Consider the following 144,179-nt stretch of genomic DNA (forward strand, 5'->3'; position numbering starts at 1 on the left):
ATTTGATTTCCATGATTAGGGAGCCACTGACTGGTGCAGCCATTCTGCACAGGGTGGGGAAACACATCCTGTGCCCCATTATCCAGCCCTCAAAAAAAAAAAAAAAAAAAAAAAAAAAAAAAAAAAAAAAAGGCTGAGGCTGCCTCAGGTGATGGTGGAAATCCATGTGAAGGGCATTTGGAGTGATTTGAATTTGGAGTGATTTTTTCATAGAAAAAATGAAAATATCATCTCTGTCTCTCCCAATTCCCCATGTGCCCATGGCTCCCTTTGCTCCCAGGTCCTCAGTCATGGTAGGATGGTGATCTCCAGCCCTGCTGCTCCCTGACACATCTCTGGCCTCATTTCCCTAAATGTGTGTCCATTTTTTCATCAAAGCACAGTGCACTTTTTGTTTTACCAAATTGACTTTATATTTTACCAAATTCTCTTTGTATTTTACCAAATACCTGTACTCTGGCTGAAGACTGAGTTACAGGATGCAGCCTGTGTGGGGGATTCATGGGGGACAGGAAAAGGTTTCTGGTAACTGAAACAAAGGATGAAGGTGGGGAAAATACCAGAAATAGCTCTTCTTCTGTGGAATCCTCTGTTTCAGGAGTCTGAATGCACTTGATGCTTTAAAAATTATCCTCATCATAAAACTCTTCAGGTTTGTTTTGACTGTAAAAGAAAGGAAGCCTTGAAGCACATCAGGTGTTACAGAGACCAATCTCCTTCCACTTTTTCCAACTGGAAAACATCTTTGAGGACAAGAGAATTTCTTCTGTAGGAATAATATTTAGTCCCCAGAGGACCTGTGGTGTGAGAGATGGATTTGTGGAGGATTCTCAAAGCCTGACTGAAAGCTCACAGAGTCTTGTACATCTGTGTCCAAACTCTGGGATAAGGTGTGCTGACTTAGAAGAGCCATGGAATAGAGAAGATGTTGTTGAGAGAGAAACTGAACTGGAAACAAGTTTCAAACGATGATGGCCTTGCAAACAAACCAGATATTTGGGAGAATTAGAACTGTGAAAGATGCATTGTAGCAAGGCCACGTGGGATAAAATAATCAGTGATTTGTGTTAATAGAAATATTAGCAGCATTGTCTGGCTGAAAAACATTTATAAGGTGTTGTAACAAAGAAATAGCTTGTTTCTGATAGAATGGCATCGAGTTTTACATCTCTTGTGTCTCACCCTTCTACAAGATTGATAATGGAAAAAAATCTTTAGAAACCTCTCAGTTGCCCTGTCTCTGTAGAGTTGGGTTTTCCCAGCAAATGGTGCCCCACAGGGGCTTTTAGAGAGTGTGTTGTACTTGATTTGGTGACATTAATCCACATTCCTGTGTGATACTGATGCAGGGAGATAAACTCCAGTGGTTTATGGAGAAGGAACACTGTGCATGGCAAAGATCTCACCCCTGGTTGGTCCAGGACTGACCTTGCCCAGCAGATTTCAGGGTCTCCTTCCCATGAAAAAGCCAGAGAACCCTTTTATCTCAAAGAGCTTCTGCCTCAGGAAAAGAATACACTACCCTGTAAGTTCACAGACAAAAAGTTCTCTTTGGTGCAATTTTATATCAGAACAGACTTTTACAAAATGATAATACATTTATTGTGTCATCTACAGCAGTATACATGTTAAAAACAATTTCTCAAAACACAAAAAAGGTTAGAAAGCAGCAGTTTGATATCTGTGTTTCCACCTCATAACAAAGCTGAATAACCCCAGATCCTGTGACCAATTAAACCAGTTTTGACCAAAAAAGGTCAGTATTAGACCCAACAGGCCAGTAACTTTGTACCTTGACACAGTCAAAAGCCAAAATACAGTTTTCCATCCGATAACTTGGTTCTTCTCAGAGCTATAGCAGGTTGCATTGCCACTAAATTGACAAGTAGAAGGGAAAGAGAATGAACACACCAAATAATTGTTTTTTTACAGATTATACTGATACACAAAGGCCTCTTGAGACTTCTCTGCAAGCACAAAGTCCATTGAGAAAGGCATATGCAGAAGCCTAAGTAATTTCAGACACTGAAGAGTGTCATATCACACAGTGTCATATCACACAGTAATTCTTCACATGGATGAATTCCCCAAAAGAAAGCCAATGGGAAATTGCAACTTGAATCATAAGAAGGTGAAAGACCATGAGGTTCAAAACATTGTTGAAGCTCTGCTGGTGTGTTTTCGTACACAAAGTACAATGTGTATTTAGCTGAACTTAGCTCTTTAGTACAGATATACACGGAGCATCATTAACATCAGAGCATCCTCAGCTGCTACTGCATCCTCCAAATCTTCCTAACTTGCTCTTAAATGCAATTCTGAACTGGTTGCATGTGCCTGACTGCTGAAATCAGAAGGTAAAATCCCTTTTTTTAATTTTTTTTTTCACAGCATGTGCACTATGTACTGTGGTTTGCTCCCGGAGACAAAAGTGCTGGTTGTGTGGACACATTCTGACAGGGAGTACAAAATGTCCTGAAAACTCTCCATGAGAGCTCCTAACTCTTTACCAGCCATCCACCTCCCCCAAATCTGATTGGTAATACCCAACAGGAGCCAGCCCAAAGCTTTTAGAGGCCATCATTGCTCAGCATGCATGAGACAGAACAAGAGTGACTGGGCAAAGCTGCCAGGGAAAATTCATTTCCATCTCGGCCTCCCCAGGGTCAGCATCTGTCTCCAGTCTGGTCAGGGATGTGTCCTGGTGGGCATAAACAGCCACTTGCAAAGTGTGAATCATCTCACCCTGGAGCAGACATCAGAAATATGTTTGATGCTTGTCCTCTGAAATTGCTCACTTCTCTCTTGTGACCAAAAAGGCAAAGTGGAGAAACCAGATTAAAGGAAGAAATCTTCACTTTTGGTGTCTAAGTGACATGGGTGTGTCCTCAGCCTCCTGCTCAGGGACACAAGATATTTTCCAGAGGTTTGACTCTGAGCCAGAACACCAGATACCAGCAGTGCCAGATGTTGAAAGGGACACATCTCTAATACAGCCCTTAATATTGAACTCCTAAGTAAGGAAACGACTTAAGAACAGATATTTGGTTGTGGTTTTGCATTATGTATATTTCTGCAGCTGCAGAAAATGGGAGCCAGTGAGGAATGGATTTATGGAGAATTCTCACAGCCTGACAGAAGGCTCATATAGTGTGCACCTGTGTGCAAACCTTGAGATAAGAAATACTGACTTAGAAATGCCATGAGATAGGACAGATATTGCTGAGAGAGAAATGGAACTAGACACAAGTTTCAAGGGATGGCCTTGCAAATAAGACTGGATACTTTGGAGAAATAGAACTGTGAAAGATGCATTGCAGTAGGACCCACAAAGGGTAATTTTAGATGATTGGCTTTAAGGCATTTATAGCATTGTGTGGCAAAACCTGATGGGCCAAGAAACGCTTATAATGGATTGTAATTAGGAAATAGTTTGGCTTCTGATTGTGATGTATTGTCTCACCCTTCACATGAGACTGAAAATGGAATAAAAGTTTTTAAAACACCTCTCAGTTGCCCCATCTCTGGGTCAGAAAAGGGATAATCCAACAGGAGCCCAAGGAACACTGTCTCCACTGAGATGATAAAGCCTGAGTTTGCACTGAATCTCACCCTGTGAGTTTATCTGTTTCCTAGATATCCACAGACATGACTTAGGGACTAGAGCAGACACTAATCCTGTCTGGATAACAAGCAGGATCCCATGGGGTGTCCACATTTCCTGTTCTGCCCAACCCTTCAGCCCTCCCATGCTGTGACAGCTCTGCTGAGGTCACAGTCCCTGCCCTGCAGGGTCATAGAGCAGAGCAGGAGAAGCAGAGTGTTAATAATATAAATACACCTTGCTCTGGAAGGTTTGCCCACATGAGAAAGGTCTCAGAACAAAAGAGAGAGTCTGGTATCACATAATCTTATGGGGAAAACCTTAATTTATGGAATTTTCTTGGTTTTTGATCTGTGGGAGCCTTTGCATAAATACAGAAAGGACTAAAGCTCTTCAGTAGCCTTAAATAATCTATTGTTATTCAAAGAATGAATTTATTTTCCTTAATAATCACCCATGGACATTTCAGAAATCATCTCTGGGCTCTGAAGCCTCCACAGGCCACAGACTGACAACTTCTGACATGGGCAATTGTCTCTGAAACTCTACTGAAAGCCAAGTTCAAATATTGGCTAATTAGACCAATTAAATTAACGAGGTTTGCATTTCTTTTTGTAGCTACTGTTTGCTAAAGTCACTGTGAACAATTTAATTTTTTTTTTCCTTTACCCTGGAATTTTGATATCCAATTTCTGTCAAGACTGGGCTGGGAAAATAGTGTAAAGTTGGACATTTGTGTGGTTCACAGGTCAGATTTAGTAAAGATTTAGTAGTAGTGTCAGGCAAAAGCACTGAAACTCCTAAATTGACACTATCAGTGTATTTCAATCTATTTTAATGATGATTTCCTGCATTATTTTGACTGAATGTGTGTCCCATCCATTTGACTGGAAAAGCTTCCCTTGAAAGATTATAACTGAAAACGGAAAAGCAAAATATTGGAGTTATTTTCCTTTTAGGTTTGGCTGAACAAAAATTGCTCAACCCCCAAATCTCATTTATACACTTTCAAAAACTGGAAACCTTTCTCTCAATTTTATTGTCCCTTTTTTTTATTTCCTATTTCCCCCAAGATGCTTGGCCTGCTGTTTCCAGGTAATTTTCCTGCTGTTCTTAATGGATCCAAGTCTGTCTGTATTTGATTCTTTGCATTGGTTTTACTGCCCAAATTTGGGTTAGAGCTGAGAGAAATGCACCTCAATAGCATGATTATTTTTAGTCTTATCTTGCAGCTGTATGATCAAAGACAAACTGTAGACTCCATGTGAAATAAAACTGATTATAGCTCAGGAAAAGAGAAGGAAACTGGAGGCAAGATCAGTATGACAAGGAATCCAAGTGAGCCAGGAGTTATTACAGCTCCAGGTTCAGCTAAAGGTTTTTAACTGCCAAAAATGTTTTACAGTAAATTTCCAGTGGGAAGAGAAGGTGCTGAATTTTAAAAGAAGAGGTGATCAGCTTAGGAATGGGAGTAAAATAATATTAAAATAATGGCAATTAAAGAGCTCCCTTCATATTGAGTGAATATATTTTGTTCTCGATCATTTTGGCTTTGCCTATTTTTAGTTACTGGTTTCTTTTGGCCACAGGACTTTTGAAAAAAAACTGAATTTTTGAGCTGGCCAGAGATCCCTTCATATGCAAGCACTGGCTCTATCCTGTTATTCAGAAGTGAAATTTCATCCACCATTGATATGAAAATATTATGAAAAGCCACAATTTTATAATACATGGGCAAGGCAAATTATGGCAACTGATCTTCTGTCACTGCTGAGGAGGATCAGAGTCTCGTGGGCAGGTTTTTAGCATGAGCCCAAGAAACTCTACCTTGTGTCTCATCCTGGTGCTCAAAATTCAGGGAAGAAGAGGCCAGACTGACGAAGATCAAAAGGAGGACCATGAAAATCATCAAAGGGATGGACAATGGGGGCAGTGAAGAAAAACTGAAGGGAGAAGGGATTTTTCCCTGGAGAAAAGAAGCCTCAGTGACGACCTCACCAAACTATTCCAGTACTAAAGGAGTGGTCAGAAAGAGGATGAAGGTTCTCCTTTTCACAAGGATCCACATGGAGAATGCAAGAGTGACAAGTTGCACCAGGAGAGGGATCAGCTTGATATAAGAGAGAAATTTTTTTAGAGTGAGAAGAGCCACTCATGGGAACAACCTCCCCAGAGGTGTGATGTGGTCCCTATCAGAGGAGGTGACTGGACAGGGTGTTGGATAAATTCATCTTGGCTCCCTTTCTCATGGAAAGTTGGACCAAATTTGTCATTCAGGGTCATCTCCAGCCTTGGTTGCTGATTCTGTGAACTTCATTCCTTTCTGGAAGGTATCTCACACTTGCCATTGGTGATGGAGAGAGTCCAGGGAGAGACTTCTTTGCAAAGGCAAACTCTATCAGCACAAAGGTAATCCTTTGCAAAGCCAAATTCAAATTATAAGTTGTTGCCCACTTTTGGTTGTTATTTTGCCTTGTCACTGCAGGGCACTGTCCTTAACGAGAGACAGGTGCTGAAAGGGAGGAGCCAAACACCCAATAAAGTGTTTGGATTTAACTTCCAATCTTTCTTTTCCTCTGGACTCCCCTATCTCCATCCCTTCTCCAGGCACTCCATTTTAACACCTGGTTTTCAAATGCAAATAATTTAATGACGCAGAGGAACTTGGGTGTTTTTCCTCTTTGATTCAAAACTTCCCAGAACTCAGCATTTAAGGTTCTTTCACTGGTCTCTGCGTTCCAGAAATGCTGGAAGTGAAAGGAAAAGGAGGTGACATGGCCATGCAGCAATGAAACAGCCTCGTCCTTTACAATCTGGGTTGTAGTTTTCATTTTTTTGGGATGTGAACTGTCCTGCAGTACCAGCACTCCACACTGACAAATCAATAATCAAAACAGTGGTTAGATACAGTAAATAGTCACAAAACCCGCAGCACAGAAAGTTTTTTTGTACATTTATAAAAGCAAAATAAGAAAATTAGACAGGAAATACATTATGGACATGGTAGAAAAAATGGCTCAAGGAGCACTGCACACTTTTTTTTTGTTGTTGTTGTTTGTTTGTTTTAATTGTGTACTGTTTTTAATAACACAGCCTTTCTAGCTCCAAAATATATTTCACAGTGAAAAAATCAAACAAAGCACTGTTACACTCGGTTGGTATTTACACACACACACAGAGAAGCAAACTGCCTGTTGGATTCTTCCCTCCTGGAACAAATGGAAAAAACAGCCACTGTGGGGTGGCCATGCCTGGCCAGCACCTGCAGCTTACATTCAACAGAGAGATTTGTGGAGAGCTCATTTGTGCCACGGCATCAGAGTCTGGATCCCAGAACTGTGTCCACCTCAAGTGTGACCTCTCCAGGGACACTGGGAAAGTCCCAGTGACTCAGGAAAAGCCAAATCTGCCAGCGCATCGATGCTTTTATTCAGAGAAATAAAATCATAATAGAAAGTTTTGGTTTTATTATTTTTTTAATAATATATTTTATATTTAATATATTGAAGATCCCATTTCTTCTGGTAAATTCAGTGCTGGTGGACAGATTCAATTTTTCTACTGGACAAAAAACCACAATGTCTGCAACATTAGAAATTTCCCCTTTACTGCTCTCCAAAATCCTGAGCATTGGCTCAAGGAATTAAGGAGCAAATCCAAATTTTCACAATTTTTCCATCCTTGGACTCTCTAGCTGGGACCACCAAAAATCAATGGTAATAAGAATGTGCTGAGGCCAATTCCAGGTGAAGTGGGTTTATTCTACCAATAACAGGATTTTCTGGACTGATTTTAGTTGAGCTGAGGACCTGGTCTCCAGTGTGCAGGGTCAGAGGGTGGTTCTGGTGATGTGAACATTTGTCCACAAGGCACTGGACTGAGATCCACCAACTCAAACTGCAGAGCACTGTAGGATGGCCAGGAAAACAACAAAATCCAGAAGTAAGATCAGAAAAATTTCAACAACAGAAAAAAAAATCCAAACACCTTCTTGCTCTGGACTGAAACAAGAAAAAGTCTCCAGCTAGAGGCAGTTATTTGACATCTTTCTCTCCATAATTCTAATTTATTAATGATTGAAAACTGGCTAATAGCCATTCATGCAAAAAAAATAGCTTTTGATTTTTTTAAAATAATACATTTACAGTGTTGGCAATATAATCCTTGTGAAAGCCCATCTGACAGAAAATTGGCCAAGTATGCGTTTACCTGATAAATCTGCCTTTCCCCAACTCTGTCTGGACAGCAAAGTACCTGGTTCTTGGGGAAAATTTCTAAAATAGCTTTAAGAAGCATCTGAAGAGAGACAAAAGGCCAATTAGTTAAAAACACTTTGACTTTTGCAGAGATATGGAAGAGGGAAACAAAATCTGCTCTCAGAGCAACAAATTAATGCTATAGACTTAGGGGAAAAAAAGGTGTTTGGATCATTTGGATCAAATAAATCCCATTTATGAATCTGGAGTAAAATGGAAGTGGTTTCAACTCTTTTGCTGGTCCTCTGTGCCACAGCAGATTTCACATGACAGGACTGTCCCCAACTCTTAAGAGCATGATCTTCTACCAATATGACCTCAAACATCATTTCTGTCTGTTTGGAATTAAATTTACATTCATTTAGATGGCTCCAGCCAAGAGCAGAATATTCCCATGAAGGATTATATAAGTGTTAAGTATTATTATAATTAAGATTTCTTTCAAAACTTTCTGAGATCCTTCTTTTTTTCTCCTTTTAAAAATAAGTAAACTAGGATTATCTTTAAAAATCTTTGCTTAAAATGACATCAAAACTCTTTTCCCTTTTTTTACTTAAACTAACAAAAACCAGTGAAATTAAAAGCTCACACTCAGCTGACACTAAAATTCCGAGTATTTCACTTTTTTTTTTCTGTTTTTAGTTTATGATCATGTCAACTAACACCGAAGAAGAAGCCTGAATTTTGAATTTCCTGGTTAACTATTAGTTTCAGTTCAAAACTTCACATTTAAAATGCCATTTTCGTCTTTGTTTGTAATATATGCATACACATACACGCACATATATATATATTTGATATATATATATATTTCTGAGTTCATAAATTCATAAATCCAAGGTGAAGGGAGCGCTAGGACGGCCCTCAAAGCCTTTTTTTTTTTTTTTTTTGCGCTGTATAAAGACTCTCAAGAATTGACATCATCGGGTTGAAGTAGATTTTGTAGCAGTCGTGGCTTTAACTACAAGGCAAAGGTCGAAAGAACATTCGAGTTCCTCTCCAAGAAAAGCAGTGTAAGACCATTGGTGGTGAAACAAACAGGATATTCCAAGAGAGAAGAGAGAGAACTGCCAGGTGTGAGAAGTCATCCAAAGTCTTTATCCTTTCTTTCTGTGCCATCTCAAGGTTCAGTTTAGTTGTTTTTTTTTTTCTCACCAAATGAGACTTTTGACCTTCCAGGGTGATCCTGCCAGGTCCTTCTCATGCCTCTTTGCTCTGGCAGGGAAGAGTCAGCACACAGAAGTCCAACCAGGTTGCAAAGGCACGGCACTCTGTGTGTCAGCACTGCCCCAAGCCACCAACACCACGTCTGGTCCCTGGAGCAGAGGGTTCAAGGTCATCCGGAAGGAAAGGCCACCCTGGAACTGACTCTGGCTCTCAAGGTGGGAGGGAAGGGACAGTTATTTGTGTTATTCAAAGAGTCCAAATGATCAATCTATCAATCGATGCCAAAAATAGAGCTATATCTCAACTGCACGGCCCTTTTAGAAAATTCACAGCTTAGCTAGAACAGAAAGCATTCCTGGGAGTGTCCCTGGGTAGGGAAAAGCACAGCAGATCCCCCTGCTCGAGCCTGAAGTTCCTGCACTGATGTGCAGTTCCGTGTTGGCACAGCTGTTCCTTTAAATCCATCGGGAACATCTGACTGAATCCAGCCACGGATTTAAATTTTCTGGAGATCCTCCTGAATCAGCTGGATTGATCAACACAAGCTCCATCCTAATACTCCAAAGAGAAACACTGCGGGAATTCACGTGCCAAAAGACGGGGACAGGCTAAGACATGTTGGACTAGGAAGAAAGAAAAAAAAAATAGGCAAATCCAACCCAAAATGGAAACCAAGTGGAAAAATGACAACGGTCATGTCCATTCACAGACTAGGATCAGTTTGGCAACCAAGGATCACAACTGCACAGCAATCACTTGTTACTTTGGACGGACACGGATCACTTGCAGATGCTCTGAAATGGGAATAGTTGAGTGGGGTGGGTTTGGCCTCTTGTTTGTCTTTTAAACATTCTCCATTGATGGGCTTGAGTACAGCTGGGTATTTACAGTGACTGTTAAAAACAGATATTTACACTTTTCCTTTGCTTTTTCAGCTCAGGGGAGAGGAGAGGAGAGGAGAGGAGAGGAGAGGAGAGGAGAGGAGAGGAGAGGAGAGGAGAGGAGAGGAGAGGAATATGGAAAGGGGAAAGGAAGGGGAAAGGAAAGGAAAGGAAAGGAAAGGAAAGGAAAGGAAAGGAAAGGAAAGGAAAGGAAAGGAAAGGAAAGGAAAGGAAAGGAAAGGAAAGGAAAGGAAAGGAAAGGAAAGGAAAGGAAAGGAAAGGAAAGGAAAGGAAAGGAAAGGAAAGGAAACAGAAGAGAGACCTGCACCACCACCAAAACTATTATTTCATTTTTTTTCTTTTCCAAGGGATGGTTTTTGGTTTGCTTGTTGGTTGCTTTGCTCTCCTCAGCTGCTCATGTCGCCAGGTTCTCCGCATTTATGCTGGACATCCGAATCTGAGAGCTGCTCTTGCTCAGAATGGAGAGTTGTGTCCCCCCGTTCACTCCGCTGCTCGCTAGAGAAGGATGGCGATGTTTGAAATCCACAGCAAAATACCGGTTGACTTTCCAGCTCCTCCATTTTCTCTTTATTTCTGATTGCACCTTTAGGGAGAAACTTCAAAAGGTCATTTTTTATGTACTTAGCCGCTCGAGGACATGCTGACAAATTATCAAGATTAGAAAAAACCCCACAATTCCACAGAACTGTTTTTTAAGGTTAATGTTAAACAACTCATTTCAGCAAAATCTGAAGTTACTTCTCCATGACTGGAAGAGGTCTGGGTGTGTAGTGGGGAACTACAGCCCAGCCCAGGCTCTGTGTCTGACTTCAGATAATTTAGGATCAGCCCAGAGGTGCATGGAAGACCTGATCAGCACCACCTGGAGGGAAAAAACAGCCTGTGTTCATCAATGGCCACTACCAAAGATACAATAAGGAGCCAAAGAAACCAGCAATCAAAATGTACTGGATAATATTGAAACACCCTGTCCACAGAGGCAGCTTCTCTCATCTGCCGTTAATGTTTACAGAAAACTTTGCCTCCTCCTTTCAGATCCTCTCCAGGCAGACCAGCTCTGGGATTAATTACATCTGTGCCACCTTCCTTTTCTTGAGAGTTTGGTGTGGTTTTTTTTTATTTTTTATTTTTTTTAGTTTGTTTGTTTGTTTGTTTGTTTGTTTGTTTTTTAATGGCTACACACAGGAAATCACCAAGAGTAAAACAATCCAGGGTCAGAAGTTCAATTAGGCAATAAGTAAATAATTCCACAGCTTTTCTACTTCTCACTCATTCCCAGTTTCCTGGCAACACTGCTGGGGTGTGCACAAGTGTATAATTATATAAAGTAGTATAGATTTAATATAAGAGAGATCGTAGTAGCTCAGACCAACATTTACTTGATTCCTCATTCCTGTTGTCATATTTCTGAATGAAAAGGGGTAAGAACAAGAAAATATGTAGAGATGTTTGACCAATATATTTTTCCAGTCTCCAGTGAGCTGCTCTGTCAAAGATGTTTGTCATGTCTGTAAGAGTCATTGCTAGATTTTCCTGGATTCATATTGTCAAAACGGATCAGCGTAAGTCAAAATGCTAAACAAGGGCTTCAACTGTATGGACAAAAACTGCAAGGAGGAAAAATCCAACTGGAAAACTTACATTATCCCTCTAGGACCTCTAAATTCTTGTTTTGGTTAAAGCATAGATTTTTACAGATTAGATAGAGGATGGAGTTATATTATCTATGTTAAAAGGAGTAGCATTTGCATCTGGAAGAGTGAGATATTCCAAACATTCTCTTGCTGTAGGAAACTTAGTAGAGGCACAAGACGTTCTCTAATTACCACTTTCTGATATCTTGAGAGGGAAAATGGCTTTAATTAACCTGGTTGTGTTGATTTGGCTAAGAACCACCCCTCAAACTCCTTTCAAGAGACTTCAGGAGATCTTGACTATGCCCATGACCAAAGATAACCTGTATGTTTGATGAGCTTGGAGATTGTTGTGTTTTATCTGAGAAGGAATCACTTGGATTAAGGAGTTTGGGACCTTTTTGTACCAGAGATCAGCAATGCCAGGCTATACCTGCACTCATCCCCCTTGAAAAGAAGAAAGGAAGGTGATTTTAAGAAAAGAATCCAACTGTTGGGCTGTACAAGAGATGTGTAGCAGTGGAGGAGAGAATGATGAACTCTAGATGGAACTCTAGATGGAACTCTAGATGTCCCATGTTTCTCTTAGGGCAACACTGAGCAGGGAACCCTTTTCCATCAATTCAGAAAACAGATACTCAAATATTAAGTCAGATAAAACAGCAGGGAAATGCAGATTGGAACAGGAGAACCAGAAAAAAACACAAATATGGCCAGCAGCAGGTGCCATGTGCTGAGAGGAGTGTGAGGCTTGCAAGGCACCCAGGTGGTGTCTGGGGGATGGTTCTGGGCAGGTGACACCCTTGGGCTCTGTGTGATGAAGGTGTCAGGGCTCAGGAGAGAAGCTGGCTCCAGTTGGGTGGTGCCAGTAAAAGAGGCCCAGGACCCACGAAAACTCAATCTCCAGTGAAGGGTTTTACAGTTTCCTTCAGCCTTTTCCTAGGAAAGCTGGCAAAGTTTAGAGTGGCAAGATTTAGAGTGGGTGGATTGTCTGCATAGCCCTGGTTTGTGTCTGAGATGTTTTGGTTTCTGAAACTCCTTTCCCAGGGAATTTTCTGTAAACAAGAGACATGTTTTAGTAACAGCAAGAATGTTTACATATTTCCCCTAGGAGGGGCTTCTTCTTGATGTCCCTCTAGTCTAACCAATGCAATTGAAAATGTTTATCTTCTTGTCACCAATCAAATTGGTCTGTGTAAAAAAAAAATTTTTAAAAAATTCCCCGAAAATAAAAAAATCACTTTTCAGCCTTCTGAAGTCAAAGTCCTCGTATCATTGTAATATACAATAGCAACATATCTGCAAGAGGGGAAGGAGACCACACTGAGAGGTCAACAATGGTTTTTTTTAAATCCTGGCACCTCATCACTAATGGTGTCCTCCAGGTATTGATATTGATATTGGAATAGTTTGGGTTGGAGGAGACCTTAAAGGTCATCTCCTTCCACCCCCTGCCATGTGCAGGGACACCTTCCACTGTCCCAGGCTGCTCCAAGCAGCCTGACCTTGGACTCTTCCAGGGATGGGTCAGTCACACCTTCTCTGGTTACCTGTGCCAGGGCCTCACCATCTTCATCACAATCCAGTGATGGGGCTGAAAGCACCATCACCAAACTAGGTGGTGACAGGGACATGTCAGACCTCTTGGAGTGAGCTGAACAGGCTGAGTTCAGGGAGAGTGGGCTGGCAAGAACAGGGCAAAGCTCAACAAAACCAGTGCAAAATTCTGCATCTGGGATGACATTTTAAAAGAGGCCTGTCCATGTCCTACCCCTGTCAGGAAGCTTTCATCTGTCCATCATCTCTGGTAAGGCCAATGTTTTGTTTTGACAAAGACATCACAAATACTTTTTTAGTGGTTTTTTTTTTTTTTTTTTTTTTTTTTTTTTTTTTTTTTTTTTCTGAGAATTGTGAGATTCAGACTAAAGTATCAGGGATTATGGTAGATGAGGAGTTAGAATGGACAGCTGGAACAGCAGTTACTCCCACAAGAAAATGGGATGTGGATGACAGGTGAGGGACATGAAATATTAAAAGTCTTACCTCCCCATTCAAGAAGCAGTAGAGAACAGCAACAACAAAACCCTAGAGAAATGGGAGAAAAAAAAAAAAAAAAAAAGTAATTCAAATCCTGAAGGAATGACAGAAAATAGCTCGAGTTAAAACAACAACAACAACAACAACAACAAGCAAACCAACAAACCCAAAATCCTGGTATACAAAACGTACACATAAATGAGCAGAGACACACTCTGAGAGCTGTGCATGCAAAGTAGCTACAAAGAACAGAGGTTTGGTTCTCAGGAAAGCTGAATTCAGTGTGTAATCACCTGGAAGGATCCCAGTCCCAATTCAAACACCAGCCTCTCCCGCTTACTGACATTCTCAGGAGAAAAGGCAAACACCGTGTAGTGAATTCCAAACAAAGGGATCAGCAGCAGGGTGGAACGAGCCAGTCTCCTGTCACAACAGAGGGAAAGAACTTTAATGCAGCCTTGCAATTAGCAACCTGCACTTTTAATTAAAAGAAGAAAGCACAGAGAATATTTTGCTGACGGACTTTTGGGGATACGTACAGGGCGTAATTATACAAACAAATACGCAACGTTCCTGTTTGTTCCCAGAGACTGTTTGCACACACACTGCGGTTTGCTCCCCCCTTCTTCACTCTGCTACAGTAATGGCACATTAATTATGCTTAATGCTCTCTGCTGCTATTTTAATTTGCATTATTATAAGCAGGAATTTTCTCCTACCAATGCCAAAAAAATGAGGGGAATCTTGCTAAAGGATTCAGACTGCTACCATGGTACAGTTATAAACCTCTCACCCAATTGCTTAATCCCAGTGGAATGTTTGAAATCACTTGTTTTTTTGTTGATTTGTGTGTGTGTGTGTGAATAAGTTTCTGCACAGCAAAATGAAATCCAAAACAACCACAGAAATAAAGCTAAAAAACCAACAGCCGTACAAACAAAAGTTAATCCCTTCTGCAAGTTCTTATACTCAAAATTATTCCTGAAGGCTTGATTTTGGTCTCAATTTATACTGTTGGAAATCTAAGTTCAATTGCACTGTTTAAGTACTTCACTGCTTCAGAATAAAGAGGTTTCAGAGGGAAATCAGACTCAGTAGATATAAACAAAAGGGCTGGAAATGAGTGTTTTACATGTGTACTTTTAACTGTGGAAATTCCCCCAAAGCCAAGACTTGTGCAGGTTTTGGTGAGTGTCATAGATAATTTTTGCTGATGGACCAGCAAAATAAAAGAGCAAAGAGAAAGCAAATGTGGATCTGAAAATAAGGCAAGTGCTTTATTAAAAAAAAAGTGGCCTAAACAACCTCCAGGACATTTTCAGAGGGGAAGAATATCATTGATTATGTTCAGGTAAATGAAGAAGGCAAATGGAGGACAAAGGAAGGTAAAAAGCCATAAAGATTTTTTTTAAAGAACTTCGCACTTGTTAAAACTCAAATGTCCTCTCTGCTTTTATCCATTTGGTACATTGCAGACAGATTTGAATTTGCTAATAGATGCTCAGTGATAACCCAAAATGATGTGTTTGTTTTAGCAGCACTGGAAATTTAATAAACACAATTTCAAGAATTTTGTGAGCAGAGTTATTTCCAGTAGTGGTCTTGGAATGGGACATGTGTACAGTGCTGGTGCCTCCCAGTCAGACTTTGGGCCTCAAAATGGGGATAAATTGGGGATAAATTTGGGATAAATTCATCCCAGCTCTTGCCTGAAGACTGCACTAAACACACCAGGGCCATAAATCTGATGGACTCCAAACCTCAGGTATTGGTGGGAGACCCCACAAAACAGAGAACAATGTTCTTGGAGGTTATAAAATTAGACATTGGCCAAAATCTTTTGAAAAGAGAGGAACAACCTTGGAACAGGGTGATGAAGAGCATCCAGAGTGTGCAGCTTCGATGATCTCTAAAAAAATGTAATCTTTACAGGAGTGAGCCAATGTAAAAGAGCTTTTGGAGCCCTTTCTAGTCCTTTTTCTCTGTGGACATGAAACCAGGTTAATAAAAAGGAACAGAAACATTGAGGAAGAGATTGTAGAATAATGTCATCTTTGTAAAAAAGGGATGTAAAGAATGTAAATGTCTTGAACTAGTCATGGAATTAAAAACCATCAAATTAAAGGTAATAAATGGGACAAAAAAGTATCATCTCTCCATGTCTTCTATAATTTATATTCAGATTTAATGACAACAACAACAAAAGGATAAATGTTGTTTTGATCTAAAAGTCAGAATAGAATTGTCTATTAATATGTTCTGTCTCACTGCACTCTTGGGAGATTAATTTAGAGGAAGATGAAGAAGAAATCTTTTTTAATTGTCAGTTTTCTGGCATTAATCATACCTGATTAATCACACAATTAGTTTATAGGATCTGGAAATATAATGCCGTCATCAACTTATTTAAGATGTTGTATTCAATACTGTCATAAAAGTGATGAAGGAAATGCATTAAATAATGTGTTTGGAAGTTTATAGATTATTAAGATCAATAAAGAGGAGAAGAATATTTTCATTGTAAGAAAAAACTTGAGGAGATATTAATGCTTGTATGGATGATGATAAATTGCTTTTTTTTCAAGAATATTGGGAAGAGAGAAGACTTAAAGCAGGTCCTGTGAGATGTGAAAGTTTGTGTGCAACAGGGAATGGAAATCCTAAAGGATACAGTGGAATTCTCAGGTGTGTAACAGCCAAAGACATTAATCCACTTTTCTTCCCCCACTCTTTCAGACAGGAAAGAGACTTTGGCAGGGGAGGGGTGGGGGCAAGGATTGGATCTAGAAGTTCTGAGGACAGTAGCTGTTCAAGTGACTATTTGGAAGGTAATTTTCTCCAAAAGGTCTAGCAAAAGCCTTGTTCACATTCTAAAGGGGAGAGGAAAGTCTTAAGGTTACTTTTGTTAAAAAAGCCATTTGAATATCAATTTTTGTTGAGGCTGACATTCTGTTTTCCAGCTGTTATTTTCCTTAAAATCACTTCAAACATAAGACTTTCTCCAGTGGCATGGCTATAAATGTGGACCTGCCATTAAGTGTTAGTACAAACAAATAATGGTGACCTCTGTTCTCCCTCATTCCTCTATTGAATAAAGAATTCCTTCAAATTTCTAATTGAAATTAGAACTTTATGATAAAAGAAACACTAAGTAGGAAGATTGTCTAATTTGACCAGTATTTGAAGGAATCGTGCTTTTGTTTTTCCGTTGCACATTCACATTTATTAAGGAGACTGCTAAAGTCTCAACCACACAACCCTTTTGAGAAAAAAAAAATCAAAAAAGAAGCAAAAATCTCCAAACCATAAAGTTTGAAGGAAGATCATATCCTTTAGCTTTGCCATTTAGTCCTTCCTCTAAAGTAAGACAACTACCCAGTTTAAAAGCTGTCCTAAGTGAAATATTTTGATCAAATATGAACTTTTCCAGTGAAGACATCAAAGTCTGTAGTCTTGAAAAGCAAAGTTCACCCCACCAAGTTTGGACATACATAGTGTAGATATTGATAATGAAATTATTTTAAAAATGTCTCTAAAGTCAATGCAGAGAAAAAAAAATACACTTTTAAAACATAATTCTTGTGTGCTACGAATGTCTTTTTAACAAGAGGTGACTTCTCTTGTAAACCCTGTGGTTACTGAGTACATCTATTAATGTATGTATTGATTAACTTAATACTGTGACATATCGCAAGTGATGGCATCTATTTTTAGTTAAATTAAATGCACACTTAAATCCCCTTTATTGTCTTTGAAGACCAAGAATCACTGACACACAAGGACAAAACTTCTGCCCCTAAGGAAATTTTATCACGTCCTAAATCTACCCATTGACCTCAAAGGGAGCCCTGGACTGAGTTTATCACATGAATTTCTGGCCTGTAGATTTGTGAGGTTTAGATTAGAGGAACCCAGTTTCTCTGGCCAAAGGTGCATATTCATCATCCCTGTGATAAATCTGTGCAAAAAAGAAATTGTGACAATATTTCAAATTGAAGGATAAAGAGCAAACCATGAAGGCACAGGATGTCATTAGTAATGAATTGCTCAACACAGCTCATGTTTAATAAACTGAAGGATCTCTTTTATCACATAATGCTGAACATATTAATGTGACTTTCAGAAACCTCAGTAATCTCCCTGACAGATAATTTCCAGTCTTTCCCAAAAATATAATTAGATCTGTTGCATCACTTCCAAAACATCTGAGGTAACACCTGAATGAGTCCAGATTTTTAGTTTTCCCATGCATAAACCACATCTTCAGACCTAAGACTTGAAAAACAGGGAAGCTTACCAAGACTTTTATACTTCAACAGACACAAAAAATACAAGTTTAAATACCTCCTGTTTAGGCTGAACTCTTCTTGCCCTTGACTAGGTAGAGGATTTCACCTTAGAGAGTTATCAGTCTCCCATCTTTCAGAAAAAATTCAGAAAAATGTAAAATTTGGTTCTCTGTAAAGACCCAACGTGACATCTGTGCTTCATCAGGATGTCCATTAGGCAATCAAATTTATACTTCAATCAATCTCCTCCTAAACCTAACTCCTAACTTTACCTAGCTGTTCTTAGTCTTCACCCGCTCTCTATTTCTATTTCTAGTCTTCTCTATTTCTAGCTACTTTTCCATGGTTCCAATCTGTTGACTGAATATTTTTCAGCATCTTCATTGTTCTATTTCTTAAATACCTCAAAAATATATGAAATCACACAGAAAATGCACCTTAATTTTGTTTTTAACTAAAAAAACCCCATAACCATAGATGCAGTTAAGTTACAAACCAATCTTTTTTGCTCAATGGTGTTGAAGATAACTGCTAAATATTCTTTAGCAAAATCCTGGAGTTTTGGGTCTGTGTGTCAGGACACCTCAGAGAATGTTGATTCACACTTATAAAACTGCTGTGAAATTCAAGAGACGGATCATCAGAAAACATATAATAAATGTCTGAAATTGCACCTCATCTAAACAAAATTAGAGGATGACTTTGGAGCTCTTTTCCAACCTTAATGATTCCACGAATCTGTGAAAACCTGTGGGCTTCTTGTGCAAGGAGCAAGGAGTCAGGTGGACTATGGGATAGTGATTAATTCACACAACTCTTGGCTGAATGGCTTTTATTCCCACTTCTGGATGCTTCACTCTGGAATTGGTGATATTTGACCATGTTGGACTGAACTTGATGATCTTGAAGGTCTTTTCCAACTCAGTGATTCTATGATTCTATAACTTCTGATGGACACAATTCATTTTAATATTGAGTCAGCTTCAGCTTTTCCTCACCTCTGGGTGTTTATTAAATTACCTTCACTCAGTTCAATGGACAAAAGATGTTTTATACCCACTGACTGTCTGATTGACTGAATCTCACTCAGTTTTTCTAGGAAACTTTCAGGTGAAACATTTTCTCTCAGTATGAAGGTGCTCACCTCTTTGCTGTACAATAAAGAACAGCTATTAATTCTGTACAGACACTACCCAAAACCATAAATAGCATCAGCCGTAATTCCAAAAAAGAAAAAAAAAAGAAAAAGAAAAAAAAGAAAAAAAATTAAAACCACCTTAAAATCCTCAATTGTGGTGCATCAGCAAAAAGCACAGTACAAGAACAAAAAAAAAAAAAAAAAAAAAAAAAAAAAAAAAAAAAAAATTCTACATGCAACAAGAACTAAATGAATGCTTTGCTCTCTGGTTTACTTTCCCCTCTGCTCTCATCCATTCATTTAATTGCAACATGCGTCATACACACACAGTAATGTCACAGGAGTGCGTACACTTACAGGGTAATGGTTGATAGTTCTGACATCTTGCAAGAGTGCTGGTTAGCCCTCTTAGGCTTACAGTAGCATTTCTGAACGCAGCTGCTAAATATGACAAGATTAGCATTTTTTTCAGCATATTGTGAAACAGGCCAAGGTAGGTCACTTTCAACACAATTTCATGAGACACGTCACAAAGGATGGAAAGCGGACACGACAGAATGGAGTCACGGCACGAACCAGCTGCTCGACTGAAGCAGAAATTAAAAATAATTAAACAGAAAAAAATTAAAGTGCACTGGCTGCTGCTGGCCGTTGTGATGTGCTGACTCACGGACAGACCAGAACTCAAACACCCTGGAGGCAGGCGGGCAGCGCTGACGTGTCCGAAATACCACGGGGGTCTGGTTTTGTACAGAGGGTCACAGAACAATATACCAAATGGAAGTTGACTGCATGCTCACGGAGAACAATCAGAGAGGAACATAAACTCGTAGGATGGGGGATCAGTCTAAGGTGAATTGGATCAGGTGTTGCTCATTTTCGCCGTAGTGTGTATCCCTTCCTTTTAAAAGAGTTCTAATAAGGATATCAAAGCTCTTTTCCCATTTTCCTTGGTGATGGAGAAGGAGCTCAGTGTGGGATCTGCATGTCTGGCTGGTAATTTTGGAAGCACCACTTATTTTTTTGTCTCACTAAGACAGTGTGTTCATCAAAGCAGCAGACTCACACACTGTGGAGCAGGACCTTAATCCCTGCGTGTTGGATTCCAGGAACAGCTGCGGCAGAGAACAAAATAGTTCCTTTCGAACCAGTCAGGACAGGACAATTTAAATCAATCACAGAAAGGGTAATCTGAAATATGGAAAGGCATTTGGAGGGATCCTAAAAGAGATTTTATATCTGGGCTGAAAAACATGAAAATTGAAAACAGTGTTTTCTTGTCGACTTTCAAAGGGTGAATTTTTGTTTTGGTGGGATTCACCTCAGGAGAGGTTGGATGTTTACACTACAGGTGTCCAAGTAAAATGGACATCCTTAGGACCCTGAGAATCACCAGAATAAACAGTTGAGAGAGAAATACATTTATTGGCCAGATACATCTGATCTGTTTTAGATGTCCACTCTAGGACAGATAAACACCAAGCACCAGTGAGTACTCTGACTAAATCTCCATTAATATAAAGGATAATACTTTGATTTTTAAAGCAATGGCCTTCAAGGCAAGCATTTAAATTTCAAACAAACCCAACTCCATTTCTGTTACACAGTCTAAGATCTGTGTTGACAACCCATGGAATTTATAATCTGAATCGTAAACCAGGGTGAATTGAAATTTCCCCCTACTTTTAACTCCTTTAAGTCAACCTCCTGAAGTTGACTGGGAGTTATGTTTTGCTTCCTTTTGGATAATTAAAGCCTGATAACTGTGTTGTTACTTAATATTACAGTATAAGAGCAGGAAAGAACACAGTCGTGTGGCATCCAACAAATAGAAATAGTAACTGTGTTTCAACTCATAAAATGGATTTCATTTCTTGGATGCTGTTGAGAAAATAAACATGAAAATGCCTGCTCCTTTTACACCATAAATTCTGTGCTAGATTTTTGCATCATCTGCTTTTTATAGAGCTGGTTTGAGTATTAATTATCTGCTCAGAATGATCATAAATGAGCAAGGAGGTTTTAGGGATAGTTCCATTTTATTGTGACTGAGGCTTTCAGAAGTGACCATGGATTTTGAGCGCCACTCATTTTTTTGATCAGTTGATCTGAACCACATTTCTCAGACCAATTTTTGCCACAAGAGGGCTGCTCAGCCTGTGTTGAAAAGAAGCACTTACGAGGCATATTAAGGTACAGAATCTGAAAAGGAAACATCTAAAAATCAATAATCACTTTGAAAAGTCTTAGCCATGGGTTATGGTAGAGGCTTGTGGTCTTCAATGATATATTTAATGTTGCCATGGCAATCTAGAAATAAATTCCCATTCATGTTTCCTTTACTGCTTATGCCCCATTTTATTTGACAGGGATTGATTTTTTAATAGGTTTTTCTGGTGAACGGACCAAACGTGACAGCACTTGGTATTTACTAGAATTATTGAAAAAAAACAAGAGTTGATTTTGAAAATATTATCTACAGATTAACTGCTGCTCCCCACCCAGTGAGGGGACATTGGCACATGAGTTTATGATGGAAAACAATGCTAAGGAAAACCTTAATATTTTAGTGCTGTTAGCAATTATTTTCTGCCATTTCTAATTTCAGTAGAGTCATCTCTCTGATCTTAGATGGTGTAAAGTGTCCCAGATCTTTAGAGTACAGAATTTATAGACATTTTCTTTCCTTTCTCCCTCCCCTTTTATTTTGCAAACTTTATTTATAATCAAAGTAGAGACGTTGGTGGAAGGAAAGGGAGAAAGAGAGAAGAGACAGAGGAGGCAGGAAGCAGGAAAAAAATATATATGAAGGAGGAAAAGAATAGACAAATAGAAGAAAATGAACAGAAATGAGATCATGGCTATGAAAACACTGCACGAATCAGGGCAGGATCCTCAGACCTCTGTAGGCACACAGAGAACGGAACCGGCCACATCTAACTCTACGTGCCAAAGACAGATTCCAAACTGAACTATCACCTTGGACTCAGTCAGGGACAGAGCAGGGACCCCCAGGCTGAGCTGGCCTGTGTGACAGAGACACCTAAGGCACATGGGGTGATGCTCTGTGTGACGGGGGTGCCCTGGTCTCCCCGAGTGACCATAGACGACGACCGGACTGCTCAGATCCAGCACGAGACTTTAGACAGCTAAAGGCAAACAAGCTGAGTCTCACCGCAAGTGTCCTGGGCAGGGACTGCAGCTGCATCTGGGAGGAAGAGGGAGGGTGCTAGGGTGGAAGGGGAAAGAAAAAGTTAAACACTCCCGGGGTGAGATGAGCGATGGATGATGTGGCTGCAGGGCCACCGCGCCAGACCGAACACCTGGACGTCTCAATGCGAATGGGAGAGAACACAAATCTGAGGCAAAAGGAGTTGCATTTCCATTCTAGATGTCTCAGAGGTGCTTGAGAGGAGTGAAACGAGCATGCTGATCCAGGGGAAGGACGTTATGCTGCATTATCCAAGTACATCCCTAATGAAAATAGTCAGGGCTCTGAATTTGGGTCGCTACCAGCACACAGGGAATGATGAGGTTTGTGCCTTGTCTCTGAATGGGCTGAAGGGGAATCCTTTGGGAAAGGCAGAACTTGACTCATGCAAATTAAAACTGTGCCTCCTGAAGGATCTTTGTGCACCCTGCTTGAGTAATTCTGTGTAACCTCTCCACGAGTGGGATTGGCAGCTGTGTAGTAGCAGGAGAAGGAATGCAGAAACAAATCAATGAAATAAAGCATTGAAAATACAGTAGAAAGTTAATCAAAGTGGAAGTAGAGAGATTGTATGGGAAAGAGAGGAGAAAATTGAAAAGTTGGTCCATATAATATATATTTATATCACACATCCCCTTCCCTTCAGCTGATACTTCTCTATCATCTTTTCCTTGTTTCTCAGTAGCTGAGGATTCCCTGAAAGCTGAACTTATTTCCCTTCAAAACATCAACTACCTTTACAAACCCTGTGCCATTACAGACCTTCCAGATGGGAAAGTTTGGCAAACAGAACTTGTTCTGTGGGTGACAATCCTACAATTCCATCCCACTGCAGTGGCTGCAGCTCTGACCTGCTGTGTGCAGGCAGAGTCCTTCACCCCTCTCATCCAGACACAGAGCAAACACAGGGGCTTCTCACCAAAGCTGTATCTTTGTTGTATTTCTCTAATTTTTGAGGTTTACAAAATTTCTTCATGCCTTTTTCCTTGTCACCCCATGCCAGCTTGGGTGAGAAACAGGCCATAGGGTGAGATTTACCTGACCTGTTTTAAACTTGGTGTTTAAAGTGAAATAAGCTGTACTAAAGGATTTTATTCTCTGGACTGGGTAGGTCTCTACTACCTGTGGAAGGAGCCCAGCAGGATTGCTTTATTAAACCAGACAGATCCCCTTCTGTCTTGCTAAAAGTACAAAATATATTGTGCTCTTCATGGAAAACAAATAAACAAACAAACAAAAAAGGAAACTGTATCTCCAGCCTTTAATGGAAAACAAATACCTAATTCTTAGTCTTATTACCTAGAGTTCTACTTTTCCTTGCTAATGCCACCACAATAAGAAGCTGAATAAGTGCTTGCAGACTAATGCTGTGGTTAAAAATAAATGTTTAACAAACATGAATTTGGACTGGAAAATTTTGTCCAGTAAATCTGACCCTTGAGTAGATCTGAGGCTTGAAGGTGGAACAGAATGGTCAAGGAGAGACAAAAATCTCATCTACAGTGTTCATTCTTGGCTTTTCCAGCTTCTACAGAGTGGACATAAAAAGGAGAACACCATTGCTATACTTGGAGTTAAATAATGAGGACATTAGGCCTAATATTTGCCTGTGCTCTAGAGAATAAAGCTGGTAGCAGAGGGCAGAATTCTTCCAACAAAAACAGCCTTTAAATGAACTGTAGTTTCAAGGTCCTGTGTCCTGATCCTTCCCCTGTATTAATTCTGGAGCTCCTGCTTTACCAAACTGGGTTATTCTCCCAGGTTTACCTCCTGCTTTAAGCTGGGTTATTCTCCCTGACTCCAGAGCACAGATCCAAGTCGTGCACTGTGGGATAATTCTGACGGAGGCACAGTACCATAGCTGAGGTGCAGCAGACAAAAGAATGTTCATCTAGAAAAATATACCAGGCCAAATGAGATTCTTATATAAACTAAGATTTTGAATACTTTGCTGTTTCAAATGAAGAATGTGCATATCCAAATCCAGGCATAAATATCTGAGAATGGGATTTAGCTCATTGTCCTTGAAAGAAAGCAAATGAGCAAAGCCCACAGAGTGTTTATTGTCCCAGTCTGACACAAGAAGTGGATTTTCCAGCATTACAGACAGGTTTTGGTTCCCATCAGCTGACAGAGCTCAGCATCAGTATAACTACTCTGGGTTTATATAATTTGCAGCTCTGAAGCTGCAATTACACTGTTTTGACTACACCTGCCTTACATGTTACACAATATCTCTGCAGATTCATGGCACAACCCATCTCTACAACTCTCCTAAAGGAAAAAAACAGAGCACTGCCTTTGTAAAATAGGCATGGCTTGCAGACATTCAATCAGCTGAACAACTCCAGTGTTTCTATTGGAAATAGAAAGAGGAATTACAGTTTGGAAATCCCTCAGTAATGAAATAGGTGGGACTAAGACTGATATGAACCTTAAGCATGGCTTTAGATTCATCCTATTTTGAGGTAGTTTGCATTTGTTTAAATAACCTTTATTGAGACTTAATTCTGTATTAAGCCACCGTAGCCTGGTGGTCTTTGAGGATGTTCTTTTACTTTCCAAGGCAAGCAGAGTCTGTTCTTAGAAAACTGATTATCTGCTTTGCACAGTTCCTTTGACACACAGTGTTAGTCACAAGATCCTCACAAAAAACTCATCCTTCCAGATCAAGAAACCTTCTGCACTAGAAGAGCACCATCTTCCTTGTCCCCTCCCTACCTCAGGATATGCACTTGCTTGGAGCTCATCCTAAAAATTCTCCAGGTGTGAAACTAACCCCACTGGATGTGAAACAAGGCTGAGTGCTGAAGTGAGACACAATAAATCAATGGCAAGGAGAAACAGAGACACTGAAGGGAAAGTAAATTCCTGTTGTCCTCATATGATAGAGGCAAAAATGTTAATGGTGGGAAAAAATAAGAGAAAGACCATGGTCGCTGTGGGCATCGAGCCTTGGTGTAAATTGAAAGCACGCTCAGGATTAGAGATGTCAGAATTATTCCCCATTTCCTGCAGTCTCCCATCAACTGCTGCATGACCAGTTGCTTCAGCTCCACCTTCTTCTCTGCATTGAGTAACTGATTCAAAGAACCAGAGGTGCAAACTGATTTGGGGACAAGGAAAAATTCAGATGTATCCCTTCAAACCAGCAAACTTAGACATGAGCAATGCATGAGGAAAAGGACAAACAGCCAGAATGGTCTAATTTGGATAGTCCCAAGTCAATGCTCAATTTGAAACTTCTGAAAAATTTTTCATATTCTCCAAACCCATTGTCTCTCCCAGGATCTAAGCAAGATAAAAGACACTGCACCCAAATCTGTGGGTAATTCAAAAAGACCAGTGGCCTTGGGCACAGGACGTTCCCTGTCCCGCTGATCTCCATGACAACTGAAGAATATCAATACACATCAAAATTAGGTTATTCACTGACCAAGTGCAGTGATTTCAGATGAATATTTGAGATCTGTTCCTCATTCTCTTTTCCAGAAGCTGCCTTATTTTTGCTAATCAGGAAGCTCCAGTGTGTGGACAAAATTTACAAGGTTACAGGAAATTTAGTGAAGTGCAGCCACTCTCCCTTTACAATGTGAAGTTTTGTTTTATGCACATTGCTGAAGTATTTGTGGCCTTTTAAGCAGCAAGGCTGGAACAATTTTAGATATCTAAAGTGTTTCAGACAGCACATGTGTGGGCAAACACAAGCACTTATGTATAAATCATTCTGTTTTGAACTCTGATCCATACCAGGTATGGCAATCAAGCCATGATGGCTTTTGGTACTGTCTTTGAAAGGTGTTTAGATCTGAATTTTTCAGCTGCATGCCTCTAACATTTCAATGGGAACTGATAAAGCCCTGTTTAGCCTTTCTTTGGTGCCTAGCACTCTGTGAGAACAGGGCTGTTAAGGGTAATCCAACTCTAGGTAGAATTGTTGAGAGTGCAGCAAGCTTTAGTGTGTTTTCTTTATATATATATATATATATATATATATAAATTGTTTCTATAAAGAGAATTGTAGTGTTGGACAAAACCTGGCATTATTCTCTCCCTCACTAACCAGCACACCTCCTTGACCTTTCAAGAGAAGGAACATCTTTTAGTGTCTTCTCTTCTAATGCAAAATTGTTTTTTTTTTTCATTTCATGGCTTGCTCTTGTGACAGTTGAGGGGTAAAAAGCCTGTGCTTTGCTCTTTTAGGATGCAACTTGTGGACAAAGGACTTGTCCACAAGATTGGTGGAGCCAAAGAGAAATTTTAAGTCATCATTAGAAAATTCTTACACGTGAAACTCGGGCAGATTTCAAAATCTCATGAGTTCATCAACAACAAAAATCACTGTTGTATCCTTTTCTCTGTCTGTACATCCATTTAAACCATAAAATTTCCCATAAAAATGCCTTACAGCCACAGAAATAGTGTTTAAAGACAAAGTCAGCCTATTTTTCAATTCTACTGCAAAAGGAAGAAGGACAGGAATCAGCCTCCACCACACAGACACCACCTGTGCAGGCCAAGGCCTTGAACCCTAAAATTCCCCTTCTAAAGATTTCCAAATAATAGAAGCAGAACCCTTTTTAATGTTGCATTCATCACAGGCGATGTCGTAACAACAAGAAATAAGATTTGTGATCCACGATTTCAAAATCAGATCCCACCAAAGCTCTGGTCGGGTGCTTGGATCTCATTGGAAATGGAATGGAATTTCCTTTATAAATGTTGATTTGCTCTTCTGGAATATTTCTCTGGCAGGTGGCCCATGGAATAACAAAACCCCTTTTAAGGCAGAAATAGTTTTAGATCTAATCTCATTATTTATGTAAGAATGTAAAGGATGCAGTGGGTGACAGGACAGTGTTTAGGTTGGGGAAGTAGATTTGACAACCAAAAATTCACCTTCCTGTCCTTGCCACAGGCGCCTGAAGGGTTTAGGTGCATTTTACCCTCCGTTGTTCAGTAGCAATAACAGCTCCCAGGAACATTATAAACACTCTAAATATTCTGTGCTGTTTGATTTTACAGCAATTGAAACCACAGATAGGTAATCAAAGCAGAATAGGGCTTTGATTATTTTATCTGAAAACAAATAAATCCCTGTTAATTACACTCCTGCTAATTATGGTCTGTAGCCTGCATGATCTTACATTCCTAATGAGTACGCTCAGTTTTTTTCCAATCCCTGCCTGAAAAGATTGGCACAAATGAACAGCCCCATATTTGCCACCCAAAAAATTCCAAAGTGAAAAAACAAAACAAAAAAAATCCACCAGCACCCAAACTAATAATTTGCCTTGGGCAATGCACATGTAAAGTATAGTAGCGAATGAGCACATTTTTTTCCTAGAACTTTAAGTAAATCCATCAAGAATTAGTGTCGATAAAAGCAGGAAATATCTGCTCCCCTGGAATTCCTGAGAAATGAGCTTTAAGCCCTTGCTGGTCATGCACTGACATCAAATGACCATCCTCTGTGTTTGGCAGAGTATTTTCCTGTGGTAGAAAAGGATAAACCCAAGGACACAAGTTCCTTTTGTTGCTGGGTCGTTGGGAGTCCCAGCACCCAGCTGGCAGCACCTGGGGGTCAGAAATTGCAGTGCCCTCCTAGAGAACACCCTGTCCAACCAACATCTGCCATTTGCTTGTCCAAAAAACGAGCCTTTTTGGCACCAAGAGCCTGTCAATAATTACCAACTCTGGCAGTCTGAGCACTTGCAGCAAGACAAAGCAGTAGCAGAATGAATCACTGCATGTCCAGTGGCTTTGGAGGTGAATTTTTAGAGGAGTGTTGTTTACCAAAACATCTGGGTTACAACATTGCTTTGGCTGCCCTAACCCTCTAGGTTGCACCATAGGTAAAATCATACCTACCTATGATATATGCCATGATTCTCCTTTCTTTCCAGCAAGATGCTGATTGGAGGAATGACGTAGACCTGAATTAGCTAGATATATATGTGGGGTTTGTTTTCTTTTCTTTGAGCTTTCAACATGTGATACCAAAATTTATGAAGAATCTGTCAAAGCAAAAGCAGAAACAAGCTTCCCCCCTCCCAAATTATACCAGTCGTGGTAAACTGGAAATCATAATAAAATAAAAATAAGATTTCTTTTCTTTTTTTTTTTTTTTCTTTCCAGTTTTATGTGCTTGATCCTTGAAAATGAATGAAGAAACAAAGATTTGATGGAAACGTGTGGGTCTTTTTAATCTTGAGGGCTATTCCAGCATGCATCTACATCATGCACCCACTAAAAATTGTGTGTTTTATGGTAGTGATGATGATGATTTTTCTCTCTAGAGTGAATATTTCAGCAATGGAACAATGCTTGTGAAAATAACAGTGTGGATTTAAGCTTTGTGTAGACATTTCTGTAGAAATATGTTTGGGTTTTTTTCCTAGGGGGGGAAACAACAACTTGACCAAAACAAGGTTGTCTGAAAACAGATTCTGACACACCAGGTTACACACTGTTGGCTGGATTTTTCATGGTAAAACAGTCAAGTCTTGCCAGATCAAGTTTATTATCCATTTCCTAAAATTCCAGGGGAGAAACTGGTAGATGATAAATCCATGTAAATAATGTGGGGCTGATGTGCTGCTCTGAGTGCTGGGCCAGCCATTGGAGGGTTGTGAACATGTGTTTGCAGTCCCCAGGACTGTGAGATCTCATTTAATTCATGGACTCCCCTAACTACCCCTAAATAATCTCCTACTTCTTCAAAACATTTACAAACTGCAGTCGGAGGTTGCTAAAAATCAGGGTGTTCTTTCTGTTTGGAATCATGTTTGTTAATTTATAACTGGATGGGAAATACAGGCACCAGTTCAAGACATGGTCAAGATTTGTTCTGTGAGATTAAATAGGAGATGTCACGAGGGGGAATGGCTTAAAATGGCAAGACAGCAGGTTTGGATTGGATATTAGAGAGAATTTATTTACTGTGAGGGTGGTGAGGCCCTGGCACAGGGTGCCCAGAGAAGCTGTGGCTGCCTCATCCCTGGAAATGTTCAAAGCCTGGTTGGACAGGGCTTGGAACACCCTGTGACAGTGGAAGGTGTCCCTGCCCATGGCAGGAGTGGCACTGGCTGATTTTAAGGCCTCTTCCAACCCAAACTATTTTCTGTCAAAATCACAGCACATTACTGCTATTTATTTCACCAGCTGAGGTGAGAAACCTGCCTGAACTACGTTAATGGCTGTCTTAATTAGTCTGAGGATAGGATCAATAGCTCTTTATGCTTCCCCACCACCTGGGGATCTCAGAACTTCTCCCTCAGATAAAAATCTATTCCATTTGCATTACTGATCTTGCTTCAATTCGATGCTTAATTTGGCAGAATTATTCAGGACTGACACAAGATTAACTGAAACCAGACATGTTTCAAGAAAAAAAAATCCTACATCTTAGCACTTCTCACACTAAAAAGTAACTAATGGTTATGATGACTGTTGGGAGGAAGAATGAAAGTCTCTTAGAGAAATAACCCAAAATAATAATAGAATTAAAATTATCATTAAAGGAGTGTCTTCTATTTCGTTTTTTAATTCCTACCTCAGCTGCTTAGACATTTTTATGAATCTAGCCCCCAATATTTTCAGCCATAAAGAGTTTCTATCAAAAATATCAGCAAAAGGAAGATGAGGTGATTGCTCTCCCAGACCCTGGTGGGTTTTTGGGATGTCTGGCTCAGATGGGATCAGCAGCATGCAGGCAGCTCTGAGGGGAACTAAAGGCATGAGGAAAGGCTGGGGTGGCATGAGACTGGTGATGAATGACTGAACATGCAGGTGGAGAAAATGGAAGTTTAGAGCCACCAAAGCACTTGGCCATTCCAAGAAAATTGTCAGGAATTAGCAACATGTCTCCAAGTTTTGACAGCCCAAAAGCAAAGGCTGTTGCACACAATGATCAGGTTGTTTAGAGAGGAAGTCTAATTTTTTTTTTTTTTTTTTTTTTTTTTTTTTTTTTTGTTTTTGTTTTTGTTTTTGTTTTTTTTTTGGTTTTTTTTGGGTTTTTTTTGGTTTTTTTTTTTTTTTTTTGTATGGAAGTAAAGCCCCGGTAATGAGCAACAAATGATAAAAATGATTGTTTGATTTATTTTCAAACAAATCTTATAATTCTCAGTGGCTACACTGCATTAATTAAACCTCAGTTCCCCTGCAGCGCTCTCTTCTGCCATGGTCCTGCCATAGCTCCCAGCCAACTTCTCCAGAGGGAGATTTAATAATGAATGCACAGTGGTAGCAATGTATGATTAATCTTTGAATTTAAGCCCATCCCCAGGGCCTTCAAAATCAAATACAAGCTAAAGTGCTCTGCAGAACCATCACCTCAGTGTCTATGAAGTAGAACCAGAGGTAGATTTTTTCTAACAAAAATAGTCATTAAAAGGACCTGAACCTAAACATGTACCAAACACACACACACAAAAAAATCCTGCTCTAAGTCAATAGCCAAGTTTTTGAGGTCTTCCTTTTCCTTTTTCTTGATGATGGAAGTATCAGCTGTCTAAAGGGTTTATTCCAAAAAATGAAATGCTGATATTAGAATAGATCTCAATCCCTGCTGCAGATCCATGTGGTATTACCTTCAGAAACAGGCTGAAAATCCTTCCTCAACCTCATCATTCCTCACCTACCAAAGGGAAATTGCTTAAAGATGTTGTGGAATAAAGATCTGGATGTGGAATTTGGTCTGATGAAATGATGCTGTAATAGGTTGAAACAGCAAAATAGAATATGGAAAATGTTCAATAGGAGCCACAGTCTAAATGTGAGATATTTCAATATGGTGACAGAACCAGATTGTGATCTACTGCCTTCTCTCCTTACAAGCTCCCTTTTTACAGGGTATCTGTGCACAAATATTGACTCTGTCTGGTGTATATCTGCACAGAATTATTAATTTCATTCCTTTTCACCGTCCCTGTGTGAACTTTCCCTGCTGTCAAATCTGTTTGGATAAACAACACTCCACTCCATAGCACATACATCAATGCGAGATCGATTTATACGCACCCGGTTATAAAAGTTGCAAAAAAATACGTGAGAGGAAAAGAAAAAAAAAAAAAAAAAAAAAAAAAAGTAATGGCAGCGAATGGAACAGAAAATATGATGTTTTCTCTTGGTTTTGGTGGCTAAGTATACACATAGGAAAAACACCAGCAAAACCCAGTCACCATATTGACTCAAGATGACAAAGGGATGTTTGGTAATAATCCAGTTAAATCTTTGGGGTCTGTGGCATGCTTTGCTTCACTCGTGAGAGGTGCAGCAGACACCAAACATGCACTTCAAAACTCAGACTCAGCTCTGCACATCTCAGGTGTTAATTACAACCTACAATTACATCAGGGGTGACTTCCCAGCAGCACATCCATGGGAAGCCTTCATGCAAGCCCTAGGCAGGCCATGCACAGGTTAACCCAGTCACTAACTCTTATCCTCAGTTTTATTCCTGAGGTGAATCCACCCACAGAATCAATTTAAAGGATTATTTTTTGGGAGGCTGTGAAAACACAGTTTGGAGCAAGATGGAAGGGGCAGTGCTTTCAGTAAGTGCATGTCTGGCTACAGACATGAAAATTGATGTAGAAAATATTTTTATTTAATGCAAATCTAAACTAGATAACAGGGGAGAAAAAAAGTAAAAAAGAAAAATAGGCAGCTGGAGGACATATTTTTCCCTGAAAATTGTCATTTAGATGGATGACATCATTATACTATGATTGTGGTTACTTAGGGTGAAACTAATCACTGGATAATTTTATCTGATACAAAATAAGCAGCATCTCCTACTTTACCCTAACATCTTTTAGTTTTATTTAAGGTGTTCATAGCTTGTCTATTTTCACCAGGAATTTAGTGCTAAATTAAATAGTCCTTCCTATGTCTTTGTGTTCAACAAAACACCCAAGCTCACAACAAATCCCAAACCTAAATAAATGTGTGTGGTGTTTAGGCCAACACCAGATGTGCTGCCCCATATCCTAGTTATTCCAGAGGATAATGTAATTTTTGTATCCAGAATGACTTCATGCACTCAAAATGATGATGAAAACCACCTCAACTGCCCTCTTATGAGGTGGAAACTAATAAAAAGGATTCCAACTTAAAAAACCTTATTAATCGCAAAGGTACCAACATCTAGAGGGAAATTTTAGGATTTGTGTGCATTTTAAAACAGTTTTAAGTGTGTGTGTGTGTGAAATGTTTGGCTTAAGTGGAATGCATTTAAGCTTACAAGAAACATGGACATAAGCATGTCTAGGGGATCTTCCTACACCATTATTCAGCCTGATGTTAATTAAACTTTTTCACCAAAACTCATTGATTTCAGTGAACTCTGAACCATGTCCTGGAACTTATGAAGCACAGCAAACCATCCCATGAATAAAACAACAATTTTTATACTTGGTCAAGATGTTAATTTTTAGATAACTGACATGTAAAAACATTCGATTTGGTTTGGGTTTGGTTTTAATCTTGTATTTATGCTTATTTTATAGGCCTTTAAAAAAAAGGGTGAAAGCTGGCATTAAAATGCACTTTCACAGCTGATGGATTGAAAAAATTAAAGTAAAAAATCAACCCAAATAATTTAATAGACTTTGCAACTCTTTTCACCAAATCAACCTAATTCAGCTGAAGTTTCTTTTTTACTTTGTGGGTTTTTCCTATGTGTATATCAGTAACTTAAATTGATTGCTGCTTTGTTTGTACTTACAAGTAAATGCTGGATTCATTGCCCCCGATATCCGGCGACTGGAGTTTCTGCACAAGTATCACAATTATGCCAATAAAAAGCACAAAGTTTATCTGGGGAGAAAAAAAAAAGAAGGAAAAAATTATGACAATGATGTACTTTTACAAAATATGAGAATGAGGCATTCCCAGTGACTTGCTGGTTACATCCCATTTTTCTTCTTCAAACCACAGTCTAAAAGTTTTATAGGGTCAGGATTAATGGGGAAAGTTCACAAGGGTCTTTTCCCCCTTGCTGCAGCTAAAATGAGGCAGAATTTCTGCAGCTTCAAGACGAGAGAAGAGAAACATAAATGGAAAAGTTTCAACATTTTTCATTATCAGCCTGTGTATAGTAAAAAGAAAAATGCCTGCACAAAAAAATCATAAAATGAAGACCTCGAGAGTAAAGGCATTTTTAACCCCATTCTCTGACCAATGGACTTCTCAGTTTGACAGTTCCCATCGGTTTTAAAAACCTGGAGAATGATAAAATCAGCATTTTTTTCATTGCTTTGGCTTGAGATTTAGCAGCTTCTTAAAGCCAGAACAGTGAAAATTTAAGCTGGCCTGTTAGAAAATCTTATACTCCTTTAGAGAGACCAGAAACTCGATATGAGCATCTTTTCCAGCAGTTTCTATCTGATCTGAGGACTACAAAGGGGTGGAGAAGCCCAGCTGTCCCTTGCTGTTTGCTTGGTTCTTTAATGCTCTCAATAGAAATCAGGTTTAACTGATTCCCCAAGCAGAAGGTGATCCCTCACAGAACGCTCCTGTAAAACAGGGAAATTCACACAAGGACAAAAACCTTGGGCCATTGAACCCTCTCTGTTTTGGTGCTGAAACTGGCTGAATTACCTTTGATTTATCTGGAGATTGCTCGACTTTACAGAGCTGTCCAAAGACTTTAAAGGAGAATAAAAACCTCCTGTTTTATTGGTTACCTGTGAGCTGGATGGCTGGATTCCCAAAACAGTGACTGAAAACCTGCTTAGTTCTGTTTGTGGAGTGTGGAGGGCGACTTAGGGTGACCAGAACGAGACACTTACATGTGGCAAGCCCAAGATTTTCAGGCGCCACTGACCATATTGTCCAGGGGCTCAATTTATTTCCCTAAAAAGCAGGAGCCCAGCAACATTTTAAAACCCCATGTTATTTTGAGCACCAGAATATCTCCTTCTCTTCAGATATTCCAAATCCATCAGTACACAAACCTGAATTATACATTATAGGGGACCCTGCTTAAACAGGGAGGTCGGATTAAATTACTTCTAGTGATCCTTTCCAATTTTAGCTATTCTGTGGAGCCCAAACAGGGCACTTTTGAACCTCTCAGTTCTCCATGTGCAGGAATCTGACAAAATTTGAGCCAAATCCAAGAGTTCCATCAAAGAAATCTCAGACACCTTGCTGACAATTCAACATCTTGCGCTATAACCAAGTGCTATTTTAAATCTAAGATAAATAACTTCAGCAACATCAATCCCGTTCAGCAGAAAAAGCCCAATTTCCTGGTTGCTGACATTTAATATTGTTTTGGATGCCCTGGATTGTCCCACTTGGCCTTCAGCTGCCCAGAATTTCCATACATCCTGTGACACATCTGCCAGCCCCAGGCAAATGTTCCATGTGCTCTGGGGTCTTAATCATGGCATTTGTGTCTGTGTTTTAGCAACTGAAAAACTCCTTTCCTACAAGGTCTTTGCTTGCAGGCAGAGCTCCATCATTTAATTTGTATTAATCCTTATTAACAATGAAATTCCTTGGCACTGTGGGCGGCAAACGATGGAAATTTTGAGAATTTGCCCACCAGCCCAGCACGGGGATGTCAGCACAGTTTGTAAATTATTTGAAGGTGTTTAAATTGGTAATTTGTCCTCAGGAGAGCTGAGGAAGAGGCTTCTCCAGGGGCTACTCACCATGATTGACCCAACCACGGGACCTTTGATCACCCACCACAAGGCAGTGTTGTCGTTCATGTCCCAGCAGCTGCAGCCGTTAGGGAAAGAGTGGGATGGGGAAAGAGAAAGAAAGAAAACAAGACACAACAGTGAAATTCATGAACTTACAACTGTTTTTAAGGAGGCAGAATGTGGGAGATTGGTTTTGCAGCCTAAATTATTTTATCAAAGTTGGAAGTGATAGTTCTTTGCTTTGTCTGATTGCGGCTTTCTTTTACAGCCTTTCCACAACCATTTGGAAGTAAAATGAGTGGCTTTTTTGTGGAAGTTTCAATGGTATTTCCTATTAAACAGCTTAGGTAGTTTGGAAAACCCTTTATATGTATTTCTGTCTCTATAATACAACTGTAAATCTGCCCCTAAAAAAAAGAAAAAAAGAGATACACCAATGGATGTGGGGTTTTTTTGATCGTTATTCCAAAGTTTGATGTTTCACTTATTTTTCCAGGGTTAGCAGATATGAATGTGGGTTTCTGTCCCTGACACAAGGAATTTTATACATTTCCAATACACCAGGATCCTGGTTGCATTCACATATTAGAATGATTTTCCAGTCACTGGGTTTCAAGTCTTATCCAGAATTTATCTGAGAATGATCAAATACTGGGCAACAGTTGGGGTCAGCTCCTTTGTTAAGCTGTTGCTAATGAATAATCATAAATAAATAAAATTACATTTCTACCCCAGAATTTAAAATCTGCCTCTGAAATCACCAAAGGATTCTGCAGAAGTTTATTTCACACAGGTGCACTTGGACATTCAAATATATGATTTATATTCATAGAGGGTTTGAATGTTAACGTACATTTTTAGAGCTTGAAAAACAATAATAATGAAAAGAATCTTATTTTCCAGGCCCTGCTACACTATCATAATGACTACTATTTATTATTGAGAAATGTCTTCACGACTATTTTAAGTCATCAAGAATTTGTCAGCTAAAAATTTTCTTTCATTTTCCTCCACTTTCTTCCCCTGATTTTCTGCCTAGAAAAACATAAATTCAGGGAAATCTGTCTAAATTGTACCTGCAGTTCTGAGAAGGAGTTTTTCCTTCTCGCTGGGAAAAGAGCCAAAGTCCCAGCAGAGGCTGTCACGGCGCATTTGTCAAATGCCAAAGAACAATTGGGAAGAGCACACAGGAATAAAACACTGCTGGTCTCATGAGACCTTAATGCAACTTGTGTGTCATTTAAATGGTTGTGTGGCAGCATCTGGGGGAAAAGTGAAAATCTTTAAACGAAGCTGTATACACGTGTAAAAGTGAGGAGGAAGAGCTAAAATCCCAGCATCAAAGTGCCTGTGGGAGAAATCCCAAATGGCTGAGTGATGACTGGTTTAGAAATTTCACTTAAACTTGTATTTTCAGTTGAGCAATATTCAGTATTTTCAGTTGAACAATTTTTATTTGCTTCAGACGAACAATAATTTACTGGATTCCCATAAAACCAGCAGTAAGGATGTGTGTGGTGCAGCTGGTGAGAACTGAGAAAATTTAGAGGTGGGGCGTCAAATTTACACAAAATTATGTATTTTTGCTTCTGTTTGCACAGAAATCACCCAATATCTAAGGGGCTGATGACTGAGATTTTCAAGTGCAAATCAATATTTCCTAGTTATCTCACTTTGGATGCCCAACTTAAAATATTTGAAAAGGGATAAATGCTCAGAGGGATCTCCTCACCCACAGTCTGGAAATCAGGCTTTTTGTCAGTGATCAACAATGGTATGGACCTAAAATCACCAATTATATTTTAAATTCTTTGCATGCATTTAGGAATTAGGAGTTGTCTAGTGAAAATTACCCATTCTTTGCAGAGCTCAACCTCCTTATGATGGACAGCAAATCTGCCCTGAAAGTCTTTAGTGAATTGATCAATGTTGGAAGAATCTGGACAAATTCTCATATTAATTTAGCTGTACAAATAGATATTGATGTATGGAAATTTGTCCATGTAGGAATGAGGAATTGCAGGGATAGGAATCCACCTCTAATTCCAGTTATCTGGATTGTAGAGACCAGTTAATTATCCCAGAATCTGGTTGGGGCACAGAGAACCTTGGAGGTTGTTTTGAGTGTCCTTTTCCCACACTGAGGTGTTTTAAATGTGCATTCTGGGATGATCCATCATCCTCTACAAATTCCTATTCTTAGACCTCTCTGCTTTTTTATTCTCCTCTTCTTAGACCTTTTCTTCTACTTAGACCCCTCCTCTGTTTTTACAGGACATGTCCCCAGCGAGCTCAATTCCCAAATTCCACCTTGCAGATGTCAACAATAAATCAGGTCAAGCTCACACAGAGGTTTTTTTTTCCAAGGACTTTCAAGGATGTCCAGTCCCTGTGACACCTACAGGATAAATGTGGGGGAAGGAGCCACCATCTCCTTTTCAGATAGAAAAGTGGGAATGCACGACAGAACATTTGAGATTTTCTGTACTGTGTAAACAAGCTCCCTAATTTCTGTCAAATGTTTCCTTGAAGGCAGGATGAAAAGAAATTATTCTTTTCCAGGATGGATGGAGGGAAGGGAGTCAGTGGGGTGGGGAAGAGATGTGACTTCCATTTGCAGAGGACAGAGTCTGATCTCTGGAATAATTCCACTGAAATCAGAGCTCTGGATCAACCAGTAGCTGCATTTATCTCCTCGATCCTGTCACTTACAGGGATGGAAGTCAGGAGCTGAAGTTGAGGGAGCTCTGCCAGTTTCATAAGGAACAGGCAGGAGGGGACTCAGGTTCTGAGCCTGGATTTCAGTCCGTGCCTTTGCCACTGTGGTTTTCCAGTTCAGTGTGTTCCACAATGTTTTCAGGCTTGTGCTGGCTTTTCCCCCACTCCCAGAACAATGCTGGCTGATTTTTAAAAAGTAACCACTGAGACTCTCAGCTAGAACCTGTCCAAATGTCTTGCATGCTAAATAGCTTTTCTAAATAAAAGAATTTTTGTTTTGTTTTGTTTTGTTTTGTTTTGTTTTTTAATTATTTTTCCTTCTGCAAGATGTTCTCCCTACCTGCAAAATGCAAGGGCTGTTTGGACTTATAAAAGAAATTAGTGCTCTCAGGGCCAGTGCTGTAATCCTAATAATGACACAACAGGGGTTTCTGGCTTGTTTTGTATGGAAATAAATGATTTAATTTGTTTTAATGTCAAAATAGAACATTGGGTCACAGCACTGGCATTCCCAGTGGAGGCAAGGCTTTATTTGCTTTCCAGAGGGAGTCTGAAAGAACATGAATGAAGAAAACCTGACAGAACAATGAGTTTTATGGAAATTTTGCATCCAAGTATCTCCAGTATTAGGCAAAATTAAAGCATAAGTCTCAATGACTTGGAAATGGGATTTGGGTATGAAGTGCCTTTCCCTCAATTCTGTGTTTTCAAAGTACCACTGACTGATTTTTGAAATATTTCTCTGTCTGCCTCATTTTTTTTTCTAACATTTCACCAGGTTCAAACATAGCTGTCATGAAAAAGCTTTGCCAAGTTTGTCTTTTCAGGCTGTAAATACACATCCACTCCTGCCTGCCACACCTCCTGCTCTATTGGAGCAGATACTGACGACCAAAAAATGCAGCTCCAGCTCTGGGAGCAGCTTTTCCTTCTGGTCCTTTAGAACAGCATATCTGCAGCTTTTTTTTTTTTTTTTTTTTTTTGTCTCTACCAAAAGAGACTGTTTGGGAAGGACCTACCCTTTTGAATTTGTTATAAATTAATTCTCTTTTTTCCCACACAGAAGACAGAATGAGGATTTCTGTCTCATCCCTATTCATCTACCCCACAAAACTCATGGAAAACCCTCCCGAGTGGGAAGCAAAACTCCTATTTGCCCTGGTAAATAAAAGCTCAGCAATGCCTTGTGCAGATTTCCCTCACTGTATTAGATTTTATCTCCAATAATTTCCACAGCTGACTTCACCACCTTCATCTTCCTCCACAATCAGTGGGAAAGAAGCAGAGAATTTCATGGGATTCCACTCACAGCTCTTGTAAGATGAGACAAACCATACCCTGGACTCCAGAAATTTAATGGAGCAGGGAAATGGGGTCAGCTGCAGGTTTACAGGTTTGCTGCCTGAATCTTCTTTTAGGAATTCCTCAGTGCAGTGGTGGCACAGACACCAAACTGTAATTCCATGAACAGAAAAGTGCTTGAAACCTGAACCTAAATTATGTTTGTACACAAATGGATGTCAGAAATGAAAGGAGAAAACAGAACAGGAGGAAATGGCCTCAAGTTGTGCCACAGGAGGTTCAGGCTGGACATCAGGAAGAATTTTTTCACTAAAAGGGTTTTTGAATTTTGGATGGGGCTGCCCAGGGAGGTTTGGAGTCCCCACCCCTGGAGGTGGCACTCAGTGCTCTGGGCTGGGGACAAGGTGGGGATCAGGCACAGCTTGGACTCGATGACCTTGGAGGTCTTTCCCAACCTAAAGGATTCTGTCGCTCTGTGATTCTGTGTTTTGCAATCACCACATTCCTGTGTCACCCTTCCCATGGTGCTGGATGCCCCTGGAATCATCTCCCACACAGCAACACCTACCCAGTGTCATCGAAGTGAAGCCTCAGCACTGCCCAGACAGTGACACAAATTGTTGGAGTACCTGCAGAGGACAAAGACAGGGACACATTAACAGTGCAGACACACTCGATATTCAGAAAGGAATATTTAGGCAACCTCTCCACTGAGGTTTGGTGCCCTAACAACACTTATGCATGGGATAATGCAATTTATTGAGTCATTTCAGAGATCCAGAAACATCCCTCTCCATCAGGAGTGGGATTGCAGGGGCAAAACTGGTGACAGGAGAGAATGATGCTGTGGCAGGTCATTATTTTATAATGATATATATTTATAAAAATATAAATAATAACAAGTAAATAACATACAATATATAATTATAAATCAACAATAAATAATAAATAAATCATCATAATAAATATATAATATAAATAATACATAATATATATAATTTATGTTTTAATGATATTTATTTATAATAAAATATTTTTTAATTTTATATCATTGTATCAACAGATCAGTATTTTACTGCATCTTGCTGCATGAAGAATAAAACAAAGTCTGGACAAAAAACAATCAACCACATCCATGTCTGGAGCTACTGGAATCATGCAAGAATTGCAGTGCCAGATGTTCAGCTGGAATGGCATTGCTGGATTCTGTGTGTCCTTCTGTGGTTTTGTTTTAAATTATTTACATATGTTGTATTTTCTCTGTTGCTGTGTAAATAACCAGCTTTTCTCTACTTATTCAACCAAAGCAAATCCATAGAAGAGAAGTTTCCTCTGCTCACAGAAATATTTTTTTCATTAAAAAAATACCAAAACAAAACAACAGACTCTAAAAAGAGAATATTGGAGTAAGGATTTAATTCCTATATCAGACATTTCTTCACTTTCAAAAAATGCATATAAAATGCAAATTTAATTAAAACAGTTAGAACCCACTGAGAAATCTGGATTTATTATCCTTCCTGAAAATCCTAGAAGAGTAATTTTTTTCAGCTGAAGTATTTTTATAAAATAATGCATTTATGCAAGACAACTCTGGGTAAGTTGGATCTCCACTGTATGAAAAACAAAATCTTTGACTAAGAAACTGCTGACATCTGTTCAGGCACCACTGGAAAAAAATAAAGTGTTAAAAAAAGCAAAAAAAACCAAGGACCTTGATAACCCCAGCAGAGCAAGACTGTGGTGACTTGACAGGAACAATTATATTTAATACATTTTGCAAGGCTGTGTTGATGTCACATTAATTATTCAGTCATTTGAACCCACTTAGATGAGTCTCTGTCTAATCATATTCCCACCACCAGAAATAAAAATATCCCTGTTAGACCTGGGTGAATGATGGAGCCCTTCTCCTTCAAACAACCATACAGAGAAGAACTTGAAAGGAAAATTATAAAAAGAAATAAAATGACAGGTTTTGAGGAGAAGAAATCATGCATGTTTAATTTCAGTTGAAGTCTGCTTTTCTCACAGGTGAATACCTAGAAAACACTGAGAAAAACCCTTTTTGCCCTTAAAACAAGTTAAAGTTAATTTTTAAATTGCAAACTTTATTTTTAATTTTATCAAATTAACCTTGAAATATCAAATATTTTCCCAGAGAAGCTGTGGGTGCCCCATCCTTGGAAGGGTCCAAGGCTGGGCTGGATGAGGCTTGGAGCATCCTGGGATGGTGGGAAGTGTCCAGGGAAAGAAAGTGGGAATTAAATGAGTTTTAAGGTCTCTTCCAATCCAAACCATCCTATGATTGTATAAAACACAGTTTCATGCCTTTAGGTCTTTAGTTTTATGTCTCATGTTTTATTTAGTTCTCTCTATATAAATTCTGATGCTATGAATAGCTTTCCAAACCTGTAAAATGTGCAGGAAGGCAGAATCAAAACTAAAAGTGCCATAAAAATACGTTTAAAATCCCCACGTTTCAGATCAGCTTGGAGTTTTGAGCCATCTGCTGTATGAATATACAAATACTCACAGCACTTCTCTTTGCATCAAAAGATTTTTATCTCTCCATCACCTCCTTTTCAGCTTCTGAGGAACGTCAGAAAACAGAGAAGCCCCAAAGGCTGAGAATTATTCTTGCTGACTTGTGCTACTCTGACTTAAGAGCAGGCACTCACAGAGAGCTCAGGAAGGCAGCAGCCTATCCAGAGAATTCACCAGCATATTGCAGATTTAGGAAGAACAAGCTGCCTGGGTGAGCAGAGCCATGTGTAGCTCTCATTAATCCCTGAAGATGAGGACACTCAGCACATTGGAAGAAACAGATCCACATCCAGATGCTGCAAAGTGCTGAGCTCTTGTCTCTCACTGCCTCAGTGCAGCTCCCTCCCCACCAGCCCCGAGCTGAGGTGTAGCCCTGGTTTTGGTGTTGGGAAAGATGGGACAGGGAGGGCTTATGGATATGATTGCCTGGCAAGAAATACTGGAGATGTAAAACCTGTGAGTGAAATAGAAATGAAGGGCAGCTTTGAGATGTGATCATGGCAGGCAGGAAGACAGTGATGAGCTGGAGAGAGGCTGAGAGATAGAAAACAAAAGGACCCAAGGATGTAGCCCCTCTTGACCCTGCCAAGGCATCAGGGAAAAAGTAGATAAGAAAAGTAGTCTTTAGAGTTTAGAATATAGGATGATATTGTAATATAGCAGTTCTCATGAGCTGTATGCAAAGTCTGTAGGTTTTGTATCTCAGTTGGTCACTGTAAATTAGAATATTCAACACAAAAGAGATATAATGGATTGTAATAAGGTCCTCGTGCTCTCTTACCTCTCTCACCTCTCTTACTGCTCTTACTGCTCTGACTCCTGCCCTCTTACCTGCCCTAGCTCTCTTAGTTCCCTTACTTCCCTTACCCCTGCTATCTCCCTTACCTCATACCCTCTCTCTCTCCCTCTCTCTTTGGTGTTCCCTCCAGCCCAGGCTGGTGGCTGAAGGCAAAGCCCTTTTTACCCACGACTCTTGCAATAACCCACGTGTTTCTAGAATATCTCAGGTCTGCAGAGTTCCTTCTCCCTGCTGTCCACGGATCTTCCTACCATTGGGCCTGAGATGTTTTACCTTTCTAAAATTCTTTCCCAGGGAATTTTCTGTAAACAGATGTGTTTTTGTAACTGTATCTATGTTTTCATTTTTTTCCCTAGAAGGGACTTCTTCTTGATGTCCCTCTGGTCTGACCAATGTGAGTGAAGAAGTTCATCTTTATTTCACCAATCAAATTGGTTTGTGTAAAATAGTATAAAAAGGAGACATGTCCAAAAAATAAAGGAGTTATTTTCAGCTTTCTGAAGTCGGAGTCTGTGTCATTGTAGTGTACAACAGCATCACTGAGGGGCTGCTTTTTCCCTCCAGGGATTAAATCCAGAGTCGGCAAGTGCCTCTGTTGGCTTTGAAAATTGCCAATTGTTCCCATCAGGTCAAGGGAACTGCGAGTCCAGCTGAAACATGCAGGAGATGAGAAAATAATTGTTTTAAAAAACTCAAACAAAAACCAACAAAACCATCCAAATCTGGAGAGTTATTAATGGATATTATGGGTGCTGTTTTGAATTTGAAGTGATTTGAGAGTTGTGCCCACCAAGACGAGCTGAACATGGATCTGCTGAAAGGAATCCAGAGGAGGCCACAGCGATGCTCCAAGAGCTGGAGCCCCTTTACTGTGGAGAAAAGCTGGAAGAGCTGGGAATTTTCACCTGGAGAGGAGAAGGCTCCAGGGAGAGCTCAGAGCTCCTTTCCAGGACCTGAAGGGGCTCCAGGAGAGCTGGAGAGGGACTGGGGACAAGGGATGGAGGGACAGGACACAGGAAATGGCTTCTCACTGCCAGAGGGCAGGGCTGGATGGGAGATGGGGAAGGAATTCTTCCCTGTGAGGGTGGAGAGGGGCTGGGATGGAATTCCAAGGGAAGCTGTGGCTGCTCTTGGATCCCTGGAAGTGTCCAAGGCCAGGTTGGACAGGGCTTGGAGCAGCCTGGGACAGTGGAAGGTGCCCCTGCCCATGTCAGGGCGTGGAACAGGATGATCTTTAACATCCCTTCAAACCCAAACCCATTCTGGGATTCTATGAAGTCTATAAATTGAACAGCCAGTTATTATTTGTGGCACTCAACTAAAAACTAAATATTTTGAGGTTTCATTACAGAATGAATCCATCTGGACAGTTCATTCATTACGAGGACTAATAACAAAAATATTGAAGTTAATAAATGCTGGTTTTCAGTATTCTCACATTCATACAAATCTATAAATATGAAAACTTAATTAAAGGAACTCAACCTCTGATTCATGTCCAGATTACAAAGATTTTACGATTTGCAATTTTGCATTGCTTCCTTTCTTAATTGTCAGATTTTCATGTACATAACCCCCAATTTCTCCTTGGAAAATCACTTTTATCTCAGCTATAATGTGATTATACAGCTGTGGATGGTACAAAAGGAACCCTGAACACCCTTTCCAATAGTTTCTTTTTCAAAAGCCTTTTCCAGGAACTCTCCATTTCCAACAAACAGCCTTTTTATGGCACAGATTATTTATGATCATTTGTTCACTCCTTTCTCTCTATACCTTCTCTACCTCTATACCTTATAAACACTTTTTTTTTTTCACACTACTGTCAGGAGTCTTTGCCAGGAAATGAAAATTTTGGTTTGTGTACAGCTGCTTCAGGAGGGAAAAAACAAGACCATCTGTTGAGTTTTTGAAGGTTCAGGCTAAGTAAGTTGTTTTTTTTGGGGTTTTTTTTTTTTTTTTTTTTTTTTTTTTTTTTTTTTTTTTTTTTCTTTGTTTTTTTTGGTGGTTTTTTTTTTTTTTGTTTTGTTTTGTTTTGTTTTGTTTTGTTTTGTTTTTTGTGTTTTTTTTTTTTTTTGTTTTTTTTTGTTTTTTTTTGTTTTTTTTGTTTTCCCAAAGGAGAGTAGTTTAAGGCATGGGGTTTGTGTGTAGACTTTACACATTAATACACAGGATTATTTCTATTTCAGAAGTGTCTAAAAGTATAAAAATCGAGTTTAACCTTCTCAGGGAACATTTTAAATGAATGTGATCTCATTCATTCACCATCTGACTTCTGCACAAAAACATCTGCAAAGGATTGCTCGCATTAACGTGTCACAGGAATCAATTTATATCCAGAAGGCCAGAATGAAAAATAATTACCATGGTTATCATCATTTAACTGGCTTTTCTGAAATAAATCTCCTTCCTTTCCAGTGCAAGTTTTTATTTCCCATCCAGGTAGGATAAGCAGATGTGAATACCCTTTGGACACATTTTCAATTTAGTTATTATCTGAAGAAAGGCACAAATGTAGCCTTAGAAAATGGACTGGACTTAACCTTGCAGATTTGATTAAGCTGAAGAAGTCGATGTTGAGATCGTATCTCGTGGAAGGCAATTTTCTGTTGCAGATTACACCTCAGTGAGGGATGTGGCGTCCTCCAACTCTAGCCACACAAAAAAATCACAGCACAATTTGGGCTGCAGAGGTACTTTGATACGGTACATGGCCAGAGTGTAATGAGCCCAGTGAAGATGTATCAGGTCTGAGGGTTGACCTGCAGCCTCCCAGATTGGCCTAATAATATTGCCAGATGGCTCCTTGGGTGTGTTTTGTAAAGCAAACATTTTAATAAGAGAGAAAGTAACAAACAATACAGAAACAAAAGAACAAAAGCTGTGTGCAGGTGCCAGAGAAGCATCTGAACCTAAGACACCCCAAAAAGCAATGAGCACCTCTGTGCTCCTTCTTAAATACTTGATGTTTTAGGAGGCACAATTTGGCTTGTCAATAGAATCCAGATACATTCCTGAGGAACAGCTAAAGAGACCTGTCAGTGTTTTTTATCCTGGCATTAAGCCAATTACTGTCAGGAAAAACAAAGATATTTCTGGCATTCCCCCCTTACAAGTCCCTGGGGTGAAACTGGAACCCTTTTCCTTCTATAGAATCATCTGCCTGGTGCAGTGCAACAGAACTTCTCTGAGAAGACTAAAATCATAGTTTGGAACCTGATGTGGAAATGCCACTCACGGTTTGTGGAGTCACCCTGCACACCCAGACACGAGTGAGACAAGCAGTGCCACCTACCCCAGCCGATGATGGTGTACCAGTAGAAATATCTCCTCTCTGGGAAGAAGGTTTCCACCAGCAGAGTGAAGAGGTACAACCCCTCGATGAACAGCCAGAAGTAGTTGGACATGACACAGTAGTGGAAAAACACCATCACTGCTTTGCATTCCACCTGCAGAGGATCGAGAAGAGCAAAGTTATTTCTGTCTCACTTCAGCCTAACAGAAGAAATCCTTTCAACCTCTCCAAATCTCTCCTGGAAAGAGCTGGGGCTGCTGTTACACACTTTCAATGGTGAAGTGTAGGAGTGCACTGACGCTGTTTTCCACCACAATGACACAAAGACTCCCACTTCAGAAGGCTGAAAATGACTCCTTTATTCTTGGGAAGTGTCTCCCCTTTTATACTATTCTACACAGATCAATTTGATGGGTGACAAGAGGACCAACCTCTTCAATCACATTGGTCAGACCAGAGGGACATCAAGAAGAAGTCCCTTCTAGGGAAAATATGTAAACAAATTTGCCGTTACAAAAACATGTCTCTTGTTTACAGAAAATTCCCTGGGAAAGGAATTTCAGAAAAATCAAAACATCTCAGGCATGAACCAGGGTTACAGTGCACCCCACACCCCAGCAGGTGTTTCCATGTAGGGAAAGGTTTAAGACTCATCCCTTGCTGTTCTTATAAGGTAAAGAACCTAAGAAACTTCAATTCTCTTTTCTCAGTAACTGGCCTGGTGCTGGCCAAGCAAGATATCAGTTGGATACCTGGACCTGCACCTCAAAACCTGTTGCCAATTTCATTGGGTAAAGTGCTAAAAAGCCCACCTAAACAATTAAATACTTAAAAGACTGCCCAGAACTGCTCAGTGCTTTTTTTGGACTGTCTTAGCCCATGCAGGAGTTCTCTCTACACGGCGGTGGACTTATATTTCTTTTGTTTGATACTGTTTGTTATTTTTGTCATTATTAAAACCTTTTGTTTTTACAAAGCACGTCCAGAGAAGTTGTCTCACTGTTATTAAGCCACTCTGGGAGGCTGCAGGTCAACCCTCAGACCTGATACATCTTCACTGGGCTCACTACACTCTATATCAGTGAAGGTTTTAAAGAATGTGAAGAATGTCAAGTATCACTCAGACAGCAAAGCCTGGATGGGGAAGAAGCCAATTTTACCAGTGGGAAGTGGTCAAGGAACATTTCAGAGCAGCTTGAGCATGTCCTGTATTGCTGAGGGCTGACAGCCACAGTGAACTGGACTTAAGCCCCCTTCCAGGATTAAATGCAGGGATGAAAAAAAATCCAGCTGTGTACCGAGAAACCCAGAGAGGGATGTGAAATGGCAGGATGACTGTGGAAAGCCCTGAGAGTGGGATCTGAAAGGATGAACCCTCCTGTGTGCAGCTGGGAGTTGCACTTTCTTGCCATCCATCATCAGTGCTGTCAATCAAGGACAGAAAATGGAAGTAATTGTGAGGAAAAAGGAGGCTGAGTGATCAGCTGTGAAAAAAAAAAAAAAAAAAAAAAAAAAAAAAATAAAAAAAAAAATGGAAGCTTTCATTCATGGACAGGAAGGGGAAGGTGCAAACTAAGGAAAATGAAAACTAGAAATAAAGTTAAAAAAAAAATTAAAGAAAGGAAGTTCTTTAGGTTTGAGAAAAGGGGGCTTAGGGAGGACATTATTGCTCTCTACAACTCCCTGACAGGAGGTGGTAACAAGGTCAGTCTCTCCTCCCAGGTAATAAATGCTAGGACAAGATGAAATTGTCTTAAATTGCATCAGGGGAGGTTTAGTTTGGGTATTAAGGAAAATTTCTTTCCTGAGAGGATTGTCAATCACTGGAACAGTGTCCAGGTCAGTGGTGGAGGCACCATGCATGGAGGTGTTTAACAGATGTGTAAATGTGGCACTTGGGGATGTGGTTTAGTGCTGAAGTTTGATGGTGCTTGAGAATGGTTGGACTCAATTTCAGGGTTTTTATTCAACCCAAATGATTCTGTGACAAAGGCCTAAGATGGCAACCAAGCTCTACCCTGTGAGAGTTGGACACACTGATCTTTCCAGTGCTGCACCCCAGTGAGATGCCATTACTCCTACAAAAGTAGGATTTTCCAACAAATCCAAGCAGAATCTGTGTATAAAATGGAAGTTCCTGCTGGAGGCAGTGATTGGTTCCCACTTTGACTTCATCCTCTGGGCCAAACCTACCATCAAGCTGTTTAAACCATCAGATCTCCAGTTTCATCATGGAAGCTCTACCCAGGCTGAAGATCTGGTCATAAAATGGCTGACTTTAACATGTTTTATGCTTTAAGTGTTTCCAAACAAAGAGGCAGATGCCACCATTGGCAGGAACAAATTACAGACCTAACATGGCTTCAGCTGCCTCATGGAGAAGAACTGAGAGCAAGAACTAGTTTCAATGACAAAGAAAAGGCTGACTAAGAAACTACACAGCTGCACTTGCCTTGTGGAAGTGACTCACAAGGAATTGAGCTCATAACTGGATGGATAAAGGAGAGCTCAGTTTGTAATTCTATCATAATTACACCCAGTGAGCTGATTTATATCAAATACTAGTCATAAATGTGAAAGGAATTGGGATTTACACATAATAAATGCTAAATGCATCAGTGAAAGAGTGTTCTGCATGGAACTACATATTTAAGAGACAAAGATGTGGGAAATGCTGATGATTTTCTGAGAATGTGGCCATCAGGTGCATCCTCTGTGTCTGAATGGTCACCCTGTTTTCATGTGACTCTGCCTGGCATCCAGAGCAAAGGAGGCTCTGGAGGAAAACCAGACCCTTCAGATGAAGGAAATTGCTCATGTCTGCTCTCATCCCTCCTATCACAGAGCAGATCTGGGGAAGGCAGGAACAATCAGGGCAGAGTCAGAAAATAAAAGCTGCGGGTTTGTTCTAAAGGAGTCTGGTGACATCGTGAGATGAAACATCCAGTCTGGCTGTGAGCTGGGAGGGAAGTTAAACACCAAATACCCTTTCCCCTAACAACTCCTCAGCTCATGATACTCCACAGACTGCTGCCTGCCCCTCTGCTTTTTGTTATCTCGTGCTGAAGAAAAGTGAAGGAGAAGGATTTGGTGTCAGTTTGACTCACCGTGGAGATAAAACAGTGGTTTCCATCCTGCTCAGCATAAAGAACCCCGTCCTTAATGAACACAGATATTGCGCGGAGGATGAATGAAACAAAAAGGTTCATGTGGATGAAATTTCGAGTGCAGTGAAGCTTCCTGGAGAGGAGAGAGGAAGGGAGGGGAGGAAAAAAAGAAAAATAAAGAAGAAAATAATTTTACTTTGTGGAAATGGCACAGTGGGCCTGAACTCACCTGAGCAGAGCACCTTGGTGCTAAAAATAGCAACATCTAAGCCAAGACTGGGTTAGTACTGACCCTAAACCTGAGAAAGAGGAGGGTTTGGGGATTTTATTGTAAAAGGATGCAGAGAAGCATAAAACAGACAACAGAATGAGCCCAGTGCAACTTGTGAAGTTTCATAAACCAGACCCACAGCTTCTCCTGCTGCATTTACACTCTGCTGAAATGTGATTTCTGGAGCGTGTCCAAGCTGGGGGAGCAACTCAGTAAATTCTTACTTTACTTAAAAGTGAGATAAAACCTTTCACTCTGTTTGGGGCAGCTGGGCTCCAGCTCCCTTCCTCCAGGGCCTGGGCAGCTGAGGGCTGGTGTCCCCACTCACCTGAAGCGACAGAGGATGACCATGGCAGTGGTGAGGGACACCAGGGACGTGCTGTATCCCACCGTGTACAGAGCCTTCACCGAGAGATAGTAGTAATCCTTGGGAGGCAAAAAACACAGGGTTAAACCCTCATCAACAGCCACACACCTGCCAGAGTGCAGGGGGAACCAGAGGCAGGGTTTGTGTCTCAGACAGCCTGGTTTGTCCTCCTTTCCCCTGAGGTCTCACTGAATGTCAAGCTCTGCTCTATGGCTGGGCCTGCACACCATTGGGTTATTTATCAGTGAGCTAGAAAAGCCTCTCTTTATATTTTTTTAATAAGTATCTGTACAAAAAACCCAAAAAATCAGTTGACTAAGAGATTATTTATCAACAGGGGTAGAATTGAGGCTTAGCCTGTGATGCTGTTTTACACTACAATGACACAGACTCTGAGATTTAGAAGGCTGAAAATGACTCTTTTATTTTTTGGGATGTGTTTGCTTTTTATATTATTTTACACAGACCAATTTGATTGGTGTAACAAAGGCAAACTTCTCCAATCACGTTGGTCCGAGCAGAGGGACATTAAGAAGAAGTCTCTCTTAGGAAAAAGAATGAATAATATAGATACAGTTACAAAAACATTTCTCCTGTTTACAGAAAATTCTTTGGGAAAAGAATTTCAGAAAACCAAAACACCTCAGGCATGGAACCTGTGCTACAAGCCTGAAATTCCAGAAGTTCCAAGCTACATCAACACTAAAAGCTCATCTTCTATAAATACTCAATTCAGGCTCAGGAAGGAGTCAGATCTCACCTCTCACAGTTTTATGTCCAGCTGATTGTTTGTTCTAATCATAATCAGTCAAGAACATGACCAGAGGCTGGACAGAAAGCAGTCTGCTGTTTCCCCTCTCCCCCCTTCATTTGTTTTTAATTATGAGAATAATTCCCACCTGGTTATCGGACTCTGTTTCGTTCTCATCGAAGCCGCAGGCATCGTAATAATGAGGGAAAGGTTCAGACCAGCCATCCTCAGTGCAATTCCTGCTGATGTCCCCTGTGCCAAGGGCAGGTGGGAATGTGACATCACAAGAAAAATCCCCAAGATATCCCATTCCTCCCCTTGGTGCAATGAAAACCCCACATTTCTGCTGGAAGCACTGCTTGTCTGCCTATCCACAGACTTAATTCTGGAAATTGAATTATGTCTTTAATGATCCAGGCATCTATGGATGGCTATTACTACACTTGGTCACCAGAGAGGAAAAATATTTTATCAGTACATTCAGTGTCTCCAAGAATCTCATTCTCAAGTAGATTCCTAAACCAGGAGTCAGCTAAATGTCCATTTCTGTCAAAAAGGCATCTCAGGAGTACAGCTTTGAGGAAAATATCTTCAATCCACATGGCCAACAGGCCCTTTGTGCTATTTTTAATGGTTTATATCTCAGGCCCACACATGGGACTGGTGAGAAAATGTTGGAATAGGGTAAAAATCTGGCCTGTCATTTATCCTAAGTGCAGCTAATAAGTAATCTGTAAGTTTCCATATGAAGCTGTCTTGAGAATGAGAAGTTCCTTTAACACAAAAATCTATTCTGAGGGTGAAAAAATAAGTGCACCTGTAATAACAAGGGCTTTGTCCCATGAGAGTCAGTAAAGAAAATATGTCAACAATCTGAGAATAGATAGATTTGATGGAAAATACCTTTTACTAACCAATAGATTAATTACAAGAAAGCTATGAACCAATTAGAACTTGCCTCGAGGTTTGTAAAAACTGTATAAAAGACAGCATGGGACTATAATAAAGGGCTTTTTGAACCTTCTGAAGATTATACCATGTCACTCTGTGTGTCATGTCTGCCCTAACAATGACAAGAAGACACCAGGCTAACATGAATTTTTGGCCCAGGTGCTGGAAGACACCCAGGATCCTGTGGGATATCTCAGATAAACATTATATATCCATGGAGAGGCAGCTGGATTGCTCTCCTGCAGGCTGATAAAACAACATCCCACTCATTTATCTCCAAGCCCAGGCTCTGATCTCAGAGTGACTTTGTGGGAAGGGTCTGCAGAAAACAAAGGAACATGGACTGGGAATCTCCTCATGGCAATGTGTTCTTTTCCATCTCCAGATGCCCAGAGTGGCCTCAGTTGGTGAATTCAAAGTTTCTCACATTCCTCTGTCTTATTAATTATCCCAATCCTGGTTTATAACCTTAATTTTAAGCAAATATTGGCTTAAATACCGTAATTTTTTTTGGCTAATCTCATATAAGAACCAGCTCTTAAATGGTTTCACTGACACACTTAGGCTTTAAAACCATACTGGGAATGAAGAGCTGGGGGCAGAAGAGGAAGAATGTCCTGACACACATTTACCTAGAAAGCTGTCTGAGGTGGGACAGCCCCTGTGAGGCTCTTTTGAAGCCCCATTATTCCTCCTAATATTCTTCCCAAAGCTCAGTGGCTTTCCTAAAATATTAGGGATGGGTTGCTGCTGCCCTTGTTCCTCTGCAGCACAAAGGAACAGCCTGAATTTATCAAATTATCACACTTTTTGGAGTTTCAGTTGCACCTTGACCAAAACTGATGGGAATTTCCAAGTTTTGGGTTTGCTTTTTGCTATTAGAGTTGTGCTGCTTCGCATTCTTAGAGCAGTTTAGTCTCTCATAACCTCATTTTTAACCTTATTTTAGAGAATCTGTTTGCCATCCATGCAGCAGAATCTATCTCTTTAATCATAGAATTTATTTAAGAACATTGCATTACTTGGCAATTTTTGTTAAATTACTCTTGCACATTCATCTCTAGTTTTCCATGGGAAAAAACACCCCACTGAATCATGGTGCTGACTCCATTTAACACCATTTAGTAATTACTGTTAAGCAGGTAGATATAATTTCTAGCAGCACACTTCTTAGATTGCAAGGTTTAATTGAGGAGGAATAAATTTTCATAATATTGTTGAAAATAACAGAAGAGAAAATGTCATAACTATTAGAACTGATTAGGAAATAATATCAAAATTGCAGGAAAAAGAAAAAAAAAAAAAAAAAGCTGAGAGCTTCCTTTTTAACAAATATAAATAAAAAGAGAGACAAAAATTTCCATGGTTTTGTTTCTTACCTAGGAGAGACTGGGCTGTGCTTTCCAGCAGGTCATAATCACCTAGAAAAGTGGAAATTGGGTATGAAATTGTTTTGATTGTGTTTTCTATTAGAGCCCAAACTGGTCTCTGTGGAAATCAGTGAATGGAGTGCAATTGATTTTTATTTGTTTAGATCAAGCCCAAAGGCAATAAATACTTGGTGCTGTCTTCTTGGGAAGTAAATACAGCTTTACTTGAGAGTTTAAATCAAAGCTGAACTTCTAAATTTAGAACTAAAACCACATACAATAAACAGGAGCAAAGTTTATTGCAAAAATATAGAAGTCAAATATTTTTTTCTGTAGGGATTTACATTTATGATCCTCAGGTATTTAAATAGGACCAGTTTTCAGAGAATTAATGAAAAATTATTTCCATCCATCAGTGACAAAGAGCAGTGACTAATTGTTTTAAATGAGATGGTTTAACTTTGTGGCTTTAGGTAAAATCACATTGATTTATAGAGACTTATGAGATTTTTCACTTCACTTTCTGTGCAAGTATTACAGTTAAGTACATGAATCACTGTCATAATGGTTGATACACAGACAATTTTAATAATCTGAAATTATCATGTGCACACAATTTTTGAGAACAGAAGTACCAAGGATGTTGGCAGCACAACTGGCTCTTACCTGCATGGGTTTGCCCCAAGTTATCCACTTCCCAACCTGAAATTAGAAGAATGAAGAAAATTAATTCATAATGATAATAGGCTGCAATTTAATTTTGATCAAAGTTTGACTCCCATGAGAGGAATGGATGTAGCACAGCCCAGAGAAGAACTGCAAGTTTAAATCTTTATTTCTGCATTAGTCCTGTGTATTTATGAGTGGAAATAGGTTTTCAGAAAATGGTTATTTTGTTATATTGTTAAATATACATATTGTTAAATATATGGTTATCAGAAAGGTCCATCAGACTCTAGGAAGAATAAGAAAAATGAATGTAGGAGGGTTTTGTGGATTTTTAAAAAGATTATTATTTAGGGGAATGTTCTGAACTAAGAAAGACTCACACATTTCCAAAACAATGTGCCCAAATCCACACTGCTTAACACTCTAAAACCACAACTATCACAGTGGGAAATGGTAAAATCTTTGGTTTATATTAGAAATCTCCCTTTCCCTTTCTTCTACTCTTCCAAAATAAATTGCTGGAACGATGTCAAACGCACCTCCCAACCCTCTGTGCCTGATATTTAATCCGAATTGGCCTGAAAATCCGACTTTGCTGAATCCTGGGTGGATTTTGGCTCAGCTGGGGATGCAGGAGGAGAAGGAGGAGCTGCCTTGAGCCAGGGAGTGGAGCTGCTGCACCGTGAACTGAGCAAATCGCTCTGACCGTGCCCCAGAAATCAGGGAAAAAACGTCCCCAACATTTCACTGACAACTCCAGCAGGATAAATGTCCACATCATTTAGTTCTGCACCTTCTGGAGAGGCCACAGGGCTTCAGGTTGTTCTCCCTTTAACCCTGGTGGTCTAATGTAAATTAGGGATTGGAAAAACCCTCTCCAAATTGTGTGAGAAGGGTTTTGCTAAAAGAAAAATCCAAGAAAACACTGATTTTGATCCTATGGGAGAGGAGAAAGCACCTAAAGAAATAAAATAATAACGGGAGGCTTTTCAGCACAGCATAAAATATGGGGATTTTTATTTTATAATTCACATAATAATCTGAAATTCCTTGATTTCTGTGTCTCCTCTAAAGTAAATCAGATGTGCTTTTATACCTCTTAAGGCAGAAAAAAGAGGGTTTAATGTGAAAATGATGGTGGGAGTACAGAAAACTCATCTGAAGCATCAGGCAGGCTGTATTGTGACTTTGGATGGATTATTAAACATCAATCTGACGCCCTAAGTTTCATTTCCATGTATTTCATATTTTGTGGTGGCCGAGGGGTGCAGCTCTGAGCTCACAGTCAGTGTCACTGAGCTCTCTGCACACAGCAGGGACACAAAACAAATCCTTGTCCTGCTGCACACCAAGGACAACTGGCACAACTTTCAAGCCCACAAAATATAGAAAGCAGTTACTGTCATTGATGTTAGAATATTATGTATTAGTTCATTTTTACTTTCATGGCATCCATAGTAACAGTTAAAACACATCAATGCCGTTTTTATGCAGGCTCATTATAGAAATATGTTTGTATACATACTGAAATTATTATGACATTTCACTGTGTTTGGACATTATGAAGAGAATCACATTTCTAACAACATTAATTTTCTGATTTGTAGGAGCAAACCAGCTTTCATTAACATATATTTCTATATCTGAGTCCTAACTAATGTACTGGAGAAAATTCCAGTACAACATTTGTCTGTACAGGCTTTTAGGCTTGATTCATCAACTCAATTTTCACTAATAAGTTAAGATGCAAGGAAGTTAATTAGATTTACATTGAACATCATGTCCTGAGTTACAACAAAAAGTCAAAGTTCATCTATTAAATGATGCAATAAAATGAACACATATACAATTATATTTGTGGGTGTATGGATGGATTTTTGCATTTGTACGTAATTATTTAAATATATATAGATAAAAATATGTTAAATATGTCTGTATATATACATACATATACAAACACATATAAATAATTTAATAAAATAAATATAATATATATATATAATATAATAGCATAATAGTATATAACATACTAGTATAAAATAACATATATAATATAATAATATATAATATTATATGTTACATATTATATAATGTATGTTATGTATTATATATTATATATGTTATACATTGTATGTTATGTAATATGTATTATGCAATATATTATATATTATGTATTTATTTTGTATAATATATTTAATGTATTATATTTTATATTTTATGTTAAATGTTTTACATGTTGTATATCTATATATTATATATACAAACAGATATTTTATGTCTCTATAGAGAGATTTATTTATATATTAAAATATATATACAAACAAATATATTTTTATATATATAAGAAACATGAGGGAACATACAGCCACCATATGCCTTGGAATTCCTGCACATTGCTGCTGCTGCCCTGCCCTCAGACAGTGCAAGTTTCTGTGTCCTGCAGCAAAAGATGGAAATTTACTTGACAGAAATCCATGGCACTGGTGCTGTTCTCTCACATCTGAGAATGAAATCGAGTTCAAGTGTATTTGTTTTGTGCACAACATTTAACATGTTTACAGAGAGGGACAAGAGCTGACCTTGCATCTAAAGGATTGTAAGGAATCCCAGACATAGAGGAGTCACTCTCATTTTTCAAAATATTACCTCAAAACGTTGTTTTTCTGGGTTATATTTTTACCTCAGTGCCTTTAAGGCTCTAGGGAGTAAATTTACTCAGTAAATTTACTCTGCTGTCAGTGATGGAGTGGACAGGACCACAGGACCCCTCACTGTGAGGGCTTTCCCACAAACCCTCCTGTTTTTCAACTCTTAGGACACAAACAATGAGAAATTGGTGTGTTTGACTGCACTGACGAAGAAGAGAAAGCTCATTTGTATGATTATACAATGATCTAATGAAATGCATTGCTCTCTCGGAAATGAAGAATAAATAAAATATGATTTTCATCTGCATTTTCACTGGGAACACATTTTTCAGGGGTTTAATTCAAGGGTTATTTTTACAAGGGACTTTTGAGAAAAGCACGTAATGACAGGATAAGGAGGAACAGCTTGAAACTGAAAGTGAACAGGTTTAGGTTGTGTATTAGGAAGAAATTCTGTACTCAGAGGGTGAGGAGGGCCTGGGACAGGGTGCCCAGAGAAGCTGTGGCTGCCCCTGGATCCCTGGAAGTGTCCAAGGCCAGGATGGACAGGGCTTGGAATAACCTGGGATAGTGGAAGGTGTCCCTGCCCATGGCTGGGGGTGACACTGGATGAGCTTTAAGATCTTTTCCAACCCAAACCATTTTATAATTCTATAATTAATTCTATAATTCCATAATTCTATTATAATAACATCTTAAATGTCATGATTTTATGACTTATTTGAATCACATCTGTGCTTCTCACACGTAGTTGACTCCAAACTATGGAAATATGGACACAACAGCAGACAAACAGTGCTTTAGAACAGCACTTATTAAATCAATAATTGCTCTTATCAGTCAATAAACTCCCGAGGAAGCTGCTGTAATCCTCGACACAGGATGGTTTATCCAGTGTATTGACAGGCTCCGTTATTTGCTGCTTGACCAGACTTAAGTAAGTGTCACTCTTTGGGAAGTAAATCTACAATTAATGCTTTAATTGACATTGTTAATTAGTTGTTATTTGCAGCACTGCTTAGAGATCCTAGAGAAGATCTATCAGAATGCTGAGTGACCAATTCCAAAGACCAAGTACAGAAAATACTCCTTATTTCTGTTTTCTGCATGAAGAGGTAAAAGAGGGAGGAAAAAAAAATTCCAAGGACTTGCCAATGACTCCCCATAGAGCTGGTGGCAGAGACCCAGAACTTTCCTGCCCTTTTCTTGCACATTTATCAGACTTTCCTCTTTGATTTTTATTTACTGAGACACAGAACTCATAATTCACCCCTCACTATGCAACAACTGATGAGAAACTCGACGACAGCAATTGCTCCTGATTTAAAGTGGCCAGGGATGGGGGAGCTGAAGCCAAGAACCAGCCTGTGCACCATGAGCCTCAGAGCCTTTTAGATCTCCTCCTTGGTGCCAAATCTGTGCTGGCTGCTCTCCACCTGCCTGGCCTCCCGTGGCTTTGTTTATCTGAACACAACTTGCATTTAACCCTTTTGTTCCAGCGTTTGTCCCTTATTAGTGGCAGAGCGGGAGGGGATGAAAGGCTTCCAAAGCTGTTTGGTCCTGAATTGGCTTGCCCACACTTCTCCCCTAGTCCTGTTGTTCTCAGGTCAGTATTGTGGGTTGGAGAGCTGCCCCACAAATGTAATTCTCCAAAAGGTTTTGGGTTTTGATACATTAAGATCAACATAGAAAGCCTGCACTGTTTTTACTGCACGTTGTGTCCCTACAGAAAATGCAGTGACTGAGGCAGGGAGAGACTGTGGAAAACACAACCCCTTGTTATCCTGCTGTCCAGCTATGTGGATAACAAGGTGGCCGGGCAGGAGTTTAATTTTTTTTTGTTTCCTGTTTTATATAGCACTGATTGGAGGTTTGACATTCCGTTTCTGAACGTGAAATAAACCAACGAGCTCTCGCGCCCGACTCGGTGGCATCCACCACGCTGAGCCTCCTCTCTGCCTTCCCCAGGCTGCCTGCTGCTCTCCTGCTCCAGCAATCTGTTCAGCCGGCTGGCAGAGCCACAGTCAGGAGCAGCAGGCTACTTAGCAGCTTTTCTGCAGCTCTCTGAGCTCCCCACACGGGTTCTGTTTCATCCCCTGCCCGCTGCTTCCCTAGAAGGGACATCAGCCCTCTGCCTGGTCCTGTGCCTGCACCACACATGATCCCACACACACATAACCCAACCATCCCAACTCCTTTGTCATGGCTCTTTGTGTTTTCCAGAAAAGTTGTGGCTTCTCCTGGGTCCCTGGGAGTGTCCAAGGCCAAGCTGGATGAGCTTCTCAGGAACCTGGGATAGTGGAAGATGTCCCTGCATATGGCAGGGGTGGAATGAGATGACCCTTAAGGTCATTTGCAACTGAAACTATTCTGTGATTCTGTAATTGATTGATTAATCCAGGATTAGCTGCTTGGACTTTACAGTCTCATTAGCAGGATCTGTAGGAAGAAGGAGGCAGGCAAGGTCACAGAGCACACGGCCCTACAGGTTCTCACACACCTTTCCCTGTGTCAGGTGCTTCCCACAACTATTTCCAGGGGTTTAGGTCTCTCCAGCTTCATGCTCCAGAGCCAATAATCTAAACTACAGATTAAAAGTCATTTATACAAGAGTGGGAGGTGACAAGACAAGGAGGAATGGCTTCCAATTGACAGCAGGGCTACATGGGACATTAGGAAGAACTTCTCTCTGTGAGGGTGGGGAGGCCCTGGCACAGGGTACCCAGACAAGCTCCAGCTGCCTCTGGATCCCTGGAAGTGTCCAAGGCCAGGCTGGATGGGGCTTGGAGCAGCCTGGGATAGTGGAAGATGTCCCTGCCCATGGCAGGGTGTGGAACAGAGAAGACTTTTAAAATCCCCTCCAACACAAGCCATTCTGGGATTCTGTTATTTTATCATTTACTGTAGATCTCCATTTGCCTTGACAAAGGGATTTGTGAACATAATGCTCACACAGAGACAGTACAGAATGAAGTAGTGTTTATTTTATTTAGAAAACAAGAAAACTGGGGCAGAGGATAATCAAGGGTAAGATTAGGAAGCCGTGTCCATGTTTGCGTGTTTGAATAAGAACTGGTGCCTAAGGACATCTGAGTAACTGATCCTGTGGGGCAAACTCATTCCATCCAGTTTATCTACATGAGATAAGTTCACCTGGTTTTTTTATGTCTTCTCCCATAAGGGGCAGAGAAACTGGAATTTCCTGAGGGTGGTTGGGTTTAGATATCTGTCCTACCAAGTGAAGAACAAGTTCCTGCAAAGTCTTTGTTACCCAGAGCTTTGTGCAAGACACTGCAGAAAAGGCAGGGACAGACTGATGCATAATTAATTTCTTCCTATATCCCGGTTTACTTTCAGGCCACAGGGACAAGATCCAGTGAATCATGCCTGGAAATCATGGGAGAATTCCAGTAAGGTCCCATATGGAGAACAGAAAGGTCAGAGCACACAGGGCTGGCTGAGGTGGGATTGATGCACAGATATGATCAATAACATTTAAGGGAAATCATGGCTTTATTCTTTTCTTCCTCTTTCCTGTTAAAGGATGTGAAACTAGAAGTGGACTGAGGTCACCATAGCAACTAAGCATTGTCTAAACGTTGTGCGAGTCTTTCCTTTGAGTCTGGCTGTCACGGGAGCATCCATCAGAGAGCAGGATCAATGCAATTACTATTGAGGGGTGTCCTAGCTCTGAAGAGGGCAGGGATCATATCTGAGGGAAAAACAAAAGTTTTTCAAACAAGAACCATGAAAAAATTCAAAACGTTGCCTGACGGAGATTGTCAGTTCTGGAATAACGCCTAGAGAAGAAAGCAAATTAAATGCCTTGCTCAAAGGTAAGAATGAATGTGTGCCCACCACACCTAAAGTCCTGCAATCACCTGGAACTCTTTTCCCAATCATTTGGGTCAAGAGGAGAAACATGAAGAGAGCAGAGACTGTTAGGAAAGGTTGAAGGGTCTGCTCATGTTGCCCCTACAGTGGTACTTCAACCTTTTGCAGTCCAAGCGTTCTCCAAACCACTCTCAGCAGCTCTCAGCATCTTCCACCTTTGCATTCTTCCCAAAGAAGCAGGATTATTTATTTTCCCAAATTCAGATTATCTCTCAGGTCATTGACAAAGTTCTTGATCTGTGTTGGAGCTTTCCCCTGACCACTGCAGGATGTCCTCCTGCAGAGGACCAAGGACTTGATCTCGAGCTGAAATGCTCTTTTTCATGCTGCACGTTTGAGTATCAGAGGCACAGAGCCTTATGTCCCCATAATTTGGTGGGAAAGGCCAAAAAATGTCTTTTTTTTTTCTGCTAGGAAACATTTGAGAGGCCTCAGTTGCTTGATTAGAAATGTAGATCCAGTTACTGTTTTTGATGACAGCATTTTCCTCCCATTTTCTCTGCACTGCAGATGGACTTTGTGATGCTGTGACCACGGAGGCTTAATTATAGCTTGTCCTCCTCTCTTTGGAAAAACTGGAATAATCCCATGGTTTTACTGCCTGTGCAGAGCCCAGGGATGAAAACCAGCTGGAAATGACTTGTGCCATTTTATATATACTTTTTTTTTTCTTTCTTCTTTTTTTAAGTTTTTCTTTAATGGTTTATATATAAAATAGGTACCTTTGCACTGAACTTGATTGTGGCTGCTATGTAGGATTTTATATAAAATTAAGGATGAAACAAAGATTTCAGAGTTCTGGTTCCTTCAATAAATAAATATAAATAAGCTCCAATAGCTCATTATTATTCGCATAATGAGGATGCTGGGATGGGTCATACTGTTTTCCAGAGAAAACTTGGTTACAGGATTTTCATTCCCTCCATTTCTAAGCAGGATATTGGAACACTCATCCAGGCAAAACATCCTTGAAGAGCAATCTGGACCTTTGCATTGATCTTTTGCCTTTTTGACAGGCAAATGCAATTTCCAATTTCACTCTGCTGCAATGCTGACCTTAATTTCAGTACAGCAACAAAATCCTGCATCTTTTACCTCAGTAGAAAATAAGCACACAACCTTCCAGGGATGTTCGGGTGTTTAGGAGGCCCCTGATCTTTATCAGTCACCTTTTCTCCCTGCCTAAACAAAAAACTATCAATGCATAACCCAAACTAAAAGAAACTGTGACTTTCAAGTGTTTTTAACAGCTTTCACTTTGGGAAGTCAGTGAGTTTTGTTGTCTTTTCATCCAGTTTGGAGGTTTTGTACCATTTTTCCACACCAGCTTTTAAAGGCTTTACCTGGACTGTCTCCCCAGAAAGGACACAAAAGCCTTTCCACATTCAAAGATGGAGCATCACTTCCCCTCTCATTAACTCTTCCCTTGTCATCTTATTCTAATTGATTAGGGATAACATCTAAACCTGAGCACAGACTGCTTCCCAAATCCAATTAACCCCGTGTTCATAAATCCCACTGTCCACCCGTGGCATCTCTAGTGCAGCACTTACAAGGTTTGGGATTCTCATAGAATCAATTAATCAATTAATTAGTACAACAAAGTACTTGAGTGTTTCCCTGGGTTTTAAATGGGATCAGTGACAAGACTATTCCCAATTTCTTGAGATAACAGAGCTCGTTGCCTGAGCACTGATTGTGTTCAACCAAGAGAAGCAAAAATCCAAAGAGTTTGGTTCTGAAATGTGAGCATCGGATGTAATACCCTCTTAAACTCTCTAATACCTGATTACATCCTTTATTCTACTGGATTTTAATTAGGAACTCTTAATCCTGGTATCAGCACAGGATAGGTTTTATGCCTTTGGTAAAAATTAGGAGAATTTTCTCTGTTGTACATGTTGAACCATGTTTTGTGGTAAATGTAGCAGGGAGTGCCCTAAACTGAGCACCAGATAATCTACCTGAATTGCTGGAAGATTCACTAAGAGCTGCTCATATTTATTATTTGGATTTGTGAATGAAAGCATTTTCCAAATGTGGAGCATATGGCAAAGCTCAGAAACTATTATAGCATGTCTTAATGTAATTTATAATACATATTTTTATATATTGTAATATAGGTCTATTATTATATTATATTATATTATATTATATTATATTATATGTATGTTATAGTTTGTGTTATTTTTTACTGCAACTCAAAGGACTGAAAATATGTTAATTTCTGATCTGTTTATTGAGTTTCATTCCGTGGTGCATTTGGGTGTGTGTTTATAGGTTCCAGAATATTTCAGCTGTGCAAAGCAGAAAAAAACCAGAGATTTTGCTTCTGTATATTTCCATTGTCAGGCAGTATCACCTCTGGAAAAAAAAAAATAAATGGAGAAAAAAGCAAAGAGAAAATTTTCCAGCTGGGAATGCAGATCCCTGTGTTAGGGCCATCTCTAGGTCTTGCTGTGTCCTACTGAAAGATAACATCACAGCTTGATGTGGTTTTCTTCTTTTTACCTCTATAAAGATGCCTTGGAAGGCTTTAAATATGTCCTGCTGTGGAGTGGGTGTTTCTGGAGCCAGTGCTGGGAAGGCACTGGAGAAAGAGTAACGAACATACAACAGAGAAGTACCAGCACTTGGTGGAAATAATGATTGATGGATATCAACCAGAGAAATCCATGTGGAAGAGGAAAAACAAATATTTTTTAGGAGCTATCTAGAAGAAAAGCCACTGGAATCCTTAATTTACAAGATGAGAAAAAGCTCAGGAACTAATAAGACTTTTTTCCATTGAAGGAAAGGAATCTCCAGCGGAGAGATTTTGAGGACTATACTTTTGTTCCAGTCTACATCTGAAAGGAATGAAAAACTCTGGTGATGCTGGACGATCAGAAAGGTGAAATTAAATTTTAGAAGGCAGAGTTGTCAAATGCACAGAATTCCACTTTGAACCTCCTGCATGATGTTGACAGCAGCCCAAATGCTACTCCTTGGTTCTATTGCAGTGAGGGTTAGAGCAGAGCAGATTAAAACCAGCAACAGCTGGTATTTTTAGCTAAATATCCAGCTAATTTTTCCAGAAATCATCCTTCCAGATGACAGCTTAGTTAGTTAATTTTTTTTTTTCCTATTTTACTCCACATGGAAATCAGACAACCAAGCAAAGGCAGGCAGATTCCTTTCTGAAATCCATAAAACAAGCAGTGGTTCCATTTAACTCCAGACAAGCATTTGAGAGGGGTCAGAGAAAGAATCTTCTACAAGTGCCCATCGATTTCTCTCCACTGAACCAGAAGTCCATGTGATCATTTCAGAAATTCACATAAAAATTTAAATATCCAAAGCCAGGTGAGATGTTTCCCACCCAGTCTTTAGGGTTAACACACCCCATGATTTCCCTGTGATTATGTTGTACCTAGAGGTGCTTCAGAGCACAAAACTTTTCAAAAGTATAAATTAAAGTTATTGCTGTGTTTGCAAAAATTATCTATGGCCATATAAAAATGTTGCTGTGCTAGGAATGATTTTGCTATTAATAAAAATTAGTGTCCATGCCCAGCCCAGCTCCATAATCTAGAATCAGAGCAGCAGCCAGAGGACACTGTAACAATCCCTAAAATGTGATTATCCATGTCTTAGAAACATTAGAGTTCTCTAATAGCGCGTTATTTAGGGAACCATCATGAAATGTGACTTTTTTCATTAAACCCTCATTGAACAAATACACTTGGCTGATAAAAATCAGCAGCAATGATGGCAAAGCTGATGCTGATTCACCCCCGAGAGCGTTTTGGGATGTTGGTAATTCCACCTTGGGGTCAGCAGTGCAATCCCAGCCACATCTGTTGAGATTTCCAGCCGCTCCAGGTTAAATGTTTATTTGTTTATCTAATGAATTATGACTCTTGGGTTTGTTCCTAGTGAGCAGATGCCCAAAAACCCCCTCAAACCCAGCCCTACATGAGGTAACAGCTGTCACTTTTATTGGGGACCCCTTGGGGAGGTCAAGGAAGGGGACACGGGTTTCCACTGGATGGAATATTCCTCCCTTAGGGTCACCCTGCCACAGGCCAAATGGGAAGTACAGTGTGTGAGGAGATCTGTAAATCCTGGGAAAATTAGTTTAAAATGTTATTTTAGCCCTTTGTTTTCCATAGATAAAATAAGTACAGCTATAAATACATAAATAGTGCTTATATGTGTGTATATCTATCTATTGACCTATTTAATTGATGCTCTAAAGGCTCTATTATTTTTATTGAAAGAAATTATTTTTAATGCAATTGATATTATTTTTGTTTAAATAATTTTATGTAAATAGGTAAAATCTTTATTTAAAGAAATAGAAGCCATAAATATAGTAAATACATTAAAAATCCTAATTTTATTTAAAAAGACAATTTTTTGTTTAAATTCTTATTATTTAAAACTATTAAAAATATAATAATTATATTAAAATATAAGAAAAATCTAATTATTTTTATGAAAATAATTTAATCCAAATAAATAAAGTAATAATAAATTAGTTGTTAGCAATAAATTAATGATAAATTAATAAATAATTTAAAATTCTATTTAAAAGTTTTTTTCCATTAACAGATAACCATTTACTTAAGACCTGGAATGGGTCAAATTGAGTTAATTTGTTATTGTTAATTTGGTCAAATCTTGTTTCTAATGTGGGTCATGGGTTAGGTGACATTGGTGATTCCTGGACATGCTGGAATGGATGTGTTAAAAATGAGAATTTCAGAGTTCCTGGAGCTGTGTATAAAACTGTCTCCCTAAAAGGGTTCTCTGTGTGTGTGGCGATGCAAAAAAATCAGATTTTGGACTCAAGGCTGTAAATGAATAATTAATTTGTAAAATAAACTTTGGGAGAAAGGATCCTGGGAGACAGTGATGAACTTGTTCCTCAAAGGGCAGTGCTAATTAAGGGATCTGCAGTGGGTGCTGGCTGCTCTGAGAAAATGGACCAATTTGTGTTAATTACCAGCACAGGGACAGAAGGATGTTTATGTCTCATTTCCACAGACCACAAAAGAAATGTGATGGAACTTCTGCCTCTGGCCAGAAATCTTTAATTCCTCCCTGAACCCCCAACATGGGAGCTCCTCACTGCTCATCTTGAGCCTGTCTTCTGCTTCAGCACAAGCAGAACCTGCCCTACCTCTTAATTATTTGCTAAAATAGATTCCAGCTGTGTTACCCAAGGCCCAAACACAGATTGGGGTCCCCACTGAATTCAATGAGACCCAAGATCAGAATATCCCCTCTAGCAGTTCAAATTTGTGATATTTTCATATTTTGTAGTCTGTGAAGGCTTTTTTTATTCACACCTTCCCTCCCACCCCACTCACACTCACGTATCTACACACAAATATCCTGGTTTTCTGCAATTTCTTTATAGCTGGAGCCCAGCTGTAGAGTTTTTGATGTCTCTTTATCCTGAGGATCTAAGTGCGGTTTTACACTCATGCTGGCCACGAGGTTTTACCAGGCAGAGGTGAAGAACAAGGAGAAAATACTTTACCATCTTCAGAGATGATAAATCTGAACAGTGCAGGACACTTGACAAAGACAATTTCTCCCACACTCGCAGGTTTCCAGCATGTGATATTGTCCCACATTCCTGGGCAACCTGGGGAAGAGAAGGAGGGATAAAATATGTTAGTGGTGGAAATCCATCCCTTTCCCCACACTGTTATTGAGCTTCGTGGTTGGCTCTTCCTTCTAGAAATAAAAAACATTCTTGTTTAGAATAGTAAACAGTGTCAATTTCCATTGGCAAAAGTATTTTCCATTAATAGGAATAGCATAAAATCCTTAGTGGCATCACACAGTAATGGGCAGACTCTACTATCCCAGAAGATGACATTCCTTAGCCTCAATTAAATCACTCCAAAATGCCAGAAACAAATCTTCCCTTGAGCATAAAACCTGCTGCCATTTAGTTATCATTCAGAAGTGCTGGGTTAATAAAAAAAACCAAACCAAACCAAAAATTTATGGATCTTATCTTTGATTAAATTCTATTAATTTCTGTGGGTTTTAATCCTTGTGAAGGTTTGGGAACTTGCTCATTTTGGAATTTGTCTGAAAACTGAAATGCAGTTTCTGCTTCATCCTGCAGCCATTTCTGTGGATACGTGAGACAAACTCACTCTTCCATCCTGCTTAATTTCTAAAAAAACTGTCCTTCCTCCCCAAAGAAATGTCCCGACATCATTCATATTTTTACTGCAGTCTTTGCTCTGGAGAATATAAACTCACAATGTCAAAAGAGGATTTTTTTTTTTACCTCTAATGATTTCTTGCATAAGCTAAAAATAGATTTGGGTCTTTAATAACAGCTCAAAGATGAGGTTTCAGGTAACAAACTTTGAAGCAAATGTCTGAGAGGTAAAAAAATCCCAATTTCCTGCTACATGAATGCAGGAAGAGGAGGTGATGGGACTGTGGCTGGGAGCTGTCTTCCCTTGGGATATAAGAAAAATTAATTGAAAATTTATTGTAAATACAGTAAAGGAGCCCAGCTCCTGCTTCTTTCTGGTCTCTGTGCCAGAGGTGTGAAAAACTGGCTTTCAAGAAGAATAAATCTTGTTGTAATTCTGCAAACCACCATCTTACCAGCTCACAAACTTAGAAGGCTTATCCAGGGTACACAAAAATCCCAGAGCAATCTCTCAAATTTCCTACTAATATTAAAAAAAAAAAGAAAAATACTCATTTGAGTGAATCTCAAATGAAAACCATCTCTTGCCTGAGCAGGAAAAGAAAGAAGAACCAAACAGAAATATTTCCACTGCTTATTTGCATTTGATTGTTGAGATTGAGCAAACAATTCTATCAACTGGAAAAGAGCCTCCAGCTCCACGATTTCCGACGAGGTTTTCTGTCAAAATTCTCTCTCTTTGACTGCGTGCCAAGGGAAATAAAACCTTCAGGAAAAGCAGATAATACTTCCAAGTGTGACTTTCTGCCTGGCACGAGTCCAGTGTAACGAGATGTGGGTGATGAACTTGTAAAAACTGCGTGGGCTCCATCAGTCCTGGTGATAGCAGCAGATCCCCATCAGTGGAGGAGGAATTCTGTTCCCAGGACAGGAACTGGTGTCTTTTTTTTTTTTTTTTTTTTTTTTTTTTTTTTTTTTTTTTTTTTTTTTTTTCCATCAGCTTCAGTGGCAGCAAACCCAATCCTGTGCTTTCTCACAAAAAATGTAAGGCTGAGAGTACCACGTGTGGTGAGTAGAGAAGTTCTGGGTGAGTTGGTGTTCAAATAATTAGGTCAGGGTCAAACAACATTGTTGTGATGTTCAGCATCATAATATCAAGACCCACCAGACCCACCAAAATACAGAATTGAGGCAAAAAATCTCATTAAATCATCTCAAGAGTTGGAAAAAAATAAAGAAATCCTTTTTATTTGCTCCTCTACCTCTCTTCTTCCACTCCTACCCCAGATTGTTTCCTCTGCCATATGAGGATCTCATCCCATGAATGCTGTAAAATTCACTAGAATATTTCTAAAAGTCTCAGAACTGGGGTTTGAAAAGTTTGGAATCCCTCAGCACACAGTAGAGACATTGGGGTGACCTGTGCAGGCCCAGAAGTTGGACTCCATGATCCTTGAGGGCTTCTTCCAGCTCAGGATATTCTGATTTTATAATTTTATGATCCTGTTTACGTACTAAAGATGGAAATCAAGATCACGTTGAGTGCTACTAGATTTTATTGTCTTTGATAGCTTGTGCCTGTCCATGCAGCAGGAAATGCATTTTCCATGTAAATCTGAGGATGTGTAGCAATGGGTTTATAGCTCACTGAAGTGTGGCACCATGTACAAAAGGAAATTATGTGTGAACATCCACGTTAATGAGACATTTGCTTACAAGAGACGCTGGAGATAATCAGTGGTTAATGAGATCTTTGGAGAAACACCTGTTGGTCTTGCTTGAGTTAACTCTGTTGAATAAGAATAGGAAAAAAAATCTTATTTCTTCTCATTATTTCAACATAGGTGCCTTCCAATATATATATATTACCCAGCAATGGATAATGCAAGCCAGAGAAATGCAAAGATATCCTCAGGCTGCAGAGCAGGAACAGCCACAGTAAAAATATCCCACGGCAGTGTGGACGAAATTCAGTTCTAGCAGGTGGCTGATTTTGTGGTTATTCCATGCAGAGATAAAAAACAGCCCCATTTAAAAAGAAATTACAAGTTCATTGTGTAAGAAACAACTGATGTGCTGACATTGGGAGAGAGGGGAGAGAGAGAAGCAGCAAGTCAAGTAATTTACCTTAAAATAAGGGGGGAGAGATGGAGATTGTAAAGAATTCCCCATGGATAAGAACACTGTCTGATCCCACTTGGAAAAGCGTATTTGAAACAAACTATTTAGAAGAGCAAAGGAAAGAATGAAAACCAAAAAAAAAAAAAAAAAAAAAAAAAAGAAAAAAAGAAAAAAAGAAAATTAAATGGAATAAAGGGCAGCGTGCACAATCTCCCTGCATTTGTAAACCAGGCTGCAGCCAGAAATCCCTGCTGGGTGAAATCTGCCCACGGAAATCAAAGTGACTTGAGTGTGAAACTGCCCAGCAGGGTCTCCTCTGGCACTGATGGGGTCTCCCCACTGCCCAGTGACGTAGGAATGCCCAAAAAGGCCTGGAAAGAGATGCCTCACACACTCCAGCTGAAGCTGGGCAAATTTTCCTGATTTTTAGCATCTTAGGAAATCAGTAATAACAAGGAATAGTTTTAAAGAATAAGATTTCATGTGGGGTGGAATGAAAAAAAGAAAAAATTACAGACAGTGGTCTTGCTAATGGATGGTTTGGAATCAAATAATCACAGATTTACAGAATCATTAAGGTCAGAAAAGCCCTTCCAGAACACCAAACCAGCACAGCCAAATCCACCACTAAACCCTGTCCCCAAGTGCCACATCCACATATTTTTTGAGCACTTTTAGGGATGGTGATTCCACCATTTCCTTGGGCATCCTGTGCCAATGCTTGACCACCCTTCCAGTGAAGAAATTTTCCCCAATATCCAATCTAAACCTCTCCTGGCACGAGCCAAAGCTGTTTCCAGAAAGTACAAATCCTGCTTTCCCTTCCCATGTCTGCACTGCCACCTGCAGCTGGAATTCCTGTGGGATTCCTCCCAGACAACACAAATGGTGCAAAACTTGGCATCTGGTCCTGGTAAATGCTTTTGTCTTTCTCAAAGGATGGGCAGAGAATTGTTTCCATTTAGTCAGTTATTCCACATATTCCCCCCTCTCCTTTGAGGGATGGATGATCCTTTGGGAGTCCCTGTCCTGTGCTGCTGACTTTTAAAGAAACACAAAATCATTCAACCATAGATTAAATCTGGATTAGCTGAACTTCAGATGTCTAATTTTCTTTGTTTTTTTTTTTTTTTTTTTTTTTTTTTTTCTTACCTATATGCCCTACTCAGCAAAACAAGGTTTCCTCTTTAGCTCAGAGACAGAGACTTTCCAGACAGGAATAATCCCATTTTAAGGTGACACTGGTGGGGAATCACCCTGTAAAGTGGACTTGCATCTCCTCATTGACTACACTCAGTAGAAGGAGGGTAAGAAAAAGCTTATCTTAGACAGCTGCCTTTGAAATGGTTATAAAATGTTATATTATAAAATGTTTGCATTCCCACCAGGTGCTGTGTGGTCTTCTGGGGTAGAAATGAACCAACTCTGTTCTCTGGTTAGGGGGATCACCAGTGGCTCCATAATCTCCTTTAGACACGTCCCAGTCCAGAGAAAAGGAATCCAGCTGATGGCTGAGACATGTCCCTGAGGAATCTGAGCCACAGGCAAGCCACGGTGGCTGCTTTTAAATCCCTCATGACCAGTCCCTGTATCTCTGCCTCCAACTTCTACTTGTACAAGGGGAATAAAATTCATCTTTAGACTGTGAGCTCCATGTGGCTGGATCCACTTCGTCCTTTTCTTTTACTTCAAAAAACAGTTCTTTCTGCTGAAGCACGTCTGTGTAAATTTTATATGAATTTCTATGTGAATTTCAGATTGTGGATTTTATATTGTGGATTTTATATAAATTTCATGCAAAGCCCGTGACACCCAAGTTTAAATTCCACATTGAAGCTGAGGGAGGCTTCTCACACACCTAAGGATGGCTTGGCAGCCACTGGAAAAGAACAGCTCATTCAGAGAAAGGCTGCATTTATTAACAAGGAAACTACATTTATATTATTTACATTTCTATATTATTAATAATTATTAAAAATCATTAATAATAATAAATATTATTCTAATTGTAATAGTTATTAATAATAAATATTTTATTTATTAATAATAATATAAAATATTGATATTTATTGCAGAGCATTCTGATTCATTTTTGAGATTATACCTAGCATTAAACCATTCTAGTCATCCCGCCTCCATGGACGTCCTCACAAACCTTGTTCCCATTTTTCATTTCACACTCTCCCTAACCTGCTACTCCTGGCAACTGAAAGGCTCCCACTTGCCTGAAATTTCTGGACAAGCACCAAGAGAAAAAAAAAAAATCCCCAAAGCAAAGCCATGCTGGCAGGAGAGCAGTGATAAACAGCTCTTCTGAAATTGCTGATGGTCCTCTTGCTTGGAATCGGAAGAAAAACCCTCAAAACAACATTAGGACTGATAACATAAAGAGCAGTCTTTTAATGAAAGCTTTTAGGTACACAAAATATCCCTAGGAGCAGGCCTGGCATCAGATTTTCACGATTTTTATAAGTTTAATTAATTATCTAAAAATTAAATCCCATAGGAGACTGATTGCCATGGTAACCTGCCCTGCTGGAGTCCCTCCAAGGGTTTCTTAACCCTATATCTTATTATGTCCCCCAAGTGCTGGTGCAAAACAGGGTGTCCTTATTAGAAATTCTTTCCTTCCAGAAATTCTAAAATTATTTTCTCTAGAAATTCTAAAATTATTTTCTCTAGAAATTCAAAAATTATTTTCTCCAGAAATTTAAATATTAGGTTTTATCTCATTGTCTTTTCTAACTGGGGGGAGAAAATATGCATCTCCAGGTGATCATTTATCTTGGGACAGGCTGCCCAGAGAAGTGGTGGATGTCCCATCCCTGGAAGAGTCCAAGGCCAGGTTGGATGGGGCTTGGAGCAGCCTGGGATAGTGGAAGGTGTCCCTGTGACTAAATAGAATTTCAGGAAGGTGACACAATGTATGAGAAGGGGTAACTACTGTCCTAAAGTGTAAGACAGTGCTAGAAACTCTGGCTAGATATTAAAAATCTACAAAGCTACAAATATAAAAAAAATCTAAAAATCTTCAGGCATCAGTCCCTTATATTCCTTTCCCCCTCTGTCTAGGGCTGTCTTGGGAGTCACAGTTTACTAGTGGGTAGGTACAAAACCACATTTTAGGCAGCCCCAAAGGTGAAGTTCACTGAGTTGAAGGAATGGACCTAATTTTAAACCAGCTGAGGGCAGGGCCTGTTATCTTCCACCAAAACAGAGTCACTGTGTCACCAGGACTGTGTAAAAACTTCTTTTTGGTAGATCTATGTCCTGTTTTCTTACATTTTCGTAGATTTATATCCTGTTTTCTTATGGTGCCTGTATCTCAATCTCCTCTCTATTTACATTCTCTGTATTAAAATCCTTTTTACAGTCTCCACAACATCCTGCCACATCCTTATCTTGCTCTGGTGCAAAACACTTCCTCTCATCCCTGACAACTTTTTGGCAAGAGAAGGTGCAAAGCAGAGATTTTTTTTTTTGGATGACAAATCCCTGTGTAGTAACTCACTGTTTACTCATTCCCTCCTCTAAAACAAAGTGGGTGGCTCCTACCTGTCTCCTTGTCTATCAAAATTATTATTTTGACATCATTCTTATATTCAGCACCCCCTTTTCAGAAATGGGGGACTGAACAAAGGAGTAACAATGTGATGGGCAATGGAATTTATGGATTCACACATAGACAGGAGGTAATAGACAAGAATTTGCATAAAATTCATTCCCTTGGCAAATCAAGAAAAAATGTAATCACATAAATGTTAAACTTCTGTATTTTTCATGTAGGGAAATAAAGGCCTGAGATGAAAATCCACCCTTCTGGCTTACAGCGTGCAGTTTGATTTTCAGTTCCTCTCCTCATTTATTGGTTTAAAATATCACCTTCAAGGTCGTATTGCCTTCAGGAGAGTAATATCAAAGGAAACGTAATGTAACAAAGCAGCATATTAAACTGAATTATGTGGTGCACAATAACTTCTAAAGGGCACACTACATATAAAGCCTTTCAGAGAGAGGGGAATATGAGATAGGAGCTCTCTGTTCCTTCATAAATCTGGGTAAATACCAAAATAAATAAAGGCTTGAGCATGGCCTGGGCATGGGGATATGATTTCCAAAAGTAATTGACATTTCAAAGCACAGGTGTCTTTGAGGAGCTCCTGTCACAGAAATGTTGTTTCTGGAGGTGTTTGGAGCTGGGCACCAACTCCGGAACCCTGTCAGACCCAGCCCAGGGAACCAATTGTGCTCCAAAAGCAGAGTGGGCAGCAGGACAAGGGAGGGGATTCTGCAGCTCTGCTCTGCTCTGCTCTGCTGAGATCCCACCTCCAGCACAGGAAAGATGAGGAGCTGCTGGAATGAACCCAGAGGGGACCATGGAGATTCTCCAAGGGCTGGAGCCCCTCTGCTCTGGAGCCAGGCTGGGAGATCTTGGAATGTTCACTTGGAGAGGAGAAGGCTCCTGGGAGACCCCAGAGCCCCTGCCAGGGCCTGAAGGGGCTCCAGAAGAGCTGGAGAGGGACTGGAGATAAGAGATGGAGGGACAGGACACAGGGAATGGCTTCCCACTGCCAGAGGGCAGGGTTAGATAAGGTGTTAGAAATTCTTTACTGTGGGACACTGGAAGAGGTTCCCAGAGAAGCTGTGGCTGCTCTTGGATCCTTGGAAGTGTCCAAGGCGAGGTTGGACAGGGTTTGGAGCAGCCTGGGATAGTGGAAGGTGTCCCTGCCCATGGCAGGGGTGGAATGGGATGATCTTTAAGTTCCCTTCCAACCCAAACCATTCTGAAGTTCTGGGATTCTTTAGTTCCATTTGAAAGTCCAGACCATAACAGGGCAGAAATGGGACATCAACTGGAATTTCAGAGTAAGTTAAAAGAGAAAGGTTTTTTTTCCCCCTTCTCAATTCTGCTCCTGATGAATTTTGGAATTATGAGAACAAAGGCTATTATTTCATCTGACCATTGTCCCAATTATTATGCCAGGAAGGTTTTTTCTACCCAAGCAATGCTCAGAGATCCAAGTTGCTGTTCAGAGATGCACCTTGTGGTGTTTAACCTGGTATTCACTCACCTCATCAGTATAAAAGCTTTGTGTGTAACTCTAAGTGAAATTCTGCATTTCTTCTACAATGCAGAAAATTAAAAACAACAAAAAAAACCCCACCACCAACAAAACTAATAATAATAATAAAAATAAAAAATTAAACAAAAAAACCCAAGAAACAACCCCCCCCTAAAACCCACAAATAACTATGGAGGGCACTGCCAGAAAGTTTCTAATTATCACAGAACCACAGAACCATGGAATGGTTTGGGTCGGGAGGGACCTTCAAGATCATCTCATTCCACCCCCTGCCATGGGCAGGGACACCTTCCACTATCCCAGGTTGCTCCAAGCCCTGTCCAACCTGGCCCTGGACACTTCTAGGGATGGGACATCCACCACTTCTCTGGGGAAACCTGTTCTAAAATAAATTATCACATGGAGATGCATATTTTCTTCCCCCTAATTAGAAAAGGCAATGAGAAAAAGTCTAATTTTAAGTTTAAAGCAGCAGGAATCAGAGGAATTCCACAGGTATAAGTCCAAGTCTCTGTGCCAGAGTGGTGTGTGAAGAACAATAAACTCCAATCCAGGTCACCAGCACTTAACTCACCTCAATATTTTCCATCAGCTCTCCTTAGATACCTGCTGCCTCAGTATAAAGTTACTCAGAACTATATTATGGTTATTTCGAATCCCTTCTTTTTGTAATGAGACTTATAAACCGCCAGAGCAATTTCTACTGGTGTAGCATTATCAGTAAAGTGACTTTTTTTTAATGGGATGACATTCTCAGAGATCCAAGTGCAGCACTGTTTGCAGAGAACTGTTAAAAATATCACCTTAATTAATCAAAGAGAATGTTGGAAAAAATGATTTGAGATATTTCACTTCTAATGTACTGAGTTAGTAATAGATTATTTTGAAAACTAAAAGGGACAGCACTCAAAACATTGAGTTTTTTTATGGGAATAACAGATTTTAGAGCATATTATTTTTATAAAATAAATAATATACTGTTATAAAAATATGACTTCATGATAAATTCAACATTTAAATTATAAATTAAATAATAACAATTATTTTCAACATTTCAATTATAAAACCACATTTATTGTATATTATTATCCTAATTTTATGATGTAAATATTTTATATTATTATATATCAAATCAAATTTATATATTATAAATGTTATGAAATGTTTTACAAAATATATACCACTTGATATATGAAACATGCTGTATTTTATAACTTTTTTTACTCCTTGGAGATTTCATACACGGCAAAGATTAATTTTCAGATTAAGAGTTGAGCTGTTATTTACAATCAGAGAAGTGTAAATTCTTTTTCTCCTTTTAAAGCTGTTTAGTTCTTTGCCGTCACAGGATATTTATTTCTAAGGTCACACTTACTGCTGCTCTTGCATTGATACCTGTCAAGAAAACCTCATCCAAGAACATCTCCAGAATCTTTCAAGTGCTGCCAGCCAATTGGCCTTAGGTGAGCTTTGGAGAGTTTTAAAGGGAAACTTCAATTTGGCAAAATCTCCGGAACATTTCTTTGTCTAATTAGGCAGGAGAGTAAAAAGCCAATAAGCTGGGAAATCGAGAGTTGTTTTTTGTTGTTGTTTTTTTTTTTTTTTAAAACTCTGCTTTAAATATAATAAAAAGGGTTGGCTACTCTTCTTTGAGAAAGTCACCGTGTTCAGGAGGCGGGGAGAGTCAGTAAAATTATTGAAAAAATTGGGAGATTTTTGTTGTTTTGTGGTTGTGGGGTTGTTTTGGGTTTTTTTGGTTTATTCAGTTTGTTTTGTTTTGGTTGGGATTCTTTTGTGGGCATTTTTTGGGGTTTTTGGGCTTTTTTGTTGGTTTGTCTTGTTTTTTTTTTTTTTTTTTGGGTATTTTTTGTTTGGTATTTTGGAGGGATTTTTGTTTGGTTTTGTTGTTTTTTTGTTTGTTTGTTTGTTTGTTTGTTTGTGGGAGTTTTTTGGGGGGGTATTTTTTTTTTTTTTTTTTTTTTTTGGTTTTTGGTTTTTGGTTTTTTTGTGTTTGTTTTTTTTTTTTTTTTTTTTTCCCATCACTGCTGGAGGGTAGGATGACACTCCCAAGCTGTCAGAAGCCGAGGCAGTGCCAGGCTGAGCAGCTGCAGATAATCCAGCCTTGCCCAGGACACGGGATGTGGGAGACCACGGGGAGCTGCTGGAGGCGGCTTTGCCCAGCACCACCTGGTCCCCCATCTCCTCCTTTCTTTTTGGGGGCAGCCAGAACATCATCATCCTCCCCCAGCACCGGTTCTGACTCACTTCCCTCCCTTCTGAGGGGAAGGAGACGACATCCTGCACTTTATCAGCTCTGTCTGTCATTAATTCTCCGGGCTGAGACAGATGGGGAGAGGGAGCTGCTGCAGCCGCGTCCCGCGGGCTTCTCCTACAGCACACTGCCACAAATTTTAATCCTCAGAGTCATTTCTGGGAAAGGCAGCATAAAAACACCCTGACTGAAGGCTGCAGAGTCGAGACAGAGTTTGAGAAGGTGGGTTAATAACCATAAAAAAGTGTTGCTCTTCCACACAGCCTCATCTTTCCCGTGGTCACATCCTATGGCCACAACCTGGTCACTATGGTCACCTGTGGCCTGTCTTTGTCAATTGTTTAATTGATATTATCTAAGCATGCAACTGGTTGTGGTGTTGAGTGTCAGAGTCTGTCCAAGGGTGTGATGTGCCTCACAACTGTCTCCAATGGTTGGGGACTGGGACCCCAGACTCTGAAAGGAGCCCCTGGCCTGGCTGAGGTGGGACGTTTGCCAGGTCTTGGAGGACTGGTTTGCATCTCCATGAGAACGGAGTGCAGGAACAATGGAACTGGTCACAGTGGACTGAGCCGAGGCTGCCTGTCCAAACTGGTCTGTCTGTACCAGAGGTTCAGTTTGCAGCTTGTTCCTGAGCATCCAACCTCGACACAGGTGGTTCCTGCCTTGGCTCTGTGCCCCTCACTTTGGTTCCCTTTGGCTCTGTGCCCCTCGCTTTGGTCCCCGCCTTGACCAACCTATAAAACCTCTGGAGCCTCCCGCTCACTTTTGTGATCACCCCACTGGAGAAGATCATGTCTATAGGCATCTCTAAGCCTCGAGGTCCCGTCCCTCCATGTTGGTTGCTATAATCTCCTTCCCCTCTTTCTCTATCTTTCTCACTATTCCTTATTTTCTCTCCCCACTATCGCATTTGTTGGCATTAAATAAATGTGCATTTTTTGTTTAAGTAAACCGAGTTGTCCCCCGCTGTGTCTTTTGCACTCTGAGATCCCTAAAATGAACCATCAGGTTCCTCACATATGTTTGTGGATCCTGACATTGAGGTAGCTGGATAGAAATAAATACATATATATATAATATTATATATATATTATGTATTTTTTCCCACAATGTGCTTCACAGTGAACCTGGCTTTCAGCTAAGGCTAAAAAGGTAAAAAAAATCTTCCCAAGCTGGAGAGCTGAATAGTCCACTGATGGTTTTGCCACCCTTAGAGTGATATTTGGCCCATTATGAGATTTATGAGCCTGTGAAGAAGACATCTGGAAAGATCTCTGGGATAAACAGTTGCCATGGAGACAGAGAAAGTAGAAATTTTTTCAAACAGTCTTTTTGGTAATTTGGAGTCTGCATTCCTTTGAAAATGGAGACAGGATTTAATGGCATGGAAGGAGATGAAGAGAAAATTTAACAGCAGGTCTCTTGAGCCTTGAGGATTTATAATAATAAATTCACAGCTTCACATCCTTTCTGTCTCAAAAGAAAAGAATGATAACATCTTTCTTTGATTTGTTCATTTCTAACTAATCTCACAACAGCACTGGAGTGGGATTAAAATGGGACACAAACCTTGAAACAGTCTCTGAGTTTGACTCTTAAAATATCCCAACACAGGAGAACAGGATTTTCAATGGAAATTATTCAGCAAAGTCTGAGGTTAATAATTGCCCAGTCAATAACATTTGTCAGGAATTTTGACTTGTTTCTAAAAGGATAAATAGACCAAAGAAAACAGGCAAGCAATGAACAACTGAAAAGAGCAACTGACCTCAAGTCTATGTGATTGATAATTTCAGAAATTAAATTAAATTGTGGTACACATATATTAAGATCCCTCAAAAGGATTTACAAATTATTATTCTTTTTGTTTCAGGGTAGCTCTGGGCGTAAGAAGATTTTCTGCTCGTTTTTACAGCTGAAAAACAAAACCAAACAAACCACAACTAATGGTGACACTGAAATCTAAATGGCTCTCCAGAGCCAGAATTATAAAAGCAAGCTGTCCCTTCATGTTCTGACTCCTGCTCCCCACCTTCTTGCTTTTCTGGTGCTTATAAACAGAATTATCTCAGTGGAAAATGTAGGAGAAGATAACTGATAACCGATCTTGGGCCAAATTCACTCCTGATGTCACCAGAGTGACGCCAGTGGGGACACTCCTGAGAGGCGTTTGTTCCTTGTTCACTCCTTCAGACCTTTGGAGGATGAGGAACGACTGAATTAAATAACTTAATTTCTTCCAGCGTGCAAAATTCCATAATCTGTCCTGGAAATTGTTCTAGTGGTGAGTCAAACAATTCCTTATTAGAGCTCGTGGGACCTTGTGGTCTAGTGGAGGAAACAAAGGAAATAAATACATTATCAGCAGCCAGTCCAGTTCCCTGTGAAGAGGGATGTGCACATGCTGCATTTCGTGCTCCTGAACAGGAACAAAATGTTAGTTTAACAAAGCTTTTCTCCTCTTCCACATTGAACTTTTCTGAGTGCCCACAACGTATTCAGAGAGTGAAAAAAAAAAAAAACCAAAAAACCACTGCAAATTCAATGGGATTCAGCCTCACTAGAGTTACTGGAAATGGAATAAACAGCACAGAAGATGGCCAGAAGTATTTCTGATGTTTAGGTCCAAGGAACATGTTGAGTGAAAATGCCCAGAAAACCACAGGAAAACCCAAAATTACAGTTGTGTTAATGCAAAACCTGAATAAATAGAGATAAGATAATCCGGTTTTGCTGGTCTTTGGACCAGCAACAGTGTGATGGGTCTGGCTTTCTTTGTCTAAGGGCTGGCAGGATACACAAAGAAATGGGAAGTGGCTGCTGAGAGGACTTGACAATTTATGGTCAATTTACAGGAGCAATAACACCAAGAACATACAGAGATATGAATCAAACCTTCACCAGTGCTGGGTTAGTCACTGTCTCCATAAAATACATTGATGGAATCACATAAAGAAGTATTTTGGAAAGGACGTGGATTTTAACAATATTTGTGGGGGAAAAAAAAGTATTTGCATCCTCAATTTTTTATGGCTTACTCCTGTAAATAAGGAGTTAATTCCAAAAGAGTTAATTAGTTTCCCCATGTCTAAAGCTGCTATCAATCAGAGATTAACTTATTTAGAAAATATAGAGATGGGTTAAAAAAGAAATATGAAAATTAGGCAAGTATATTATTATTATTATTTCTCCTCCTCTTCCTATTAGAAAGAGTTAAAGATTGAGTAGGCAGGAAATTGTTCTGTAGAGTTTCTCACAAATATGTGTGGGCAGGTAATTACCCTCCCATATGAACTAATAAATACCTTTGAAAACTTGCACACATCTAATCAATATTTTTTTAATTGGAATATGGAATCATTACAGAAAAATGGAAAATAATCCTAAAGGGACCTTTGGAGTTCACAGAGTTCCTTCCTTGCACCCAAATAAACAAAATAAAGACAAAATAAACCCATAACTAAAGTATCTAAAAGGAATTTGGGGGAGTTCTCACTGTCTGTGATTTTTTTATTAGCTGGACAAAGCATGAAAAAAAAATGTATTACAGGGCAAAATTCTGTGTGCGTGAGTTACAAAGACCCAAAACTTCTTTATGTTTCAGTCACTTGAGAATTTATGATTTGCAGGGACAGCAATAACTTCAGTATCATATATAAAGACAATAATAAATTTCTTCCTGATATTCTACAAATGAACAGATGTTGTGTTATTTAGCAGATTTAAAATTAAATCCTGATGTAAACCTCAGTTAGATGCAAGTAGGTGTGTATTTATGCAGTCATAGAGTACAGGTTTATACTTATATTTATCTTCAGATAGATTACTCTATGCACAGTCTATTTGAGATACAGGTAGAAGAGAAATTAGGAAACGCACAAAATCCACTCAGTTTATAACCCAAGTGAGAAATCTTATTCATGTGAGCAAGAATGCTCAGCTGCTGTAATCACACCACTGGAAAATCTCTTTATCAGTTCTCAATCCAGTGGAATAATGAGAAACAAATCAGTGATTCTGGCCTGTCCTGCATGAATACAATTATGAAATAGTCTTGTTGACTGGGAGGACTCTGTTTAATCCTGTCCAGGATTATTCAGTTGTGATAACATTGGGTTCTGGTGTGTGCAGGTTGTAGGTTAGCACAGAAGGGGTGGAATGACATTAATCAATAGGTTTTATGGCCAAAAACCTTGAGCAGACTCAAGTCTTTTCCTGTCTTGGGAATAAGGATGAGGCACATTCTTAAAATACCCCAAACAATTCTCCAGAGCATTTCATTAATTGTTTCTGTTCATTATTGCAATTTGGCTTCATTCTTGGCATGTGGCTTGGACATACTCATTACACACTCTAATAATTGTTTTTTCTCCTCTAAAGCATTTCCTTCTGCATTGACTTCTGTGTCAATGAATTTTTTCAGCCAGATCCTGGCTGGTCACTCAGTGATGGATCCTTCCAGCCTTGCCTTTTGTTTGGGTTGTGATTTGCACTTCTGTTGTTTCACTCTGCTCCCTTCGATTTGTTTTTTTTTTTTCCTCCAAAAGGACACAAACCAATCGATTCCAGCAGCTGTGGGAGCAGGAAATGTATGGCTTGATTACCAAAAGTGCAAGCTGCCATGGAAGTCTGAAATGGCTTTTAGGGTAATCAGAAAGGCAAGGAAAAGGATCAATAAGAAAAGCATCTGCAGGTGCTCGTCCTCAAGACTCAACTATCTGCTCTTGAGGGGTGAAAATGATACTGTTTAACCAATGTCCAATTATTTCCATAAGGTTCCTATTTGCTTCACCAGAAAAAAAAAAAAAAAAAAAAAAAAACCTCACAAAAATCAAACAAAACCCATAAAAACCAAACAAAACCCACCAACCCCCCAAAAACCCAAAATAACCAAAGAAACCCACCTCAAAAAAAAAACAAAAACAAAAAACCCCAAACGGACCCAAACAACCCAACAACCAAAACACCAACCAAAAAAAGAAAATACTGTCTATGAACACTGAAAAAAAGAGGAATTCCAGGACTGGGAAGGGAAAAGGCAGCTCAGCTCTCTGAGATTATGGATACGCCTTCAGTGGGACTCAGCTTGCTTGTTAAGGCACCTTAATTTAAGTTTTTTAATATGCAAACTGGATGTAAATCTCTGTGTCTATAACTCTACAAGGAGTCTTGGGAGACTCGCCGGCTAATTTAGCCAGTAATTTAGATGTCTAACATCCAGTGATGCAATTTTTTCCCCAAAGGGGGCATTTTTTCCCCTAAATACAGAGCCCAGCACAGTTCTCTTCACTGAAACACACGCCGAAAATGCCTGTTGGATTCAGTGGGAGTTCAGATGGGATTGAGAGCAGCAAAATTCCACCTGTTCTTGGTGCTGACAGCAGAACCCTTCCACTGCCAGCTGGGGATTGGCTGCTCTCATTTTGGTTAAAAAAATGTGTTTACTTAAGGGAAGCATCAAAATTTTAAAGATGTGACTTGTCAAAGATCTTTTCAAAAAACAAGCTGATCATAGCTATAAATATTTTATTAGCTGGGAAGTGAGGCTGTTGGCTGTCAAGCCGTTTCCACATGGCTTAAGGCTCAAAAAATATTCAAGTTAAAACTAAAATTGCCTCTAAACTCCATGTTTACCATGTTGTGCAAGAGACAGGTAATTGCTTTGATTCATCTGTAAATAATTTATAAGACATTATACATTCATTGAGCTGTCAAAATCGTGAGCCTTCATGGCATCATCCAGGAGCAAAATTCACAAAGGAAAAGAGGAGGAAAGAACATTTATTTTAACAGATCAATTTGAAATCTTGTTGGCGAGTTTTCTAAATACTATTCCTTTCCAACTATTTTACAGGAATAATGGTTATAACTGGGAAGAAAATGGACTCCAACGTTCAACATTCCTGTTGATATGAAATTAAGGAAAATCAGATGACAAATCAATAGGGCAGAAGCTCTTCTATCTTACTTCTGAAATATCTTAAAATGAATATATTTCCTTAAAATAGGCAGGTCAAATCAACTTTTTTCCTCTTTTTTTTTAAATTTTTTCTTTTTTTCATAGAAGAGCCTACACGTCCACTTGAAGCAAATATTCTGCTTTCATCCAGCTAAAGTGAGATTAATTCCACCTTTAAACCCAAGAGTGGCATTGCTAAAGAATTCCTGCACCACAGAATAACTCGTTTCTGTGGCGGAACTCATATTAGAAAATGAAACCTCAAGCTGGGAAGCAGAACAGCACAGGCCAAGTTAATTTGTTTTCTTGCACAGAATACAAAATTCTTCACTCTGGAAGGAAATACTGCCACATATTAAGCTTTATGACCCCCCCAAACAAAATACGACTTATTTTTTCCTTCATTTCTGTTACAAAGGACTGGGAAAATCATATGACAGAAATTTCCTTTTGTACATCCCTGTTCCTTCCTTTTCTTGTGAGGAATTTGGGGGAAGAAACTGCACATTTTTCATTCCCTGCCTTTTTCCAGGAGCAAATTACCACCTCCACTCTGAGCCAGCAGTGCTGGATAGCAGCTCATGGGCAAAACCAAGGATCTCCCTTCCTCACCCTCATCCTCCTTTTCACAAAAACTAAAAAAAAAAAAAAAAAAAAAAAAAATACAAGGAAGATTGGACTTGCAGTTCCTCCTCCTTTGTTTTTCCAGTGGTGGAAAAGGCCAAGAACTTTGTAGAAAAAAAATAAAGCTTAGTAAGGGCTTGGAGAGTTGATATTTATGGAATGATTTGGGTTGGAAATAACCTTAAGGACCATTTAATTCCAATTCCCCTGCCATGGGCAGAGAACATATGAATGTGACTTTGTGCAGCTGCTTTTGAGGGTAAATAGGGCTGAATTATCTCGTTTTTGCCATGCTGAGATAAGTATATACAGATCTTTTTCTACCACTTAGCAGACAGAACAGTTAAAAACTTGTTACAGCACTGTAACTTGCTCGTCCATCTGAAGATGATTTAACTTACTGTGCTTTAGTTTTATTTTGCTGAGGAAAAATCAATATGCAAAGCCTGTCAGGAGTCCAAATTATTACACTTATTCAGCTGCATGTATTATTGAGTAGGCAGTTCCCTGTAATGAAGTTCTTGGCTTAAGTCTGTGAGGTATATTAAGAAGCAGTGGATGTAGCACAGAAGAAGCTGCAAGAAGAAATGAAATGGTACAGTTGGGCAGTTTTAAGCACTGGCCACCTCTGTGGGAATATCACTGCGTGGTGAAATCTCATAAGATAAAAAAAAAACAACAAAAATATTTCATGGTAAGAACAGGCTAAGAAGACTCTTGAGTCTTTGGTCTAATAAAATTTTATTCACAGCTAGAATTTTCCAAGTGATCCTAGAGTACAGGCAAAGTAGAAAAAGGAGTGATTTTAAATAAAATGTCAGGATGTTCCTCCAGAAACCCAAGTGCTGGGGAAGAGATGATTCTTAAGTGGGCACAGAAAAATCTTCCAATAGAAGTGATGAAAAGAAAGCCATTGAAGTTATCAGCAGAATGCCCTGTGAATTTCTTCCAACCCTTTCTTGCTCCCACCACTTTTATTTTCCTTCCATCAGTGGTCTAAGTACAGGCGACCATTCCCATGAACACAGGAAGCAGCACCTGGCAAATTTGATTTCCAGAGTGGGATTTAATGGACCATTGCCAACATCTACATTTGAGTGGCCCTCGAAATTTTTGTGGGGACAGACAGGAACAGGCAACTCTGGAGAATACTGTCCTCACTGGAAAGCAGATGTTCCAAATGCATCCCATTAGTCACTCCTTAAAAAAGCAGTTTTTGTCCTGGGACTGGGAAGGCACCTTTGAGATAACAGCCAGGCTGGAAACACCTAAGGCACAGAAACCTCCAGCTCTGTGAGGAAAACTCGCTGGACCCCAGAAGATCCTGAGTTGGAAGGGACACACAGGATCATGGAGTCCAGCTGCTGGCCCTGCCAGCTGTTGACAAACCAGTGTCACACAGAGCCTCTGCTGAATGACCCTGCCCAACAAAAAGCCAGAAGGAACAGGGATCCCGATTGTCATTCCCAGAAATAGGGAACATCATTACAAAAGGGGAGCTATTGCAGGGCACAGAGGGAATGGGCAGATATTACAGATTTCCCATCACACCAGGGGCATAAACATGCCCTTAATAGACCCCAGAGTCCTAATTTCAGTCTGCATTGGTGGATCCTGGCCATTTTTATATTCCCTGGCCATATTTAATGAATTAATTAGCTGCAGAAACCCAAAGCTGAAAAATTAAGGAAAGGATCAAAATCTGTATTTTGTCTATATTAATGTTTGTATCAGCATCTTTTACATCCTTCTAGGCTTCTATAAGCTCAAGCAGGGATCATCAATTTTTGCTGTACTGTCCTTTATTGCTGAACTGTCCTGTCCCTGCCTTTAGGTAATTTGACCAAAACAACCGAATTTCCTGGACATGGTGTGCAGTAATCCTGTGTTTCTCTGTTACAAACAACAAGTGGTCAGAATTATTCACTTTAGTAATCTTTTTGGCTTTTTTTCTTTGTGTCTACAATCAGTTATTTTTTTCATAGCTTGGTTAACATCCTCCAGCAAACAAAACTTCATTTTTAAGGTTTTCTTAGGAAACAAGACTGCTTCTCTGGAAATGCCTCTCTCTTTTCACTGAGTTTCAGAGAATCATGGATTGGTTTGGGTTCACACAAAGGGACCTTGAAAGATCATCTAGTCCGAATCTGCTGCAATGATCAGAGACTCCTTTAACTACATCTTCATTGTCTCACCTTTCACTCCAGTCCCTGAAGTCAATGTATTCCCTGAAGCTTTGAAAGTAATTCCAGGGATAAAATGAAGGTGTCTCTGGGAAATTATCTGAGCTCTGAAGTCTATTTTCCATCACTTCCATCTTTTTCCCATCTCATTCAGGGAGCCTGGGTGACTGACTTAGACTGGACACTGGGTTTTTAGGAAGTTCTGTCAGGCATTTTTAATCTGAGGATTTGATTTATTTTAACAAAGATAAGGTTTTACCGCAATCTTAAACTTTTCAGGGGACTGAATTTCCAGTCTGGATAGACACAAATCTTCTCAAGGCCTCATGTCAGAATATCTGGATACCCTAAAGAATACAGGGACTCTTGTGTTTATGTGCACCTGCATCTGGTCCTAAAAAATCTCCAAAGTAATTCCCTATTTCTCTTGCTTCAGAAGCTTATTAAACACTAGAAAGCAATTTACGAGCATAGCCTTGGGTTCATCCAGGTTTCCTCTGAAATGTAATCATTGCCAGAGAGGAGAAACCCAAAGTCCATCAGTGCTGTCTTACTCCATGTCTCATCCTTGGAAATGAAGATCCTAGAAACCAGCCAACTCTGCCATTGCCTCCAGCAAGGATTGAGCTCTCTCTCACTGCTGTGCTTTCTCAGGGACACAAACAGTCTGAGGCAGCAATAAAGCCTTGCTTCATCAGAAAATCCAGCAGCCAGCCCCAGAAACAAGCCATGGGAATAGGAACAAAAGAGATTTTCACTGAATTCCCTTCAAAAAGAAGATTCAGTTGTCTGGCACCTGCCTCACTCATTTTTACAGAAGCACAAGATGTTTGCAGGATCTTTATGAAAACACAATTTCCATGCAAGGAAACACAGTTTTTCCAGCACTATGGAGGAGTGCACCAGCTGCCTGCTGGGATAGAGCAGTGATTTTAAAGGAGTTTGTCACCACAGATCACTTATCAATTATCATTCATTTATAATTCAGATGACTCCTTAACAGTTTTTTGGGGATATTTTTTTAGCCACGGTACTACAGACATTAAAAATTCAATGAGTGCACGTTGTCACAGCTTCCAGCTGCTCATGACCCTGCAGATACTGACAGATGAAACCACCACTCATTAATTAAGTTTTACTGCTGCTCATCTGTTGCAGCAACCCTGTTGTTAGAGGGTAGAGATGAGCCAAGACACAGACTTCTTGTTTATCACAGCATGAAAAGGGTCCTGGTTTATTCCTAATTTCATTTTAACCATCCTGACTCCAACTATTCACTGGCCCTGGCTGCAGCATGCTCCTACTGTAGGTTTCCTTTGCAGCCTCTGACTGCTGCTTATTTCCTGCTAAACTCTGACTGCAGGAATTCGTGTGCAGACTGTGACTGCAGATATCGGTTTGCAAACTCTGACTGCAGGCTTTTGCCTAGATAGACTGTGACTGCAGGCTTTTATCCAGATAGACTGAAGGGCTCAGTTTGCAGGCTCTGACTGCAGGCTTCTACCCAGATAGACTGTGACTGCAGGGATCAGTTTGCAGACTCTGACTGTAGGCTTTTATCCAGATAGACTGCAGCTGAAGGGATCAGTTTGCAGACTGACTGCAGGCTTTTATCTGGCAAGACTGTGACTGCAGGTATCAGTTTAGAGACTCTGACTGCAGGCTTTTACCTGGCTAGACTGTGACTGCAGGTTCCAACAATAGGCTCTTAACTGCAGACCCAAACTGACCTCACAGCAGATTCTCTCTCCCCAGGATCTTTCTTCATGATCCTCCCCTCACCAGCTAACTCACTCTCTTTTATCCCACTTACCTTTATTTGATATAGCTGTGACTCATCAGAGATGAGGCTGTATTGAGTAATTAACGCAGCTGTTACTTATCAGGGACAAGGTCACCTGTATTCCCTTCTCCTACACTCATCATTGACATTTTAACTGCAGTGGCCTGGTAGAACATGATTGCAATGACTTGTGCTGCTCACAATTGCTTGGGACAACGTGAATTAGAAGAGTAGCCATGTTCCCAGAAGTAAAATCAGTTGCAAAGGCATCTAAAATCAAGGAATTATGGAATGGTTTTGGTTGGAAGGGACCTTAAAGATCTCCTCATTCCACCCTATCATGGGCAGGGACACTTTACCATTGGACCAGGCAGCATCTACTACGCTGTGTATTTGAAAATGTTCATTAAAAACCCTAAACCAACCAACCAACCAAGCAATCAAAAATAAACAAAACACAAATGAAAAACACAAATAAAATAAAACACAAAGCACAAATAAAAAAACCCACTGAAAGTAAACAATAGATGGGGCAAACCCTCACACTTTAATAATCTGTGCATAAACTGGAAAGAAGCTGCTCTCTTTGCTCTAGATTGTCATGTACACCATGAACTACATGGTCAGAGAGGTCTTCTTGATAATACTTAAGTCTGGACCAAAGAAAAGAAAGGATTTAGTGAACTGGATGTCACCATAGAAACAAGGAACTCACAGGTGGCACTGTGTAAATAATGCATATTTTATTTTTAAACACAACACTCAAAAACCCCCATTCTGTTCAATTAACTGAGATTTTTTTTCCTTTGTCTTGTCTGACATGAAAACAGAGAGTCAGACAGGCAGAGAGGAAATTTCATTTTTAGCTTTTTATCTTGAATTTTATCATTTCTTTACTTTTCATCCCTAATTCAATTTAAGTACCAATACCTCTGAAACAATGTTCTGTTGAACAGAACAATATGAAATGGCCATATATTTTCATTTTCCAAATTTGTTAATGGTTGCTATTTTTCAGCCTTAATTATTTTAAAATGTAACCTGAACCTGCATTTTTCAATGACTAAACGGCTCGCAGAGAAATATTTTTATTCAATTCTGGTTCCCAGAAACTCATCTTATCCGAGTCATTATCTTACCCAGCTGCCTGGACAAATTCTAATTCACCTTTCATTTTCTTTTAACCTGTGTTCCTTGCCTATTACAGAAGGACTTCCTGGCAATTCTGGAGATGACAAAAGTAATGGCTTTGAAAGAACCAGGTGGGAATCATCACAATGAATACACTATGAGATGGGAACAGTAGCTCATACACGTGTTTCACAACTAATGGTGTTTTGAGAGATGTAGGTATTAAATTCCAGCACTTTTCTTTCTCTTCTTTTTTTTCTGAATGGAAGTCCAGCAAATGCTGGAAGAAGATGACTAAACTCAGATTTATCAGCAGGGCTTGCAAAGGTGGCTGTCCTTGTTTAAACCACCAAAGTGTGTTCCTGCTGCCCGAGGTGACAGTAGAAATCTCTGCCCCATTACAGCAATTTTTTGCATCTTTTCCTCTGAGTCATCTTCCCTCACCATCCTCAGGCTGATGATCACCTCACCTCAGCTTTAACCAGCTTAGAGAGTGCATAGGGCTTGACTCGTCCTCTGGCCTCCCTCTTGAGTCAAGAAAGAGAGAAAAAGGCCATTACAGAGAACCATTTATCCCCAAAGGTTAGGAAGCCAGAGCTGGAAAGGAATAGCTCCAAGGAAGGACCCACAGCTCTACAGGGTTCAGATTTCATTTAGGTTAGAGAATTGTGGTGTTATTCACTAAAACCCAGAGAGAAAAAAATTGCATCCCAGGAGACAAAGCGGTGAAAAAGAACTTGTAAGGTTTAAGGTTAAGATTCTCATGGCAGAGATTGAAGTAACCACACCTGTCCTGTGTGCTGTGGAAAATCCATGGCAGAGCTGTGCCCAGGTGATGCGGGGCACACCAGGTGATGATACAGGACACACCAGGTGATGATACAGGACACACCTGTGGCCCTGCACACTGCACCCCTTGGCCACGGCTCAGCACTACCCCATGGATAGCACACAGCTCTGAAGACAAGGGGACACTGCACTTAGGAATGGTTTTCTTGAAAATGAAATGCACACGATTCCAACTCTCCCTGATGGAGAATGGTCTAGATATTCTCAGTTTTGTGGCAATCCATCCGGGCCTGGAAGAAAAAGCTGTTGGATCACATAAACACTATTTCTGGTCCCAGCACCATGAGATTTACAATGCCAAAGGAATATGCCTGCTCATCTGCTGTTAATATTATGTCTAGGGTGCAATGTGGATGGTATCTGAATCCCTCTTTCCAGGAATTCTTCAGCAGAAAATTTATTAATGCACTGTTTGTCTCCCCAGGCAGAGCATCTAGTTAATATAGCTTGGCTTGGCTCTGTATTAAGGAGGGATGAGAAAGAAAACTCCTAGAGGCTTTTTCCAAGAAATGTGGTGGTTCATCCATTTGAGTTTTATCCTGTCTGCAGCCGTGTCTAGCAAAAAATCCTTTCCCTAAATTATTCCAGGGCAGTTTGACTATGATACAACAGCCTTTCTTTCCCCAGCCAAAGCTGATCCTGAACTTTTCCAATGGCAATGCACTTCCAGGCTTTCTGCCTCACTGATGCGACTGAATTCACAGTGGGACAGCATCAACCATTTCAACTTCAGCTGCTCCATTTGAGGAAAAGATTCTTTATGGAGCCAGAAGCTTGGTTTATGCCTGGAAAATGAAGATTTTGGTCATTATCACCAACAAAATTCATTCAACCCAACTTCAGACCTCCACAATGACTGTGTTAACAGGCAAGGCAGAAAAGTGGGTATTTATCATACAAACTTCTCAGCAGAAGGTGGATGCAAAAAATAGGGCAAGTGTAAGTTCTGTAAGTATTTTAAAGTGTCAGTGAGTTCCAAGTTCTGATTTTGACCTTTTGACTATAAACACAGTTTCAATATCTAGCAGTGATAAAAATCTCCCTCCTTTCTAAATCCATTTTGAAGTGACATGACTTCATCCACTCTATCAGATAAACAAACTTACAGAATCTTAGGATTTTTTAGGTTGGAAAGGACCTTAAAGTTCATCCAGTTCCCACTCTCTGCCATGGGGACACCTTCTATTATCCCAAGCTGCTCAAATCCCCATGCAAACTGGCCTTGGACAGTTTCAGGGATGGGGCAGCCACAGCTTCTCTGGGAAACCTGAGCCAGGGCCTCACCATCCTCACAGGGAAGAATTTCTTTCCAATATTTAATCTACATCTACCCTCTTTCACTTAAAACCATTCCCGTTTTCCCAAAAAACATCTATAAAGTCAGAGAAATTCAGCAAAGAACTAAAGAATGAATCAATGCTGGGGACACAGAGATAAGTGAAGAATTTTTCCTTGCATTTGCCCGAGGAAAAGCAAAGTTTGATCACAGCTTGGGTCCCAAAGGGTGCACAGGAGACTTGTTCAAAGACTCTACAGAATGGATACCAGAAATAAGCACAGACCCCGTGTCTGACATCACATGCCCTTGGCTTCTCCCTTGAAATTCTTCCTTGTTCCTACCAGCTCTAATACGAATGTAGAAGAAGACACTTTATGCAGTGTCACATGGATAAATCCATCAGTGCCAAAAAAAAGCATCTTTGACCAAGGAGAGATGTATCCATAGAGATCAAAGCTCTCTAGGTCTGTATTCTGCTTTAAAAGGAGCCACAGAGAAAACTTTCAGGTGTAGAGACATTTTCTTATCTGTGCCTTTCCAACTCCAGGAATTCATTAGCTTGGATTCAGTCCTAGTCCTGTTGTTCTTGGGCACAGCTGCCTTAATAAGGGAGACACAGTGAAGTAATGTCTTCCCAGTGGTGCCAGTGGAAATAACAGCAAATAATTCAAAGGCTCGGAGAGAACAAGAGGCTGATGAGACACTCAATAAAAAAATGTGAAACTGAAAAAAAAAAACCCTGCTCCATCATCTTCGTGTGATGGAAACATAATTCAAAATCTCTCCTTGCATCACCACTCTGCCTCCTAATTACCATCTCCTACCCCTGTGGTGCCCTTACCAGTTTCTTTCCTGTTGATTTACAGGGGAACTTTTAACAAGGATTCAATGTGATTCCTTGCAGGAATCATCACATCCCTTCAAACTCTAATTTCCTTTCAATTCCTTGACATGCCTGGCAAAGTTGCTTCCTCTCAACATTTTTCAGAGGAAAGACAGGAGGAGTGGGATTGGAAAACAAGGGCTGCAGGTTAAAGATTGATTTGACAGTGAGTCATGAACCAAGTAATCATCAACGAGGCCTCATCCCTTCTTCTATCAAATCCTCCTGCTGAGTTCACTTTTCTCACACCTTGGCTCCTTCCAGGTTAGTGCATTTTAAGCACCTTGAACACTAAATTGGAGACACAAATCTGCAAATCCCTCAAGGAACTCTCTTACCATTTGACAGACAAGTCTGGAATATCTGGTTCCAACAGTGGGAAAAGTATTTCATGCCAATCTACGGTTCTCCTTTCATCAGCAGGGTTCTTTCCCTCACAATTCACTTTCGTTTGTTTGTTTGGTTTTTTTTTTTTTTTTTTTTTTTTTGGTAATCCAGACCTCCAGCTTGACCTAGTCAATATACCAAAGGCAGAAGCTAAAGGTGGGATTTGTCTGATCAAATGTAGACACCTAAATGTGATTATTTACAGCTGACATGGTCACCCTTTATCCCATGTGTCCAGAGAGAAGAAATAGATATCATCTAATCTATGTTGAGGATGAAATAAATTATGTCTCAGGCTCTACTTGGTGGACATCCAGAGCTACAGACTGAGGAAGGTGACTTGCTCATTTGTAGTGCAGATGCAATTGCAGGTATCAACATTTAATTAGATAAATGCCCTGCTAAATGCGCATAACCCAGGAAACTGTCATTAATATCTGAATAACTCCTGTCTCAGTCTTTCCTAGCCCCAGGGTTGGGAACAGGTCAGAAAAGTCTGAATGGGAGAAATAAACAAAAAAGGGTACATGTGGACCAGCAGTGAGATTTACCAGTTCTGATCTGGCAGGAAATACTTGGAGGGTTGGTCAGAGGTAGAAGAGGGTCCAGCACAAACTGGGGCAGCTCCACAGCAGAACAGGAATAAAAACCTCAAACAAAGGAGATTGGAAACACTGATGTAAGAAATAGCCTGGCACCACTGCCTGGGGAAGTTGAGTATGAAGTAATCACTGCTCTCCTTCCTCTCTTGTCTGCCTTTGGCTTTCATTACTCCCCTTTATCAGTTTAATTCCTGCTCCAGAGCAAGGGAGTCAGATTCTGGGTCCTGCTGAGATTTCATTTCCTTCAAATTCCCTTTTCCATTCAGGCTGTAAGTGATGACTGAACAGGCACAGACACATAGGGTCAGAACATGCTCCCTATTTCTTCTCATATAAAGTCTTCTAAAGAATTTAAAACATTTAAGAGGAAGAATCCATCATAAAACTAATGGAAAAAAATAAACCAAACAGAAAATTTCAATGCCTCTGAAGCATTAAAGGCCCAGCAGCAGAAGGAGAGAAGACAGTGCTGTGAAGAATAAAGAAGAAATGAGCAGAACATCTGGGCATGAGAGGCAGAGTGGGAGAGAAAGGAGGAAACATCACAAACCCCATTTGGTCGATGTTTGTGTTCACTGAACACAGCAAGAGGGTAAAGCAAAGGCAGCAGAGCTGAATTCCTGCAAAATGTAGGAGCCCACAAGTTGTTCTTTCTCTCTGGCCACCCAAGGGTGGGGCTTCCCATGCAGAGAATCACCAGAGACAATGTCTCTAAACAACAGCACAAAACCTGCTTTATCATTATCGCATTTTGCACCATGTGGGCACCTTGGAGGATTCATGAACCTTCATATTTTATATTTTTTATATTTTATATAAATATTTTATAGTACTAAAATATTTTATAATACATATTTTATATTTATATTTTATAATATTTTATAATATTTTTCTAGATACTGTAGAAATACAGAATACAGAGACTGTTCTGTATTCTGTATTTCTACAGACCCAAGTTCAGTACGTGACCGTCCTCGTCTCACCTGCCATTAAAAGTAGATTTTTCTTTTAAGTCACAGTAACTTGACCATGTTCACAAGTTCCTACAGACTCTCTAAAAGCTCGTGACTCCATTTCAGACCTTGCAGCCTCACTGAGGAGAAATAAATTCTCAAAAAAATTATATATTGATTTTTTTTCTATGGGAATTTTCATGCAGGGAATAGTCATAGAGGTCATTGTGTCCTTTTCCTCTGAATAAACAGAATTTTATTCACCAGTCAGGAGGGATTTCTTCCTTCTTTCAGTTGCTTCTGGCAAGCAAGGGAGTTATTCCCTATCTTTCTCTTTCTTTGAAAGAAACAAGCTGAGAACATTTCTCCACTAACTGCCATCATGAGTAAGTCTTAGTGCTGAATATAAATTATTGTATGGGGCAAATTTCATTTTTCCCAAATAAAAAACAGTTTGTGTGCAGCAGGAGATATTCAAGAGGAATCAACATCCTGCAGTTACAACTGCTTAATTTCTGGAGAGTTACTGCATCCTCAGGGAGTTTTGTGGTGAAACATCTCCCAAAAATTCCACCAGTTAAGGAGGTAATAGAATTTTGTTGATATCCCATCCTTTAACAAGAGATAAAGCTTTGTTGGGAATGAGAGTGACAGGATCTGGCTTGAAATAAGTATCATAAAATCATGAAAGGTGAGTCTTGAGGTCAAGACTTAAAGTGAAATGCTGCAGTTAATTCCAGAGGTGAAATGAAGTAAATTTAAAACATTTCTACAATATTTTTTTTAATTAAAATGCAGATAAAAAGGTCAGCAAGCAGGATCCATGGAATGAATGAAAGGGCTTTCAAACAATAATTTCACAAGAATTCTTCACTGGAAGATTAATCTTTTGGAGGGGATATGTTGGTTTTGTTTTTTTTTTTTTACTCTAAGCCACATCAGCTCTGGAACTCGTTGCCACAGGATGTGGGGAACAACTAGAAGATGCTCAATGAGCCTGGGAAAACCTTCCCAGTGATTCAGCCTGCAAATACTGGGGAAGCAGAATAAGGAGCAGCTGGGTTCTGCTCTGAGTGAGAGCCTGAAAGGATCCTGTCCCTTCCTGCCTGAGTGGGTGATACAATTTCACCACATTGAGATGCAAAAGCCTTTTCCAGTGGCTCTGGGCTTCCTCTGAGCCGCGTGCTTTTCCTTTGGAACAGGCACGGGGAGGAGCTCAGTGTGAACAGTCCCCAGCTGTCGGGGTTGTTCTGGATTTGGGTGATAGAGAAATAAAAGCTGGCTGGTGAAATGGTCTCCTCTCACCTGGGGAGTTCTATGAATTCCTGAATCCAAACAATAGCCATTGCATAAGGATGAGAAATAGATCTCATGATCAGCTCCTGGCATCATTCTGGGGGTAGGAGACAAGAAACAGGATTTTTTTTTTTTTCCTTTTTTCCTCGCTCATGCCACTTCTGGACCAGAGAAAAATTAGGAAGCTCTTCTGTAAAGCACAAAAACCACATTCCTGGGGGAGAAATTAACTGCCCCAGGTGCACTGAGCTTTCCCCACTTCCACCACATTCCACAGTCCATCTGCCCAGAGCTGGGCAGCAGAACAGAAATGAATTTGTGCATGAGGGGAACTGCAGGACCCTCTTCTTTGATGGAAACACTCCTAGCAGCTAAAATGCAGGAATGGGCTGCTTTAGAGGACACTGGTAACACAGATACCTGAGTCCTGCCCTCCTTTGCCTCTGCACTAAAATGCCCTGCAATAAAAAGGGGAGACAAACCTCCCCTCCTTTATCACACACAATGTGATTTATCAGCTTTTCCCCGCGGTTTTATCAATTCCACTCACAGCAGAAGCAGTTTGGACAGGACTCAGTAAATGGGCCCTGATTTCCAATTAGTTTCTTTGTCATTCTTTGCCCTTCTCTCCTCGGTGCTGGCCACAGGCAGCTCCTGCTGCAGTCAGGAGGAAATAAGACAGGATATTAAACTATAAATTTCTTTGCTCTCTGCCTCAGTTTCTTATCTCAGCAGCAGCACAAGTATCCTCCATCAAGATTGCAGACACCACCACGTTCATCCCTGTAAAGGGCTTCAGATCATGCGAGAGATACACAAATTATCACTGAGATGAGGAAGGAAAACGAGCTGCTCCAGAGCAGCACTTTGTGTCACATCCTGTCCCCAGAGGTGTTTTCATCCAGGCAAAAATCATCCAGTCATTCTTGCTGTTTAATTTTCTTTTTTTTTCTTAATTAGTTTTGCAGAGATATTGCAACTCCATCACCTAAAGCAAAGAAACAAACTCCTGACCTCTGATAACAACCAGGAAAGGTTCTTATGCACATCCACAGATTGAACTTTTGTCCTTATTTCCCCAGACTCCTTCAGAGCAGAGATGCTCCTCTTCCCACGAAGAGTTTGCTTTGACAGGGCTGAAAACCCCTCCAGGCATCACAGGAAATGGTGAAAAACACTTTAAATCGTCAGAAACTCACCTGGAGAGGAGTCATTGAGAGGGTTCAGGGCTGTGGCCCTCCGGATCTTCTCTAGACAAGTCTCTTGCTCCTTTTTAATGATGCAGTTGGAATGGGTTGCTGCAACCTGAAATATGGAGGGAAAAAATACAGTTATAAAAGTAAAATAAGTTTTTTTTTAACAGGTTTTTTTGTTTTTGTTTTTGTTTTTAAGAGATCAGGAAGTGTCAGTAAGTTTTAAGATCTCATTACAAGAAAAAAAAAAAAAGAAGAAAGAAAAATGTCATTTAAAGTTGAGAAAAAACTAACAAACTTCACTTTCTTTTATTTTTTCTTCTTTACTTTTATTCCTCTTTTTTCTTTATTTTTACTCCTCTTTTTCCTTCTAGCAGGTCTAAGGCCGAATTAAGTAATTAAAATTCTCATAAGTTATTTGGGGGGGTCATATTTTTCTCCCCATCAAAATGTGATTTCTAAGATGTTTTGTTTTATTTTATTGAATTCCTTCTTCACATAAAGCTGAACGAGGATATCTCTAAATACAGAAATAATTTAAAGAAGAATTAGGAATAAATTTAGGCTTGGTTTGATCTTCTACCAGTTTCTTTCAAGTCTTTGCATAATTCATTAAAATCTCTCTGGAATCTAAACCAAATTAAAAGCTGTTTCTCTTATTCTGTCATCCTGTTCATTACCTTTATTTATTTCTAGAGAATTCAAGGCAAATTCTTTTGCCAAAAATAATGCAATGTCAAATAAACCAGGCTGACTTGATCCAAATATTTTCTTTATTTCTATTTTCTTTCTTTAACCCTTTAGTACAGCCCAGTACATGAAAAAAAGTAAAGGGGGGAAAAAAGAAGGGGCTAAAGAATTTAGTTTATGGGAGGAACACTGCAGTCAACACAGGCAATCCCAAAGCAGCAAGAAAATCAGGATGTGACCCATTTCTGGAAATCAATACAAGATTTCATTCCTATAGCAGACAGTGACCAGGGAATATCAGTTCAAGGAGAATAAAAGCTCAGATTTCATGAGATCACTTTAGAGGGGCACAGCTGAGGTTCAAATCCCACACAGTGGAAAACACCAAGAAAATCATTGCCCTGGCTGAAGGTGCCTCACTGGAGCAATTTTGTTATTTTATTTCCCATCCCATTTCCTTCATTCTTGACAGTGGAAAACCACAGAGGAAGTGGCTTGTGGCCTGTTTGCCCTAATCTGCTAAGCACGGACAGGAAAACAGGGAAAGAAATACCCAAATTTAATCAGCTCTGGGTTATTTAGGAGCCCCATCTGCATAGTTCAAATTTTCTTCCCTCACATCCCAGGGAAGGGAGTGAACAGTTTTGATCAGGGATGCACCAATCAACAAAACCTGAGAGCAAATCCCAAGGCAGGAGAAATCCTTTCAGCACCTGAAGTGGCTTAGAAAAAAAAAGAGGGAGAGAAACTTCTACACAGGCAGAGAGTGACAGGACAAGGAGGAATGGTTTTAAAATGAAAGAGGGGAGATTCAGATCAAGACCTAGGAAGAAATTCCTCCCAGTGAAGGTGATTAGGCCCTGGCACAGGGTGCCCAGAGAAGCTGTGGCTGCCCCTGGATCCCTGGAAATGTCCAAGGCCAGGCTGGACAGAGCTGGAAGCACCTTGGGATAGTGGAAGCTGTCCCTGAACATGGAAGGGATGGAATGAGATTGATCTGTAAGGTCCTTTCTAACCCAAACCATTCAGTGAGTCTGTAACAATCCAGTTTGATGGTGCCGGCGTTGTGCTTTTGTTTGTGTGATGATACTCTGAACCATCTGCACACTTTTTTTTTTGTAAATGTTAAAAGCCACCACTGCTATTTCAAGGACAGAGAGGGTTTCCTGATGAACTCTCCTGGAAAGCTTTCCTCACCATTTGTAGGAACTCATAATGCTGCACAGTTTCAGTATCTCCAAGATCCCAGTAATAAATTTCAACTATTTTCCCCCAGGGGACACACCAGGCACCACCATATTAGATTTGTTTGTCTTCAAAACAAACACAGTTCTGTTTTAAGGGCTCCCGAGTGCCTGGAAAAGATAAATTGTCACAGATCTCCAGGATCTCCCAAGAACATAAGGGGTTTTGCTACATCATCCCCTAAGCATCCCCAAAGATAGAGAAAATTGACTTGGCTGACATTCAAGTTCTTGGAATATATTTTAAAAAGATAAAAGGGAAATAGTAAGAAAAAACAAAAGTTCTGCTGTTGGTGCAGGTTCACTCTCCACATCTGCCCAGGGCTGAGAGGAGTGTCCAGGGGTTGTCTCAATACACAAATGTGGCAGTTTCTATACACTTCACCAGGTACACATTAGAAAATATGTCATTTAGTAATAATTTTGTCCTTATCATAATAATAATAATAATAATAATAATAATAATAATAACGCACTGTCTATGCAAGCAAGATGTGACTAAACAAAACCAGACATTTCTTCACACGCTTATTGTTAACATGCAGAACTCTTCAGCTTGAAACTGTGGATGGTTAAATGCCACACACAGATGCACATATTTATTGAAAGTCCATCAAATGATGGCGGTTAGTGAGACACTAGAACAAGTTATTCCAGGCTGCCCCTGGATCCCTGGAGGTGTCCAAGGCCAGGTTGGAGATGGGGCTTGGAGCAGCCTGGGACAGTGGAAGGTGTCCCTGTCCTTGGCAGGGGTTGGCACTGGATGAGTTTTAAGGTCCCTCCCAACCCAAACCATTCTGTGATTCTATTCTAGAACACTGAGAAACCCACCATGCCCCTGTCCTCAGAGACATTTAATATGAAAATTTAGATTCAATCTGCAGTGAAAAGACAAAACAGTGTGATTTATTCTTATTTTTTCTGATCTCTTCTTTGCTAGAGGTGTATCAAAGCCCGGACTCAATTGATTGTAAAGAAAGCCAAAGGTTAAATGCTCAGACTTTACTGTTCTCCTTGCAGACTGGCACATCTAGTCAGATGTCTCTGACTAAACTGATTGAATTTAGTCAACTGTATTCCAGTGAGTCTGGCTTGGGAGGCTCAGGTGTGGACAGAGAGAGCACCAGAGCCACATTGCTTCACCTGCAGCTTTCCTAAAGCTTTCACTGTTGCCACAATTTTCTGATGTGATTTCCCATCACCATCTTTGTGCCATTTTCTAGCACTTAATCAACAGATTAAAAAAAAAAAATAATAATAATTTTGGGGAACATGGAAAACAAAACAGAAAAGGAGGAAGCATCAACCTCAGTGTCAGAGGAGAGAACAGGAGCTGCCCTGTCATCCCTGCTAACAACCAATTCCATATCTGGGAAAATCAAAAAGGCTTGAACTGTTAATAACACCAGGTTTGTCTGTTGAGTACAGAGACAATTTAACGTTATCAAATTTTCCTGGAAGGATCCAGGGCTTTGATGTTTCTCCACTGACCATGGAGTGGCAGAGCCTTTAACCTGCCAAGTCAGGCTTCAACAGCTGAAGGCAGAGCCTGATTCCAGTGTCAGTGTAAGCTGGAACTTCAGGCCTGGTGATCCCATCTCTTTTCCCTTGGGGACATTTGTAATTTCCTGTGCTCAGCAGAGACAGGCTGGTTTCAGTTTCCCAACAGAGATCAGTGATATGTGCAGTTAAAGAGTGTTTTGACACATATTAGGAAAAAATCAAGAACCCAAGTCGATAGTGCATGAAATTCGCAAGTCTTTGAAAAATTTATTACTCTCAATGAAGTGAAAGATTTTGACTCACATCAGTTTAGAAAATGTGTATATTCATTTAGATACAAAGACAGCAAAAGACAGTCAATATCTGTTTGGTTCTGAGGGAACTCAAGAAGCTGGCAGGACACTAGAGAGGTTCAGCAAATTCAGAGCTTTAATTTTCCTTATGTGGTTTTAAACTGGGATGTGCTTTGTGCAAATTCCAGTACTTAACTCTTTTCTATTCCCTTGAAATTATGGTAAAATTAATGACAATCACGTTATATAATATATTTTATATAGACTATAATACTTATATAATTATAACATTTACAACTTATGTATTTACAATAAATTTGGTGTATATAACTATATTTCTTGTATAGATTTATATAATATAAATTTGGTCTATATAATTATATATACACACCAACTGTGCAGAGCAGTCCAGCCAAAAAAAAAACCAGAACTGTCTTTGACTACAGTCATTCAAAACCACCATTTTGCTCATTTTGTTCTCAGTAAGAATATTCATAATTGCTATCGAACCTGATTTCTCTACATGAGTTTACTCAGTGGACCTGCAGAAGTGAGATGTCCCCAGCACGCCTGAGAACCTCCAGGATCAAAAAATCTGCTTTGAAGCCCTAGTAATGCTGTGATGGTGAGATGGGAATTCACTTGGCATTTCTATAAAGACCAGATCAAATATGGAAATTTAGTACCACTGGCTGTTCTTTCCTCTTCTGTATTTTTGTGTTAAGTCTGTAAAGTCCTGATTTTTTTTCCTTTTTTTTTTAAGTGAATGGGAACATTTCTACTCCATTTAGGATGTACCGTATCAGGGACTGTGACAATAAGAAAGGTAAAGAAGGACAAATAAGAATCAACAACAACAACAACAGCAAATCTTCATTAAATCCTTCATGGCCATGGTTTTACATCCACACAAAGATGAATTAGAGCGTGATTCAACTTCTGCCTAAGTGTTGTTTCTAAAATAATGCAAGAGAGGAGTTCAATCCACAAGGTAGATGAGATCACTCACTTCAAGCTGAATTACACGCATTTTACTAATTCTATTATGGCTTCCAGCACTGAAAAGTTAGCTTCAAAAATGATAAATTGTTCTGTGAGCATTGCCAAAAGAGACTCACTTTGTCATGGAAACAACACCGTTGAGTCCCTGTTCTCACCAAGCAATGATTCAACTGGTCACACCAGGGCCAAGACTTGCAAAATGCTGCGTTAAAAATAGAGGGATTTGGGAAGGAGCTCTGATTATCTGGATTTATTTTTTCTTTCCAGAAGTGATTTGCATCATTGCTAGGCCCCCACAACACTGGCTTGGCAGTCCAACAAGTTGCTGTCCCCAGAAAGGTCTGAGGTTTGTCACTTGATTGAGTTTTTTGCCTTCCTGTGTAAATGGCATCCAAACCATGTCTGTGATTCCAAAACGCTTCCCACTGAGTGAAAGGGTAAAGCCATTGGGAACTCGTTCAAACCCAGCCACAGTGGTGCAGCCTGCAGCAGAGTTTGGACACCACACTTTAAACGAATTATGCAAGGAAAAAGAAAATACCCACTGCTGCTTTTTATTTTCGTTTTGCCAAGGTCAGGATTAAATGAGCGAGATGGTATTTTGTGTTCAGACTCAGATGTTTATTAATTCTTATCTGTATTACAGTCTCAAAAATCATGAGTTCTACAGCACTACAAGCTAATGAACTAAAAAAATGGAGCCCCCGCTCTCTCTCTACAAGGCCTTTTAAGGATAAACTGTCCAATTATGAATTACACCTAAATTATTTTTACTTTTAACTCAATAACCAACCACCCGTGGTCTGCAATGTGGATTTTTCTACCCAATTACAAAACACCACCCAGACCCAGGAAGGAGAAGGTGAAAAAGAAGGACTTACTCTATACCCTAAATCCTCCATCTTGCTTTATATATATATTACTGTATTCTAAACCCTTTAAGTTTTCCATGCTGTGATATCACACACTTCTATTCAAACTCCACACCCACAATTCCAGTGCTGTCACTCAATTTTGGGAGCCTTTTCCATGGGCTCAGGTAAATGCAGTGTTTGCTTGGGGGTCAGTGCCTGTGAGCACAGAAAGTCTGAAATTCTCAGTGCCCAGGGTTCCAACAACCCACCAGCAGAACACGCTGCCAGGAAAAGGCATGGATCCCTTTCAAAGTGGCTGATGGAAATTTAGGCTTTCGGTACCTTCTAACACTGCTGGCTCCTGGAGAGATGCACATCCCACTGCAGATTCGAAAAGAGCAGCAGCACAATCAACAGTTCCCTTCTCACAGTGGATGCCTTCTGAAGTGAATGCTGGACAAAAGGATGTGTTACACAACATGAGGTAAAACTATTTCTGAGTTTGCTTGAACTGGTTTTTTGTAGTATCATAGAATTATGGGATGACTTGGATTGGAAGGGACTTCAGAGATACTTTTTTTCCAATTTTCCTGCCATGGGCAGGGACACCTTCCACTATCCCAGGTTGCTCCCAGCCCCATCCAGCCTGGCTTTGGACACTTCCAGGGATCCAGGGGCAGCCACAGCTTCTCTGGGAACCTGTGCCAGGGCCTCCCCACCCTCACAGGGAAAAAAATCCTTCCCAATATCCCATCTAAACCTTCTCTCTTCCACTTTGAAGCCAATTCCGTTTGTCCTGTCAATACATGCTCTTGTAAATAACTTCTCTGTATCTTTTTGCAAGTTCCTTTATCCTGGAAATCATTTTTAAATCCCCTCTTTGAGAAGTGTGAAGCATTCCTTGGATAGCTGAGGACTTCTGTGGGAAGTGTCATCTTGGATTAAACCAACATTTGTTTTTTACCCTCTCTCTAATAGCAGGTGATGCTTCTCAAAGCCTTGTACTGGCAGGATGAACCACCCACTGGAAAACTGATTAAAAATCCTGCTAGATGCAATGTGATTGAAGTGAAACTTAAGGTTTTAATAGCCCTTCTGATTGCTGATTTTATATTTCATAAAAATCGCTTTCTCCAGCAATTCCTGAGAATTTCTTCTCCAAAGATATAATTCTGAAGTACAACTCCCAGTAGCATAGTTTGGATCTTTCCTTCATTCCTCAGAGGCCAACATCAACCTGAAAAGCTGATGTCCTCCTGCCAGCATTGCAATTCCCACTTATTTTTCAAATTGCTCAAAAGAAAGAGAATTTAGGAGTTCAAATCAGAGTCTACTCCCTTACAAATCTTTATGGGAAGGCTCCCACTACTTTGAGAGCTTTTAGCATGGAGTAAAATAGGGTTGCATGGCCTCACTGCAGGATATCAGGGCTGCAGGGCTTGCAAATATCCCTGGCAATCTCTTCCAAGGACACTTTTCCAGCTCCTGACACAGGTTGTGACATGGCAGAGCTGTTGGCAAGAGAAGAGCCCAGCGTGGCTCCAGGGTTTGGCCAAGTCTCTGTCACAGCAAGAGATTTCCTGGATGGGAGGTTACAGGCCAGTCATGCATATGTAAATTGCTGGAATTTGTGATTGACAAAGGAGGAAAAATAATGAGCATCTTTTTTTTCCTCTGTGATCCTACTACTTCAGCCTCAGGCAACCATTTCAGATTTAGCACAGAGGCACAGATTAATAAATTAATAAAAATGACTGGAGTGGAAGCGGGAGGGTAGGATCTATGTTTTTTAACACATTGTGCCTGGTTGAGAAGTGAGGATTTAGATCAACATTAATCTGGGATGAGACGTTCAGACTCAGCTGAACACCTGAAATGAGGGAGCTGAAATAGAAGCACTTTAATTTCTGAGCAATCTGGGACACGCTGTTCACATAATCTGAGGAACTGCTCACCCAGAGGGGTAAACCTGTGGGTGACAATGTTGATTTTTCAGCTCTCAAATTTTCTCTGTTAGATCAATCTGCTGTCGTGGCAAAACTACTGGTTACTCCAAACCCTGAAATTTCCACATCAACCCTGAATAGGGGGTTCCAGTTGATCCTTAAGAAGGTCCTGGACCATAACTTTTCCAGCTGTATTTTCTGTCAGCAACAGCAACAGTCAGAGAGGCATCTTCTCCTCTCCTATTTTCTCCCGAGGATTTTCAAGAAAAGCACAACTTTTTCACTCTTTAGGCAGCACTGGCAATACAGGAATGTCCTGTATAAAGCAGAGTCTGCATCAGCTGCCAGAGCAACCCAAAAGCAATAGGATGTAAAAGGTAACCTCGAGCTTTACCTTTCTTTCCGTGGTCTGCAGATGTTTAAAGCTTCAATCTCTCCTGCTCTTTGCTTTCACCCGGACATCCCTGTCTCTGGTGGCTTTCTCTGAAAGATGTCGCCAGTCACATGTGTCTTCCAGGGAAAACCATGGAAACACAGGATAATTCAGGTTGGAAGGGACCTCCAGAAGAATCCAACTCAACCTTGCCCTGGAAGCAGGGCCAGCAGTGGAATTGGTTAAGGGTTCTCAGGGCTTTTCCCACCTGAATTTTGGAAAACTTTGGGAATAAAGACTGCACAACCTCAGTGGAACTTACTCCAGTGATCGCTTATTCTCAGAGTAAAAAGGATTTTCTCCAATATGAACCTGCCTTGTTCCAGGTTACACCAACATTCAGTCGTTCTCCTGTTACACATCATGATGAGAACCCTGGCTTTTTCCTCTTCATGGTCTCCTCATAAATACCACAAGGTTCCTGCAATGTTGCCCCTAATTTTCTCTCCTTCCCCAAGGCAAAAACCCCAAATTTCCTCATCTTCTCCTCATGGGAAATCTCAGTGTCCTTCCTTTGAACTTCCTACAGTTGACTGAGATGTTTTATGTATTGAAGAGCCTAAAACTGGATGTAATGTTCCAGAAGTGGTAGATTTAGATGAGATATTAGGGAGAAATTCTTCACTGTGAGAGGGGTAAGGCCCTGGCACAAGGTGCCCAAAGAAGCTGGGGATGCCCCTGGATCCCTGGAAGTGTCCAAGGCCAGGTTGGACAGGGCTTGGAGCAGACTGGGAGAGTGGAAGGTGTCCTTGCCCAGGACAGGGGGTGGAATTGGATTATTTTAAGGTCCCCTCCAACCCAAACCATTGTGTGATGCTCTAAGTGATCCATCAAGTGCTGAGTAGATGAGGATAAACATTTCCTCTCATCTACTGCCTTTGTTCTTAACCCAGCCCAGGGCACTGTTGACCTCCTCTGCTTTCCTCAGGACTCGTGCAAAGCATGCGGAGCCAAGGCTCCCAATAATCCTTGAATGGTTTTTCATACTGCAAAGAAATCTTAGGGCTTTTCACCGAGGAGATCTGTGCTAACATCAGGCCTCTCTCATTGAGGGGACATCCAGAAACAGAGGAGCTTTCAGGAGCTCTGCAGTTGTCATGCCCCTGGATGCCACGTTCATTTGAAAAGCAACCTCCTGCCATTACTTGTTATTATTTGCTCATTTATACTTCATTACATCTAAACAAAACCTTGAAGAGAAAAGGTCCCCGACAGGAAATTTGTTTTGTAGAGGCTCCCAGCAAGCTCAGTGGAGCCCCATCTGAGTCACACTTGGAACAGGGACACGCTGATGAGCAGCTACGGGAGGCTGCAGAACTACACTCATGCCCTGCCCAGGGGAGGAAGCTTTAATTAATCTGGTAATTAAATTAAAGCTATTTGCCCTCAGTTCCAGCACACACGTTCTTCCCTTTTCTCTCCTCCCTGCAGGCAGCTCCAGTGAACGACTCGTGCTGCAGCTCTCACTCCAATATTCCCCAAAGGGGCTCCGGGGATGGGGAGACCAAAGGAGAAGGGAGGCAAAGAGCTCATTACTGCAGTGGTGCTGTAATTGGCAGCGCTCAGGCTTATTCTCAGTTTCCCTCCTTGTCCTTTCAGTGCTCACAGACATTGGGTTGGGCATTGTGCTGAAGTGGAGGATGGAAAATAAATCACCTCACAAGTGCAAGAACCCCACTGGGATCCCAAAGGAATCAAATCTTGGTACAAGAGGCCCTGCTCAGAGTTGTTTTCTCAGCAAGCTTTTCTTTCTCCTTCTTGTTTCGGGAAAGTTTCATCACTATTTTGCTGTAAAAACTCAAGGAGGGGAATAAAGCTCATATTTCTGAAGAAAAAAAGGGAGCAGATTGAATGGAGTGTTAGAGTGCAGAGCTCAGCTAAAGGGATCAGAAAGGAAAAGATGGAGCAGCTACAGCCTCTCTGGGAAACCTGTGCCAGGGCTTCCCCACCCTCACAGGGAAGAATTTCTTCCCAATATCCCATCTAAACCTGCCCTCTGTGAATTTGAAGCCATTCCCCCTTGTTCTATCACTACATGCCTTTGTCAAAAGTCTCTTTCCAGCTCTCTTAGAGGCCCCATGAGGTGGTGGCATTCAAGTAATCCAGTTTAGGGGCAAGGAAAATTATTACTCTGAGTTTTCAAAGGTGATGCAATCTCCATGGGAAAAAAACAAAACAAAAACAAAAACAAAAACAAACCAATCAAAAAAAAAACCAACCAAAAAAACCCAACAAAACAAACCCATGACCAAACAAACACATAAACTAAACCGAAACCCTAAAAGCAAAAAACAACAAAAAAGCAAAAACAAAAACAAAAATAAAAATGAGAAAAGAAAGAAAAAATAAGGAAGAAAAAAAAGTTGAGCTATATTAACACACTCCTGCAGGATGACAGAAGATATTAAAACACCAGAATTTTCCACAAAATAGAGAATTTCAAATTCTTCCCCTCTAACGTTATTATCCCTCAGTCTGGTTTTATACCACAGAGAATGTCACTAATGCCACTTTTATTGGGTGATCTGGCAAAGCAGAGTTCTTGTTCTTAGGACTGTCTGCCTATTGAGGGGCACCTTCTGTCTGTATTTAGGGCCGTCTCAGTGCTGAGGAAACATCTCTCTCACAGCCAGTCAATGCTTTGAATATTTGGTTTTGATCAATATTTATGGCTTAAGTTGTCAGGGTGAAAAAAAAATATAAAAAGAGAGAGAAGGAGACTTGCAGTGTCAGTGTCTCCTGCTGATAACAAAAATGGGATCCCAAGGTGACTGGAGTGGCTGCAGATCCAGCACTGGTGAATCCCATCCCCATCCTCCTCCCTGGAAATTCTGATTTGTGCCTCATTCTTGCACCTCCAGCACCCCAAACTTTAGGCCAGCAGAAGTAGTGGGCATGAGGTTGATCACCAGCATTTAAACATCAGGAAACAGTTCTTGAACAGAAACATTTCAGTGCAATTCTCGGGAAACAAAATCTCTGATGGAACACAGTGGCAGAATCCTGACAGTGAATAACCAAGCTCTGGGGAGATAAATCCCTGCCAGAGGAGTGATCAGTTCCACCAACACAATTCCCCCCAGCCATGCAGCAGAAGGGATTTGGTATGTTTGTAATTCATTGTTGTTTAACCACACACAGCATTTCTGTCTTGGGCATCTGCAAGCTTAAAAAAAACAATTTAATGTCACTTAATGATGCCCTGGACACCACTGAGTGTAGGAAGACACATTACCTGTTTTATGGTATCTGTCTCATTAAATGTTTTAATTTCTCTATTAATGCATTATTAACAAATAATGACTTTCAGTGGGAGATTTGGCCTTTGTCTTTAACCCTATAATCTATATTATAGTTATATTTTATATATATTATATTTTCAGAGCCTGAGAACATGCAGCTCTGAATTAGGATTATACCTCATGATCTGGGTGCAGCACAAATTTGCCCCTCTCAAGGACATGCAGTGAACAGGTGATGAAAAATAACTTTGGACCTCATTTCCCCATCCCTGATGTTTCAAAGGAACAATAAAACCACAAAATTCTTTTAGAGATGCCATAAAAGAGATGCCCAGACTCACAGTCAGCAGGGACCTGTGTATTAGCCACAATAAAACCAAAATAAGCAGTAATTAATTACTGACATTTTCACAGGACCTTGAGAGACAGGGAAACACAATCACACCCAGTTCCTTTCTTCAGTCACAAGAGCTGAACTCCAGAACATCTCAGACAAGGTGTGACAATTAGAGGGTTTTTCTTTTTACACATCATGAAAAATCCACACACATTCACCTCAATCCATTTCCTGAGGAGTTGAGAGCAGCAGATACAGGAGGAGAGCAGAGATGGAACAGCAAATGACCAGGAAAAAAACAGATGAAACCTCTGGGCCACATCACAGCCTAGGCAGAATATCCAGAAATATCTCCTACTAACAACTGGAGCCTTCCTATACCCTGGAAAACCTTCTCCGGCTGAAGCCGACCCTGAACATTCCTGATTTTTTTTTTTTTTTTTTTTTTTTTTTTTTTTTTTTTTTCACATTGCTATGGGATGAGATCCCCAAAAGTTGAGGTTTTGGAAGGGAAACCTACTGTGCAAAAATTTGGATGAGTATGGAACAACATATTTGAGAGCAGTTCTTGCTGCAGGTGTATTACACATCGAGTTCACTCTTTCTTTCCAATTTTTTTCCTATTTTTTCCCCTTTTCCTAACATTTTATGTGTTAATATAATTATTTACCACTGCTGCATCAAGAATACTCTGCCATTAGAAACTGTCACTCAAAGTTCTTCTCAACCATGATGTAAAAATGCAACTTATTGCTTAATCCTGCAAAAAGTGCATTCCCTATCCATGTGTGATTCCTTATCTGAATGCTTTACTTCACGTGGCATCAGCACAGGAGTAAAAAAGGTGAGCAAAAATTAATTTATCATGCACTGCTCATGAGGCCTCCTTAGAAAACCCTACCAAGGAACCCCACAGCGTTTGCTGGCATCTAGGATGTGTCAAAAAGTTCAGAAATGTCTTACAAAACAGCACTGCAGAATTACTAGAAACTAAACTAAACCAAACAAACCCCAGTGCCAGATTGCACACTCACCTTCAAATCCCTGCTTTACTCTTATATCACTGCGGGGTAGGGTTTGATTTAAGGAGGGACAAAGTGCAGGGACTGAGATGCTCTTGATGCCTTGGAAGGCTGACCTGAAATAGAGACTGGGCAGAGCTGGAGAATAAAGTAGGGATTTATTGAAAGGCCTCCAGGATATACCTTGAGCAGGGCAGGAGCCTGAGCAGGACTGCATCCAGAGTCTACTACAAATAGCCCCACACAAATGGCTGATTGGTCACCAGATCTTACATTTTTATCAGTTTTGTCAAAGTTCAGAAACCCTTTACAAAACAGCACTGCAGAATTACTAGAAACCAAACTAAACCAAACAACCACAGTGCCAGATTGCACACCCACCCTCAAATCCCTGTTTTACTCTTATATCACTGCAGGGTAGGGATTGATTTAAGGAGGGACAAGGTGCAGGGACTGAGATGTTCTCATGTCACTAGCAGATCTCCCCCTTAAAGGGTGACTTCACTCCAAACAAACCAGCAGGGCTTGGCTGCATTTCAGACCCCGACAGATCAGCCACAGGTCTCACTGTCAGAGCCTTGCCATGACCCAGATTCTGCTCCAGCATCTCCTGCCTTTTGTGCCACACAGAAACATCCTCAGAAAAACGTGACTGAACAAGGGATGGATTTTATTAACCTGGCAGCACAAGTCCCGTTGTTCTCAGCTCCAACAAGGTACAGCAGTTAATCTGCATTTAATAAAAAGTCAATAAAAAGACATTTCTGAAGTGTTGGCAGGTACAGGGACATTGTGGATGCAGAACTGGTGGCACAGGGGCTCTTCCCCAGGGTAGCAGGAGGCTCAGCTGTGCTGTTTGCAGCTGACTGCAGTGTGCAGCCTGTGAGAACCAGAACCTTTTGCATATTTAAACAAGAGACAATTTTTCTTTTTCCAGAAAGGGAAAAAAAAGGGGGTGGCTTTAGAGCCAAAGTATAAATGTTTGCAGCTCTACATGACGGAAGTGCTGGCTGATATATTCAAGCATCTTTTCCTCAATTTGATGTGCTAAAGCTGGAGAAGTGTCAACAACTTGGCACCCTGGAGAAAGGTGAGAGTTCTGCTGGGGTTTTTGTGCATTCCATATGAATGGGGCCCCTGACTGTTGACTAAGAGCCCAATCTTATGTATTTGAGTTTGAAAATGCTGGATCCTACTTCATCTGTGACATGGAATCCTGTCCTGCCCAAATCCCAATATCCTCAGTTGGAAGGGACTCACAAGGACCACTGAGTCCTGGCCCTGCACAGGACACCCCAAAAATCCCACCAGGTGGGAGAAATGTCCAAATGTTCCTTGAGCTCTGTTGGGGCCATGACCACTTCCCTGAGAAATCTGTTCCAGTGCCTGACCAACTTTTGGGAGGAAGAAACTTTTCCTGATGTCCAACCACACCATAACCTCACTGCTCCTGGTTCTGGAATCCTCAGCCATCCTGGATCCCCACAGGAAGTGGAATCACCCACCCCACCAGCACGAGCCAAATTTTGCCTCTTTCTCAGTGGTGGCTTCTGAGAGCTGTTGGAACCCTGGGCACTGAGAATTTCAGACTCTCTGTGCTGACAGGCACGGACCCCCAGGCAAACACTGCATTTGACCTGAGGTTGTGGAAAAGGCTCCCAAAACTGAGTGACAGCCCTGGGATTGTGGGTGTGGAGTTTGAATAGAAGCGTGTGATATCACAGGGTAGAAAACTTAGAGTTTGAGGGTTTAGAATACAGTAATATTTATTTCTATAAAGCAAGATGGAGGATTTAGGGTAGAGGCTGAGTCCTTCTTTTTCACCTTCTTCTTCCTGGGTCTGGGTGGTGTTGTCTAATTGGGTAGAAAAATCCTCATTGCGGGCCACGGGTGGTTGGTTATTGAGTTAAAAGTAAAAATAATTTAGGTGTCATTTCATATTTGGACAGTTTATCCTTAAAAGGCCTTGTACAAAGAGGGATAGGGGCCATTTTTAGTTTGTTAGCTTGTGGTGCTGTAGAACTCACAGTTTATGTAGCATTGATAAAAACTAATAAACATCTGAGTCCAAACAAGAAACAACATCTCTGTCATTTAATCCCCACTCTGGTAGAAAAGAAGACAAAACACAACAGAGAACCAGAAAGGAAGTGCAACCCAACGTCAGAAAACCCTCCCTGCCTGGCAGGACAGCCATGAGCTCGTACCTGTGTCTTGTTCTTAGTAAACCAAAATCTCAGGAAAGGTTGTTGCTCAGTTTCTGCTGGATTTCCCCACATAAATGACTCCCCTGGACATGAGATGTCCAGAAATTCTCAGGTTTTTACCTTTAACAGCTTCATCTTCACCTCCCTGCTCATATCCAGGCACTAATTTCTCTTCTGCTGATGAATTTCCAGTTACAGAAAGAAAACTCAGTTCCACCATAGACATTAATTTTACTTCTTAGGGAGTTTAGGGACAGGATGAGAGAGCTGGGGCTGCTCACCTAGAGAGGAAAAGGCTCCAGGGAGACCTTTGAGCCCTTTCCAGGGCCTAAAGGGGCTCCAGGAGAGCTGGAGAGGGATTTGGGACAAGAGATGGAGGGGCAGGACAAGGGGGAAGCTGATCTTAAGTGGTCAGAGGGCAGGTTTAGATGGGATATTGGGCAGAAATTCTTCCCTATGAGGGTGGGCAGGCCCTGGCACAGGGGGCCCAGAGAAGCTGTGGCTGCCCCTGGATCCCTGGAAGTGCCCAAGGCCAGGTTGGACAGGGCTTGGAGCAACCTGAGATGGTGGAAGGTGTCCTTGCCCATGGCAGGGGGTGGAAGGGGATGATCTTTAAGGTTCTTTCCAACCCAAACCATTCCATAATTCTCTAATTTTCTGATTTTCTGATAATTGTCCATCCTAGAGCCAGACACGTGCAATGGAACAAAGACATGCAGAGCATTTCTTCTCTGCTTATTTCTGAATTTCGACATGACAAAAAAAAAAAAAGAAAAATAATAAAAAAAAATATAGTTGCAAAGTACTTGAAATGGTGATGTTAAAATGTGGTAATGTTCTAATTTATTAAAATTTAAGTTAATAGAAAGAGGAAAGTTTCATTTTCCAGGGAGAACGACAGGATCAGAAATGGGAGCAGCTCTTTTGGCTGCTTTGATTTCCCTGCTCTCAGAAGAAAACATTAACACATGTAAATACTCTCTGTACAATCCACGCTGAAGAGAGAAATAGAGGAGGGATTCCTCTGTCAGGAGAGCAAATTGCTGTCATACTTCAGCTAAACAAAGATTTGAAAGCAAAACTGCTGAAACCTCTTTTATATTGTCCCTCATGGATTATTCTGGGTGATTCCAGTATGTTAACTCATTTATTTGATCTTCGTGATTACTGTGTTCGAATTTCTACATTGCACCTTTGATAACAGATAAATATTTCACATTTTCACACATGGAAAAAAAAGTAAAAATCACAAAGCTCTGAGTGATACAAACAATGTCCCAAAATGCCATAAAGCATAAAGAACGGAATTTTCTCTAGATCAATGTCATTCCTACACATCCCTGTCAAACTCCCCTTTTTTCTTCCTTGCAATACATTAAATAGGATTTTAATTCTTCCCCAGATTTAACAGATATTTCACAATGACTTTTGCCAGTTTCTGCAGCTGGTTGGTATTTGTTTCTTTTTTTCCAGATCCATGAGCACAGCTGGAGAATTGCCACTGCACATCCCTCAGCATCCCAAAGTTTCCCTTTGCAGGCAGAGCCGTGTCATGGGGAGCTGCCCCTAAAATGCTGATTCTCATTCCCAAGGCATCATTTTGGGGTTTTGTTGACAGAGGTGTCGCAAAAATCCAGGGATACAAAAGGGAAAAGAAGTTTCATTTCTACCTTTGTATTCCCTAGATGAAATAGCTGCAGAATCCATGTTAAAACCAGAAGGTGAAAACAAACAGAAAATAAACTTTATTATTTTTTGCCCCTGTCCACTGCTTTAATTGACAAAAACAAACCAAAAAAAAATTCACAAAAAACACAAAAACCCAAAATGATTTGAATATTGATATGGAATCAGCAAACAGCTGGATAAATAGAATAAATAAACTGCTGTGGAGAAGGAAGAAATGATTAATGCAAAAATGAAGGCATTGCTTTGCAACAACACCCAGAGTGTCCCCAGCTGCTGTGGCATGTCCTATCCATGGATATGGATTTAGGGGTGAGGATAATTTAGATACGAGCCCATGTACAAAAAAAATGTGTGGGAAAAGGCACAGAAATAGGGATGTTTGATCATCACTTCAGTACAATGAAAAAAAACCTGAGATCATCAGATCCAACTGCTGAAATGTTTTAAGGGTTTGAGCTACAAAAGAGATGGAACACGAAACCCAAATTTCCTTTTTTCTTTTTCTTTTTTTCTTTTTTTTTTCTTTTTTTTTTTTCTTTTTTTTTAAATTTATTTTAGGATATCTGAAGATAGGAAGCTCAGAATGTCTGAAAGACAGAGCTCCTTACCCTTGGACAAATGGGCCTCATTCTCCTAACAGGGAAGAATTTGTTCCTAATATCCCATCTAAATCTCACCTCTTTCAATTTCAAGCCATCAACTCTTGTCCTAAGATGAGCTCGAGCTTGGATTCTCTTCTGTCTACCAAGTTTCTTGTGAAATGTATCTTTCTTTGAGGAATTAAGAAAAAAAAAATCTCTGCCTCAACATTTGCATGAGACTGTTAGAAAATTAATTTTTCTGAGAATATTGTTTTTCTGTCAAATTCATCCAAACTGACCCATGGCATTCAGGTTTTAAGGGTACATGGATGGAAATGGAAATGGAAAAATAAATATATTTGCATGTATGGGATCATATAAGTTTGGTGTCCTCAGGGTATTTAAAGCCCTTCAGCATCTTTCAACTCATTCCCACTGGTGCTTCCTGCCTGTACAAAATTCCTGCCTCTCCCTCAGCTGCTCTGCAAATGAAATGTTCCTACAGCTACAGCCACTTATGGATGAACAGTAAATTTATCATTTTGGGGAGGGCAAACCTTTTAAACTAAAAACACACAGGGAGAGTGGATAGTTATTTGAAATGAAATGCAGTTTGTTCACCTGGTGTTTCTGTATTAGTTCAGACACAATAAACAACATATGATGCCCAAGAGGTTTAGATTTTGCATGTCTGTGTTGCTGGAAGAGGCACTAAAATGGACTTAGATTGAAGCTACATGAGAATTTAATTGCTGTTGCAGAGCAAATCTGTTATTTGTTTTATGGTTTTTAAATAATGGGGAAAATTATCATAACCGGCTAACAGAGACCTAATAACTAAAACCTGCTCAGCCAGAGGGCAGGAGGAAAAAAGAACATTTTAATATCTCTGAGGAGGTGAAAACGACTTGCTGCCCTTGAGCTTTAGCATATTTCTAATCCTATCCAATCTACATTTTGCATTATCAGTTATCTTGCAAGCCTTTAGCAAACAAGAAAGCACAAAGTAAAGGTCTAAACCAGATATTTTATATTTGATATTCTATGCCAAATATCAAAAATGTTCAAATCTGACTATCAGGGAAGCAAAAAACCAAATTAAAATCTCCGGACTGTTCCTTCCCAAATGTGCAAATATCAGTAGGTGAAGTTGTTGACAAATTGTTTTAGAAGTCTTCAAACCAAAGCAAAGCCTGGATTTAGTCTAAATAACCCAATAACACATTTTGGTCACAGATTGTGAGCTGGAGAGAGACTGTGAGAGACTTTCCAAAATCATTTGGAAAGAGGACACAGCAGATAAGGTTTTTAAGAGAATTAATATTCTCTTAGAGAATATTAATTTTTTGCACTCCAAAAGGAGCCAACTGAGCAAGAAAAGAGCACTGCAGAATTGTGTTATTGGGAAGGGCAGGAACAGTAAAATCCTTTATCGCTCTGAAATCCTCAAGAGAAATCCAGATATGGAACAGTGAGATCAGGCACTGAGCACGTACTGAGGTTGGGAAACCATCAAACTCCTCAGCACAAATTAAATCTGGCTGAAAGATGTTCCTTGAGATTGTTTTCCCTCAACATGTTGATTGGATTTACAGTTTAAACCATATTGATAGCAAAAAAACCCTAAACCAAACCAAAAAAACCCACCAAAAACCCTGGCATTTTTTCCTTTTTAAAAGAGCTGAGGAGTGTTTAAAAGTGTTCATGTCCATATTGATTCTCGCTTGAAGAAAATAAGTATTTAGAAATCTTAGATGGTACCAAAAAAGGGGGGGAAATTGTTTTAAATTGAGATTGGATTCTTTGAACTCTATTGGAAATAATAATTCTATGAAAGTACGACAGAATATTTTTTTAAATGTTGTTCTGTGGGGACAATGTTTTCCTGTTTTGTTTAAAATAGATCTTATTTGAGTTTGGGGTGGTTTTTATGATGATTCTGAAGTATTTAATGGATGCAGTTGTCTTATTTTTTTTTTCACTCCAGACAAAGAGATCCATTGGCATCTGCCCTCACTCCTGCAAGAACATACATTTAATGTTCAATTTTTAAAAACATGTTCCAGGAACCAACAGTAGTAAACAGCATTTGTGATAACCTTACAAACCACCCCACCAAGATGAGTCACAAGATACTGAACATTCAAAAGACAATCAATAGGGTAAGGGTGATCTCTCATCTATTCCTGATGCACAGAACATTTATAAACATCCAGTAAAAATGAGATTTCTACAAAATAAAGAGACCAAAGTCTAGTGGAAGATAATTTTTGAGGGCCCTGCAGTACAGAGAGCATGAGGGGGATTTTAGGATGGGTTACACCAATATCTAGAGGTGTCTGTCACTAAGTACGGAAAAACATCAATTATAGAAGAATCAAATTTATATATTAATATAGATAAATATCCTATTCTGGGGTGCCCAGAGAAGCTGTGGATGTCTCTGGATCTCTGGAAGTGTCCAAGGCCAGGTTGGACAGGGCTTGGAGCAGCCTGGGATAGTGGGAGGTGTCCCATTGGATGACCCTTAACGTCCCTTCCAAGCCCGACTATTCCAGGATTCTCTGATTCTAATCCAGACATCCAACATTTAGGGGCCTAATTATTTCTCTAAATAAATTTCCTGACTTATTTAGGTGCAGAACTCAGCTCTAACACACACAGCAAAGTACAGAGGCAGCTCTGATTCATTCATGGTGCCCCTTTAGGCAAAAAAACCCCCGGCATTATATGGCACGGAATAAAAACATCACAGATTTTGGGGTAGATGGGATCCATAGCTCCAAAAATCTGCACTTCCAAGTGATTTCCACATGGGGAAAACAGACCTGAGAGAAACTCAGCTTTCTTGCCAGGAGCACAAGTTTCCCTGGAGTGAACAATTCCCCCCCTTGCCCAGGGAAGCAGAGCAGGTTTTGTGGGGTTGGGTTCTGTGCCCCTGGGGACTGCAGTGACAGCAGCCCGTGGCCTTTAGGGCTGGCAGAGCTTTTTCAGGGGCCTCAAAGAGCTTAAACAGCTGCTTGGTTAAACAACCACGGGGCACCACTTTGAAAAGAAGCCCTGGGAGCCCCCTCAAGGCTGGCAAACTCTGCTTTCCTAATCCCAAAGCTGTGCTTGGATGAGTTTTGAAAGTTTGGTCTGCAGAGTTTGTGGTGTTGGGACCCTGGGATGAGGACTGACCCCATCTGCTCCCCCAGGAAAGCTTCCAGCACCGTTCCCTGATCCCCAGGCAGGGCCCAGCACCTGCCACAGCACACACCTTCACTCTGAGAAGCAGCAGGGTTTATTTCACTGACTGGGAAAAATCTCTTTATTGCCAGCCCTGGTGAGAGGGGCAGGAGGGAATACAACAGACAAATCCCTAACAGAGGAATAGTGCTGTAAATGTGATTTTTTTTTTTCATATTTTTGTCCTCTCTTCCTGCTTTTTTGCTTCCCTTTCCCTCTCCTCTCCATGCAGCTTTGGTTGTGCATCACAGCTCCCTCCTGGAGCTGCCTGCAGGGGAAATCCTCCTGGGCTCCTGACTCAGCAAACACAAGGAATTGCAGGCAACACTCTTGCTAGACACTTGAAAAATATCCCTCCAGGAGCTGGAGAATTAACAGCTGAGAAACATAAAAAATCACTGATTCTCATTCTACTTTTCTCTTTTTTTATACAACCTCCTTTTGTAAGAACTCCTTCTAATGCCCAATTTGTTATTTGTCTGCTCATCCAACCCTCCTCGTCAATACAACACTAGCAGGGGGAAAAAAAATCCCATTGATTAATGTCCTTAAATCAGTGTTGTCATCATTTTATTTACCTCTCACAGAAATTATTGCTACTTCCAGAGGACAAAAAAAGGGGAAGAATAATTTAATGTAATATAGGGCACCTATTTTTTGCTTTGTTACCTTCTGGTTTGCATTTCTAAGACTGAGATTTCTCATCTGTCTAAAGGGAAATCATGGTGGGTGCTGGTGTTTGTTCACAGTGTTGTGAACCACATTTTGGTTCAATATGTGCATTTTTAGACTTTTTTCTCCCCTCGTCATTCATTGTTTTGTGCAAATCATCTTAACAAGCTTAAAAATCTTCAAGACCAGGCTGGACAGGGCTCTGAAAATCTTGGTCTAGTGGGAGGTGTCCCGGCCAGGACAACTGACATAACCTGACCTTTAAGGTCCCTTCCAACACCACCCATTTTATAATTCTATGAAAAACATTTGGACACTTTTAAACCAGGTGTCTTTCTTTAGTTTCAATAACCCTGACTGGCACCTGAGGTGCCCAGGTGAGGTCACAAGTGTCAGGGCAGCAGACAGAGCTCCAACACAAAATCCAGGGCTCCCACCACCTTCAGGTGTCTTAGGCAGGAGTGTAAACACACTGAGTTTTCTCAGAAAAAAAATCAAAAAACCAAGAGACTTGGAGATATGTCAGGTGGAAATCTCACCCTGAGAGAACTCTCACTCTGGTACCTCCCTCAGTCCCTGTCCCACCTAACTGACAAGATAACAACCATCTGAGACTTGAAATCCTAATTTTTGTACCTCTGAAATGCCCTTGAAGTTGGTTGGTATCAAGGCCTCTGTGGTTCTGCCACACTGATTTTCTCAGGTGATTTTTTGCCACACCAGAATTCTCATCCTGCTCTTTGAAACTGCTTTTCCCAGTATTACACACCCAAAGACCTTGTTTTTCTCTTTTAAACAAGGCTGTAAAGAGGGCGATTTTCTCCCGATTGCCCCCAGCACCAGCTCCTCCTATTAAAATGGAAAAGCTCCAAGAGCATTAATGCCTTGGTTAGCTGAGTCTTTATCTCCTATGGAGAACATTCCCAGCAGTTCCCTGGCTGTGTTTGTATATAAAATATTTATGTTTTCATTACATAAATAACTGGGAAGTCGCATGCGACTGTGCACTGTGTTTGAGAAACCTGCAGTCCCACAGAGAGCTTGACTTCTCTAACAGGGTTATGAGATGCTACAAATCACCAGGCAGGTAAACTCATTAAAAGCTCCCTCATTAAACCCTGGAATGGATAAAAATAGTTTGCTTAAAGAGCAGAGACCAACCCAATCTTTTATGTCTGTGTTTGAGGAGCCTCACGTTCAGGCTGTGCTTAAAAACATTGCAGGCTGGGAGAGAAACTTGTAGAATATTGTGTCTGTGCCTCATCTTTTAAAAATAACAGAGGCTGGAACGCAGATGATTCTATTTGAAGGTAGCCTGGCACTGGAAGTGACAGCCACAGATGAATAATAGAGGATACAGAGAGTTCTCTCTTCTGTAGCCTAAACACACCCTGAGAAGAGTGAGAAATATTCCCCCTTCAGCAAACAGGGGCTGAGCAAACAGTTCAGCTCCTCTCCTCACCTCTCCCTGAATTACTCAGCTATCACCAGACCCAGGTGTCATTCTCTGCTCCATGAGGTGCTGCCTGTACATCCAAATCTGCATTTGCCCATCTGACTCTCACTCCGAGATCACACTTCAATGTTGTTACGCAAGAGGCATCACTTACACCTTCCCTTTTCCATATTTCTCCCTTTTTCAAAGGAGAACATTCTTCCCAGCTGATCAAACATTGCACAGAATATTGCACCACTGGAAATGTTAAGGCTTAGCAATATTAAATATGAACCCACAGGAAATTCCAAGTATTAGGTGAAGAAACACATCTGATCTAATTATTCCGGACACTTGGAGCACCTGCATTGCAGTTACATTTAAAATTCAGTTCATACACCAAGCCAACTTTGTGAGTCATGAAACTCATTGTTTCTCAAGTGCATTTGGAACCAGACAAAGGAACGATAGTTTAGGATCCTTTCTCCTCCATAATTTCACGACGACTTCTGTTAATTTTTTCCAATTTAAAAAAAACCACAGAAACCCATAACCTAATGTTATCACAGATGAATGGAATGCAAAGCCAATCAAAATGACAGTGAAAGTGAATTCAGAAGCAAAAAAAAAAAAAAAAAAAAAAAAAAAAAAAAAAAAAAAATCATAGAATTCTGGAATGATTTGGGTTGGAAGGGACCTCAAAGACCATCCAGTTCCAGCCCCCTGCCATGGACTCCTCCCACTTTCCCAGATTGTTCAGTTCCACCCAAAGCAAAGAATGGAAATGACTGGGAAGAGTTGAACCAGCTGAAATAAATGGGTTAAAACCAGCTGAAATAGCTACACAGGCATTGAAATCTAGGGAAGTGGAACAGATGTAAGGCTCAAGGATTCCTCTGAGGGCCTTGCAGGCCTCATGGTGCCTTCAGTCCTGAGTGGTCCATGGGTTGGGTTAATGCAGAACAGCCTGGTAAACACATGAAAAACTGAACCACCTTTGACTCTGACAGTTAGAACTGGCTTAAAATGCTCATTTCTAATTATTTCTTAGCATATAATATTCTAACTGTCTGGTCAGAGCCTATACGTGAAGCCACCTGCGGTTCCCTATTCATACTTGGTTCTCTTTTTGTCTTTTCTTGATTTGTTCATGGATGTGGACATCAGTTTGGGGGCTTTTGTGGGTGAAGTGGGTCTGGTGTGCTTAGAGGAAAACAGTAATAAACAGCTTTTTCCAGGAACTTTGTGGAGTCTAAGATGACTTTCAATTACTTAAGTTTTTTAAAAGTCACATCCACTCCCCTGGTCGAAAATTGGAAAATCTGCATGATAGGAAAATGCCAATTTGAGGTCACCAGCACAGCACATTAGACATGGTTTGCAGGGGAAGAGTGTGCCCCAGTGGAGAGAAATGTCTTACCACAAGAACTGCAAAAGCATCACAAGCAAGGGAAGAAACATAAATGACATGATATCATTCCTGAAATTTGGTCTGTAAAAAGAAATTCACTGGGGATTTAATGTCAAATAAACACTTATACACAACTTATTGTGTAATCTCTGTGTGTGCAAACACACAAATTGATGTGTGTTAGATGGTTACTTCAATGTCTGAATTCCTGCAACAGACTGCAGTAAAACCTTGTAACCATAAATAAGATCACAAACTTTGCAGAAGCAGCAAATAAAAAGCAGCTTTTTTCTTTTTCTTTTTTTTTTTTTTTTTTTTTTTTCCTTATTAGCTCTGGTTTGCTATTTGGTATTTCATTAAGAACTGTTCTTTCCACAAGCTGGAGCTGATCACTAATTATCCAGCTCAGCAACCACAGTTATGTCCTGAAACGTGAGCAATTGGGAATTTGCTGTCCTTCTCCATCTGCCAGCAAGGTCATCCCTCTGAGAGCTCCAGGGATTTGTTCATTTATTTCTCTTAATTAAAAACTGTTCACCTCTAAATAACAAGACACCTTTCGAGGGTCTCGAGCTGAGCACCAAAAATCTTCAAATATTGAAGGTTGTTGGTCATTTAACAGAAATATCTTTTGTCCTTTGAGTCATTTAATTATTATGGTTGCAGTCTGAAAAAAAATGCTTGCATGACCAGGAATTCAGCTTTCCAGTTTCTCCCAGGGCAGGATCCATGTCATCAACACTTCTATGTCTGAACAAACAACATCTGAATTTGAGCTAAACTCCTTTTATAGTCAAGATTCTCACATGAACATCAGTACCTAAATCAGCTTAAATCTGGGGGGTTTCCCCTCTCCCTATTTGCTTAGAGGAAGTTTATGGTAGTAATTTTAGAGATTATTATATTATTATTATATAGAGTGTTATAAAAATTAAACATAGTTTTTAATAAGTAATAATTTCTACCCGACCAGGAAATCTAAGGAAGAGTCACAGGAGCCATGCTCCAGATGAAAATTCCAAGACCACATATTTGTGTGTAAAGACTGTATTATTTGGATGAACACAACTATGGTACCAGTTCCAACGCAATCCTACAGAATTTAGCTGAGTTATGCCACATGTCAGATGGGCAGTGAAATAGACTCTAAATAAGAGCCAAAAGGAAAGAAAATGTATTTTTGTGTGCCAAAGCAAAAACAAGTTCTGCATGCTGCTTGCTATGAGACAGGCCACGGAATTGATACACAAGAGCAAAAAAATCTCTGCAATAACTGCTAAAAGATGCTCTGGCCACACCACCATCCCATTAAATAGCTGCCATTTAAAAATAAAACTAACTAAATGCCATGAATTCTTTCAAATACTGACTATAAAAGCATTCCAACATGAGAATATCTGTGTATTAAGCAAGTGTAAAGCATTTGCATGGAAGTTGTAAAAGGCTCTTAATGGGAATGAGCTGGAGGATTTAAACCCTGGTGCTATTTGTCACTGAATCCCTGTGAGCAATGCTCCTGGAGAAGAGCTGAAAAGCACATTTGTGATCAATGGTTCAGCACAGAATTGTGTTGAAACGCAACAAGAGGTTATTGCAGTGAGGCTGTTTTCCACCACAGCGACACAGACTCCAAACTTCAGAAGGCTGAAAATGACTCCTTTATTACTGGGATGTGTCTTCATTATATACTATTTTACACAGACCAATCTGATTGGTGAATAAAAGACAAACCTCTTCACTCACATTGGTCAGATCAGAGGGACATCAAGAGAAAGTCCCTTCTAGGAAAAGAAATGAAAACACAGGTACAGTTTACAAAAATATGTCTCTTGTTTACAGAAAATTCCCTGGGAAAAGAATTTCAGAAAATCAAAACATCTGAGACACGAGACCAGGGCTACAATTGCAAGGCTTGTGTACGACTTCTCACAGCTACAAAGGGACAAAAAAAAAATCTTTCTTTGGTGGTTTTGTGGCTGTTATGTGAGGGGAGATGCAGTCACCGTGTGTAGAGACAATGGAGAGGGAGAGTTACAATCCCCAGAAGTATTAACACAGAATTATTAATGGAAGAACACCTTGTTTAGTAAGTAAAGGCTTGTGGGGAAAATTAATCCCTGTCATCTTCATAGAGAGCCGAATATCTTCAGAAAGATGATGGATGACTCTAAGTGCCTTTAGCATCTTTAGAGGCCCATTTGTTTTGTCTCTTAAAATTGCTCCTTTGAAAATGGAGGCCTCCAAAAGCACTGCCTGGGATGTTTCAAGGTTTAGGTTTCACAGGGAGCATGAAGGGAATGTCTAATTTTATCCCTGTGTCTGGAAAAAAAATAAATTCTTAAACATGGATTTGAAACAGAAGACCCACTATTTTTTTTTCCTCCTAATTATTACTTTATTTTATTTTGAATCTTAGTTAAAAACAGCCTCAAGGGATAGACTTGCCCTTCTCAGGATGAGCAGTGACCACAGTCCTAATTCATTAACGAAGGAGGCTGGAAAAGCCTCAACCCAAACTTTGAGACCACCCAGAAAAAATCCAGAATCAGTGGCAGCAGTGGATCCTTCCCTCTTGACAACTGCTGGCCTTGAGAACATGTATTTATATCAGAACAATGCAAATAAAAAATCATTTTTCCTTACCACAGGAAGCAACACGAGGCTGAAGAAGCAGACCTTCCAGTTGATGGCCATCTTCTCTCCTAATTTTGGACAAAGTTTGCTTGTTAACGCTGTGATTAGGGCTGAAGCACAGATCTCTCTGCAGATATTTAGGTTGAGGTCTTCACGTCAAGGCTCAGATCTCTGCAGCAAAAGAGGAAAATTATTATAAATATGTAGACCACGGAGAGAATGAAAAAAGAAATGGACAGAAAACACAGAGCCCAACTCTTGAACGGCAAGTCGCAGTTTTTAGACATCAACCAGACTTTGCAGATTTTAATATGGTGGTCTTGGATATCTAATTTAAAGGCAAAGGACTTTGTATGATCAGTAACTTGTGTCAGAGAAGTGCTGGAACAGGATCTGTAGCTGCAAACACCAAAATTGTACCCAGGGGAGAAGGAAGGGTGGATTATTTAGGACAAGAAAAAAGACCTGTCTGCTTCACCTCTGGAGCTGTGGTTTGCCCTTCGTGATTTTCAGTAGTTCAAAAAGCACTAAAAGTAAAAAGCACTTAAAAGCAAAACTGTCCAGGGACTTCTCATGGGTCTGGTTCCCAAGACAGTTTGTCCAAATAATAAAATCCATTACCAGACTTATTAATAACCTTGTTAATAAACTTGTTAATAACCTTTCTGAGAACTTGGCAGCAGAGGGCAAATGAACGAATTGTAGTCTCAGGCTAAAGATTCATCCAGGCTATAATCAGGAATGATTTTTATGACCAACAATGTCATCCATATCTGTGTCTCCCGCTGCTTGGCCTCTGGCCAGAAAGAATTGAGGACGGGGGGAAGGTGTTTTAAGATTTGGATTTATTTCTCCTTATCCTACTTTGATTTGTAAAGGAATGATTTGTAAAAGAACTTCTAAGACCAAAGGACACTCAAGTTTTATACTGGCTGCAACACACTGCCAGGACATCAGCATTTAGAAAGGAGAGAGTCTTTCAATTAAAAAATAAAACAGGAAAATTAATCTCTCTCTACATTTTGGGAGAACAATGATTCATGAAATTCACCCTAAACTGATCTGTTTTCCTCTATCCTCACTTGATCAGTCACTCACGCTCTGTTCTGGCACTGAATTTAATTACTTAACTGTATTTCTGATGGCTTATCAAATAATGAGCAATTGATAAGATCTCAGCTGAGGAGGACAGCAAACATCCCTGGTGACATTCAGCCGTGAGGACTTGGAATTCCATTAACAGAGGCAAGACAAAGCCAGACAGACGCATTAGCAGCCATTGGGTTTGAAATGATTTCCTGATGATTTGCACTGCTGTGGGCAGCTCAGTCCAGAAAAGCCAGAGAGGGGTGTGGAGGTTGTGTTCTGTCCTTTCATTCTGTCACTGTGATGCTTCAGGAAATGATTAAAACGCAGTGGAAGGGTGGGAGATGCCTGACTAAAAGGTGGACAGGACATGTACAGATGCCCTGAGGTAAAAGTGGTGACCTTTAGAACACTTTTTACCTTGACCTGGCAATCCCTAGGTTTGAAAAATGGAGGGTGGCTGTTTTCTCTCTTGTCTGAGTTTCACAGGAGCTCCTAAAGGGACAACAAGAACATCTGCAAACTGTTTCATGGCTTTTCTTTCACATATTGCAGGAAAAATATAAAGAATCTACTTCATTTTTTGCCTTCAGGGTAGTCATGGAAACCTGCACCAAATACTGGGCTGAGGCCTTCATGTCATCCACAGAGATTGGAGTGTTTATTAGGGAATTACAGCTACCAGAACTTCTGCCCTGGATCTGCAGCAGAACCTTCTGTATTGTTAAGCTGTTCCTGGCATGTTTGTTATACCTACAGAGTCCACCTATTACTAATCAAAGGCTACCAATATCTCTTATCAATTAAAGGGTAGTTATCTCTATCACCAATTTAAACCCAGCTACCTCCCAAATCAGTACTACCAGCTATGTTATACTAGAAAAATAAACTTAAAAAACCCCAAACTATTTTATAAATATTATAAACTTTTTAAAAAATATTATCAATGCTGATAAAGCATTTCCATTAGGTATTGGAAAAAGAAATAAATTTATCAGTACTGGATTTGGAAAGGGAGCTTGAATGATTATATTTTGTTCTGATGTCACTGGTTGATAAATCCTGTAATTTCATTACTGATGCTTCGTGTTGTTGTTTTATCTGCATCTGCCACTGTAATTAAAATTAGTGAAGTCAGGAGAGCCAATAACGGAGGGGTTGTACCTTTCAGTTATGCATAAACAGTTCCTCAAAAAAATCTTCACTTATCTCTGGTGAAACAGAAGGGCTGGTGAAGAGTCTGAGAATCTGGAAACCCGCTGATTGTTGCTAAAATAAAATGAGTTTCAGGGGTTTATTTCAAGCATGGCTGACATATAGGAAGAAGAAAAAAAAACCAAAAAAGGAACATTGTTTTGGTCACCTAGTAATTTAAAAAAATAATCCATCCCCTCTGAAGGTGAATTTGTTTGTCCACTGGAAACACTTTCAGTGCCACAGCAGATTCTTTATGAAAGTGTCTGAGTTGCTTCAAGGGCAGGTTGGAAGAGCTCTGGCAAAACTTGTTCTGCTTCAAGTGCCCATTCCTTCCTCCATCTAAAAAAGGTCTCTGGAGATTGGTGAGGACAACTCCTCCATGAGGAGCCCACAAGTGTCAAATGCACAATCTGATGTCACCAATGAACAAAACCCACACAATGAAACCTTTCTAGAAATGATGGGGCTACTCCCAGGGAGACACAAAAAAGGTAATAAATCACTGATCAAAAGGATAAAAAGTCCCTGTATCAAATATGGGCAAAATACCCACTGGATGAATGAAATGGGGGAAATGTTTTGATGAATGAAAGAGGATTTTTAGTGGCTTTCCAAGGCAATTATGGGCTCTTACTGAGATCTCACCCAAAAGAAACCACCTGACCTGCTGGGCTCCTTGCTGTGGTCCTCTGGGACGTGTGCCAGTGGTTGGAGGGGAAACCAACACATTTCAAAGCTGGACCACAATGGTTTAGACAAGTGATGATGGAATGGGAATTCATAACCTAATTCATCTCACTGCAGTGCCCAGGCAGGGCCTCCCACCACATCCTGACCAAGCCACTGCCCAGGTGTGGGAATCTAAAAGCTCCTGATAATGTGCAGGAGAAATTGAGGTTTTGCAGACTGAAAACATTTCAGAAAAGTCAACCACTCCTGCACAGTTACTCCAATACTTCTTAAAGACAGGAAGAACATTTTCCTATGGAGAATAAACATGGATAGAGAATTACTGCGTGCAAAATATACGAACAGATAATTATCATAAAATCCAAGCCAAGAAAGTCTTGGGGTTGGAAAGAACCTTAAAGATCATCATTCCAATCTCCTGCCATGGACAGGGACATCTTCCACCAGAGCAGATTTCTGGCCTTGGACACCTTCAAGGTTTGTCAGTCCACAACCTCTTTTGGCAACCTGTTCCAGTGCCTCACCAACATCACAGTCAAGAATTTCTTCCTAATATTTAATCTCAATCTACCCTCCTTCAATTTAAACCCATTCCCCCTTGGACTTTCAGGACATGAAAAGTCCCTTTCCAGCCTTCTTTTAACCCCCTCTTTAGGCCCTGGAAGATGCCCTAAGGTCTCCTTTGAGCCTTCTCTTCTCCAGAATGAACAGTCCCAACTCTCAGCCTGAATCCATAGGAGAGCTCTTCCAGTCCCCTGACCAGGTAGTGGCTCTCCTGAGGGCAGGAACTCCTTTCATTATGCACCTGATATTTTTCTATCTTTAGGCTCTCGATAAAAGGTGCAAACCCCCTGCATTTTATGATTTCTCTCCTATAAGTTCCTAGATGTGGTATTGCAGCTACATCGTTTATTTAAAAGGCACAGTGCCCCTTCCTCATGTTCCTGCTCACCAGCCATGAGCAGAGTTGGGAAATCAACCCCTCAGTGACCTAGGACACGTCTCCTAATTTTAGAAACCCTCTCTCTTTAGGCAGAGACATCCTCACACACGAGCTCATTGTCAAGTCTCTTTTTATATCAACAGAGAGAAGCAGACATGTGAAGGAAGTGTTTTGTCTGACCTATTTTAACCATCTCCTCTAAACCTCCAGCTCCTCTAAACCTCCAGCTCCAGTCTCAGAGTGTAAAGGAATTCTGAACAGACAGCTTGTTTGTTGACATCTACACTGTGGGTATTTAAATCTGGAGAGAATAATCCCACCTCCAGTCTGAAATATATGGAACAGCAACATGAAACCCAAACCAGCAAAGTCTCACCTACCACAAAGCATTGAGAATAATTTGATTGTTTTGGGTGTCAATAAATTGATGCTGATATATTTAAGGCAACAGAAAAGCTAAAGAAGATTTAATACCAGACAGCACAAGTTCTAAAGCTTTCCATGGAAAATACTCCACAAAGAGTATCCCTATTAAGGCAAAGGAAAAGAACATCATGATCTTTCCACTATCTTTAATAGAGCAGTTATTATTTCTTGACGTTTAAGTATTTCGGGTTGGTTTTGTTTACCTACTTTCTAAATTTGCTGAAATTAAAACTTCTTCACAGGTCACAGCAGCTGAGGGTCTGACTCTATACTTTCTTTTATAAACCAAGAAGATTTTTATTCTCCCTTTATGTATTTAACTGGGAAAGTCTCTCAAGTCCTTGTTCCCACTCACTGAGTCGATTGTCAATGACAAAACAGGATTCAAAGGGTCATCACATCAGGAGGTCTAAGAGGTGGATTTTCAGAAAGGATTTACTGCTGCAAACGACAAAACTGTTTTTCAGCTCAATATGAATATCTTGAGGGTCTCAGGCAAAAAGCCCCCACTTTTGCCTGGAAGAGCTGTCCACAAACAATGTGGAATTTTTTCACAGAATGGTCCACAAGGATGGATGCAGGCTGCCCATTGCTCTAACATGTGAGCTGATGTGAAAATCATAGGCTGAAAATTATCCATTCATGGCAGATACATTCAGGCAGACTCTGCTGGTACCCAGTTTTTTTTAACGTGCAGGAAAATTGCTGCTTAAGAAAACAAAATTTAAAAGGGAGCTGATACAGTACAGAAACAATTTTGCATGGATATATTTGAAAGAAATAGATTGAGCTGCTGCCTGGCTTAGGCATTTCAGTGTTAATGAATATCCAAATCTGTTAGCAATACTCATAATGATCCTTATACTTTCTGGAAGAATTGGCTTTTGATAAATTTTTCCTTGCATAGAACTCAGGAATCACCTGTGAATTTTACTAAAACTCCCTTTCTAAAAGTAAAGATAAAGATGTGATTATAAAAGTAGGAAATTGTAAACTGCAAGATGCTGAGACTCCCATATGCAAACAGGAGCTTAGGTGTCCAAATATTTCTATATGAAGTGGGATTATAATTTTCATTTACTTTCCATGAAGACTTGTGTTGGAAAAAAATCAAAGCAATGTGGTTTTGCACAAAGAATGACTGCTAAAGAGGATTCACAGAATTGGGGGTAGGAAGGACCTTCTGGAGATTGTCTAGTCCAACTCCCCTGCTCAAAGCAGGGTCAGCTACAGCAGGTTATTCAAAACCCATTTTCATTCTGTCTGAATATCTCAAATGTTGAGACTCAAGAATTTATCTGATCAACCTCTTTTAGTATTTGATCATTTTAACAATAACCAAGTGTTATCTTACAGCTGAATTTCCTCTATGTCTGTTTGTGCTTGTTACCTCTTGTCAGCACAGAGAAGAGCCTGGGTCCACCTCCTTTGCACCCTCTCATCAGGTGTTTCTACACATTGATAAAATCACCCCAAACCTTCTCTTCTCCAGGCTAAACAGCCACAGTTCTCTGATTCTCTTGTAACTCCTTAATAATCTCTGTGGCTCCTGACTGAACCCACTGTGTTCATGCTCTCAGCAGCCCAGCACTGGAGCAGGCACTCCAGGGCTGAGAGAGAGGAATTATCACCTCCCTTGACGTGCTGCCAAGGCTCTTCCTCATGCAGCTGATGCTGCTTTTGGATTTCATTGCTGCAAGGGCACTTTGCTGGCTCAGGACCCACTTTGTGTCCACCCAGAGCTTTAGGTCCTTCTCCGTAGAGCTGCTTCCCAGCAGCTGATTCCCAGTCTGCCTTTCTGCATGGAATTACTCCTCTCCTTTCTTTCTGCATATATCTTTCTTCTTCATCTTCTTGCCTATTTCTCAAACCTCTCTGGTTCCCTCTGAGAAACAGCACAATCAACCTCTTGGTCAGTTCATCCTAAATTTATGTAACCTTCAACTTTCTTGCAGGTGCAATCTGCAAGTCCCATCATGCTGATCACTAGGGAAGGCATTAACCAGCATTGCCACATCAAAAATATCTTTATTGTTCAGCCCAAAAAGATCTTTATTGTCCAGCCCAACTCTACAGTCAGTGGAGATGTAGGTAACCTCGGGGAGCAATTTCTGTATCCAAAACTTGATGCCTTGAGGCCAGCTTGGATGGGGATTGGAGGGACCTGGTCTAGGGGAAAGTGGCCCTGCCATGGCAGGGGTTGGACTGGGTGACTTTTAAAAGGTCCCTTCCACCTCAAACCATGTGGCATTATGCCCGATTTTGGACAAAGTGAATTACTGCTTTGCAAGAACCAATTTTCTTTCCCTCTGCTTGTTCAGGCCTGATGAGGGCAAACACAGAAAATTCCATTCCTAAAGGTTAAGACACCAAAGCATTAATGGTAACCAAACAGAGCCCTGACTTCCCTCTATCCTGCAGCCTTTTCTTACTTTCAATGCTATCTTAGTTCCTTCTATTAACACAGCCTAATAACTTCCATGTATGTTTGACTTCAGCTGTCCCCCATTACAATTTTGGTGGAGTGTTGGTTTTTTGGGTGGTTTTTTTTATTATTTTCCTTTGAGTGGTTTCAATTAAATTGAAATTCCCTGAAGATATGAGCATTATAATTTGTCCTTACAAAGTACACTCTTTATCACTGCTGCATAACCTGACAGCTCCTGCATTTTGTAGTCCTGTAGCTTTATAGAATTTATCTAAATATCTAAAGCTCTTCTAAAACAGATTCTAGTAAGTGTTGCTCTGCCAATTCAAAAAAGATATTTAAATTTACACTATATGATGATCTGATTAATTTCTTGATTATCTGCAAATTATCAAAAACTCTTTAAAAGTCCTTATCCTCTATATGCCATCCCTTCATAGATGTGGTCATAAAGCCCAGCCTTTCCTGAGCTTTGATAGTTTATTCTTTTCTGGGACAGATGCATAAAACTAAACAAGACTTGATTTTTTTAAAAAAAACAAACTCCATTTAAAATGCCTGAATTTTATAAATAAAAGAAATTCTCACAATACAACAATTCTTATCCTTCGTATTATGCTGCTTCACCAGTATAGATATAATGAAACACTGAAGGTTAATGACGTATCAATTCTGGATATCTCAGTGTTTTGACATTGTAATAACTTTGAATATCTGTTTGATGGAGCTGCGGCTTCAGGCTCTCTGAAAATTCAAGTGGACACGAGTGGATCATGCACCCAGAGGTCAAGATTTTCTAGCTCATCTTTGCAGTGATATTCTCATGATAGCAGAGGCTGTGGAACACAATTCATCCCTCCCTGGGCACAGAATTGCCTTTCTTGGCAGGTCTCCCACATAACAACATCAATAAAATTCTTTCCTTGATTGGCATTATTTTCCCCATTGCATTATCCATCAGACTTATTGTGCCTTTATGTTATTGATGTCCCCAGAGGGCTGGTGAAATGACCAAACTTCTTAGAAACTCTGATGCAGGGAAATAATTGCAAACTACCACCCATTCAGGAAGCATTAGGCAAAGCAAATTAAAAAAAAAAAAAAAAAAAAAAAAAAAAAAAAAAAAAAAAATCCAAGAGAAGATTCCCTTTTCACAGCAGATCAATTATCCTTTTTAAGCATCTGTGGTAAATGTGACACTTCATTGCTAATACGAAATTAATACTGGGATCATAAAGATAACGATGTGCTGCTCCATTCCAGCAGGGCTTTAAGTGGTGCTTGGCAGGAGCCTTCAGAATCATTTCTCCACAACCAGGAAAACATACTCTCCACCTGGCACATCAGTGTTTTTGCAAGAGCTCCTTGATCAATTTGCTTTTCTTGACTGGTGGTCTGCGTTTCCTTCCGTGGTTGGAGGTGCAAATATTGTTTTTCATGATCACACAGGAGGTTGTAAGAGCTCTAACCTGTCCCTCAGCCTGTCCATCAGGCTCTGCTTTGAACCTGCTCAGCACATGTGGAGCACTCGTCTCTCACAGGCAGAGGAAAGAGGAAGAGCAGAGCAGAAAATGCAGCTCTGGACCAGAGTCTTTTATTCCCGTTGTCTCTGAGGATCTTCCCAAGTGCAGCACTTGGACTGAACCCTCAAAACAATTCCTGAACTCAAAACATTGTATTTATCAGAGTGTGGTGCCACTGTTAACACTCTCAATTAACCCTGTTGTTGTGCTGAGCTGATTGTCTTAAGCTCAAACTGCCATTATAAAGGCACCACTGCTCCCCAGACCTGAGCCAGCTCCATGCAAGGTGCTCTCAGCTGTGAGGAAATGCCAAGGGTCTCTTTAACAAAAGAGACTATTTATTCCACTATTTATTTAGCACGGGCAGACTCCACAGGAGTGTTCCTGTGGCTGGTGATGGACCCAAGGACAAGACTTCAGTCTTGGAGCTCCAGCAACAGCAAACTCTTATCACACCTGGGAAACAAGATTTCCCTTCCTGTTTGAGAGCAGGACAAAAGTAATAAAATAGGCAACAATTGGGAGTAATCTGTTGGTTTGGAGAGTGGTGAACACAATGAGCAACTGATTGTATTTCCTGCTGCCAAAGGAATAAATACAAGATGGTGTGAAGAAAACAGTCTGATACAACCTTGGTATTGAGAAATGGGTGCTTGGGAGTGTGGAAAAATTGCCAAGTTGTTCAGAGAGGATGATCAAATGATCTTTCTTGGCCTCGTGTGTACAATCCCTTGTCGTTTTCCAGTGCAAAGTCAGAGGCGCTCTGAATAAAACAGCTTGTACTTCACTGAGCACTCTGAGCTGACAATCTGTGGTGATGGCCCAGATGAAGCTCCACGCTCCTCCTCTACACTGCTAATCAACATCAAAAGCTTTCATGGGCCAGGCTCCAGCCCATCTTGATAAAGGGACAGATAGATATAATGTGTTTCCCAACTTCTCACTGGGTAGAGGAAAAGATACCTCTACTATTGTGATTCCTCAAGGGAATATTGTCAAGGAAATGTATCCCAGAACAGGCCTGGGGTGACAATTCTGTCTCTTCCATTCTTAGCGAGGTAAAAATCCCCTTTTTTGTTTTTGTTTTAACAGTTTCACTCTTCTCTACTACACTGAAAGACAAGGTTAAGACACTGCATGAGCACTTGGAAACTTGTAATTTTTTTCCCTTCACATTCCCTTTTGTCCTCCTTTCCTATTTCATTTCTGACAGCCTGGGCTCCCAGCTGTGTCCCATATTGTGCTTAATAAACTCGTTACGTTTGGACATTATTAGGACCTTCCACAGCACGTGCTCTTGCAGCACCAGGGATGGAATCCAAGGCACATAAATCTGGCTGTCTGAAAGGGAACCATCTCTATCCACGCTGCCTTCTCTCAGCTGCTTCTTCCACAGTGAATGGAAAATGAGAAATTGCCCTCAGCAGCACAATGGCTTTGCCTTGTCCTGGACAATGTAACACTAATACTGGCAAACTGAAGAGTAATAAAGCACAAAATCGGTTTGATTAGCTCAGGAGAGCCTGGGTGGAACAGGCACAGCCCTCAGAACAGCAGAAATATCAATTTAAAGAGGAAGAAAAGCAATTGAAATCAAAGTCAATGTTGGGTCAAGAGGTTAAGCTGAGAATTGGAAGAGAGCTTTGGGCCATCAGCAGAAAAAAGACCTGAAAGTGCCTTCCAGAGAGAGGTGGAAAGTAAAAACAAACTTAGAATTTTGAGAGGACTCCATGTAATGTGAATATTTGTAAACCAATTTCTCTGACACATGAAGACACTGCAGTGTTAACAGACACAGATTACCAACCACAGGGCTCTGGTTCAGATCTCGATCCCATCTTTCACCTCAGAGCATGGAGTAAATTCATGTCTCTGCAATGAGGAAAACGTTGATGAGGAAAAATCCATCCCTGGAGGTATTTCAAGGGTGTCTGGATGTGACACCTGGGGACAGGATTTAGTGATGAACCTGGTGATGCTGAGTTAATGGTTGGACTTGATGATCTTGGAGGTCTTTTCCAGCCAAAAATATTCTATGATTCCAAAAATTCTGACACAAAAGGCAATCATAGCCTGACACAGAATGAAATGTGTCTAGAGAAAATATTGTCTAGAGAAATGAGCCTAGAGAAGACTCCAGAGAATTTTTTTCTCTTTCCTCTTTTCTCTTTTCTCTTTTCCCTTCCCTTCCCCTTCCCCTTCCCTTCCCTTCCCCCAGATAATGTAAATATTCAGCTTAATTCATACACCACCACTTCACTATAATTATGAATAAAGAAGCTCTACCACTTCTAGAAAGAAAAAAAAAAAAAGAGGGCAAATATAACTGAACGGAAGTGATTCACTCCCATGTAATCATCTTTTCTGCCAGTGATTAAGGCAGTCTCTATATTCATCTTCATTATCTGCTCATGGTTCTCCATATCCAGAGGATGAGCTGGCCCTATGGTGCTCTATAGGGTGGCAGAATATGGCCCTAAGGGAATACCTGGGAAGGTCAAAACTATGCAGGAAAAAAAAAGAATTTCATATGAACACACACACAGACAGACATACAAGTACACACAGAATTCATTGGCCAATAAATGACGTGTTCTCTTATTTTATCAATTCTAGAAGTGTCAAAAAAACCCCAAAAGAAACTCATCAAAACACAACTAAAAGATCTAAGTTGTATCCATTATAGTATTGTTTATTCTTCTGTCAAATTCCAAGTTACTACAGCAGCAATCTGATCTACAGATCCTGTGTGAACAGGAGACAATGGAAACTAAAAAGATGGGGAATTTTCCTCTCTCAGATGTGTCTGTTGAAATGAAAACTGGAAATCCTGGTTACAGACACCAAGCTGTCTGATGATGAAGTTTATAAATTGACAGGATGGCCATCGGATCAGACACAACCCAACTTGCTGTGATTCACATTTCCCTTTAGGCATCACGTGGAGCTGGAATATCCCTGGTGGCCCAGAAAACAATCAAAGTGCTCTTCCTTTCCAGTGGATGGCTTTGTCATTTCATCGTCATGCATCCCACTAAAACCCGGGATACAAACACGTAAATCCAGCCAAGCTGAAATCCCCTCTCCTCCGCCGTGCCCACTGCTCAGTTTGAAACAGGCTGACTCATGTCTCAAAGACACACTGAAAATGCCTCTCTCCCCATGGGGGGCCCTTCAGAGCCCTGGGTGAGAGTTATCTCATTAAAATGTCTACCTCTAAACCTGAGATAATTTCCACAGTTTAGTCCCTGAGATGTAATCAGCACGTATCATAGAGTTCACAGCCTACATTAGATTATCCTAAATTATGTATTTCAAAGCAAAAGATTAATTACATCTATTTTCTCTGTATTTTCTAACAGGAGGAAGGGAGGGAAAGAGAAGGATTTGAGAAACAGCATTAAAAGATTCTGTCCAAACATTAAAAGTTGCCAAAGCTACACTCAGCTGATGAGTAGCATCTTACAGTGGGCAGCAAATTAAGGTTAAATAACGTGTTTGGCAACAGTTTTTTTCTTGTTGCTCCAACATCCTCCCTTTACTTTCCTCACATCAGACCAAGTGTAAGTTCTGTTCAGGTCTTCATTCACACCCACCTTGGGCTTAATATGTAATTTAAGCTCAGCTGAAATGGCACTGAAAAAACACGGTCTCCATCATCATGTCCCTTTCAAACATGTTCGGTAATGAAGGCTTGATCCTGTACAAACTCTTTGGGACAGAGGATTTTGGCCAAAGATTTCACGATTTATCAGATCCACCTTTTTTATAATTTAAATTATTTATTTATAATTTATAATTCAATATTTATAATTTCACCTATTTCTTTGGATACTCTGTGGAGAGGGTTTCTTCTAAGCTCTTGGAATAACAAGAACAGTGCTGTAGACGGGGAGAATTTCCCAGGCTGGTTTCTTATGGAAACACAGGATCTGCCCACTCTGGCCAGCATTTGATAAAAACTTTTAGAAATGAACAGAACACTTCCTAATATCCAATCTAAAGAAAAACAATGTAAGAAAGAGGAAGCTTCATTGATCTCCAGCACTGGGAGATCCACTTTAGCAGCCTCCAAAGGATGCAGTTTATTAAGACAAGAAATCCGGCTGCCCCAAATTTCTGCAGGTTGTACTATTGATGGCCCTCATGGCTGCAGATGGCACAGAGCTACACTCAAGTGACCTCCTTGGGCACCCTCATCCAAATAGAGGAATAAAGAGAGGATTAATAAAAGAAAATAAAGGAGAAACCATCAATGACAAAACCTAGGGCAAATTTTAATGGTTTATCTGTGCTTTGGCTGACCTTGGAAATATCCTTGTGTTCAAACATAGAAGCCATCCTAGGAATTAGGTACTGGTAGCACAGAATAACTTGGAGTTATCTTCACAACATTTTTTGGCTCAGGACAGGCTGGTGACCATTCCCTGGAGAATGTATTCTGCACCAAAGACCAGCTTTTCTTTGAAGGCACCACTCAAATAAAATCCTCAAAGACAACCAACCAACCAAATGAAAAAAAAAAAAAAAAAAAAAAAAAAAAAAAAAAAACCACCAACAAAAAAAAAACAACAACACAAACAAACAAAACTCCCAAAATCCCCACCCCAAAACAAGCAAACCCCAATCAAATCCTCTCCAAATGCAGAAGAAAAGGTGAATCTGCATTTTATGGTATTTCCTCCCTCCTTTCCCAGAGTTCACTCCTGTCCCTGGAGTTTGCTGCCAGCTGCAGCAAATGAGGCATGGGATGAGTTTGTATGTTTTTCTGAAACATGGAACTCACTGGGGACAGCAGCGTAGGGACACAGGAAGGAAAGGAAGAGAATGATCTTCTCTCAACAAATAAAACTAAATGTGTGATAACCTGGAGTCAGCACAGTGGGAGCCTGTTTTGGACAAGCAGAATAAATTTTGTGCTGGAGTCTGGATAGGATGGTGCACAGAGGACTCTCCAGGGCACAGCTCGGCTGCCATTAGACATGTCCAGAGAATTGGGTATTTTATTGAAGGTTTTGTTTTGTTTTATTCAGAAGCAGCCATAAAATGAAAATGCTGTGTGAGGCAGAGAATAATTTTTCCAGTAATATTTTCCACATTTTTGGGTGTGTGTAGGTCTCCCACTTAGATGAAACCAAAATGGATTTAGATGCCTTTTGGATTGTTTAATTCTACTCACACTGCTTGACTCTAATTGATCACAAAATCCTCCTTGATGGACAATAATCATAGGTTTTATAAAAAATAACTCTGACTCATGTTCTGCAAAGGAGTGTGGCGTTCTGTGTTATCTTCAAGTCAGCAATGACAATAATGACAGTTTTTAAATCAAAATAATGTAGCATAACATGAAAACAGCCCTTCCAAAAAGCAAAGCAAACTGATAAATAAATCTCACCCCCAAACCAGGACATTAGGGCTTACAGGTCATAAATAAGCAGGTGAATAAAACCTCATAATTACTCAGTGTCAGTCATCCTCCTCCAGTCCAAAAGGCCATGATTAGCATCTCTCTAAAATGGAAATTAATGCGTTTTTCTCTTTCTCCTGCCTTTTAATGTGTTTCCAAAAGCAAACCAAACATCCAGTTTGCTCCCACATGTAGAGGCCTCCTCAAGGCAACCTTCATCTCTGAACTTGTGCAGAGTGAGAGAGGAGGACACTGAGTACTTCACATCCAGGTAACTTCAGCATTACAGATTCACACAGGATTAATTTAGCTCCAAGTACCTGCTGTACCTCCTCTGATCACCAGCATAGGGAATAACACCAAATTCTCTCTTTTCACTCTTCCACAGTTGTTTTTCTCTTCAACTATTTTTAAGTTAATACTATTAGTTTCCATTAGCTAAGAGGAAATTGAAGTTTCTTCATTAGAAGATGTGAGTTCTTTCCTTCTGCTGACCCTCTCTAGAAATGAGGTGTCCAGCATTGGGTACAAATCCCACAGGGATGTCGCCCTGATTTTTCAGCCTTCTGATGTTTTTACATTTCTGTACTGGAGTTCTCAGGCTTGTAACATAAACAAAGACTGATGTTTGGTAAATAATACATTCCTTTCCAGGGGGAAGGACAAATTGATGGACTTCTAGGTTGACCAGTGTGGTCAGAGAGGTGATAACTTCATTCCCCAATCCCTGATCAAAGCCCAAACCCTATTGAAACCCCAAACCAAAATAAACTTCATTTTTTTCTCATTTCTCAACCTGATAGCTGAATGTAGTTTTTTCATATCCTATAGTGACACGGATGCTTCAAACACCTCAAGGAGGGTAAAGCCATTCTTGTCCCCAGCTCTGGCTGTGCTGGAAAGGACATTACCCCCAGTCAGCCTGGAGACACCAACCTGGGCTGCACTGCTTCCACATCAAGCTCCTTGTAGGATCCCTGCCTGGCCCAGCTTAGTCCAAGTAAGAATTGGGTTAAATATTGGGTTGATTTAGATTGGATATTTGGAAGAAATTCTTTACTCAGTAGGTGGTGAGCTCTGGCACAGGTTGGCGAGAGAAGCTGTGGCTGCCCCTGAATCCCTGGAAGTGTCCAAGGCCAAGGTGGAAGCAGCTTGGATCACTCTGGGACAGTGGAAGATGTCCCTGCCCATGGCAAGGGGTGGGAAATTGATGATCTTTAAGGTCCCTTCCAACCCAAAAATGTTCTGTGATTCTGTGATTTTTGTGATTTTATGAAGAAATAAATCTTTGCCAGCCAAGGCCAGTGGGACACAGTCAGGTCAGAGAACTTTCCTCAGCAGCTCAGCAGGGAGATCCAAGAGGTGATGATGAGATGCTGGAGCTGGCTGGAGGTTGGTTCTGGGGTCTTCAGGGAGCTGAAGGGCCACAAAACAACTGCATGGACTTCACACTTCAAAACTCACAGACCCAAAGTCTTCCTATGATCCTATTTTTTTTTTCCCCTTTTTCTTGTGTGTGCTGTTTCTTACTCTTGATGTTTATGATTTTAACCCTCAAACAGCCAGATTCATTTTGTATTTCTTGACAAAACAGGTGAAGCTGGGTCTTATCAACGCATATATTCTAATTTTCTGACTGGAAACATTTTCCAGTAATAAAATCTGCAACAAATTCTCCTACTCTTTAATTTGCCATTGAACTGATGTGTTCACATCACGCTCAGTAAATGTCCTGCCCTGTCAGTTTAATTTGTTCAACTCTTGTTGTGCTACTTGTTTTCACCCCTCCTTGCTCCCCTCCTCCCCAAGTTTATAACCAAGGTATCATTTTACATCCCGTGTGGGATTGCTCTGCTTTAACCTAGTAAATCTTTTAATTCCTCATTTGATATTCTGCTCTAATAGATCCACCCATGAAAAGAGCCCGGAAAGCCGGAGCTAAGAAAAATCACTTTCGTTTTCCTCAGATACCATCGAGTGGTTTGATGTAAAATACACATACAGTGCACAGCTTGTGATCTCAGATTTTATCATCCACGTGTTGCAGAGCTGAGTCAAACCTGATCAGGTTTTTGATGAAGGGATAAAGACTCAAGTCTAGGCTGGAACCACTTAATAATGGTGAGATACTGAAAAAAAAAAAAAAGTGGTTGCGTAACAGCAAGGAGCAGTTCACAAGAGAGACTGAAATTTGGCTCCAAAGCACTGGTGTGAAATGTGGGCACAAGTCGTCCAAAGCAGAACTTAAAACTTAATTAACCTTGCTGCTTCATTATTAGGGATCTCCACTTAAATTAATGATCCAAAGTGTTAAAATAGCAAATTGACAATCTATATTTAATCATAAATGCTATTTCTGCTTGTCATTTATATTTTTAGCTTTTTTTTTCCCCCCACCCTGAAAAAAGATTGATGATAACCGAGTTGGGAGACAGTTTGATTTTTATTTTTGTTTTAATTACTGGAGAAGGTATTTCAGGAATATTTTGAGTAGTTATATATTATAATTTCTATTTTCTCATTGATTTTTCAATATTGGACCATGCCATATGGTTCATCCTGATTAAGTTTCTTGCAATTCATAATTTAATCAAGAATTACTGTCTAAGAATTGAACAGAAATTAAAAGCACATTTGGAAATGCACACACACGACGTTCTAAGCCCCCCTGCTCTGACTGAGGAAGGGAAAACAAAGTTGCTTGTGACACTGAAATTTATTGAGAATTACATGATGCCCTGAACAAAGAAAGAATCATGTGGTGTTAGTGAATTGACTGTACTGCTCCTGGACAAAGAGTTCCTCCCAGTTAATTATTAGCGTTTAAATTATAAGCAGAGATATTTTAGTCTCTTTCTGCTGTTAATAAAAAGAGCCTGACACCTCCGTGGCATGAATCATATTTTGACTTCAGTCACTCTTTGGTCTCTTTGGTTAAAGATTAAGCCTGTACAAGCTTAATAATAGAGTTTTTTCCCATGTTCTGCCTCAGTTTCACAACACATTGTGACCTATAAAGGTTCTCCCAGCTTCCAGACTGAGTATTTTCATGAGAGTTTCAGTCAGCCTCGTTTTCTTGGAAATCAGAAAACTAAATTCCTTTAAGAGTACCCAGGGTCTTTATTTGCCAGGATGAAGAGTGGGTGTTCACCCTGCATGGTTGCTTCAGGAAAGACTGAAAAATTGGTCCTATTGCTACAACAGTCCCATCTTTCAGCTAATTCCAGGTCATTTTCTTGCAAGAATATCCCATTTCTGGAAGTGTCCAAGGCCAAGTTGAACAGGGCTTGGAGATAGTGGAATAGTGGGAGATGTCCCTGCCAATGGCAGGAGGTTGGAATGATGTGAACTTTAAGGTCCCTTTCAACTCAAACCATTCCAAGACTCTATGGTATTTTCTTCCCTCCATCCCTAAATCATGTTACAATATTTTTTTTTTTTTTCAAAATTTACTGTGAATGTTGACAAGCATGGAGGTTAATGACTTTTGTCAAGAGTTGTCTCTTAAGCATTATTTTGTGGGTTTTTTTGTTTTGGTTTTTTTTTTTTAATTTCACTTCCTTAATTTTTCCTTTTACAAGTCTAGTTTTGGGGGTTGGTGAGTCCCTCCCATGGCAGTGGGATTGGCTTTAAGGAGTGTCCACCCACCACATCCCCCAGCACTGATGTCACAGGGATAACCTCCCAAATTGCTACCATTTGCTGGACATATTAAAAATCCTTCAAGATCTGTTCCTTCAACTCCCAGGGTGAGTTTAAAAATAAAAACAGTTTTAAGACAGATCCCTGTGATAAACTAAAATTTTGATATGTCAACGTGAGCTAGAAAAAGAGAAAAAAAGAAAGACAACCCAGTAAAAAAACCCAACCTTTCTGAAGGAAAAGTGCCAGTTGTACTCTGACTCCTGAACATCTCTAAAGCACTAAAAACAGGCACGCAGAAAATGCTCTAAAATTGCTCTTGTTGTTATTGTCACTAAGGAAACAGCTTCCCAGGAATCTGCAAGTTGAGTGTACAGGCTCTTTGATGTGCAGCCAACTCCCTCTTCCAGCACTTCCCAACTCTCTGGTGAGTCAGGTCTGTCCACCAAGGGAGATTCTCTCCTGTCCTGTCTCAGCTGAGGCCTCACTCTGTGCAGGGTTTGAACTCTGATGCTCCAGAAAAGCCACAATCCAGACTTGCCACAACACGCGGTATCAAAGCAGAGTCATGACTAAACTGAGGGATTTTGCCTTAAGATACTTCTTGCAATCCAACAGCACTGCCAGGAGAGCTAGAATAGCACAGGAGCTGGGGAATGTGGGAGGCACAAGGCAGAATTTTTTTTCTGTCTGTTCGTTTGTGGTGTTTTTTTTCAGCCACACTTCACACACACACACACACACACACACCCCACACACAGTGACTGAGATGTGTGCTGGGTTTGGATTGAGGCAAAGGGGTTTGTAGGAATTGTTTAACCTCTTCAGCCCTTCCAGCAGAGTGGCCATCTGCACAGTGCCTGTTGGGAATGGTGTATGAGATTGGATCATCTCTGATCTGAGCCCAGGCATTGTAAAGAACAATCTCAGCTGACCTGCAAACCCATTCAACATGCAAATTAATTATCATTCATTTAATAATAATTTAATAACGGTTTTGTGACAAAATTCCCAGAGTTTAGGATGTTCCCTAGTGGTGTTCAGTTTCCAACCATCAGCACAGCCAAGGTTTTCCTGAGTTGCAGAGTCCCTCATATTCCAAAAAGCTTGATAACATATTCTGCTGAAATACATTCAAACAGGAGCACACAGAGCAGATATTCCCTGTTACCAGTTCTGCTGCAGACTAAGGAGCAAATAGTGGCTAAATTAATTGAAAAGAGGCAGCACAGAACAGGAAGCAACTAAGGAACAAAATTATTTTTTTAATTACTGGAGACTAAGCCAAGACTTATAGAAAACTGGTTAAATAGAATCTGTGTAAAGACTTCACTAATATAAAATCATTTCAGAGCATTTGAAATTTGAAAGTATTTTCTCATTACCATGGACAGGTATCCATGTCAGATCTGACTCCCTAAGGCTCCTTGGAGGACTGAAGCACTTTTATCCAAGAACCAGAACATGTTCTTTGTAGATAAGTTTATTTCTAGAGTGTCCTTATCTTCTTGCAGTCTCTAGTCTTCTATTCCCCTTCTCCTTGAGCAAAAGGATAATCTGTCTCTCTTTAACTCTCATTTCTGAGCTATGTAGACCAAAAGTGCTTGAAAGGTCTAAAAGCAAAGCTGTTCTGTCCAAACCAGCAGCTGGACCACAGTGAACCCATCTGTCAATGGCAACAAATCAATAACCACAGAGCAATCCCCTACCAGGGTAAAAATCTATCTGTGGGGGCACCAAGGAGCCTTTGCTTTTATGTTAAACTCATCACCCACCTTTGGACCAGAAATGATTTCTCAGCCACCTCTTTTTGAACATGAGGGAGCTCAAGGAGTAGCCAACAACCACCAGTGGTGGTTTCATAGCAGGGGCAAGAAAATGGCTTTAATATTGTAACTACAACGTGAAATACACCAGGTTTGGAACCTTCCTTGGCCTTGAGGTCAAGCAATGGCTTTGCCATCACCCTTGATCACTCAGCCAAACTGCTTCACCACCAGCCAGAACAGCCTCAGCCCAAATGCATGTGGAAACTCTCTGGGCCACAATGTTTGCAACTCCTGTTTGCCTTCATTTGAGGAATGCTTTATTTAGATATTTCATAAAGAGCTTGGAGATCAGATTCTCCCAAGCTGCTGCAGATTCTTTCTGTTTCACTCCCATCAGGGCCCTGCAAATGATTATCTGCCTTCCTCACCATTTCCAGTCTCATTGGTATTCATGCCAGTGCTGTCAGGCAAACGCACCTCTGCTGAAGAGATCTTAATGAAAACAGTTTCCCCTCATCTGGGGAGATTCATTTCATCTCGGAAAGACAACAGAAATTTCTGTCACTGTGCAGCGTGGAGATAAAAAAGGCACAAATGCAGAACCCAAGCAATTGAAAAATGTTTGACGACGAGTCTGTGCCTGTCTGAGCACACAAGAACTCTGACGTGAGTTTTCCTCTGATAATTCCTTAACTACCAATTTAGGATAATGACAGTGACACTTTTAAGAAATCCTTTGGGAGAAGAGTAAGTATTCACTTCTAAATTCTAAAAAAAACTATGAAGGAAATATTGAGATCTATTTTTTTTTTTCACTTTGAATCTATTAACCCCACGTCACATCCTTGACATGGAAAGCCTTTGTTTTGTAAATCCATAAGGGGAGTTAAGAGAGTGTTTTACAAATCAAAGTGGATTTTCCTCCAGTAGTTTCAGATGTGTACTTTGTGGATGTTTATAGATAACCAAGTCATCCTAGACTCCTGTAATGGACAGTGGCAGGGTAGGGGGAAGAAGCTATTATGCAGCACAAGACATCTGATTTATTTGAATTTTTTGCTTCCAGCAAAAAGAAATTAATTGAACTTTATATTCTTATGCTCTGTGGATATAGTGCAGACATTTGTATCTATGTAGATGTGATGGAGAGAGTCTATTTGCAAGGGCATGTAGTGCTAGGACAAGGGGGAATGATTTTAAATTGAATGAAAGCAGGTTTAGATTGGATATCAAGAAAATCTTGTTCCTTTGAGGGTGGTGAGCTGCTGGAACAGGTTTCTCAAAGAAGCTGGGGATGTCCCATCCCTGGAAGTGTCCAAAACCAGGTCAGATGGGGCTTGGAGCACCCTGGGATAGCGGGAGGTGTCCCTGCCCATGGCAGGAGGTGGAAAGGGATGATCTTCAAGGTCTCTTTCAGCCCAAACCATTCTATGGTTTCAGGACAATGATATATTGTGGAAATTTACTCAAAGTGTAGCCCTCCAGCAGAGTGTTGTGATTTTGCAATGGAATTTCATTGCTACTGGAGCAACATGTTGAATAAACCCCCAAATGAACAAACAAGTTTGGATACTTAGACTGATTCGCCTAAATTATTTATTTTAAAAGAATTCAAAAAATGTCTGTAAATATTTGCCAAGAGACATACTAAGAACTTGGGGTCATGTCTCGTTTATCCCATGGTATTGTTGAAAGGCCAAGTTGCAACAAGCAGTTTGAATATACCTGACAGACATTTCACCATTGCTGACATTAATAACACAAGTTCCTTCCCTGAGCTCGTTGCACAACATTGAGGAGGAGCCCTTCCAAAACTGCTCACAGGAAACTCAGAGGGGAAAACTCAAAACAACAGGTGGGTCACACTGTGTTTCTCCTGCTTTGTACTGTATTTCATGGGTCACTAAAGGCAGCAGTCTGCTGAGAGAGGAAATCAGGAATAAAGTGTGGGATCCTATAGAATATTTTATAAAACCAGGCTTGAAAATACAGAGCTTGCAGCCATGGAGCTCATGGTGGTGTTGGCTGAAGTCATGGTAAGAACAGCCTGAATCCCAACTGGACAAAGAGGGGACAAAGAGAAATAGGGTAGAGAATGGTAATAGCACAGAGGGGAGTGGAAAGTGCTTGGGGGAATATGTATTGTTTTACTCTTTTGTACATTTGATTATTGAAAGGACTGGCAAATCACTGTGGTTCCTTTCACTGAGAGTGGAGGAGTTCTCATGTTTCTTAAAGGTAAGAACTTTTTTGAAGGCTAAGTCCAGCTTCAGATGGTGTCAATATTACCTGCCCAATTTAGAGCACATTAGTAATTTTTAATTTTTCATGTTCTCTTACATCAGTGATTTTTTTCTTAGCCTTCTTCAACTTAGAGGCAAAAAAATTGCCACAAAGGTTAATACAATGTTTAGAAGTGCTGAAAATAAAGGCAGGAGGATGTGGGGACAGCACCCTGATCTGTGTTGCTCCAGCAGCAAAGGAAGCAAAGTCCTGAGATACATTTTGAAGAAAGATGAAAAATATTATTTTCTTTAAGAAGTCAAGAAATTCTTGGAGATTACTGCCTTCTTTACTCAGAGGATGGTTGGGCACTGGAACAGGCTGCCCAGAGAAGTTGTGGATTTCCCTTCTCTGGAAGTGTCCAAGGCCAAGTTGGACAGGGCTTGGAGCAACCTGGGACAGTGGAAAGTGTCCCTGCCCATGACAGGGGGTGGGATTGGATGGGCTTTGAGCTCCCTTCCAGCCCAAACCACTCCATGATTCTCTGATTCTGTGATTGAGTCTCTGATTCGATGTTGAGGGCAGTTGCAGAGATGTGAACGAACAAGGCAGGCTCAGCCATCCTCAAATCTGTCTTCTTTATCTTTGCCATTCCTGATAAAAATGCACTAAAAATACAAATACAGGTCTTGCTTTCTGGTCTGACCTCCTGCCTGTTGCAGGCAAAATGCAAACACAAAGGCACTAAAGGTGATGAATTTTCAGTCACACAGAAGCAATAACACATTACAGGGATGCATTTTGGAAATGCCAAGGACGTGGCACAAGTACAGAAAAAATTTGGCATGTTGAAACCAGCCCGTGAATCAGAAGCTGTAATATTTTGGGTTAAAGCTCTCAGAGCTGATTTATAAAATGCCAGTCTGAACATGCTGCTAAGAGAGTGATATGGATTATCCTGGCCATGCCTGCGTATCCTTCCAGTCTGGCCAGACTACATGGAACAGAGATATGTGTTAACTTATCTTTTTTCAAATCATCATATCTGGCTTACCTGGCTCTTCCACAGCACTCACTGCCCAGTATTCCCCCATAGCTAATGGAGAGAAAAAGGACGTTCAAACCAATTAATTATTTTAGAAACCTGATTTGGAATCAAAAGAATTGGAATCTGGATTCCACAGGTTTTGTTGTTGTAAAGACAATAATAAACATTTAGTTCCACCCAGACGTCTGCACACATAAAAAGGTTGTATTTTAGAGCAAGTAGTTATAAAAGAAGCAAAAAGGAAATTACATAAAATTATATATGATTGCCAGAAAATTCAAGACAACCTCTGGTTTAAACGAAAGCATTTTTAAACTCCGACATTGCAGTGAATGACATTCATTATGGAATAGTCTGTCAGTTCATTAAGCAGAATATCAGGTTAGAGTTTCTGCAGTCAGTGAAGAAATGAACTACATGTTAATGTTCAGGTGAACTTCCTTCTCACTCTTTTAGAAAATAACTGTGAGTTCCAAATTATCTGATTTAAGCAATTGGGTTGAGCTATCACGTTGTTGGTTCCATACCCATAATTTTCATGGCATTTTACACACTAAACTTCTTCTGGCTGTGAATGGATTTGGCAAAGGGTCACACCCATGTTACTGCATAATGTAGAGCACATGAAAATATGCATAATCTATTTATTGAGGTCTGCCTCAGAAGCTCTTTGGGAATAACAGAGTAATTAAATTATGTCCTTGCTCTAATTCAGTAGGGACAATGGGAAGGAAAGCAAAAGGTCGATGTAATGATCCATCAGGGGAAAAATAATAAATCAGGACCATGTTTTAGTTTGGAGAAACCATTTTTATTTCTGCTAGGAAGATGGGAGACTCACTTTTCCAGATGGATCCTGGAAAGATAAAAAAACATTTCTCTTTCAGAGGGAGTTTCATCAGAGGTTTTCCAAATGGATGCACATGAAGCTCCCCAGAGGACCTGGAAGATGCTGAGTCTATCAGAAGAATATTAAACCCTGGTGCTTTGAAAAGTATTGCTCTAAATAGG

The 144,179-nt window shown here is 40.2% G+C and overlaps 1 protein-coding gene across 4 annotated transcripts; it reads right to left on the minus strand.

The window, feature by feature from the left end:
* Positions 1–10,067: 10,067 nt before the first annotated feature.
* Positions 10,068–120,859, minus strand: ADCYAP1R1 (ADCYAP receptor type I). Of its 4 annotated transcripts, none has more exons than XM_083872093.1 (16): positions 120,793–120,859; positions 94,367–94,472; positions 65,117–65,224; positions 53,042–53,077; positions 52,385–52,426; positions 50,203–50,306; positions 49,265–49,362; positions 48,666–48,798; positions 45,559–45,712; positions 39,486–39,546; positions 34,904–34,973; positions 32,968–33,059; positions 19,385–19,468; positions 13,894–14,023; positions 13,607–13,648; positions 10,068–10,512 (listed from the first exon to the last, which is right to left on the minus strand). In XM_083872093.1, the coding sequence occupies exons 1-16, from the start codon at positions 120,841–120,843 to the stop codon at positions 10,324–10,326; spliced, it is 1,500 nt and encodes a 499-aa protein (XP_083728219.1). In that variant the 5' UTR covers positions 120,844–120,859; the 3' UTR covers positions 10,068–10,323. The 4 variants fall into 4 exon arrangements, with proteins under 4 accessions (XP_083728219.1, XP_083728218.1, XP_083728221.1 ...); XM_083872092.1 differs by having other exon boundaries at positions 10,068–10,525; XM_083872095.1 differs by lacking the exon at positions 19,385–19,468.
* Positions 120,860–144,179: the final 23,320 nt, after the last annotated feature.

Source organism: Zosterops lateralis, assembly GCF_965231275.1.
Source record: "Zosterops lateralis genome assembly, chromosome: 1".
Lineage (NCBI taxonomy): Eukaryota > Metazoa > Chordata > Aves > Passeriformes > Zosteropidae > Zosterops > Zosterops lateralis.

Coding starts and splice junctions, on each gene's coding strand:
- ADCYAP1R1 (XM_083872092.1), bottom strand. CDS start 120,843: ATGGCCATCAACTGGAAGGTCTGCTTCTTCAGCCTCGTGTTGCTTCCT. Junction 52,427..53,041: donor CTTGGGGCAAACCCATGCAG/GTAAGAGCCAGT, acceptor CCACTTTTCTAG/GTGATTATGACCTGCTGGAA. Junction 10,526..13,606: donor ACTGCTTCTTGAATGGGGAG/GTAAGACTTTTA, acceptor GACCTTTTGAAG/TTTCTCCCTAAAGGTGCAAT.